The following is a 144,179-nucleotide window of genomic DNA, read 5'->3' as shown; positions in this document are numbered from 1 at the left end:
AGGGCTTGTTCTATGAACACAGTAATACCAAAGGCAAATGCAGGAACTGATAGAAGCCAGTGGGGAGTGCTTCTTAAATATGTGTGAACAAGTTATGCTATATTTGAATAACAGTTTTGTTCATCCTGGGTTAGATTACCTTATATTGCAACACCCATGGGTCTTTCCATTGGTTGCAACAAAGTTTAAAAAAGTCCTGAATTTCAAACTAAAAAGTAAGGGAGCTCCTGCACTCTGTTAATTAGGATTCAACTACAAGCATTTCAGCAGACTTGGGAATTCTGTCTGGGGTTATTTGTGCCCCACAATAAATGCTTCTTGGTCTCATCCAAGAGACATTGCTTAGACATAAATGCCATGGAAATATTAAGACCTATCAGAGGCTAGCACAAAGCAGCAGATAAATCTACTGGATGGTAGGTCAGCAAGTGCCAAATACGCCCCTTTTTACCCATTATAGAACCAGAGACTCACAGCTGGTAGCCGGCCACAGACCAGCTCTCTGGAGCGTGGTGACCTGCTCTCCCCTCAGCCTTCATTGGCCAGTTCAGCAGCCTGACACCTCCATGGGCCCATGGACATCCATCCTGACCTAGGGAGAGCCACAGGCAACACTGTGGTTTGCTCTCCTTATTGGTGCCAGCTTTAACCTTTGAGTTTCCTGAAGCCACAAGCCAAGCAAAGCACTGTGCCTGTGAGCCGGGGGTGGGAAAACACTTCTCCTGCAGCAGCCGGCACGAGAGGAAAAGCTACATGGAGCTTCCTCCAGCTACCTCCTCCTCCTCAGAGCCAGGCAGAAGCAAGCTGAGGGCAGAGATACACAGCTGGAAGTGCCTCTTTCCTGGAAAAAGTATAAATGAGGAAGGGAAAATAATAGGTAGGAAAGGGAGGACAGATGCATGGACGCAGAAGAAAGAGCTGGGCAGGAAAGAGAAGGAAAACAGTAATAGATTTTCAGAGCTATGTGATGAATATTAGGGGAATGACTAAAGAATAAAATATACAAAAATGCATGGAAAAATCAGCAAAGAGAAGGAAATACAGTCGGTGAAAAAGCAGACAGCATAGCGTTTTTCAAACTGGTATCTTTTTTCTGGAAACTGATTATCCCTCTTCTAATGGGTGCGTGATGGGAAATAAAGTAAGTTAACTTAAAGCAAGCTTTAAAGACAGAGAAAGAAAATAAATGAGGGCTTTACTGGAGCTACTGTGCATAGTTCATTCCATTTTAATTATATGGCTCTTGCTCTCTGTCTTAGTCTTGTACCACAGGGCTACACATGAATGCTTCCTACTTGACATTTGAAACTCTGACAAATGTCCTTTCTCTTTCAAAGGACCAGGACTTCATTATCCATATCAAATTGAAAAAGTTCATTAAAGAAAAAAAAAAAAAAAAAGGTGTTTTCTTTATGGATTTCCAACATTAGCCCTTTTTTTTTTTTTTTTTCTTTCTGGTTCACTGCCTTTAACATAACTATCAAAATGAGGTTTATTAGAAGGTTTTTTTTTAAAACAGGTTTTCCTAGCACAAGGATATATCACTTACAGATACAACACATCAAGGTTTAATCATGCTATATTCTCTAATGAGCATCAAAATAAAAAGTATTCTATTTGCAGACATTCAATTTCTCTTGAGATAAAGAGATGAAGTTGAGAAATGTCCCATTTTGATTCTGTAAAAGTTAACAAGAAGATATTCAATAATAATTTTATGCATGCCTTTTACTATACACTAGTGTTTTGGTTATAAAATATGTAAGATAGGTACACCTTTCACAAAGAAAGGTATGTCATTGATAGACGAGTGAAACAAATGGCTGTTTTGCACAGAATCATTAAACCCCGATTAGATTTGAAGAGCTAATTGAACATTTCCTTCTTGCAGTAAGTCTTAAAGATTCTTGAGCACCAGAAGGCTGCACTTGGAAGAGTGGTACAGAGACACACCCCTTATGTAAAAACTGTTCTTCTCTTACTGACCAGAACTCCATCCCTTTTCTGCATTAACTGACTAGCATACAAAACTAGAATATTGCCCGGAGGAAAAAAGTCTCCATGAAATCTGACATTGAAATCAATTCTTGTTGCAGCAGTAGTGATCGATGGATATTGCAGAAATGTATTCAAGACAGAACAAGGCAACCAAAACACATAAAAACTTCGAAATCTAAGTCTGTGTTAGCTAAGTACCAATTCAAGAAGACTGTGTATTACAGACCATCTGAGTTTACAAAGCACCAGCCATGAGCAAATGGTGATAGCATCAGATTCCAGTTTAAATTTATGCAACAATGCATCAACCTCAGATCAGCAAAAAAGCCAAATAGCCACATTCTAGATGGGGAGAAAAAAAAAAAAAAGGCACCAGGCCTTGTAGTTCATTTCAAAGAGATGTTAGAAGAGAGAGAAGGCTGGAGAGTAACTGCACTTCTAGCTCTCAAGATGCTCTCTAAGGACAAGCACACGGATACAGCACTACAGGAGGCATGTATTAGCATTGCCAGTGTTAAATACCTGCAACTGACAGAGCATGTTCTGTGTTGGTTACCATTTCTAAACACACATTACAACAGGAAATAAGGGCTCATCGTGCTTAGACAAATTTTGGTTTCTCATTGGTATGAGGTAAGAACCATTAGAGAATTAGATAAATTGATTTCAGTGATTTCAAGTCCAAAATTAAGTATACACTTAATTGTTTTGCTGGATCAGAACCAGGCAGCTCAGCAGCTTCTGGCCTTGATCCTATAATATAGTCAGAAGTTTCACAATGTTTATTTCCTTCCTTTTAAACGTGAGTTTTTTAGAATGATATGTGCATTTAATGTAAGCCAGAAATTTAGCCAGAGCCTTGAAATTGGTTAAGTATCTGTTTTCAGATCTCTGGAAGGACAGACTCAATGACACTTTCTGTCCCAAGAGTCAGCAAGGACACTAATGTTACTAAAATACTCAATATTCTTTTTAAGATCATAATTCATCATACTTATTGAATGCATTATGCTTTTTAGCCATTTCAGGTTTAGACTTAAACACATCTAGTCTCATTTAATTCAGGGGAAAAAATGCGTATGCTGCATTTCAGGAGCAAAAGATGACACAGCGCTGTACGAAAGACATTCCATAACAATTTGCACTCCCTCTAAATTTGATAAAAATAGTTAGCAATTATCATTCGTGACACTGAGAGAATCTGCTGGTGGCTGAGTGAAAGAACTTAGAGAGAGAAACCTCTCCTCTTCATGGCCACACTGATTAACGAACAGAGACACAATACCTGTGTTAGCAGACAGGACAGGAGCCAAGGCAGGCTCTGGGCACTCCGAGCACTGAGATGAACCCATGCAGTTGCCAACTGGGCTGCATAATTTCTTGGGTTCAGCTGACTTCAGAGGTCCCAAGTAACATTTCTGCAAATATTTTTACTCTCCATAAGCACCACTAGGAGCTCTCTATTAGACAATCTCTATTCCACTGGCTTTTAAGACACTGTACAGAGAATACCAAACAAACCTCCCCAAACGGTCTCTGCCTCAATGCAAACGTAGGAAGAAAACAGGCAGAGAAGCACAGGCAGTCAGTAACACTGCAGGTACAGCTGAGTTTGCCCTTGACAATTCAAGTGAGGATTCTAATCAGAGATAACACATGTATTTTCTTTTTACTTCCTAATTTTGTAATTTCATCAATCCCTTTGTAGCTGAAAGCCAAGTAAAATGAGGGTACAACCTCAGAAATAGCCATTGCCTTTCCAATTCCCTTCTTTCTGTCTTCACTTTCTCTCTAACACACACACTGTGGAGTAGAACTCAACAAAAATCAGTGCATAACTACAAACTGTAGAGCAAACCGAGCCACTGACTTTATTACTTGTTTACAGGTTAATACGCACTGAGCTCCGTGGAAATTTTGTCTGGTTGCACCCAGGGCACCGCATGTTGCCCTGCATCTTTGGCGCTTTCAACTGTGATAAGGAGTATCAGCACCACCTCGTGGCTTTAGTACACAGGCCCCAGGAGTTACGTAGTTTATGAGCCCTTCAAATTAAGATTTGCAGCTGGAATCCATTAACTCTCAGTGCTAACTTCAGTAGTTGTGTCTTCAGCGTTGCTTAGTGGTTTCTTCAGACTCTGAAGATTGCTGGCTAGGAATGGATCAGATGCCTGTTCTTCAGAACCAGCTATTTCCCAACATTTATAAACATTCAATTATTAAATAAACAGAAACTGAAATCTACTATCTTGGTTTTTCTTTGTTTTCAAATTGCTTTTGTTTTGCCAGTCTAAACACAGCAAACATTTTTTACTCTTCTCTTAGGAGCTCTGCTCTCCCACATTGTTCTGGTAGTTCTCTGCTTAGGCTCTGGTATGTCTCTATCCTTTTTGAAAATAAGTAGTCAATTCAGCTAAACAACTTTAATCTCTCCCTCTGTGGCCCATATTTCACCTGCGATATCCCAGGCTTCCATTTGCTTTTTCACAGCTGCAGCACAATTGTGATTAGTAGCTGGTTTTATCTTTTTCTACCATTTCTAGCTGAGGACTCACAGCTCACAAGAGAAAAAAAAAAAAATCCTGTTATACATAGCCTCAAAACCTTCACTATTAGATTTGATCACTTTTCCTTTATTCTGTCACTAAAAGCCATCCATTTCTTCCTACCTGACATTCAGATTCTCCTCTGTAGTGATGATGTCTCCCAGCTTCGACTCAGCAGCACATCTCACCAATGCAGAAGTAATTCATAACAATATTAACCTTGTTTCCCAACCAATACTGAGAAAACTCCACTATTAATCTTCCTCTGATTCAGTACTCTCCCTCCCAAGACTGTTGTCATGTCTCCCTCAATCATCTGCTTGTTCGTGTCTTCTTAGTCTCATGTTTCTCCAGGTGAACAAATAACTCCCTAGGCAGGCCAACACTATTCTTTTTACAAAATTCAGATAACATTAGATCTATTGCACTCAATTCCTTTTCATCTAGCTTATCAAATAAATTTAACTGGAGTCCTACACCATATTAAAAAGTAGTCAGTGTCACAAATTATTTCTTTATATAGCTTTTTAATGTTATTGTGTGATTTAAAACAAGCCTTAAAAGCTCTGTTGAAAAACATATGGAAGCTGCAGAATCAAAGAATTCATTTAAGTATGCATTTAGTTGTGCGGTTACATAAAAATCAAGAAACATATAATAAATTAATTTGACTTTTTCTACATTAAATATAGCATTCACAGCAGGTAGCAATATTTTGCAATGTAGAAACAAAGGGAAAAGGTTGGAAGCTGTGATCACACCAACAAAACAAAATGAAGAGGTCACAGGAATTTATGTAAACAAAACAGAGCACTCAAGCTGCAGACGGATTTCGAAGAGATTTGAGCAATCAAGCTGGAACACTCTTTCCAATTTTCGTATGTTTGCAAAAAGTTGTGCACCACAATTGTAAGAATACTATTATATTTTTTCCAGAAGTGTGTGGTTCTGACCCACCACAAGGCAGGCCCAGGTGCATCCCTGGATAGGGTCCAGCTGCCTTGAGTCCTCTGCGTTTTCCCTGTCTTCACTGGGAGTACAAGTTCTCCTGAAATAGCTCTATTCCATACATTCACACGTCAGGGATCAGGCACAGACACGTAGATGCCTACTTCACATTTTAGTTGTCTCCCTGGAATTTAGGAACCTAAATACATTTTAAGGAAGACTCCATCCACGTAAGGGTGGAGTAAGGTCCTGTAACAGTGGAAAAGGGCAAATAAAGTACTTCAGGTGATTACAGCCTGGTCAGCCTGGCATCAATATCTGAAAAGAGCTGGTGACAAGTTACTAAGCAAGCAATAAATCAAGTGGTCTTTAAGCACCCTGAAGAAAACAAGACGGTAACAAAGAACCATCAGCTTTGTCAGGAACAATTCATGGCAAGTCAATATAATTGCTTTCAAAACAGCTGATCTAGCATACAAGGGGAGAGGTCACTGTGATGAACAAACAACAGAAATATAGTCTAGATGAAAGTGCACTAATTTCAGGTCAGAACTGGTTGGAAGAAAATACTGTTTATTTTCAGTAAAAATGAGATTTCATTTCAAGAAGACACAGAGGTCTTGTTATACTTTCATGAATTATGATATTTTGAGCTTATTTAAAATTTGCAGATGACACAAACTTGACAGGTATTGTTCATCTTCTGATTCATTTCTATCTAGCACAAATCTATTCCTCTCAATCCAGCAAAGTATTATGGATATTCTGAGATATATTGTTCAGTGTAATTAAGCATTGGATAATGATCATGAGAAGAGACAAAGTTAATCAACAGGAACACTTCAGGACTCAGTTAAAAAACTGATATGTAGTTATGAAATAGTTATCAAAATCTTGCTTCTCTCTGGTACTCCCTCACAAGATGTCCAGGTTAGGAAATCAGTATGGAATAATGCCTCGTGTTTTGTGCAATCCTCTCTCTCTCAAAAAAAACATTATTTCAAATCACTGATATCGAAAGTTCAAGAATTCCCTTCCAGAGTACATGAAATTGATTGATTCTGATGTCAATCATACTCCTGTATCCAAGGATAAAATCTGACACTATTCTGTAAATGATCTAGCATTGCAGAATGCTGCAAAGAAACAAAAGTACTAAAGTGAGATTAATGTTTCAAGCAGGATGCAAACCACTCACTAAAACCTGCTCCCCAAATACTACTAGCTGCAGTTCTATCACTTTTATACTGTGTGTTCTAATACAGAGTCTTATTGTGGCGATACCTTATTTTCCACATCACTATCTTGTTGCTTTAAACATTGAAATTCAGCTCAGACATCCCCCAAGCACAGCTTATTACAAGGCCCTGAACGTGCCCTGCTCGTGAGAAAGCAGCCAGAATTTTCCCACCAAAAAGAGTTCTTTTGAAACTACAATGTATATATTGTAAGGTTTATATATTAGTGATTTAGCATAGTTTGGTTTTTTTAAGAACTTGTTATTAAAATGTTATAGAGAGCTTGATGTAAATTCACAAGAGAAGTAGCACAGCAAGCCTGTAGCATGGTATTCTTTTACACATCAAGTTCCCATAAATGAGCTGATCAGGTAGTCCCAAACATAAATGAGCCTGGATATAATTTTGAGATATACCCTACCTCATCAATCAATCTGTAAGTCACCCTCTGTCTTTTTGAAAATTCCCCCATTTCAGCTGATGCAGCATTCTTGCCTGGGCTCCCACAGACATGCTGTATGCTGTTGAGCAGCTGTTCCCTTTGCTGCAAACAAGCTTTCCAATCATGGCTAGATAGTCTCTGAAAACTGATAAAGTTTAAAGAAAACTTGAGAAATTTTTGCATTAGAAGCATTATAATAAGGCCCAGTGATATGGATCATCACTGCTGTTGCAGACATGACATCCCATCACTCAGAGAAGCTGCTGACAGAACACCCTTCTACCGCTACGCAATAGAGTAAAGCACGTCTGGTCAGTATAACATATATTAAATATTTCACCCTGCTTACATGCAGTACCCTCTCCTCTGCTGAAGGAGACACTTAAGTATGAAATAATTGCATGGATCATCAATTGTTTCATTGGATATAGAAATTAGGACGTTAACTCTTCAGGATGAACGTTGCATCTTCTTGTGTCATGAGTACCTCCCAGCCCTGTTGGAAATGGACACTACTGATATGCTGACCTGTCAACACACTGCTGTGCTGCTCTTCAGTGCCATACTTTCAAAAACATCTCACAGTGAACTCTACAGAAACCCTGTAGCTTCTTAAATGAAGATCAAAATTAGGGCACTTGTATTTGACTTGCTAATATATTCTCATACCGGCATCTTTGACTATATGCATACATACTTTAGGACTGAGAAGTTGTTGCTGCAGTTCTAGCAGTTCCTTATCAAGTTTTATTACAGTTTTGTTATACTACTACTGCTTTAACTGACATTTCTCACCTTCTCCACATCACCTCTAGGTGGCAGGTACCTGTGAACCTTGCAGTGAGGCTCACTTGCCACCTTACTGTCCCAAAACAGCTTCACAAATAAAACTGGAGTTGTCTCTCCTCATATGGCGAAAACATTAGGTATCTCTCAGGAGATACAGTATTTCTATCACTAAAATAGGTGATTAAATAAACTACGATACAAATTAAGCTTCCAGGGTATAGTCGCAGAGTTCATACAAATAACACTGGATTGTGAGCAGGAAGTGTAGATTTACACTGCTTTTAATTGGAAGCAGAAAAACAGATAAATGAAAGTCATAACATTTAACCTTGCCTGCATTGTTTAGCATTTGCCCTAACACTCCTACCATGCAAGTGTCCCTATCAGAGCAGGCATTAAGAATGGTACTTGAAGTGTTGGAGTGGGGATTTTCAGCTGCCATAAGCATCCAGCCAGCTCTAGAGGATAAGCCAATAGATCAGAAAGTTCTGGGAAGGAGAAATCGGGTTTTTTTGGATTTCAGAACTGCCACAGAGCTTCAGGCCCATTATTTTTTGGCAACATGCAGTAATGACTACAGTAGTCACACTGAATTACATTAATGTACTACCATACTTACAGTGAAAAAAGTAGTCATACAAACAACAGCAATATCCATATTTTATTATAATTTTTTCTACAGTTTACATTCAGCCACTGTTGTTAGCAATTATTACAGACATTTTAAGAACTAGGTCAGCACTAGGTATTTAGACCCGTCCTTTTCCAGCATTACCCCTTTCAATACTGGATCCACTAAGACTCCCCTCTGCATATATACCTTTCTGCTCCCTGGCACCTAGGCAGAACCTTGCTAACTCTTCCCACCTAACAACACAAAAAAAGCAGAATCAATTACAATCCTATTTATAAGAGTTCAATTAAGAAGCATGTAGATCAGGGACTCATTCACCAGCCAGAAAAATTCACTGAATTCATGACCCACTTCCTATCATCATTGTGATAAAAACCTCTTAGATACAAATGGGAGCAGACTATGGGTCAAGTGATTTGTCGTAATACCACAACCCCTTATCAGTCTTCTATCCTGCAGACCCTGAGAGACCTCCACACCCCAATCTGACCAGCATGTTGCTGTCTCTTATAGCTTCTGGTAGACATAAGCCTTTTAAGCAGGTGGGAGCACAAGTGCATTCCCATGGATGTAATCATATGCTCCTTGTACATCCTATTTTCTGATCAACCAGGTGCTCATAGCATTTTGGATACATGATGGACATTTCTTTATGCAAAGTTTCATGAAAGGCACAGAAGAAAGGATATTGTCCTCAAATGCCTCCATATGCTACCATGGATCCACCCTCAACAAAGAGTTGATCTACCAGTTTTAAAGCAAACATACTTTAATTGTATTATTGTGGCTGAGAACCTGATGCTCTTTGTTTCTAAAAGCAGTCTGGCAGCAGAAATAGCTAATTAACAGCTAATTAACTCGATCACTACAATTGCTGATTTCACTAAGCTCTGACATGTAAAAAAGAAATAACCACTTACCTGTAGAGTCTTGACTCAAAGTTTCTTGACTACTACTGGTGTAAGAAGGCACTGGAGTGACAGAAAGTGAAGCTGGGCAGGATAATGGATATGAGATGTCACTTTGTGTAGCAAAACAGGGAAATACAGGAACACAGGCATCTTCAGAGAAGGTGAGAGGGAGGTGAGGGTTCCCATACATGTATGGATTTTTCCATCGAAGCAGTCCTACCGCAAGAGGGCCAACAGCATCAGGACCTGACAACAAACATCAGGAGTTAAATGTGTGCCCCTGTATTGTAGCAGTTTATAAGTTTGGAGGAGGAAGATATAATCACAGAATCAAAGAATCATTTAGTTGGAAAAGACTCACAAGATCATCGAGTCGAACCATAACTCTAGCACTAAACTAAACCATATCCCTAAGAACCTCATCTCCACATCTGTTAAACTCCTCCAGGGATGGTGACTCCACCACTGCCCTTGGCAGCTTGTTCCAATGCCTGACAACCCTTTCTGGGACTAAATTGTTCCCAATATCCAACCTAACCTTTCCTGGTGCAACTTGAGGCCATAACAAGGTAATATCAATTCTTGTTTTGATCATCAAATCAGCCTGCCCCTTGGAAAAGAATACCATATTTCATTCTAGCCTACTATGCTGCAAAAAGGTGGCGTAACACTGAAAGTTACCACAAGACTCTGGAGGAGAGCTGGCCTGTAGAGATCATTCAGCTGCAAATTGTATCACTCCAAAGTGTCACCCCCCCAAAAAAAAACCCACAGAAAAAAAAGAAGGCAACATCTCAACACCTTTGGAGTGTTGCTGTGTAAATTAACTATAACTGCAAAATAAGGGAACATCTGTATGTCTCTCCTACAAGTATTATTTTATTTTTAATAGGTTCTTTGTAAGGAACACACATACAATCTTATTTTATTTTTAACTCCAAGGTTCATTATATTTTCAAGACTGGGAGCATCTGAATACAAAATGTCCCACCCACAAAACTGGGCTCTCAAATTCAGACAAATGCTTCAAACCTGTGATGGTGCTATAGGCACCCTCAGGTAATTGTGGCAACACTCACTTGAGACTGCAAGTGCTACTGCATCAAGCACCGAAATATGGTGCAACAACTCAGAATTCAGACATGATCATTTAATGAATTCTTCTACAGAAAACAAAGTATTTAACAGCAGAGCATGCCTGAATGGAACTGGTAAGCCATACTACTGGCTCATAACTTCTGCAAGAGCAACAAGGGAGTATCTAATGTAATATTGCATTTTAGTTGCTCCAAACACAATTCTGTCAGGTACTGTAACTAAGCATTAAACAAACGCATGAAATGTGGCAGTTGTCTAAATGTAAATCCCTTAAAAGGGAGGAACAGAAATTGTTCATCAGATCTTTCAGAAGAGGAGCCACTAGGAGTTAGAAAATAAACTTCTATAAATAAATGTGTGTGTACCAAGAGTCATTTGAGCTACCAAGTAGGCAGAGAGATACATACCTCATGGACTCTCAAGTGTGTCCACTCCAGAGAAAGAGCTGGGTGGCACTGCAGAAAGTTCAGTGAACTGTAGTAAAATGTTATTCAACACTAACCAATATTGAAGTAGCCATCATGTTTAACAACAAGCCCACATCCTCCCTGCTTTCATAATTTTATTTATAAATACTTCAGTTCATGCTTTTTTTGAAACATAAAATTGATGGGTTTTTTTATGGAGTTAGCTGACAATATATTATTATATTTCTGTTGCAAACATTCAACACATTTGAGCCTATTGATAATACTGACCAGGGAACTAGCAACACGTGGCTTTGTCTGACTGTATGTAAAAGGATGCAGCTTTTTCCTCAGCTTTACTAGTTGTAATTTGGTTTTCTTTCTATATAGATACCCACAAAGGAGAGACTACAGTTATCCCATACTGCCTGACCACTTTATCCTGAATGCTCAGGAGAATGAGAGCATTAATATATACCTATGTATATAGGATATGAAATTTATGTCTGTTTTTAACTGTTGATACAGTCATGAAAAATCCACAAGCACTTCTAGCATCCTACTTTGTGTTCAGATTTTTAAATATGCTTGCAGTCACTCTCTTCTCCATTATCATTTTGAGCAGACATTGATTTTAACTTTTATGAATAAAAAGCAATTCTATAAAGTCATCTGAAAGTATAAGGAACTCATAATTTCTGAATTAACAACAACAACAACAAAAAAACAAAAACAAACAACAAGAACAACAACAAAAAACCACAAAACAAAAACCCAAACAAAACAAAACACAAAACAAAAAAAAAACCACCACAGAGGCATCATATCAAAGAGACTATTAGTTGTCTTATTTATCGGTTCACCAGTGCAAGGTGATTTTGCCTGTACTAAAACCTCCAGCTTCACTTTCAGTTTTGTCTGCAAGGTACCATATGCTACAGCTGTAAGCATATAACGTACAGACTCTGAGACTGAAGAACTAAGCTAGACTATGAGAAGTTCATAAATAAAACTACTCAGAACTCTTGAGTGAAGGCAAGCTCTCCAAGTTTTTGACTGTGTTTAACCTCATTAGTCCCATCAGTTAATGGCAACTTTTACCATAACCACTTCTTGTAGCCATGTGAAAGTGTCTTATGAAATTAATAAATACAGAAATGCATATATATTGATTATACACATAAGGGTACCTAGATATGAAAAAATATCTATACATATGCACAAATACCCATGAAAGCACAAGAGTGTCTGTGTATGAGAAGCTGGGACACTCAAAGTGAATGTAATAGTTTTAAATTATTACATTGCAAAGTGATATCTAGTTTATATTGTGCTTGGTGAAGTTGCAGAAAGCTTTTTTTTAAAAGAAAAAAAATGGCCCTGAAGATGTTTCACCTAAAAAACCAAAAGCCACTTTAAAAAATGTCAGAGTTCAAAAACATGTATTTCAAGGTATGCACAACACCATGGGTCATTGCAAAAGGCAAGGAATGAGCTAAACCTGCACTAATACAGAAGTACAGACAGACGCGCTTGACTGCACGATACAAGCAGAGACTGTTTCTGCCTGCTTTGCTTCCCCAGCTGACAGCAAACTAACAGCTGAAACACAAGAAAGTATCCAAAGGAGGAACTTCTGCAGCAATAACATGTTTTTTAAGTTGTGCCAAGAGTTTCAGAATTATAACAGCAAAGGAAATCAATATCTAGCTCTCAACGCAGCTTCGGAAAAGCAAGGCAGGGAAAGCATTGCTAAGGCATGCTGAATAGAATTTGTGGTTGGAAATACAGGGACAGTTACGAATCTGCAGACAATGTTCCTGCTGCAAGCTTAATGCCATTATCAGGTGTTTAGATACAACCACACTTCACAAAAAAACAAGTACATGCACCCTTTATTAGCAATATAGAAATTAAATTGCATATCCTGGAATTGGTTTTCCCAGTGAAGAGGACTAAAAGGGGCTTAATAGTCCCTCAGAGCTCTGCAGATGCAATGCCCCTAGGAGTAAATCTTATAGCTCGAAAATGGATAAAAACCTGGCAACCCGAATACCTCTGGTTCTCCTATCAACCAACCACTTTTTATGCACCCCCTTGACTGTTAGAGATGGTTCCCTTTCTCTCTGCAGTTTTCTGTGAAGTGGTTGATTTACAACCCTGAGTTTTCGCTGCTGTGCCTGGAGTGCTCCCAGGTTTGTTCTCTCACAGATGCAACCATGTCCACAAATTGTCCTTGAAAACCTAAAATTTTGTATATCCTCCTGAAGCAGTAATCCTTATAAACAATCTCTGATATTCCTTCCCCCATGAATGCAGCAATGTCATTACAGCAACCACATAACCGAATACATTCCTGCCTCTGCCCCATAACATAATGAGACAAAACTATCTAAGAGAGACCCAAAATTATGCATACCCTGCATGGTCCATGCACCCACCCTACCTGGGCTCCAGGCTGAGTTTGCTGCAGAGTGACAGCGGATCATGAGTTGTGCCTTGTGCACCTGCAGACCCGTCCTGTTTGCTGATGCCCAAGAATCTCCCATCCTGAAATGTCTCTTCTCTCCTCTGCTGCTGCCCAGCCAGAGCCTCTTGCCTGTGCTCCTCCTGCCTCCTGAAGCCTGTATGGCACACGCTGGCCACATGCTACAAGCTCAGTCTTGATATTTAAAGCTTTTTCTTTTTTTCTCCTTCTTTTCTCTCCCCTCCCTCCTCTCACATCTCCAGCAAGTCCTGATCCGAGCAATCAGGCACACTGTTCTCCTACTGCAGCCGAGGTGGAGCGTGAGCTGCTGGCTCTTCACATGGTGCATGTGGCTGCTGCTCCAGCCAGGCTGCCCCACAGGGAACAAAACTCCCTCAGGAGTATGTGGTGGAGAAAAGCTTAGATGTGCTTATTAGGATTTGCAGATAAACACGTGTTTATTCAGCTAACACATTATTGGTGTAATACCCTCCCTGAGCAATGATGGTAAAAGATAACCAGACACAGCTGCTTTGCATGGAGGCATGGGGCTTCTGCAGAATGGGCCAAATACATCCACATGAACAACAGTACATTAAAAACAAGTTTCTATATGGAGAGCAAGGCCCCACAATGTACATACTGCAACAAAACAAACCTGAGCCCAAGAGACTTGGGTGACAAGTTTCAGGGCTGCATTACCAATTGAGATGCTCTCCCACCTCACCTCCTGCTCAGGGCAGGAGGCAGAAGGACCTGGGACGGATCATAAGTGCCCACCACGGTGGGCAGGGACAGGCTTAGGCCCCAGCCAGATTATCTCCTCTGCTGAGGCCACAGGAAGGAGACCATGGCCACCTGAGATGCATACCATGCTGCTTTTCTCCAAAGGCTTAGGCCCAGCTGTGGATGCCTGGCATGAGGCTTGCTGGAAACTCCTTAAACCCTTTACCAGACCATCCCACTGAAGCCCTCTAACGGAGTAGCCTTCTGAGACACCTCAACATACTGGGGGGGATCTGCCACTGCTGGTCACAAATGGACCAGGCAAGGCAGGACACCCCTTGTTTTCTGGGGCAAAACTCCTCCAGTTATAGTGACAGCTATGCGTCTGTCTCAGGAGGCTAATTAAAAGCTCTGCAATGCAGGGAGGAGGGCAGCACAGGAGCAGGACCATGCTTGGGATCAGAGCTTGCCTTGCTGCGTGCTCAGCTTGCTTACAAACCTGACCTGAAGTACTTCCTAGGGGTATCTACTCCAGAAAATTTTCTCTATATTCTCTGACACTTCTATGCAGTTAAAGGGGTTGAGACACCTCGTTTCCAAATTTACTTTCCTTCTTAGAAATAATTTGTTCTGAATAAACCTTTGCGTTTCTTTCCACTGGAGAGATACATTTTGGAAGCAGGTAACATATAGGTAATATGACAACAAAAATCATTATAACAGATCAACAGTACCAGCCTTTAAACAACAACAACGAAACCGTCATGAGGCTATATCAGCATTTTTAGTCTTTCTGGAATGTACATAGATATATTTAGCCAAATGGGATGACAATAGTTACTTTCAAGAAATTCTGTTCCAGCTAAGCATATTTGACATTCACACACAGCATAAAACTTAAAGCGCATACGTGGGATTTTTTCCGTTTGGGTTAAGCAGAAAAGCAGCTTTTAGCTTTATACTATCTATATATCTCCCAGTTCAAGCTTTTGAGCTTAACATCTCCTTGCCCAGCTTTTAAACGCTAGTGTTAGCTTGTAGACTGGCTAACACCTAAACAGATACAAAGAGCAACTTGACGTGACTGGTTCATTTTCCATCTTGACAATCACTCTATCCTTTCCTCTTTGTGGAAAGGGTTTTATCCTTTCGCTGCCTGTCATTAGGATAGATACTCTCAAGGGAGATTCAGATTTCCCATGGTCGTTATTAATTGCTTCACACCTAGACTAGACAAGAACTGAGATTCATGCAAACTTTTGGTAGAAAATAAACACAGCAATTCATATTTCCTCTACTAAATATCTAAGTGTCATTTATGCATATATTTAAGAAAAAAAAGTATAGTTGTATACCCTGGCCACATTTCACCTGTTGACGTAATTTCCTGTGGTTCATGTCAAGACAACCCATGCACATCAAAGAAGAGACTTTTGGATTCAACCACAGAAAAGACACACAACAGACCGTATGGCATATAGCAGAAGGGCATATGCTCACTGCCTACTTCAGTTTCCTGCATTAGATGGCTGGTCTCCATAACTTTCTCTAACAAATAGAAAGAGCGAGGATCAGCTCAAGGTTAATTTGCAGCAAGATCATGATTGTGGTCTGTGAATCATTCTCAGTAAGAGCTTTTCTCTGCCTCCATTAAGTACAGATACAGCACAAAGGAACTAACTACTTCACTCAGCTGGCTATGTTAGGTTCCTGAAGGTGGGCAGTGTAAACAGTCACCCCAAGTATCCATTTTGTGATTCAGTCTCCTTCCAATTTTTCCTAAATTTAATAAGCATTGAAGAGGTTATTGTGGAGAGGTGATTCCACAAGTGCATTTCCCAGTTCTGCTGGAGAGAGCAGCACCAGCCACCATCATCACAGACTGGTCTTCCTCTACACAGGGGATGCACTAAGATCAGACAGAGAGCAAATCATAAGCAGATGATGGAGACCATGCTGGCCATCTATACAGACCAAGGCAAAATATGAAATCAAGGGCAAGGTGTTGTTTCCCCAGGTCTCCTTGCAGAGCAGTTGGCAGAACACCTGGCAGAGTGAGAACAGCCAAAGGGTTCAAAAACTGGGGGGAGGGGGGAAAGTTCCTTGTCTTCTTACCTAAGGATTTTCAGACTGCTTCCCATGGAAGGAAAGAGTTAAAGTAGCAGTTTTGGAAACACCTAAAAGGAAATAACAAGAATTTTTTTTTTCTGCTTACACACAGAAGGATCTCTGTCAATAACAAAAGCCTTGGTCTTCACCTGATCAACTCAGGCTGTGTTTATATGTCAGATGACTTTAACTTGATTGAGAGCCCTTGGTGAGTCTTTTTATGTTAGTTCAATAGAGTAAACTGTTATGGATGTCCACTGTATCAGTGGTGGGGTTCACAGGATGGATTTTTTTTATAGTCCTTTTAACTACATAAGACGTAGGAGCGCTGCAAATCCCTGTTATAGACATACCATAGTCGAGTGCCTGGGGAGAGTTCGAGCATACAGCATGGGAAAAAGATTTAATTTACAACAATAATTTATATCTACATTAGGGACTTCATTAAAAATCCCAAATGCAGACAAAGTCCATGAGGACAACCATTACAAACATCCTCTCTGAAAATGTTTAATGCACAGCCTAATGGAGTTCTTCTTACTCATGTCCTTCACATCTCACTGAAATAGCTAAATCGTTGTCTAAGAGCCATTTACTCCTCTCCTGTGCTGGAACTAAACTCCACTTAAGTCTCCAGCACTGCAAGCAGTATAAAATAATCTCTGACTCCTGCTTCCTCCTAAGTACTTTTCCCTTGCTGACCTAGAGTCCCAAGTACAAACCCAGGTATTTTGCTAGAGCCCAGGCAGCAACAGAGCTTTTAATTCTTTGTCTGGTCATCACTCCACCTGTAGTTTAATGGCTTTTTCAAGCATTTAACAGTAAAAAGCATTCTGCTAATTTTATTATAATTTTCTCTTGCTCATGTTCTTACATGTGGCACATATTTGCCAGGTGCATTCAAGTAAGGCCAAGGCACTGAAGGACAAGCTCTAGCAGGAAGTATTCAGAGTCTGGAACTTTGATGACTCAAGAAGAAGAGTTATTAATCATCCTCTTTCCCAGTAGTGGCCTATAAATATTTAAGTAATTTGTATCAATTTAAAAAAATATTTTATTAGTAATACATATTAGCATTTTAATTAAAAGACTAGTAGTTCAAAAAGAGACCAGCTTGTTGCATTCTGTATCCAACAAAGGAAGAAATCGTTAAATGCTTTGACATCTAACAGTACCAAAATGCATAGGCTTTTCTTCCCATCAGTAACTCTGATATTCTAGCTGAATAAAAGTAAAATCCTAGAATATTTACTTTTTACTGTGGAAGTGGAGAATAAAAGACTAGACTTCACAGCAGCATGAAATTCACCCAGGTCCTCTCTTTAAGTAAGTTTTCATATCTAGAAAAAGAAGAACTGTGTTCAGAAAACAGCCTTGTTGCAAGTGCTGACAGATGGATAACATGGGGCTTGCTATAGACCTTGACAAAAAAGAAAGGAGGACATCAATCAAAATCTATTTGGGAAATCTCACTGTGGATTAGGTGCAAGTAATGAATACACCTCCCTAATTTATCTAAGCCTTCATTGCTGTTAGATGCAGAATGCCACCTGCCTGTAATATATGACCCAACATCATCACCTATTATATAAATATGAGTTTAAAGTTAACTTTTTACTTAAAAAACCTACCTTGGCATAAATTCTTGTGTACTTTGAGCAATTATCTTCAACTTTTTTCCCCTCTGGCCCCTTTTCATTGCAATCTGCTCTCCCTTCATATTTTTAGCCCACTACTGATATCCCCAAGTGTTTATAAATAATACATGTATAAAGAGGAAAAGTTTAGAAAGTAATCAGACCTGTTTAAGCAATGCTAGATTCAAATGTTAAATTTATCTGCCTTTACAAATGGCTGAGTGTCATCATATCCTGCTTGAAAGGAAGACTTCTCTTTTTCCTTCCTCAGCTCCTGAAATACAGTCAGCTGCTTGTGCATCATCCCCTTCCCTGTATCTTTGTCCCCTTTCACTTACTCCACACTTCAGACTCTTCCACATCTCTATGGTGTTTCAGAGTTTTTCCCACATGGGTCCTGGCCCCAGGAGCCTTGGCACCATAGATCTGACCTTTGCCTGGCAGTGAGCACATCCAGAGACACAGAGAGGCTTTGAATTGCACAGCAAGGTCTCCTTGTAGAAGATAGAAGACTGAAGGACAAGCCAACCCTTTAAAGAGACACCACTTTGGTCTGCCAGTGAGACAGACTAAAGTAAAGCCTTCCCATTACCTGGTGTAGAACAGGTCCTCTCTTCAGCTGAGCAACATTTACAAGTTTCCTGGATTGCAAGACTCTGCACAGCTCTCTACGAGCTCCTAAGAAAAGTCTCTGTTGCCTCCGAGGTTCGAGTAGGTCTGCTCCACACCACAGACCATGCCATTTGAACATAGATAGAGTCATCTTCCTTGCTCCTCTGCAAGAGGAGCATCATCTGCGTGCAGCAGGTTCCATAAGGTTTGTCAAGCTAAAATTAACAATATGATAGGTGGCAAATGGAGCAGCTTGTTTTTCTTTGTCATTGGGTAACATAGTCTTAGAGGAAATTTCATCCAAATTTGAATGACTATTCTGTTTTTCTGAATCTTCTTCTGATCTCAGCACACACACACACAGCCTCCTGACATTTTTACTTCTAGCCCAAAACACATACTTCCATCCTCTTATTCCATGTTTGTAGCCCTAAGTTACCCAGTCTTCATTGTTAAAGAAAAAAAAGAAAAGGGGGGGTGGGTGGGTGGGGATTGTTTTCTAGCTCTTGGTATATGATTATGAGCAAAAAACCAAGTATATATACTTATTTCAGCTTAAAACTCTCACCTGTTGAATTTAATGGCAAGCCTACATTTTTACTACATTTTATTGCACAGACATCTCTCTTAGGTAAAAGATAAAAGGAGGGCTGACTCACTTGGCAGATTGCTCACTAAGGTACATTCTTGCAACCTCTTGAGCATGATCTTAGCTTCATGCATGAAAGGATGCTGGCCCAAACACAGCTTGAGAATTCCTCCTGTGTGGGAATGAAGTATGTAGACAAAGAGCCTGAACCTTGTTGACAAATAGCCTATCGAACCACCACCACATATTGAGCTCCAGTTAAAAGAGTGGGTTTACCTAGCATCAAGAGACATCTTTACATCTCATGTTTATCTTATACTTTATGAATTGCAGAAATCTGCAAAAACTCAGGGAGTGTACCACCACATGCCCTTGAACTTTCATTAGTCTGTCTGTGCAGAATCTGATTTTAGAGAGGGCAGTACTTGTTCAGCTAAAACCAAATGCTTTATTGTCACAATACTGCTTCATTTGCTTTTACAGACACTGCAGTATTTTCCAAAACCCAGATTTCTAATGTATTTTTAAACTTCCTTTGTGTTTATCTGTGTGTCAAGTGAAAGGCAAGCTAAGCCAAATGCTACCCTAATTCATTACCTACTAGAACATTTGTTGATGAACATTTCCAAAGAAGAGTCTTCCCAGCTGAATGAATGCTCTGATATTGGTGACTTTCAGCCTTGGTTTTCTTTCTATTTAATGAGATAAGCTGTTTGACTTTACACCTCAAGGAACATTCAGGTGCTGGTGATGAGATCCTGGAAGGACTCATATGACAATGAATCAGTCTTCAGCACAGAAAATTAGGCAAGAGGACACATGCTGAAGTACAGGGAGAATCCCCAATACTGAACAACTGCCCACACAGTCAGAGCTGCCTCTTCTACATGCTGTGTGAAACAGCATCCTGATAAACTCATAATTTACAGCGAAAGTGTATGTCAAAATGCATGCTTGCATGCGAGTGAAATCATTGCACCAACTATCTGAATCATAACATTTTCTAAACTGTTAATGTTTGACTTCACAGTCCTAACACAGTTTTACATTCCAATGTAAATGTACTGCAACCTAAAGACCCAAGACTTGGGGGAAACTAGAGGGGTTTTAAGCAGGAAATTACCAAAAAATTGCCAATATTTTTCTTTATATACTAAAACCAGGCATAATCTAGAAAAAAGTTCCTACGATGATTTTCATATAGATCACTGGATGCCAAAAATGCTTCTTCATGTGTATGTTTGTAAGCAATTTGACATAGCTGAATATCCTGCTATAGCTGAGGATACAGACTATACAACTATGTATTTGTGAAACCCTCTCAAATCTAATGTAATGTACAGGAGCCTAATTCCAGGACTATAGACCCAAAGCATGTATATTTAGTTTGATTTTTAAATAAACTTATTCTGCTGTTCTTTTCCTTGAATGCAGCAATAAATAACGTCAAGGTGCTGCAAGGGTCAATGCTGCAGTGTGTATACAATAAAAGTAATTTATTATGGGCTTGCTTCACAGGTGTCTAAAGAATCGTATACTCAGCAAGAAAAAAAAAAGCTATGAAGAAGCATACCGTTCATCAGAATGACACACCATGGTAGTTATTTATGTTCTTTTGGGAATGTAGGTTCCAGTACAAGGAACTCTCTGTTACAGCAGTCTCGCTTCAGAAAAGTAAAAAATAATAATGCTTATATAAAAGATCAGCAGATTACAAGATTCTAAACCTAAATTTCAGCAATTACTTTAATTTTAAAATGCAAGAGAGGTAAAGCATATACTTTCACACTGTAAATATGCATGTAACTGATTTTAATACAGTTCTTATAAGATGACCTGTTTGAGTACTTTGACAAACAGTAACACTTGTTCATTTTCCTGTGTGAATATGTTAACATGGTCAGTTTTTTGAAGAAACATGCAAGCTTGGTTATGTTTTGTAGGACCTCAGCTTTGCAAAGTACTTTCTGACTCAGCATTAAAAGCCAATTTGATATCTAAACTGTATGCTGCAATCCTACCACTTAAAAGCTCTTAACACAACTAATTTGTCGATATTTTTTGCCTAGCTACATTCCTTAGAGAAATGTCCAGCTGCTCTCATCCTGTAAGGTTTTTCTTCCATCTGGAACGCAATACATTGCACCAAGTGCAGGAACAGCATTGCTTCAGACAGCATCAGCTCCCTTCTCCAACTAGAAAGCCATCTGCTGCTGGCATTCCCACCAGTAACACACCTGAAAGTTCTTTTCTGAGTTAATGGGGATTTCTGGCTGTCTAGATCTGTACTGTGAGCAGATTTCACCTCTCAAATATTTTAATGTTTTTCTTAAGATGTCTGAAATGTATAAAAGTGTCGAGCTTATTTACACTTCACACAATTTATTTTTCAAAACTTTTAGTAAGGAAGTGATCTTTAATCTTTGCTCTTCAAAAAAAGAAAATAATGTAAAGGAGGTTTTCAAAAAACGTATTTGCATGAAATGAAAGGGTCTTACAAAATTAAATGTCTTGTGCATTATTTATTGTATGCCATGTCTGGATTTTGCTAGCTAAAAGGTTTAATTTGAATGAAAGAGAAAGGCTTCGCCTGTGGATTTTAAGAGAAGTTAAAGGTCTTACACTGACAGAGAAGCCTCTGTTGAATTCAGAGACACCAGGTGGCCCCACAGCACTCAGCTAACAAACAGATTTCAGTTTCCCACTAGGGAAACAGAGAAAGAGCTTTATAGTTTGATGTCCTGGGTTACAGCTGCTTGAAGTTTTTAAAAGGAAAACTGCCTTGAATTTTATCAGATTTACATATGTGTTTATGTGTGCGTGTGTATATATGTATATATACATATATATATTTATATGAAATTATCAAACCATAAACAAAGTTCTTTGAAATGTGTATATATTTTACTGTGCATTCATACATGTGTATTTCACCAATCCAAACTCAGGAGTTTTCTAAATATTCATAGGTATATGGTGCTCATGTTTTCAGGTTTCTTCTATGTCAGATACTGGTATAGAAAGGAGAATGAGGTTCTGACGTGTTACAGAGAAGCTCAGTACTGCAAGGCCCTTGTATTAGCCACAACAAAATCTAAGGTGGCTACAGTTTTCAGTGACTTGCCTACTGTTTCTTGAGCTTTTTTGCTGTCAGTCCTAAGGTACATTTTAGCCATCTCAAGGCAGCTTCTCCTGGGGCCCAAGATCTGTTTGGGTAACCTTCACCTTTTGCTGATTTCATCCTGAACAGAAGTTGCCTACAGGATGGTCCAGTTGGCTTTGTCTAAGTGAAACACCCATTAGTAGCACAGTCAGATTTGACTATGTGAAATACGAAGGGCTTTGGGAAAAGAGACTAGAAAGATTGATGGGTATCTTCATGAGACCTTTTTTGCACACTTCAGTACGGCTCTGGAACATGGCCCCAGGGTACCCGATCCAGTTAATGCATTTGTAATGGGTGATAGACTGTTGGCTGCCAAAGGACTGTGATAGCAATGGCATCAAATGAAGCAATTCTACTGGTTCAAACAAGGGACCTACATAAGCAGAAAAAACTAGACTGAGGTAACTAGATGGGAACCTTCAGCATGAGTATGTGCAGACTCCCTCAAGTTTTAGTACAAAAAAAAAATCACGCTTTGATCAACATGAAAAACAGGATCTAATCCAGCTTGTCATTCCAGAAGCAAGTATTAACAGAGTATTGCAAGGATTTTTCCTTATACCAAAGAGAATTTGGTCTATCTAAAGCATATCATAACCTTTAATCACCTAACTCACACTTTATGAAGCAGTGACAAGCAGGATCACTCTACACAGCACTCCTCCAGCTCAAACACTAGCAAGTAAAGGGAGTGCAGATGCAACTTGAAGCATCCTCCTTTCTCTTCAGAACAGAAGATCCAAAAAGAGATTTAAGGGCTGCAGTTAGATATACAAAACCCATAAGGTATAGAGGATCCAGACTCCAAAAGGCCAGAGAGGGATCAGGAGAACAAGAGGGAGAAAAGGAATGCGTCCTGTTGACTGAAAAGCCGAACTTTTGTTGACTACATGCAGTGAATTGTCACAATACAAAAAATTGTGCTTTTCTGACAGCCAGATTTACAGTATCTTAATGAGGAATAGATCATTTTGGTGACTACTGTAGGAAACCAGTTAAGTACAAAACAATATAGCAAACATGCGATTGCTAGAAAAGTATGTATAACTTTGTGAAGAGCAGGACAGTTACACTGAACAATATACTTCGGGCAAATGAAATGGAGATGTGGTTTGCAGGACATTTTGTTGGGGAGTTGCACATTGTCAGAACAAGGTAAAGTGCAGAAAAAGCCTGGCTTCCCCAGGTTAGGAACTCCATGTGGGAGTAGTAGCCAAAGCCTTAAGTTAAGCACCTAGAATGCACCAGAGAGTCTGTTCTGATTTTGATACACATATAGTTTTAGCAGGGAATCGGCATTTCTCATTGACTAGTCGTGAGCAGGATGACAACCTGAAATTACTCCTCAAGGTACTTTGAGGAACAAGAGCTTAAGACTTCATGAATGCCTCTCCACTGAGTCAGAAGAATGGCTTCAGACTGTAAATACTAGAAGTAAGACCTTTTTTTTTTTTTCAAAAAAAGCAAATAGTAGTCCTATATACCTAGCTGTAAAAAGTGTGAGTGATCTCGTCTTTTCCATTAATGTCTAAAGGCTAGAAAGCTAATGTGCAAAAGAGGAGACATCACTTCATCCTCATTCAGAATAAAACATTCAGTTTCATCAGAATGTGTAATACCTACCTGCAGTGGAGGCTGCTTTGCCCTGGGAGGAAAAACTATCTTCTGTATCTCCTTTTAAAGGTTTACTAGTGGATGGTATGTGATTTAAGATTCACTGGGATAAGGAGGTATGATGTAGTCTGATGGTTAAGATACTTACCTTAGAGAGTCTTGGGCTGTCATCGTATATTATTGGCCAGCTGTAATGCCACTATCTCTTAAAGAAAGCTGTAACTAACATCTCTGCAGACCTTGGTCCTGTAGAAATGAGTATCGTAGATGTCACAAGAATGCATTTACTCTAGTAAGACAAAGCTGAAGTGGAAGGATAATTATATCTATATGATTAGGCAGCAGCAGCAAACTGGCAGGAACTGAAGCCACTTTGAAACAGACAGAAAACTGCAGGTATTGAAACAATTTTTTTTTTAAAAACCAAATATGGACCAAAAAAAAGTTAATTAGGTGGCTCCAGTGAGGAGACCTAATTGTTCTCTCAATAAAACCACTGAAGTTTCTGTTATTGATGGCAACAGAAGAGATGGGGCTAAAGTTTTTTGACAAGCTGTAAGCATGGAAAATATTGGCACACATGTTCTTTGTATTTCAAATAGAGCTGCAAAAATAAAACTCTCAGAGGTATATCTGTTCTGAAACTACCCAGGTACATTGTCAGCTAGGAAAGAATAGGAAGCCCCTTCTACTCAACTACTGGTACTGAAACCAGGATCACAGTACAGAGGTCTTGAACTCCAAATAAAACACTGGACTAGAAGATGAGGAACTAGCTCGATGCTCACACCCAGAGAGCGGTGGTCAATGACACAATGTCTGGATGGGCACCAAGTGACAAGTGGTGTCCCTCAGGGGTCCAGTATTGTTTAACATCTTCATCAATGAAGCAGTGGGATCAAGTGCATCCTCAGCAAGTTCATAGATGACATCAAGCTGAGTGGTGCAGTTGACACGCCTGAGGGATCGGATGCCCTCCAAAGGGACCTGGACAAACTCAAGAAGTGGGCCCATGCAAACTTCATGAGGTTCAACAAGGTCAAGTGCAAGGTCCCGTACCTGGGTTGGGGCAATCTTAGGATCAATACAGACTGAGGGATGAAGGGATTGAGAGCAGTCCTGCAGAGAAGGACTTGGGGATAGTGGTGGATGAAAGATTGTATATGACCCAGCAATGTGCACTTGCAGCCCAGAAGGCCAATCGTACCTTGGGCTGCATCAAAAGGAGCGTGGCCAGCAGGTCAAGGGAGGTGATTCTGCTCCTCTGCTCTGGTGAGACCCCACCTGGAGTCCTGTGTCCAGCTCTGGAGCCCTCAGTACAGGAAAGACATGGACTTGTTGAAGAGGGGCCAGAGGAGGCCACAGAAATGATCAGAGGGCTGGAACAGTTCTGCTGTGAGGACAGGCTGAGAGAGTTGGGGTTGTTCAGCCTGGAGAAAGCTCCAGGGAGACCTTATCGCACCTTTTCAGTACTTAAAAGGGTCCTGTAAGAAAGATGGGAACAGACTTTTTAGTAAGGCGTAATCACAACAGGACAAGGGCTAATGTTTTTAAATAAAAGAGGGGAGATTCAGACCAGACATGAGGAAGAAATTTTTACAATGAGGGTGGTAAACCACTGGCATAGGCTGCCCAGAGAGGTGGTAGATTCCTCATCCCTGGAAACATTCCAGGCCAGGCTGGATGGGGCTCTGAGCAACCTGATCTAGTTGAAGATGTCCTTGCTCATTGCAGGGAGCTTAGGCTAGATGACCATCGAAGGTCCCTTCCAACCCAAACTATTCTGTGATTCTATGATTAGAAGCAGCAATTTATGTCTTTATAATAGCCTAAGATGGAAGCTACTATTTATCTGGTGGCAGGGCAAAAACATAAGCATTCTGAAAAACATTCTCCTTCCTTCCCCACAAAAAGATGACAGTAGAAAAGAAAATATCTGTGCATGTAAAACAGGTGCAGTAATATTTATTTTAAATAAGTACTGATACAGAAGGACATTGATAACACAGGGAGAATTCAGTCAGATTCTTACTCCAAGTTATCTTTCCCTCACAAAAAGTAATGCAAGCTCAAGATTAGACTTGCTATTTGGCAATGTAAACATAGCAAAAAGAATATGCATTTCCATTAGGAGGTACTTTGTTACATTTTAATTCTTGGCTCACCTCATGTTACATGACATCCATAGTTAGAATATGACTATAAAGTTGGAGCAATATTCACAGAAGTTGGACCATGCTCAAATATACTATTTTTTGTAATAAAGCCAAACCAAGCCTACTCATGTGTGAGTGAACCATCTTTAGATTACCTGATTAAGGTTTCAACTGTAAAAGGAATTATTTTGCCTTTTCCAGTGCCAGTTCCCCAGCTTACGCTTTTTATTTCATTTTGAACCATAAAATTCAGTCTATTACATGAAATAATGGATCACAAAGATGGAGCCATCCACCTCATTTTCTCTGAACTTACAGTTCAAAAAGGTAGCTGCTGAGATACCATTGTACCAAGAGCCAAGAGTCTCAGTGTTTAAATTACTACTAAAAAACTTGTAAAAGGTTAAAAAAGTGTTGTGGGTTGGTCAGCAGCCAAACATGCACACAGCTGCTCACTCTCTCTCCCCTCCATCCCCAGCAGGACAAGTGAGAGAAGAAGGGCAAAAGCAGAAAAACTCACAGGTTGAGATAAAGGCAGTTTAATAAGTGAAAGGAAGAGGGGAAAATAAACAAACCACTGAGTGATACCAAGGCAATCACTCACTACCTCCCACAGGCAGACTGATGCCCAGACAGTCTGCAAACAACAGCCACCTTGGAAACCAAAGCCTCCCCACACCTTCCTCTTCTACCCCGTTTTTATTAAAGAGCACGATGTCATCTGATCTGAAATAGCCCTTTGGCCAGTTTGGATTGGCTGTCCCAGCTGTGTCCTTCCCAAACTCTTGCTCAGTCCCAGCCTACTTCCTGTGAGGGCAAAGCAGTAAAAAGATAAAAGCCTCGACTCTGTGCAAGCACTGCTCAGCCACAGCAGAAACACTGCTGTGCTATCATCACTGGCTTAGTCACAAATCTGAAACACAGCACCACACAGGATGCTGTGAAGAACGCTAACTCTGTTTCTCCAGACTCAATACAGCTAGAAACCCCCAGAATTCAGCTGTAATCTGCACGAGATATGTCACATCATAGCTCACTAAGTAAAAGCCCCAAATCAAAAGCAAGTAAACTACTGGTAAATGCGTTCAGCATATTGAACAGTTCTAAATTTATCAAACCTGAAAGCAGTCCACTACAATTAACCCTATTCTTAACACTTGCAGTTGTGGCTTTGACCAGTGTATTCATAAAACAAGTAAGCAGTAAGGCATTGCCCAAACATACAACTTCATACATAAGCTTGTGGAGCTAGTGTCCATGTTATAAAAAATGACCTGTTTTCTTCCTACAGTTTGGATATTGTTATTTACTGCTTACTCCCAGCAGGTTGTTAGCAGTATTATACAGTAGATATGCATAAATAGAATAATAAATTAAAAAGCTAACAAGGTGCTCAGAAAGGCAGCTCAATGACTTTGCCACTGCTCAAGAAAATTCGTTATTAGTTTATGATGGTTGCTTACTCTAGTTCCAGAGGAAAAAGAAATTAAATATACAACATCACAAGCTGCAGTTTCCATGCATCTCTTCTCCTGCCCGTAAGTAAATGTCTTGAAAGCAGAGAGCAGAAGTGATGGTCTGTGGAAGTCAGCTAAGTCTCTTCACAGAACCTGAGAGCTCCTCAGTGTTTGTAGAAATAACTGTTCATTATACTCAAAATATCTCAAATAAGGCCCAAAGATCCCCAGAGTAGTGTTTATTCTTCTACCATGAAACTCACTTCTGTTAAGGGTAAAGGTGTTGAGCACCACAGATTTTTAACCCACTGAAAGCCTTCAGGAGTAGAAAGCGTAGACAGTGCCTAGCTTTCTGGCACTTTCAGATGTTTAAAGGCAAATGTAGTCCTTCATTACCTCTTCAGGAAACTACTCCTTACCTCCAGAAAGTAACACAGGAGAGCCAGTAAGAATGTTTCCATAAATAAAAAAAGGCCACTGCAGATTAAGATTGCCCACAAAAATGAACTTGTAGCACTAAAAAGTATTTAGGAGTTCAGTTTTACATGTAAGGCCACTCCTGTAGAACAGTAAGGCTCTGGGGGCGCTTACAGTTCTGTACTGCTGGAGCAGGAGCTGCTTTGAGACTCCATCCAAGGGGAAAGTGTCCACCCACCAACTCAGGCGTTTGTCTTCATGTGGCAAGAGCTTTCTGAGGAAGATTGGGCTCGCTTATAATTAGATTTGAACATGAACTAAGCAAGGTTATCTGCCCAGGGTTTTAAAAGCAGCATTGCTCTCTGAAGAGATCTGTCATGAATTTGAGATGCTAAGGCACAACAAGAGTGAGCAATCAAGGCCATGATTTTCCATGTCCAACTTAACATGAACCAAGACAGCTCCACTTCCAAGTGAACTGACATCACTTTAAGGCATATGGGGGGCACAGTGAACACTGATAACATCAGCTATCAAATCTAAACATTACTAGAGATCTCATTTTCCTAACACATGCAAGAGACCCAAACTTGGGTTCTGGGACACTGGTGAACTTAAAGGTATAGTTTTGTTTGAGGTATTAGAAATTTTACAGCTTGTGCACAGCTCCACTGCTTGCCACAGGCCTCAATGTAGATCTTCCAGAACCATCAGAATCGCTCAGGCTCTGCCTGTGCAGGCTTCACTTCTTTGAAAACAAGCAGTAGCAAAAGCAGCAGCCCCAGCTCCCTTTTCCTCTCTCCCGCCATCCCCGCAGCAGGTCAGGTTAGCAGCACCCAGGGACATTCTCTGTTCCACGGTGACACACAGCATGCAAGCTCACTTCTAAATATATGCAAATAGAAGTTTCTAAACTGCAAAATAAATGCAGTTTTTACTCTAAGTTATGCAGAAAAATGTAGGTTATACCTAATATTTGTGGTAAATGTAGTGTTACTTAACTTCTTTTCCTTGTCTTCAGTGCAGCAGGCACGCGAGGCCCATTTGAACAAAATTTAGACTTCTACAGAAAATAACGAATTAGCTTACTTTCTGGGTTTTTTACTCCCTGTCATAACAAAATAGTTATCATCTTGCCTGCTCTTCGTAAGAGGACCTTTTGATACACCAGACGTTCCCTTGTTACCCACTGTTGCTGATTTTCCCTTAGGGAGAGGCTTCTTGGCTGCTGGGGCCAAGCTTTCCTTTGCTTGCAAGTGTTTGGTGGAAGGCTGAGCTTTTGTGGAAGGCTGCACTGGCTTTCTGGTCAATGCTGCTTTGGCTGAAGTTTGAGGAAGCCGTACAACAGATAAAGGAGTGCGTTCAGGAGGTTTGGATGAAGCGGGTCCAACCTGAGGGGGTTTACTGACATTTGGCTGCTTACTGACAGCTGACACATTTTTGCTTGTAGATACCAGTGTAGGTGATGACTTTGATGCTTTGCTGACTGCAAGGGAAGGTGCAGAGGCTGAGTGTTTTAGGACTGAAGCACCTTTCAGGTTCCTTGCCAGGTCAGAAGCTGTCTGTTGAGCTTTCTGAGGATGCTGAGACCCAGTTCCTGAGGTCTGAATAGCATTTTCAGAAGGAGGTTTTGCAAGGAGCTGCTGAGAACATGCAAACTTGGCAACAGCATGCAGATTTGTAACAGGCGACTGAGCAGCCTTCGGAGCAACTGAATTCGCTTTGGTTTTACTGACAGATACTGGTTTGCATTTAGCAGGGACACGCTTCTGTTTTGAAGCCACTGTTTTGGCTGTCCCAGGCAAGGGAGCTGGCTGGTTTTTTGGGGACAAAAGGGTAGGATGCAGTGCTGGTGCCGGGGAGCCCTCAGGCAGGGCAAACTTCACCTTGGGAGCATCGGGGGACCGAATACGTTTGTGCAATGTTTCAGAGTGAACAAGAGCGGTTCTCATTCCTGCAGATGAAGAACTTTTGCTTACAGGCTGCAAAGGAGCAGAAGCTGGTGAGTTGTGTGCAGGAGACTCCAGTTTCTTTGAGGTGCCAGCTAATGGTTTGAAACGAGACTGCACTCCTGTCGCTGAAGACCCATGTAACTTGGACCTAACTGTTAATGACTTGGCTGCAGAGGATGGGGGCACTCTTGGTGATGCCAGAGCAGGGGACTGAGGACGTTTAGGTAGAGCCTTCTTGGCACTAGCCCCAAGAGCTGAAACAGGAGTAGAGGGTTTTGATGGCTGCTTTTGAAACATATTGACAGCTGACATGGGATTCATAACAGGTGGCTCCTGGATTCTAGCTGACGAGCTGGGGACACTGTCACTGGTGACCCCTTTTTGAAATGCCAGGATTTTTTGTTCCAGAGTTGCAAACTGAAGCACTCGGCATGGATCATATTTAAGCAGAAAACCTTGAAGAGTGTCCCAGCCTCCACCAACACGTACCATCACATGCTTGCCATGTAGCATCTGAGAATGGAGGAAGAAGAGGGGTGGGAGCAGACGAACAAGATAAATTTCTATCTTGTTTTATGCCACATTATGTCCTCATGTTATACTAACATTTATTGAAACTGACTAAAAATAGGAGCTCCTTTCTTACACATTTTTTTGAAAAGGGAAATTATGTGATAAATAAAGTTTATGCTTCCCAATTCTTTATTAGATAGTTTCTCCTGCAGAGGCAGTCATTATATGTTGGGAAATCATGAAAGTATATATACAGAAGACATTTTAACCATTCTGTCATTATCTTTATTTTGTATACAGTTTTGGATACAGATTGAGTTTACATTATGGATGTCCTCATAACACAAACTCTTATGCCTGCTGAATAGAGTACTCAACTATCCTGCAAATTATAAACCCCAAGTGTCCAGATTTTGAACAAGCAACATTCTCAGGATGTTCCACAGCATTATTTTTATTTATATTGCAAGTTGTTACTGAAATTTTAGAAACGCCACAGGAAAGTATTAACTTACTTAGTTTAGTGTGGTTGTAAAATCAGTGGTTGTAAGACCTAAGTAGCTATATCTACTTTGAATAGGTGATTGGATGACCTAGTGTTCCAGACTAAATCATTCTGTAATTCTAAAACAATACCGTTAAAATGAGCTAGTCTGCTTAAAAGCATTTCTCTTCCCATTATGAATATAAATTGGAATTCTGAGAAACTACTTACTCGTATGAAGAGTATTTTATCTCCCAGTCTATAACGTCCCTCCGATAAGTATTCAATTGAAAATCGATGGGAACAACTGCAAGGAGGATCTTCTGCTATGTGTTTAACCTAGTTATTAACATTGAAAGTATTTGTTAGTATTTTGACAAAAGCATGTCTTTAGCAGTTTACTGAGATATTTAATACAATAAAATATACTGATATCTTTATCCCATAATATAAGAAAATACTAGAATTCTATTGCCTCACAAGAAAATCTCAGCTATGTAGAGCTTCAAAACCTAGAATAAAAGATTAAAAGAAAGAACAAACTGTATGTACAAATATTTCAAGTTGTTCCAATCCAGTTTTCATGATTCCTTCAATTTGAAGTTATTTCTACTTTTGGTTTTAAGATTTGCCCATAACACTATGCATAGTAGCATCAATTCTAACCATGACCTTGTGAAGCAGAAGTTTTACATTACAACACAGAGGACCTTTAAAATACATTAATTTTAAAGCCTCAACATGTGTTTTTCAACAAAATAGGAAAGTTGTTCATCATTCCTTTTGGATCAATTCACAAGATGTACAAACAATTTCCTTTTCTGCGTACATAATCATTTCCAATTGGTACAGCCACACAGGTTTTATTTCAAGTCTTTTTCAAAAGAGTTTCGTCAAAGTCTACCTTAACTTTTGATGAAGTTTTATGAAAACAGGAAATTGAAGAGAAGTGTATGTTACAGTCACAGAATATTGACACACCAGCTAAATTGAATGAGAAGATTTCTTTTACGCAAATGAAAGCAATGAACGGGGGGGAGAGGTGTGGAAATCAATGCAAATTATACGCACTGAGGCATTAACTCAAAACCACGTAGGACAGCATTTTGCTTACATTATTAAAAAAAAAAAAAAAAGTTGTTCAAAACAGGTGCATACCCTGTTTTCTATTTAAGGAGGCTCAAAAATAGAAGAATAAGAACAGACTATGCTTACTGAGCCAGATTATACAAGTACTAAACTTACAGTTTGATTTAAAGCCTATATCACAATAAATAAGTACTTACTGCCTCATGTAGCTCCCCATGTTGACAACATGACTTTGCTGTGCTAACAGGTGATGGTGGTCCAGAGGTCATCAGCAGTGTTTCTTCTAGCTCAATTTCTTCCTCTAGTTTTACCAGTACAGGAGGTTCAACTCCATACCTAAACACAAACGTAAAGAGTTTAATTGCTAAAGAAAACAAAAAGAAACTGATAACAAACATGCAAAATTCTGAGTAGCTTGACTGACAGGGAACAGCACTACATCAGTCAGAGGAATAACTGCCTTGATAATGCAAAGAGAAGGAACAATTTGAATTTCTAGTAGATGTTCTTCCAAATGTAGTCTTGGAGCTACCAGAGAAGGCAGTAAAAATACCGTCAAAGCTACATAATTTAGGTCACACCCAATTTAGATAAACTATCTTAAAGCTTCCAACTCTGCACCAGAAATAAATTAGAAATCTAAATTTAGAGAATGATAAAGAGATATCTTCCAAAAAGCTTAAAAATAAAGACCTTAAAACTGTATTTAACGTTCAGTGAGTTCTTCCAAGATACCTATATGCTGAATGAAGTATTTAAATACACAGCTATAAAAAACATATGGATTAGCACTTCTCCGTGAAAATAATTGGATAAATATTTGAAGAACAACTCATATTGTACGGTGGTCCTAGAAAAAGCTACTCATTACTTTCTGCACAGAATTAACATCTACAGCATTGCACATTATGATCACAGATTGTCTTAACTTTGTCTTAGCTTTTACTTAATACAATATGTTCTTCGCTTTCTTGCTAAGAGTGTGTATGGATCACATACCTGGATACGATGCGTCCAATTTCCAACAAACAAAGATACACTTGTCTTGGATCCTTGTGCAAAACTAAAAGGGAAGAGATTAAAAGGGACTTACAGTTCATTTTTACTGTGGGGAGGCCTTGCCATTAGGTACAGAGTAGGGAAGATAAGGAATAGATGACTATAACTTCATCATCACTCTACCCAGAGGCAAACTACATTATCATGGATAAAGCACTATATACTTTCCAACTCTAATTGTCTACTCCATAAAGTGTTTTAAGCCATCCTGGCATGTCTGAAATCGACCTCTTCTCCACTTCCTAAGAGAAATACACTTCATTAGATTTTATGCTGTTCTTTCATGATGTGAACTGGAAAGAAAGAGATCCGAGAGCTTTCCTTTCCCTATCCCCAAATATAGCAGTCTTAAAGACAAAAAGCATTCAACAACTGCAAATAGGAAAATATGCTCCATCTGTTCATGCTTGTGCATACAGACACAAATAGGCACACACACTCTATAGGTGAACAACCATAGGAGAAGACACTGCAAGGGATCCAGCTGATAAGCAGGTGGCTCTGCAGCCAGTCAGCCTAAGTGGTTTAAATCCTTGGCTGTGAAACAATAACCCACAGAATCACAGAATGGTTGGGGCTGGAAGGGACCTCTGGAGATCATCTAGTCCAACCCACCTGCTAAAGCAGGTTCACCTAGAGTAGATTGCACAGGAATGTGTCCAGGCAGGTTTTGAATGTCTCCAGAGGAGACTCCACAACCTCTCTGGGCAGCCTGTTCCAGTGCTCTGGAACCCTCAGAGTAAACAAGTTTCTCCTCATATTCAGATGGAACCTTCTATGCTTCAGCCTGTGCCCATTGCCCCCCATCCTATCATTGGGTGATTGTTACCATTTCAGTAAGCAACAAATCATTTTTCTTCCCACTTTAAAAGTTCTGGGTGCCAGGAGGGTCCAACCACCTGGCCTCTTCACCCAGTTGCACTAGCAGATGCCACTTTGCCAGCGGCAGCTCCCCTGCCTCACACTATAGCCTCATTTCACCCCTCCCCATCAGCCCCCACCTCCTGCCCCATCCACCCAAACGTTTTCTTCAGAATTTGGTATATTTGTGAGGCTCTATCTGATAAAGAGGGTCAAAACTCGACTGTAAAAAGGAAGCGAGAATGACATTGGTTTAAGAAGCAAACACTCAGATGCAAACACCAGACACTGGCTGTGATCACAGAAAAGATGCAACACTATTTTGGATATGTGAGAGGCACCAAGTTTTGCACTGCTCAGTTCAGAGTAGCCCTGACAGCTGCCTTCACTTGGCTACACAGACACTAAATCATAATCAGGAGAGCTGAAGAATGAGATGGAAGAGTGGAATGATAGCCAAATGGTGTGTAGGTGACCATGGCAGTTCTGGGTTTTCTTAACAACTTTGACATTAAAACATTCAATTACTTTTACTGCTGCACTGAAGAATAGAGGAGGCAAAAGAAAAGCAATGTCTGTTTTGGTTTCTTGCAACTTTCAACTCAGGTGTGCAAGAAAAAGGAAAAAGAAACCAGGGCCACAAACAGAGAAGGAAAATAGTTAAAAAACTTTACACACAAGTAACTACTTCCTCCCTTGCCCCCATTTAAGCCTCAAAATTGAGATGCTTTCAACACATTCTAAGAACATAGTTGTATGAATGATCTAGAAAACAAGCCATCTCTGTGCTTTCTTAGCCAGCTAGATATACTGCCTAATAACTCAGAAACCAAAGGCCAAGAGAAAGGTCACTCAGCTCTCCTCCACCCACACAGCACCATTCGTTTCCCCACCACCAACTGTAAGAAATGTGAAAAGTCGTAGATACAATTTTCATATGGTGTAACATTTATATGAACAACTCGGACTTTCTTCACACTGCGCAGTAAAAATATTCAGTGGAAACTGGAATTCACTCTGAAGAGAAGTCTAATGAGCCAGCTCTATATTCACAGATGAAATCTAACATCTTTCTGATGTTCAATTTGATATTTAAAATCACTTTGTTTTACATAAGATTGAAGTGTTTCCTAAAGTATGAACTGAGTATGAAGTCAGATGTCCTTGTTTACATCACCTACTCCAGTTTGTAAGACTACTTTTTAAAAGATCTGATTATGACAGGTAAATCTAGAAAAGAAAGTTGGCACAGCCATACTCTAGAAGGTACTAGAGGTTATTTAGGTTTTTTTGTTGTTGTTGTGGTTTTTTTGTTGTTGTTTTTTGTTTTGTTTTGTTTTTCCCCATAAGTGGTTTTGTCAGCCATAATAGGAGCGGCATAATTTGACTGAATCCAGAAGAGAAAAGTCCCTAGCAGAGATCAAGACATTTGGCTTGATGTCAGAGGGCATCCCATAATGGCTGCTCTCGCTTTCTGCTGTCTCAGGACCACTCAATTTATTTCCTTCACAGCCATCTACACTTTGCAGCAATCATCACTATACGTATCTGATGGGAAAAGGACAATTGCCGAATTGTCTTTCCCTGATTTCATCCATAAAGAATGGCTTGAAGGTTTGATGAAAAACATCAGTGGAAAGAATGTTCCATCGAGGAGGCTGCAACTCTCCTCATTTCAACTGCCAAAAAGGCTCATAGAAGATATTTATGCCGCAAAGCAGGCTCGTGTCAAGAGTTATAATCAGACTTCAAAACACTTTTTGGCTATGAGTGAAAGCCACAGCATTAGGAAATCCTGTCTGCTTATCTCAGGGAGGCGAAACAGGTTCTAGTTACCCATCCACTTACAGGTACTAAGATGTTTAAGCAATGCGATTCATACAAGTTGTACTGAAAAAAATATTAAAGCTGATTTTCTTACAGCTCATTTCTCCTACTCATCTGTATTTCATGGCACCGAAAAAGATGCACTCCTTAGTTAAATCAGAAAGAGACAGATGCAAATGAAGATATTCTCTCAGCTATTTAAAATGACTTATCCAGTAGAGAAGGCATGGGCAGCCCAGTTAGCATGGCGGAGAGCTTAAAAGAAAAGCAGTTAATGAAAACAGTGCCTTCCATTTAAATAGCATTAAATGGCACAAAGACTTCAAGAAAATGTAGTAAATATAGTAACAAATTCATTTGATTACTGGAAACAAAGCTACTTTGCAATTTTTTGCTATTCAGCTTGACAGGCAGATATTTTGCCTTTTTGGAAAACAAACCAACAAGTAAACAAACAGTATTTGACTTGCCACAGAAAGGTTTGTATTAATTAATTTTAACTGACATAATAGCTGGTAGAAGAGCATTGCATTATTTACCATGTGATGAAAGCACAGTTCCTCTTAATTAAGAGTCAAAAAAACTGTATTCCATCTGGAAGTATCAGACTAGAATCTGTTTGTCATAAGGGACAGGCTGTGTACTGGGGCAGGCATACACACAGTTGGCAATACTTATTTTCATAACTATCTTATTAAATAGGAAAATACAAATGGTTTAGAGACATGTCAAGCAGGTCCTGAAGTAAATGTTAATTACCAACAGACTGTTGTCACTTCAGGCACAACGCCCTGATGGAGTTACCAAATTAAGCAGTCAGGAATGTATTATTCTGAGGGCTTTCTGCAACAAGAATGAGCTTTAATACCAAATAAATGATCTTATTGTGAGTTGACTGCATGGCCCTGTCATCTTCCCACACAGGGAAAGTGAAATCAGACTTTTCTCCTCAGTTTCTCAGTGAGCATTTTTACTGAAGGAAAACATGCAAGCTTGCTGCACAGCTGTTAATGCCCCCTTCATCCCACACAGTAACTTTTAGTAGTTTGGAAAAGCATCGTGCAAGTTAGGGCAGTTACAGAACTGATTTTTTCAAGGCTTTTACTTGAACATTGCCTTAAAATAAATAAAAGCATTAATAGCTTGCACAAGACAGGCACAGTCATGACAAAGGCTTCAGAAGACTATACACAAGACATCTCTCTGACCAGGCAGTTATCCACATACAGATCAAAGCAAATCTTACAAAAAGGTAGATTTACCTAAACCTTCAGATTCAAAGAGATAAGTCTCATCAACTCCAATGGCCCTACACCAGTTAAGAAAGTTGGCTGTATTATCTCTGGCAAAAAAAGATCCTGATGGAGCATCCTTCTTACATGGAACTTTTCTCATAGGAAAATTCTGGCAAAGGAAGAAAACAGAAAGTACATTGTGCACATCAACATTGCCAACAGATTTCAAAGCATATTTGCAAAGTAAAATAAACCCTAAATTCAGAGTAACTATTTTGTGTTCAACCCACCACATATTCTATTAAAAAAGCTATGCTAATGTAGAAGGCATTCCTCTTTATCATTGTGAACCGTCACTGAATTAAAGATCCTTTGCTCTGCAGCCTCTCCCAAAGCTGCCCATGCAGTTGCTTTCCCATTTCCCCACATGTTGGGGTAGAATCATCCTGGTGGTTTCACAGGTGTGAATAATTATTCCCCTTCCCCAAGCTCTGTTCACAGCAGCAAAATGAGCACAGCTAGAGAACATACTTAGGTACCAGATCTCAACATTTTAGAGCCTGGTCTAGAAAGTGGAGGGAACCAGAGGGAAGCAAGGGGCTTTTTCCTTCAAGGTAATTCGGTGCTTGTTTTTAAATTGGTATCTTCAAAACTAAAAAAGCAGTTCAAAGATACACAAGTTGTGCATCTTGTCCTCCCTAAAAATACCCTCAGGATTTGCAGCATTCACATGGGTCTTGTATAATTACCGTTAGGCATCCTAAGACTGCTGTCTTGTACCCCTCAATTAATAGCAATTCTAATATTAGTAATTATATTACTTACTAGTAAATATCCATTATTTAAAACTATTGTTTTACTAGATAAAACAGTAAAAGTTGAACACACAAAAAATGGTCTGGATATGGTGAAAGAGTTCCTCTTGCCCCCACAGCAAACACTGCCCATCAGGGCACATTAGCTGGTGACCTACTGCGACAAATCCAAGCATTGCTGTAGCTATACGTGGTACCTGTACACTGAACATATGCTACCTGCACCAGTGTTACATGGTTTTATACTCCAAAGTGACAGATCAGTATTTTTCACTGTATGAACACAGACTGGAAGTTGCTTGAGATTCATCTTTCAACTCAGCTTTGGTTCCTAACAAAAACACTGAAGCCCATCTCCAGGTACATCTCAGTTTGGATATTTTTGTGGCTGACCAATATACTAGAGTTTGGCCACCAGTTTCTGGTATAAAACGTGCCACCAAGTGCCAACGAATATCTTGTTACCAACCCGCACTGATGTCAATGGAACAAACTCCAGACTTGGATCTTCCTCTGGCAAGACCTCTACTGAAATCAAACTACAAAACTAGTAAGAACCTTAGGATTTGATTAACAAAGCAAATAAGTAATTTGCTGCACAAGGCCAGTTTATTCATCTCTAAAACCACACTGTTGTTCATCAGTCTTTGGCTATGGAGCACCCAGAACACTACTTACAGAAGCCTCACTCACCTGCTTTCCTTTTACCACTACTTAGAATTAAAGAGTTTTTATATGTTTTAAGAATCATAATATGACTCACCCTTAAATTACTGGAGCTACAACATTTTTTAATTGTGTTTTGAAGAACACCAACCAATTGGCAGAGTAGTACCCCATTATCAAGTTCTTCTAGTAGTTGTTCTGCTTTGACTTCCATTCCTAAAAGAAAACAAGGTCAATATTAGAGTTACTCCACAGAAGGTAAAGAAGTTTCATATGAGCTTGGAGGCAATTCAAATAGCATTCCAGTGAAAAAGACTGAAAAGTAGTAGAAATATGTAAGTAAACTAAAATCAAATATCCACCTAATTAGATTTTAATTAGACTAACAAGATTCAGAAATATAAATTAGAACAATTAATCATCCTACCTCTAAAAGGTAGGATGATTTTAACATAATTCTTCTCACCATTCAGGCTCAAATACACTAGATCTCATTAGTACTATAGACATTGACTGGAATACTGGAAAGCGTTTTGAAATTTATTAGGCAGTAATTTATTTATAGCCTCACCCAGCAAGCCAGACAGCCAGATTGACAGGTCTTCTTGCATAGGCACCAAAGTTGCTTCATGCCGCACAGATATCCATTGGTCATACAGGCACACATCTGCCAAACCTGGCCCATGTCTGGGGGTCAGAGGACTTCGGGGACTCAAGGGAAGGTCATCTCCAAACCACACCTGCAGTAGATTGTAGTAAGCTGAAGAGGGTGGGATCTCATATTTGCAATCAGATGATGAAAAATTGCAGTTCTGAATTATGCTAAAGATCTATTATTGAAAGAATAATTGTTCATTCCCCTTCGGACAGATGCACCAAACCAACATGACAGTAATCACAAACGGTGCAGCTCTCATTAGTAACTCCTGTATCAAAAGTACTACTACATTCATTATCTTGAATTTAAAATTACATACTTTCTTGAATACTAAATAAAGAAAACATGCATTAAATTGGTGGCATTTTTTCCCTCAGCATATTTTAATTATTAAAATCTGCAGTTTATCGTGTAATTTACTACAGCTTTCCAATTTCTCCGATCAAACTTTTCAGAGGCATTGTGTGTTTAAATTATTAAAATGCTGATGTTAAAAGAGGAAACATATTCCCATGCAAGGACATAATACACTTATTGAACATGAATCCTTAGGATTTCTCTAAAGGATTGAATATTCTCAAGCTGAGAGGTACCTTTACATTTCAAGGAAAGGACCACACTGAAATTTCATGTACAGAATTCTCAAAGACAGAGTTCTTCTGGTATTCTTAACTTCAGTTCAGTGTGTGTATAAAATATATTTATTTATATTTAAGTGATTAACTAGAATATAGGGGTTTTAAAAACACTTATTAATCATTAAGCAAGTTTTTAAACAATCTCAGACTTTGGCTTCAAAACCTTCTTACATAACAGCACTTAGGAAGAGAAAGGATCACCCATCTGATAGAACACTGGGTTATCTATCTTGTCATATTGCTCCATTTGTAAAATGAGAAAATTACTACTTATTTTAAAGAAAACAGAGACAACTCTGGAGATTCTAGCATTTCATCTGCTTCAGGGTAGAACTTTGAATTAAAGAAGGTATTATACAGAATTCAAACATTACAAAAGGCATTTACCTGAACTGCATTCTGCATGGTCATCTGCATTTACGTTAGTTTCTCCCCCTGGGGAAAGAGAAGAGAATTGTTAATACATTCCCTCCTGGTTTCATGAAAATCCCAAGAAAAACCCACCAGTCAGTGCTGTTTTGGCAAAACACAAGCGAGTCTAATCAGGAATGGAGTCGGGGCGGGAGGAAGAGGGAAGTATCTCAGCAGCTAAAATTTTGATCCAGTATTCAGCTTCAGTTCTCTGCCTGTGAGTGAAGCACCAACTTCAAAATGTACCTGTTTGTGTCTTGGTACCAGTTAAGAGCAACTTTCTTGCCCTATTAATAGCTGCAATAAAACTTCATCTTACTGGTTAGGCTGGAAACCAGATTGCAGACACAGACAATATTAACTCATCTGTTTTCCTTTAAAAATGAGAAACTCCCCTCTCCTGTCGCAGATGTTTGAGCTTTATACATAGACAGTATTCTTCTCTCCTCCATCTGGCGCACAACCTCACCTTCCTGTGACAAAAGGCTGAATACCCCATCATAGAAGACACAATTCTCTTAAGAATTCTCCCCCTTCCTCTTACCCAGAAAGCAGAACAGTGCTGTTTCCTTCTCATTTTTCCCTCCCACTGCCTTGAACCTCACATGCTACATAGGACCACATGTCAGGCATTTCAAACAACTTACCTCTACAAGCAGCGAACAAGCAACCCGTTTGTTTTCAGACTGAAGCCACTTCCTTGCATCAGGACCGCCAGCACTTCTCAAGCTTTATCAGAGATACTTCAGCTGATATTTTTCCCCCTACTTTTATCTTTAGGGAAGAGATTAGAAAAAAAAAAAAAAAAGGAGAGACATCCTCTCCTTGATGTCATTTTTCCTTCTATGAATGAACAAGGGAAGGGCAGTGTATATACCAAGCATTACTAATGAGCATGTTATGCTTCCCACAGCTTTGTCCAGGGGAATACATTTTCCTTTAGCATAAGAAAGCTATTGTCCCAAGAGAGTTGCAGTGAGAGGCTTCATTGATTGAAAAAAATAAATAAAACAACAGCAGAACAGCCAGTAACGAGGTTGGTCTCATTAAAGTAAGGAGCTCCATATAGGCTAACAAGAGCTCCAGCATGCTAACTGCCAAGGGAAAACAAAAGGCAGCCTAATTCACAAGGAGCACTCAAAACATGAACAAAGCAAAATATTCACACAACAGCTATCACAAGAATGCTCAGCATCTGCACTTTTGTGGCATGCCTAACAAAAACTAGTCTAAAAAAAAACAACAAAAAAAAAGAGATTGAGGAAAACTGTTGCACTTGAACTTCGAGGGCCTGTTCTTCTAAAACAAGTTATTTTGTAAGCCCATATGGCAAAGGGTGCTCTAGAAAGTCAGAAGGCTTCACTTATTATCCAGGCATCTGAATAACACTTAAAAAAAATCCCTCTGATGATACAGGCAACCCTGCATGAATTTTGAGTTGAAAAATTAATATAGTAAAAATTACCCATTTTCAGATCCCAGTCAGCGTAGCTCTGAGATTGCAGAGAATACAGATTAACGTAGTCTTACCACTTACAGGGAGAGGCATGTGATGAGAAGACCCAGAAGTCTGCCACCTTCAAGTAGTCAGCCTGCAAAGGTGCAGAAGGTGCTGTGGTGAGGCAAATATTGCAGTACCAGGTAGAGTCATAACCAAATCTGGCTTCTAAAACCAGTTGGGTTCCCTGGATCAAAAAGCTGTACATAATGAATGAAGCAAGTATTTGATATTGAATGCAGGCAGCTCCAACTAGAACTGTATCAGTTTCTACGCATGCCAGTATTATCAACTTAACCTTCATTCAACAGGCATTTGGTGTTCAGGGATCACATTTGTGAAAGAAAAGACCCCAGAATGAAAATGCACTGTATCACGTCCCACACACAGATAGCTTCAGGACATGCCATTCCCATCTCCAGACCAGATGATACCCCCAAGGTCCCTGGAAGGACCCTCTACCTGCTTCACTCCTTAAAACAGTGGAAGTGCCAGAAACTTGAAAGAGCTTTCCAGCCAGCAGGGCAACCAGCCCACTTCCAAGCTCAGCAAATGCAGAAGTCCTTCACCGCCAGCACCAGTCTCAGAAAACACCTCATTCCTGATGGCACTTCTGCTGCCAACAGGCTCTGTGGGATGGGAGGAGAGGACAAACGCCGCCCAGTAGCATATTACAGCTGGATCAATACAGTGACACTGATTTATTGTGAGACGGGTGGTCAGCCCCAAATTATGTATTTGGGAAGGCAGAGCTGCCTTCTGATGGCTGACTGCCAAACCTCCAATAAAGGATCAACATTAGGAAAGAGAGATGAGAAAAATGTACCTGTCTACTGACATGTGGCATAGGGACAGGCATTTGTCAGGAAAGTGGTTGCAGACACACCCCAGACATGACCCGCACAGGACAGCCTTGCAAGACCATAGCCTACTTTTCAAGGAGATGCCTGCCACTTTGCCTCTAGGCAATCTGAGAAACAGCAAAGTCAGCAAATACTTTAGCACTTTACGCAAATACTTCAAGGTGCTAAATACATGCTCTTAGATGCTATACATGATAGCCTGCTTAGTATCAGTTGTATCAGGTTTTATAGATCATTCACTGGGGCCCAAATAGCAAGACATACTACACTAATTACAAGCCATTCTATAGCACAAGATGGATTGAGTCCAAGTCCCACTTTACTTGACTGCACAGTTTACAAAGAAACAACACGAAAAATAAATCTGCAACTCCACAGATACCTAAAACACAGATGAAGCAGCCACTGACCTAGCTTAAGTGGAACCTAAAGGGATTCACAGACTCATTAAAAAGTCTTATGTTCACAGACTCATTAAAAAACCTTTGGGTAAAAACACTTTTACATCCTCACCCTATATTTAAGATATATAACACGTCATCTTCCATTCCATCAACAGCCGAAGGCAGTCACAACAGCCTAACCCAGAGCAGCTGGAAACTGTAGATTAGTCTTGACAGTACCTACTGAAACCCACAGTTTAAAACACTCTGAAATGAAAGAAGCTGTCAAGTCGGTATCTGTTGAAACGTAACCAACATTTTTTTTGGTACACATATCCTAACATGCAAAAGAAAAGAGGTAGGTACAACAATAGACATCCATGGAGTGCTACTATTTCCATCACTACAGCAATTACAGTTCCCTTTTGTTGCGTTACTGAGTCAGCAGGAGCTCTGCTTCCCTGGGGAAGCCTCAAAGGCACCAAAGAGAAAGAACCAGACTAGTCAGTCTGAGGTGAAGGGCTTTAAGGTGACAAACAACTCCTTACATTAAGGCATGCTGACTGCCCTCCTCAGGGACCGCCTTTCCGCACCTTTTGGTGACAGCACACACAGCACATGGCAGCGAGGCTGCTCTCCCGTTCCAAAGGGCAGTGAAGCCCCTGGATTCACCTGTCAGGGCAGAGAAACCCACCTGAAATTAGGGAGGACCACTGCATCTCAACAGCTGGCATCTCCGCAGAAGACATGCAGACAGTTTCTTTGCCACAAGAGCATCCAGTCTGGGGAGAGGCTGGGTGCTCCTGTCAACTCGCTCAACTTCACAAGCTCTTCTCCCTCCCGTTTCCACCCCATGCTTCTTCCAGCAAACCGACACTGAGGGGAGCATCATTTGATGTCCACGCAGCAGGCTGCAGGGCTGGCCATAGTCAGGAGGCATTTATTATGACTTAAATATAAAATCCTGTCTCACTATGGAAGATTCACCCAGTACATTTAGAATTACAAACACATAGGCCAGCTGCGTCTTATAGGTCCTAAAGGTATACATGTACTTTTGCCCATGTCTTGATCTGATAACTATGCCAAAGGTGATACACAGCATCTCTGGAATACAGCCAGCTTTTGGGCAAAGAAAGGAGCCAGACATTCTTCAGCTTACTAAGCAATATGAATGAGTATTTCAGCCAAGAGCACCAGGGCAAATTTCCTACAAAAACAGCTCTGCATCCTCAAACGCTACGTGAGGCACGGGAGAGACTGGTTTGAAGGGTGTTACGCAAAACCCCTCCCCTCTCCCTTCCCCAGGGTAAGTTTCGCGGCACTTCAACTATGTCAGAGAAGCGAACTCGGCCGGACGGGAGCTGCTGCTCCTGGCAGGGTGACCGAGCCCATCCCGGTGACAGCCTTAGCCCAGTACTGGGGTCTGTCCCCGCCGCACTGGTCTCCTCGGGACCTGTGATGCTCAGCACGTTTTCAGCGCTGCCCCTACAGACAGGCGTAACCGACCGAGTGTTACCGCTTCGGAGCTGCGCGCCGCAAGCACCGCCGCAAGCGGGACCCCGCAGCAGCACGCCGGTACCCACGCGGCACTGAGACCGGACCTGCCACCGATAAGACCCTCCACACCTTATCTGCGGGCCGGGTCCGGAGTATCGCCACCCCCCGGCCACGCCCCGGTGCGGAGGGAGCTGCTGCTGCCTCCGCGCTGCTGCTGCTGCTGCCGCCGTCCTCCGCACCCGTCCCGTTGCCACCGCCCCGCAGCCCCCGCCGCGCCACTCACCGGCAGCTACGGTCGCCCCGCCGCGCCGCGCTCCCCCCGCCCCGAGCACCAGCGCGCCCCCGCCCGCCCCGCGCCGGCCGCTCCGTTCGAAAGGGCCAATCAGCGCCCGCGGGGCGGGGCCGTGTCCACAGCACCTGGCCCGAGCCCGCGGCACTGCCCAGCGCTGAGCCCCGGGGCGGCTCCAGGCACCCGCCGCGGCCCCGCCCGGCTCTCCGCTGTGCCCAGTTTACCAGGCGGCAGCCCGGAGGGTTCCGGCCGTCCCCGGGGACGTGGCCTTTGAGTCGGTGCAGGGCGCTGGGAGCAGGGACCCTGCCAGGCCTCCCCGCCGGCCGGGTCAGGGCTCAATGTGGGACCCGCTGCTCGCTCGGGCGCTGCGGCAGATAGTGCTCCCGCCCCCAGGTCGCTTGGGCTGTCATGAGAACGGCGGCCTCAGCGCCCCCACCTCCGCAGTTCTGCTTCTCGGGACAGCGGTGGCGGGTTTGGCCCTCGGCGGTGGGGGCCGGGTCCTGGCTGCACGGCAGGCGGGGAAGTGCCGGCCCGAGGAGGCGCTTACACACACAGGCGCCTTTTTCACAGCATCACAGAATTGTCTGGCGTTGGAAGGGACCTCTGGAGATCATCTAGTCCAGGGGTGTCAAACTCATTTTCACTGGGGACCAAGTCAGCCTCACGGTTCCCTCCAAAAGGCCGAATGTAATTTTAGGACGGTATAAATGTAACTACTCCTATATGCAGTCCTAAAATAGTCTTGATCTAGTCCAACCCACCTGCTAAAGCAGGTTCACCTAGACCAAATAGCACAGGAGTGTGTCCAGGTGGATTTTTAATGTCTCCAGAGGAAACTCCACAGCCTCTCTGGGCAGCCTGTTCCAGAGTTCTGTCACCCTCAAAGTGAAGAATTTTCTCCTCATATTCAAATGGAACCTCCTATGCTGCAGTCTGTGCCTGTTGCTCCTCATCCTGCTGTTGGGCACCACTGAAAAGAGTCTGGTCCCATCCTCTTGACATATGGGCAGCCAGGCAAAGAGCCCTTTCTACAATCCAGTATCCTCCTCGCTGCCAGCGGTGCTGGGCCACGGTTTGCAGGACAGCATGATCAGCACATCGGTGTCCCAGATGTCTGGCTTCACGTTTCTCAGAGCAGACCCAGGCACAAGGAAACCAGCCACCCTGCCTGCAGCCCCTGGTAGCATGAGGAGGCCTGCACCACCTCGCCACAGCGTTTGAGCACACCTGATGCAGAAATGTTGCTGATGGTATTTTTTCAGAGCTGCTAAGCCCCAGCAATCAAAAGTTTTAAAGTAAAACGACCTGTGATGCACTTCCACAAAGCATAGATACTGTATAATTTTTACTTTGAAATAATAATGCAAATGAAGTTACATGTTTACATCATGAGCAGTTGTGTGTGTGTGTGGCATCTCTCCATTACATAATTTTTCATCTTCTGAAGAGATAAGAGCTTGTACATCTTACATGAACACATTTCACAGCTGAACAGCAAATGACTATAGCACTGATCATTTCAGCTGCTTTATTACCATAAATATCTGGAATATATTCTTTAATGAAGGCCAAGCACAAAAACACTGCAATGAAAAAAATGTGAATGGAAACCTGCATTTCCCCATTTGTCAAGAGAAACTGTAACTGCCATCAGCTTAATTGCAGCAGGAATTAACAGGGTTCCTCTGAGGAGCTGGTGGACTCTTTCTGATCAGCAAATATAAATACAGAGACAATTATACTCACTTGTGAAAAATCTGCTAGCTATACAATATTGTGTGTATAGTGAATAAAATTACTTTTATGAACCCATGGCATGTTTCTATAAAAATGCAGTAAAGAACATTTAATATACTGTGGGGTATTTTTCTATGAAAATAAATGCTATGCGGTCCTTTAGAAGGATATTTTTCCTAAAATAAAGTAAAAAATATCCATCACTGCACATCCCAGATCTCACAGAGAAGAGGTGTGAATTTGTGGTCATTCACTCTCCATGACATCAGCATCTCTGCGTGATGATGGTTAAATGTCCGTAATTCTGTAAGACGGCCCAGAAGACACGCAAAGTGTTGAGGGTTATCTGGGTGGTGAAGTTTGCAGAATTTTTGTAGAATATCCAGCAGTGGTTCTTGAAGCCTCTCCACAGACTCTCTGTCCTTTATGTACTGTCGATCTGGTTATGGTTTTAAAAGAAAAGAAGTAATTAGCAAATATATGCTCTGATACAATGGAAATATTCACACTCACAAAGGAATGTAAAATATTCAAATATTTACACTGGGCACTGATGTTCACACACAGCAAGAATATTTCTTGTCAAATCGAGAGGGAATAAAAGTGCTCTAACATTGTATTTTTGATTTGGGGTTCTCATGCAAGCTTCCCGCTTCTAGCTAGGGAAAACTTTCAACTTTTTCAAAAATTGAAGAGTTTTAACTCAGAAATGTTTCTCTGGGGTTGAATCATTGTCTCCCAATGCAGTTCTGCTCCTGAGTACATCCCACGACACATTGTGCCAGCTGAGCAGCACAGTGTAAGGTCTTGCAGAGGTAGCACAACCAGGGAATTTGATCAGCAGAGAAGAGTGTGCATACAGGTCACCAGAGAGAAATTAAACATCTTCATCCTCAGATGAAATTTCTTTGTTAGAAAATACTTGTATTTTATTTTGGAGAAAGTATGTGTTTGGAGAAGGAGGAAAAATGGAGGATGAGGTTTTTTGTTACTGAAATTTTTGGTGTAAAAAAATTTCCTGAGCCACACTGACTCAAGGAGCTATGGAGCTGCTTCATCTTCCCATCTTCCATGGAACCTGATTTGGAAACCTCAGTGTCTGTCTTCTGTTCTGAAGCATCAGGCTTCTCTTCTCCCATTCCTGTGATGGCACTTTGCAATTTCTCTATATGTTGTAGGTAGAGCTGGTTAGTTTCGTGTTGTCAAAGAATTAGTTTTTACAGCAAAGCCTGTAATCAGGGCTGAGACACTATTATCCTGATACTTCTGAAATGTCAGTTTCCAACACTTGCCCTCATATTCCAGAGAGAAACTTGCTACTGTCCTTCTGCTCTTGTCAGCTGGTGTTTGTTCATAAAGGCTGAAGACCCTCATTGCCATTCTCTATTCTAAGTTATAGGGTTTCCCAATTTACCTCTAAAAATGTGACATTCCACAATGGTCTGTGGTGATATGCATGTAAGCACATCTGGGATTTTCTGAAAGGAAGAAGCCTGTTACGTTAAGCAGTTTAGAGATACCAGTAATTTTTTAAAAAACAGGGTATTTAAGCACTTTTATTTTTTGTATGCAAAACCAGATGGTGCAGCAGGACATTTGGAGTCTGGATTTGTGTGCTTGTTTTCTGGTTTAACAGCTGAATATCCTGAATAAGCATGTATACTCATTTACTCTATGTAAAATGTAAGTTTTTACAAGTCTCAGGTCACGCTCCTTGTGCTTTCTTTCCAATACCACTAATATTTAATTCTGGATTAGCAGTTACCTGGAGACATGATAACTATGGCTGTGAGCAGTGCGTATTCTTCCTGTGTCATCTTCAGCTCTCCAATGCTTTTATAAAAATTAAACATGGGAGTTATGAATTCATCTGAGATACCTGGGAGAGAAAAAAGTTATAATATTTTTTTAGTTATTGAAATAATATGGTTTATTGCCACACAGCAACCATTTAGTATTTGAAGCCTAAACTGTCTTGGTGGGAGAAATTTACTACACAGATCAGGCCTGTTGCAAGACAGTTACAAAAGTGTAAGCACATCCCCCTTTTGTTTTCCGGATGACAGTAGAAGCAAGCAAGTGCTGGTAATTTCTTTTCACATGGTTTCAGAGTTTTTCTTTCAAGTAACTCCTTTTCCCCTACAGGTTTGTCCAGCTAGCTCCTCAGGACAAGTTTCATACATGGTTTTCTCACTATCTGCTGGTATTCTAACTGTCTTCTGATTCCAGCATGCACAGTTTGCGTAACAGTCCCCATGTTCCCTATCTTTACATTAGTTATATGGAAACATCTGAGGATGTATGGTTTATTTCTAGCCCAACTCTACAGCTAACTGCCTTGGGCAGTTGCTTCAGTTGTCTCCATAAAGAGTCTTAATTGCCCCTTTTATGTAGCCTGAAACTTTAGCTAGATCTAGGACTACCTGTAGTCCAGGGTAAACTTGCTTGCGACTCCTACTACCTTAAAGCACAGACTAGTGTATTGTAAAGTACAGAGCCATAAATAATTAAAATCCAACTCAGTTTAAGGATGGAATCATGCAATTCTCTCGCCTTTGGGGTGACCAAACTGGGGCATGCTGACTGGGCTTCCTTTTACTGACTTTGTCATCAGGTCACAATGTTCTTAGTTAGCCTTAAATTACAGATGTACTTCATTCTGCTTTTTGGTGTAAAAGAGAAGTAGGTCCTGTGACATCAAATTCATTTTTTTTAAACTGGTGAGTCACTCAGAGTAGTCACTTGACTGTTCGCAATGGCTGCTTGCAACTCTGAAGCTGTGGCACCAATGAGGTACAAAGATCTAAGCCAGTGGTTTTGCAGCAAGAAGCCTTTTGGTCTTCCTTGGCTGAAAGGATGGGAACTTCCTCTGTTCCCACAGAGGAGGATCATAAGATTTTGTGTCATTTTATACATAATTTTGAGCTGTTCTGGGAGAATACTTAATAACTTGGTGTGGAAACCGCACGAAAGAAGTCTGAAGTCCAGGACTGTTAAGGTTTGGAGTGCCTCCAACAGGGGAAATTCAAAATGAAACTCAGCAGGTGGAACTCAAAGAAAGGTGACATGAAGTCACTTAATTATGAACAAGTCACATTTTGCTCTGACTGTGGGAACTTATTCATTGGGATAGTTATGTGTCCCAACAGAGCAAAAGTATGGTCTTGTAGGATGTGGTTTGTTTCGTGGCTGGATGGTGTGTTTAAACATGTGACATGTACAACCTGTTCACTTCAGATTACAAGCCACAAGTCTTGGTTTTGTAACAAGTTCAACACTGTTGAGAAGAGTCTAAGTCAGTTAAGCTGATACATGTGATGTGGGTCAGCTCATCCTGTGGAAGTTAGTAACACAGCTGGAGCTTTATAACGAGCAAAGAATTGTCATCACATCTAACGTTCTGTCAGGTTTATGTCATTAGTCATCAGTGTTACCTATTTAAAATTTGGAACACTTCTTATTGCTAGCTTTAGGGGAACTGCCTGGTTCTCTATTGGGTAATTTTAAATGCCAAAGTTCCTTGCAATATGGCGTATATGAGGAACACACACATGTGACACACCCAAGTCTTAGAGTTCATGTGAAGCCAGAAACAGGAAAAATAAGTCTAGCTGAGCCATAGAGCAAAGCAAATGAATTCCCTTCATGAAAGTGAATAGCTCAGCAATGACATGAAAAAAGTCCAAGACAAACTGGGTATTTTTAGGAATCTCTGTGCAAGGTATTGTGCCTCTGGGCACGATCATCTTGGCAGCAAACAGGAAATGGGAGGAAGTGGGCTGTGACTAAGTCTCCCATCATTTGTTTCTCATACTCACAATTCGATTTTTTTTCTCTTTTTTATGAGGCGGGGGGATCAGGTTAGTTTTCAGCTGGATGAATTCATTGGTTTTCTGACCACAAAGCTCCTCAAGTCCTGGTGTCAATATAGCAAAAGTGAGATGAAAATGATGCTGATGAACAGGGTGTGGAGTAACTAATTCAGGTTCTCACTGGTCGAGGTACTGACATTAAGAAACTAAAGCATGGGTGGGTGAATAGAAATAATAGTATAGATGTACTCCAAACAGAAAATAGAAGTGGTGACAGGGAGTAAAATGGGATGTTTCAGCAACACAACTGTTATCCTGCTTTTACTAAAGAGAATGGAACTTTTGAATCTTTAAACAGATATGTATCACAATACAGTTATGAATTAAACCATGCAAAACGAGCAATTTGGAGACTAGGATCATTTTTGCTTGGTTACTACTTTTGCCCTCATCCCACCTGTACTGGAGTTTCCCTGTTATTTCATCACCCTGTATACACTTTACAGAACCACTGTTCCGTCACAAGAGGGGGCTGTTTTCTAATGTGATCGAAAATGCTTCAGTTTGGATTTAATAAGCTCCACCGGCAAGCAGAAAACCAGGAAACAGATGTTTATAGTTCTTGCTTTTTTTTTTTTTTCCCCCCCCCTTCTTATCTACTGTACAAGAAGTTGTCACTTCAATTCAGGTTATCAGAAAAAGAATTAAATGTGATTTGGTGCTTGTAACTGGAAAGGCTAGGGGAGAAATGAATTATAAGACTTTTCAGATGTCATTTTTACAAATCACAATCCAGAAGTGAAAATAAATGAAATCAATAAAATTATATTTCTCTCTTCATTGAGAATAGAAAAGTTAGCTCCTCTTTATTTAGATCATACAAGAGCTCTGCCCACTATCGTGTCAGGTAGGAAGAGCTTCCTGGCCCATGTTAATGGTGCATACTTCTTAACATTTTTTTTTCCCAAAAGGTTTCCCAAACTTAGTTTCACAGCAATAAGAAGATGCTCCTCCTTCATGTTGCACTGTGCGTCATTCTGAATAACATGGATTTCTGCCTAACCGCCAGCCTAATTCTATCATCTGTGGGAGATACTGCAATTAATTTGATTGATTTTGCTGTGTTAATGGATGACTGGCTGTGAACCTCAGGGTAGGCAATGGGAAGTACTAGCTTTACTGAATACAGACTTGTAGCATTAGACTGGAGCAGATTTAAACCCATGAGCATTATTCATTCAGCACTCCTTACTTCTTGCACAACTTAATTTCTATCCATAGCTTGAGACAAAGCATGGTTTTAGACCTGGCCTTTTTTATAATTTTGATCCTATGATTTCTCTCTGAAAGTAAAATGACTGATACTTTCATAAGGTTTGCAGTGTCAGCCCATAAATAATTATCTAGTTAACATAATCCTGGAATATATGTTTCTACTGTGGTATCAAGTCAGTATTGCCAGGTTTTTGAGACCAGTATTCTCTCATCTATTTTAGCTGTTGATTAAAACTGCGTAGATTAGTCTATTGCAAGAACAAAGCTTGAGAATAAGTACTAATTAACAGTAAATAGCACTGTGTGATTAATACAGATAAAGAGATTTTTTTCTTGATAAACATGGAGGTGCCAGTGAATATTAAACCAAGGGTATATTAGTAGCTGTTTTATGAAAATTAAATATATCAATTACTTGCAAAATTACATATTCTCTTTCACTCTCTTTCATCTACCGGAACTGTTTTATATGCTGCATATGAGCTTTGCCTTCTAGCCTGTTCAAATGCATCAGCGACTTTTAAACATTGACCAAATTCACCGTGCTGATGCTGAGAGCTGAGGAGGGGAAAATCTAGCCAGTAGAGAAGATACACCAGAACATGTTCATGTGATCTCTGTTTTGTCATCACCTTGTAGAGGCTAAATGGCCAGCTTAAATGAGAGGGTAGTATGTGCCAAGGAGAACTCACAACCAGGATAGGAAAAAGAAAAACACAACATCTTCCCAAAAGTGATCATCATCACTTGTGAAGCCATCATTTTCAGCAAGGAAACCTTATTTAAAAACAAACTAACTAACAAACCAAACCTGCAAGGAGGATGCAAACGACATTGCCACATGCCATCCTTCGGCAGTGGCCTGAGTGCCAGCATTCAGGAGGGAACCGCGATCTGGCACACATCAGCAGCATCTGCGCTGCCTTGGGCTCGGCCGCATAGGGTGAGCCTATTTAAATAACTTTTTGGCCTGGGGAAGCACGCTTATGCAGAAGAAAAGAGACTGGGTCCTCTGGCATCTGGTCTTGTTTTCATGGGTATAAATTAACTCTGTAGATAAGTTTTAAACACTTCTATCAGTTTTATTTGTAATTCAGGAACACGGCACTGGCTAACTCAGTGTGGTAGATTGTGCAGTACCATGTATGAACAGAAAAGCACTTTCCTACACTGTAATTTAAAGTGGTCCTAATTTCCAAATATTTTGGGCAGTGTGCCAGTTTTGGGTCGAGTCACAGGATAGTAGATGACTCCTTCTGTATGGATGCATATGACCATTTGGAGCATTAGACCCCTGTGATTTGCAGGTACGTTCCGAAAGAAGGGGCTAGATACTGGCTAGGGTGCTTTCTCTTAGATTATTTGGACTCAGCAGTGAAGATGATTTCATTTTTTTTCTTTGCCCAAACCCCAGCACAATGAGGTTTTTAAGGAATACAGTTACTCAGTACTAATAATCAAACAATAGAAGCCAAAGGCAGCATGATTAAGTACCTGTTGTTCCAGTGCCAAATTTTGGCCTTGGTTGCAGAAGTCTCTTGTCCAAATCAATGGAGACTTTATATCCACATTCAAGGGCAAAAGGTGGCATCTTGCCAATACTTTGAAATTGTGGCTATTTCTTTTTTCCTTGTATCTTATTGTACTTCAGCACCTGTAACCCATCCAGGCAGACAGCAATATATTTCACAATGTCAGGTGTCCTGCTGCAAACTGAAAATTTGGGTCCAGATTCTTCCATTTCTGTCCATATCAGACAGCATCTTATGCCCTGATACTGAAATTAGTAGGACTGCTCTGTAGAATAAAATGATGGAATAAAAATCTGAGGCTTTTCATGACCACTGAAAGCCTTCCTTAGGAAAACAAGCTAAAAATGCTAATTGAAAAAACGTTCAGTATTTCAGCTCTGTTTTTTAAAATACTGTACTGCTACATAATGGGGAAAGCTTGCTTTCAAAAAAACAGAAAGAAAATAAACTTTAAATTACTAGGATGTCAGCCTTTCACAGAATAGATCAATCACTCACAACTGGTGCATGCATTGTGAAGCATCAAATAAGATTAGTAAGTTGCACGAACTCTTATTATCATTAAATAAAATGTCTACATTTCTCATTAAGTCTCAATATTAGACTGAGTGGGAGAGGATTTCAGTCTCAGGAGCAGTTAATGAAAGAATTTCCATAACACTTTATAGAGAACGACCATAAGGACACAAACAAAGGCAGTCACTGAGATGCACCAGGACTCGAGCAATATGTTCAAGCTAAGAAATAAAAATACACCTCATCAGCATGAGAATAAAAGCAAAGGCTGCTAATGCTCAAAGGTCATCATCACCAGATCTCTGGCTTTTTTATCAGGAAAAAAAAATTCATTCTGTACAATCAGACTAGGGAAGGCATAAATATTAATAGGTGACAGCAGCTTCCAAGCAGACATGGTGGCAGGTGACAGAAGTCTGGACAGCTTGTGACTTTTAGGCAGAATCCCCACCCCTGATTTTAGGAATACAGGCATTAAGGCTTCACAATAGGATTTATGTGACATTCAGACAATTGTCTGCACCTAAAAATATGTGGATAGAAGTTCTGACTAACAGCAATAATTTATGGCTGATGGCCTGACAGTGTTCAGGACCTTTCTGAGAGCCGTGAATAATCCTGATGCTTCTTCTCCATTTGTTACCCATAAATTTAATTTCTAAACTCTCAACTCAGCAGTGTTTTTTCTGTGTTTAGTCTTGTTTTTCAGTGAGGTGTATGCAAAAAACGAAAAAAACCAAAACCAAAACCAAACCAAACCAAAAAATCCGTATCTCCAAATTAATGTGTAATTCTCTTGGGTTTTCTCCTTTATTTGCCTTGGTTTTAATCTCTTCTATCCATTTTATCTCTTGGACTGGTCTATGATGTGATAATTGCCAGCTGCAGTTTCTAGTAGTATGTATCCTTACTGGTTAAGATTGGAAGAGGATGCTTAAGTTTCTGACTTAATATCACATTTAGTACAGGCTATTATTCAACCCAGATCCCTGGTACAGAGCCCTGTGACATGCAGGGGTGCAAACTGCATATTTAATATTTTTGAAACCTGTATATGTAAGCAATGATAACAGAAGAATTTGGATGCCTTTATTTCATTTTGTTTAAACTCGGGACACCTGAAAATTAAACCACCAAAATAAAGATGTTTCAGTAGCAGCTATTTTCCAACAATTATTCAATTTGCCTAAATGTGGAATTCTGGATTTTATCATAAACTAAAACAAAACATGCAGCCACATTTCACCAATGTGAGCTTTTAAAGTCAAACAAAAAAAACCAACCACCTCTGGTAACTTCCGTGATGACAAGCAAGGATTCCTATGAAAATTCAGTGAACACTGAGAAATACACTGGGCAAGCATGCGAGAGTCAATCCTACCTATTAAAAATCTTTCCTCTTATAAACCAATTTGCTCTCATTTTTGGTGCAAAGGCAGTGATACAACTGACCGAGAGGCAGTTACCAGGACTGAAAACATAGGCAGAGGAGGCATTTGAAAAACAAATTTAAGCCTTTTCATGGAGGAGACGTTGCCAGGTTGACAGATACACTCTAGAATGCAGCAATGTCAGTCCAAAATGAAAGACTCTGGACCTTCTGAGTGACTTCTAGGTCTGTACCGTAGCACTAACAGTTAAATAGCACCAGTAGCAGCGCTTAAGTTAACACTGCTACAAATGCAAAGATTTGCAAGCTGCTTTTGTTGCTTACTGTCACAGCCCCGTAAGTGGAGCCAAGGAAAATGTGTTTAAAAAGACTTGAATTTGCAGAGAGTGGAGAAATAAAAGCGATGGAAAAGGATATAAAGGATATTTTGTCCTGTATTCTGGCTGTTAATGGAAGGAAATAATGCAGCCAGCAGCAAGTAACCTGGATAATACATTATTCTCCTGTAATAAAGGAAGGGAGCAATTCTTCCAGCACTATTTCCTCTTACATTGCTGACTTGAGGATAAATCTTTTTGAGAGCCTTTTCCAAGCACAGTAAGGTATATATGTGTGTGTATATACACATACACACTTTAAAAGTTATCATGATTCATGTCTTGCAAACTATTTAGCCCAGGTTTTGTTCTGATCCAGAACTCCTTTTTCATTTACCTTGGTCTTCGCCCCCACCTTCCACCTCCCTCAGTAAAAAAACAATTGCAGGAAAACCTTATGTGGAATAAATAATACCACATTTTAAATCATTACTATCTTTAGGTCTAGTAATAGCTTGCAAAAAATGATGTTGCATCTCATCTGGACTCCACAGTTGCAGAGAATGAAAGTATTTTATAATTATGAGTAAGGAAAAAATAATTGGTATGACATAATAGCTTATGTAGTATTCTGGATCAAAGTATTTCCTGCTTCTGCTTTTTATTAACAGTTGACACTGCACAAATTAGAGGCGCAGAAGCTTCCAATAACCATGTATTCATGTGAAATCATTTCTCTAAGACCTATTTTAATTAAAAAATTAGGTTATATTCTAGTAGAAAAATCTCTTAATGAAGGTATTTGGATACATGGCAATTCATTACAGTTGCCAGGAAATATTTCTGGCGTTCTTGGCACACCTCTCTGCCCATAGAATCTGGACCAGAGGCCATCCATATCACTCTCAAAGTCGCCATTTCCACTCCATCAAATAGCAGCCTCTTGTAATAAATTAAAATGAAAAATAAACCAACAAACCCTATAAAAACTAAAACTAGAATTGAGTGTACCAGGCCAAACTAAATACACACCTTCAGAGAGTTATTCGCATGTTTCCTATCTTCTTTTCATGGTTTCAAATACGTAAGTATCTGTCTAATTATTCTTATGTCAATAGTACCTTCATATTACTGATTTAAAGAGTTTCAGAACTGAGTTCAAGCCAATTTCTACGGCTATTATTGAGGTTAAATATTATCATATCTCTTCTCCTTCTGACCATTAAAAAGGAAGGCCAGAACTCAGAGTCAAAGCATTCTCTCTGATTGTAGACAAGACACTTTGATTCAGAATTTTTGTTACATTTGAATTTTGAATGATAGGTAGCTGAGGGGTAGATAAAGCTTGCCAGTCAGTAGAGAAAAGGGTAAAACATTCAGTATTGCATCACTGGGGCACAAAGGATATGTAACAAGCAAAACACAACTTTTCATGCTTTAAGGAACAAACAACATGCAGCCCTTGATAACTTTCTTAATTATTAAGATTCATGTCTAGAGCCAGTAGAATTTGTCATAGCCACTGAGCCTTTGATGGACCTTAAGAAGCAGAAAACATACTGAGAACATGCCATGTTTATAATTCTATGCACCTTGTGCAGTGTGATTCAGTTTTACCAAACTGACCCTAACATTATGTGTTTCCCTACAGTCATCTCCAGCAACATCCTAAAATCTTTTATTGTTTGTTTCTTTCTCATAGTAATTGCATTTGAAAGTATAATTGTTGATCTTTTATATGTATAATTTGAAATGGTGGTACTTCATTGTTCTTGAATGCTTATAATTTGAGACTTGCACTGGGTTTATTTGATACTGCGTCATCAAAATACTCGCAATGTATTTATAAAGAAACCTTTACCTTATGACCTTTAGACTTAAAGCTGAGTTACATTTGTTCTAGTTAATATAAGAACATTCAGATAAACCTGTTTCAATGCTAATAAACAATTTTACTAGCTTTTCAAGGGCAAAATACTGACACAGAAGTGCAATTGTGTGGTTTGGTTTTTTCCTCTTTAAACAAGACACTTACCACTATTACGAATTCTTTCTTCTAAAAGAACAGTGTGTCCCGTAGGAAGTTTCCTACTGAAGATCTCAGCTGAACGGAGGAACATAGCTTCTACTGCTGAGCCCTTCAGCAAAGCAATCTGGTCTTCATGATCAAGGGTTTGGAAGCCTGGGGGAACATTTGAGATAAGTAAGGCAGCAACAGAAAAGTCCCCTCTACTTCCTCTCCTGAAGTTTTGACATGTGAGGTGCTACATATCTGATTAACCTTGGTGCTGGTGTTAGCAGGGGTGACAAGTGCCGTGGATTCCAGAAAATAACTGAAGTTTATGAGAATTAGACTTGTGTTTCAGCATTCATGGTACTTTAAGAGGAACATGATAAGCAAAATTCAGTGGTGTAGCACAACCAATAGTGGAGATTTTGTCTGCCTGATGGCATTGCCTAACACTTTCTGCTATGTTGCAACCAGGGCTCTCTATTTGACTCTCCCTCTGCCATGCTGCTTTCAGCCCTTTCTGTGTGATGGCAAAAATCAGGATTCGAAGCATCTAATTTAGGATATTTCATGTTGCCTTTGGACTAAGGTACTAGTTTACATGCAGGCTTCCTCCTGTGTTTTAAATATGTGTTTCTCTTTTTGAAGGGGAAGGACTCTAAAACTCACTGAAGAAATCAGAAGGAATTTAGTAACTTGTGTGAATACAGAGCTGCTCCTCTGAAGAAGGACAAGGAGCTGAAGATCATGGGAAACTTTTCTTGTACTTGCCAATACAGGTATCCACCTTATACCCACCCTCTGATTCTGTGAGGAAGCACAGAAAAAGATAAAGAATGAAACAAAACAGTGATAAATCCTGCCATATGTGCCCTAAGTCAACAATGAAGACAGGAGATTATTCAATTACAAAGCTCCTTCCTTCTTCATTCCCTGTGAGCCAGTATCCCAGTTAGCATAGAAAAATACATTTATGACTGCAGTGCTAGGCTTTGGAGCAAGCCTGTAACACACAGAGAAAGGGTCAATATGATGGGAATGTCAGGAAGATGGTGTTTTCATACAGCTAAACATTACAGTTCACCTTCCCTAATTACAAGGAACCTGTACCATGCCCAGTATTTGCTCTTGAAGTAACATCAACTAATGATAAACTCAGGTTTTCAGTGCTTGTCCATAACACACCCTGCAAGGACCAGAAATACTGGTGCCAGAAACTAGGGAAAATTCTTTGTTAGGACTCACAATTCAGTGGTGCCATGACCTAGAGGTTTTGCTAAGAAAGGCAGCAAAATCAGTGAAGCAGAGTCTGGCAAGAGTTAGTGGTAATTTAGAAGCAGACTATTTGGCCTTGCAACAATATATGAAAATAAAATCTCTCTAGAGACACAATCTTTTCTCTGACTGTTTTGTCTGTCAATAGGTAATGAGTGCCACATCTCAGAATGTCAGAGTTTGAATTATTGAATGTATTATTCCTCAGCACAAGCTCTTTTACTTTAGACATTGTCTGAAGAATGCATATATGTCTGAGGAGGCGGCATTTTTATATAGTCTTCAAAATACACACAACAATCTCCAAATGGGAACCGAAAGGCATGTAAGCTATGCAAAACAAAAATTTTCCCCAACACACTGGATATACCTGGTAGTTTTTTAGTGAATTCCACAAGAACCTGCACATGACTGGTGGCCATTTCTGTTAAAATCAGAAAATTTCCTTCAGCACTGAATTCCTCGTGTAACTGTTAAAAATCAAACAAAAAAAAAATCTGTTAATATTCGTTGTCATTTCACATTTAAGAGCACGAAATACAAGAATTATTAGACTGGATAAGGCGAGAAGTACATCTAATCCTGTAATTTGTCTCCAGTGGTTGTCAAAAACAGGTATTTGGGAAGGCAACGTAAGAAGTAAAAGAAGTAGACAGTGTCTTGTCTTCACTGACATGTCTTGCAAGTGATGATTTAGGCGTTTCCTGAACTAGCAGTTCGATGCATACAGTAGTATTTAAAAAAAACCCTCGCTATCCATGAATTTGTTAATTTCTTTTTTTTCTAATATATTTTGGGGTTTGACCTGCTCAACCTCCCATGGAAATACATTCCACAAGTTAGTTATGGATTATTCAGTGCTCCCTCTGCAAACTGTCTTCCTTTCAGTTTTCAAAGTTGCCAACTTAGGAAATAGTTTTCTACACAGTTTTGTTTCTTGTTTTTGTTTGTTTGTTTTTAAGATTGAACTTGACAGTTTTGTGAAAACAAAACAAAACTAAACTAAACTGTCTTTTAAACACTTTTTTCCTCTCCTCCCTGTTTCCCAACCTTTTCCCATCCTACCATGAAAACTTACAAGAGAAAACTTAGAGAGAAAAAGGAATTTCTAAAAGGTAGAGAAGGAAAGGGAAGAAGAGGGGATGAAACAAAAACCCAAACCTGGAAACTCTGGGGAATTTGGGTTCAAAAAATGAAATATTTTCAAGCTTCCAGGCTGGTATTTTTATAGAAACAAAGGCTGGCTGCAGGTCAAACTCAAATCACTGCCTATACTGACAATGCAAAAAACCGAGCTCCAATCATGGAAGTTAGATTTGAGCATGGAAGTACATTTCCGGAGTTGAAAGCTTTTTTTTAGCATTTAAGTTTGATAAATAAAGATGTGATCTAACTGCTGACTGAATGGGAGAGATTCTGCCCCCTTGCAGTTTTAGCTGTAATCTTTTACCCATATTTTTTCTATTTACTACACCTATTTTTGCTAAATGCAAACATTTTCTGCTGTGTAATCCCCAGCTTCATTATCAGCATCTCAAAAACAAATTCTTCAATGTACTTACTAGTTTTTTTGACACCTCCTGTGGTATTTGTTGTTTACTGTATGAATCCATGATGTAACCAAGAAGGTTCTGCTGTTCTGGGGTAAATTCTACTTTCTCCTATACTGGCAAAAAAAAAAGAGCCCATCATGAAATATAGTCATAGAACTGACCTAGCGTCCCTTGCTTTAGGCAAAAGCTACACATCTATTTCTCACACTCGGAGACCAAGCAGACAAGAGGTTTGCTTGTCACTGAGATTTCTATAAAAGGGTAGAGAAGAGACATGTATAATGCTTCTAAACTGCACGAGTTTGTGTGGTTTATTATTTGAAATAAGGAAATGTTTAGCAAATAACTGGGTGTGCTCAAACTTTAATAGCACACCTCACCATATGTGATATATACCTGACATACATGACAGAAAAAGCACTTTATGGATTTTATGGATGCTTCACTGAGATTTGACTAAAAGTATCAGATCTATACTCAAGGTATTTCCTTGACTTGGTGTGAGATGGAGCTTTATTTAATACAGGCAGCTCCAGGGAGTTCACAAGTGCTCTGTATTCACTGTACAAGCCACATTCAGTTCAAACATCACCACTACTCTACGAACTATTACAAGAATTTTCTTACCCTGTATATTTTAGTTGTAGATGTCACTTGTTTCATGTCATGGCCTTCATTATCTTCATTGACTGTCTGATCTGGGGGCTGTTTCACATTTTTCCGTAGCCTTTTTGACTTGCATTGTATTTCTGTTAACAGACCTAGAACACATAATACAACAGATAGCAATTGGATTTATATATGCCTCAGGCACTGAATGGGTACATAAACATGCCCATGAATGCCCTTTACACTAACGAACCTGCTTACCTGAGCAGATTATTTCCTGAACATATCATTATCTTTGGATGTGAATCTAATGAGACATACTAAGTGTACACTAATGAGTAGTCTAACCCAGCAGAAGCCCATCTGCAGAGCAAAATGGTTCTGGTGACCCAGCATCCATGTGTGTGCATGTCAGGGGTCATGCTTTGGACCAGCTCTAATCTGATCTTAAAGACAGAAAACCCATTAGGGATGGGAGTGCACTGGAGTGTGTCTTTAGTTCAGTTTCATCCAAAAGAAAATCGCTTCATGTGGTCCAACACCCAAACCCAAGCACAGTAAATGGGGTCAATTGGAAGACTGTCGTCAAAAGTGTGTTCCTCATCCGATCCGAAAGTACTAATCGAGCTGCAGCTGCACTTACGCGAAGGGCACTGGCTGTTTTCAGTAATCTTTAATCAATATTGTGGCTGTAGTGCAGAACCTTCCCGCTGAAAGCCCTCTCAGAAGAGAGGACTCCAGGGCTTTAACCATCACAGCATCACTGTACAGACAGACCAACAGCTGAAAATTTAGGCTCAAAAGTAACTCAGGCTGGCAAATGTACCTGTAAAATGTATTTATTTAAAATGTCACCCAGTTGGTCTTGCTATTTTGCATTTCATTGTATTAGAGGACTGAATAAAGCCCTGGTTTTAGTATAGAGTTTCACTTGCCTTAGTGAAAGGATTTTTGCATTTGTGGGTTTTTTTGGTTCTAGACTACATTTCAGCACCTTGAACCAGGGAGTGTCCTTGTGTGGCTGTTTTAAAAACTGCAATTTGCTTGTGCTAACAAAAGAAAGGGAAAATAGGTACCCTACACAAGCTGTGGAAGACAGCCAGAAAGCACAAATGAAAAAGTAAATAGCTAAGTATTAATCTAAAAATAAACCTATCAGCACAGGACTTTTTTTCCCTCCTTTCTTTCTTTTTTTGAGCTTCTTTCAAGTATCCTTCCCATTCTTCACTTTTGAAAATGCAGAGCAGGAAAGGAGGTTCATTCAGTCATTATGTGATGGTGGAGGAAGATACCATGAAAACAGTGAATTTCGTTGTGAATGTTTTTAATTTCCTGTTTGAGCACTATATAAAATAACCTACCTGAACCACTGAGAGAAGAGGAAATTTACATGATTAAAATAAGACCTGCAAATAATACCTTGAAAGGGGGGAATGGGAATGATGGAGATAATTGGTATCGAGACATGTAATTCTTGCTGCTGCACAACATCATAGGTTTCTTTTTCTAAACTATTCACTGCATTCTTTGGCAGTGTTAATGGCCTCGTACTGTTTTCTAGCAGCTTAGGATCTGGTCTACTACCTTTCTAGGGAAAATTTGGTTTACGTTTCCCTCAAACAGCAAGATAGATTTTTCTCATGCTTCCTGCTACTGAGTAGTACCTTGACATCTTATTCTGGCTACATCTAAGTTAGCTGGAAAACTCATGTGAGAGACAAGACTTGACTTTTTACCTCAAAGACAGATAGATTTCAATGGATATTAGATGGGTATTAAATAAGTATTAAATTGATATTATCTTCCAGGAAGAATGGCAGAACCTGGGTCCTTTCTAGGTAGACATTTCACCCAAGAAACTTGCAGTTTGTATCAAAATGGCAGCAAATGACTGAAACTGATGCTTAGTAATTTTGATCTGTCTGTGGTTTGTGTCTAAAGGGCAGGACTAGGATTGTCGAGTAGCTGTGCCATAAATGTTTATAAGACATTACCTCCTTGTTCAGAGGGAAAAAAGAATCCACAGATCTTGCAATTACAGTCCTACAAAATGAGTAAGTGAAACAAAGTTCAAGGCAACCTTTTATTTCTTAGCCATTTTTTTTCAAATAAATGCTCTATACTGCTAGAACCTTCATGTTTTACTGTCCTGGATTGCCTTGAACTAAAAGCAATTACACAGCACACTCCTCCTTAAAAGCCATTACATTGTACCTTGCCAAACATCCTCATTGCAGTGCATTAGAGTATGCTTATGGTTAAGTCATGAGCATCACGAGATATCCAGTGTTTCCATTGCAGGGAGTCAGATGGCAGTGGCACTTGCTGGCTTTTGTTTCCCGTGTGCCAGTTTGTGAAAATGATAGGCCAGTTTAAAACTTTCATGTGGGCCCCGTAAGTATTATTTACACTGACCTGTTTTTTGTCAGCAATGGGTTGCTTATTGTCATACTGAGCTACTCAGATTACTCTAAAGCCTCAAAATTTTGGAACAATGAATCTGGGGCCAGCACCACAGTCCCTTAACACGTAGGGACACGTTGAGTCCTGTTGTCACAATGGTTGTGTCTGCTCATGTATTTACATATTGCCTGAGAATACGTGATATCTTAGGATCATTGTAGCCTGTTAAATTTTCAGAATGAAAGATTAATTACATTATGCTAGCAATGTATTCCAAATGTTGATGGAGCTTATTGTTTCTCACAAAACCAACAGTTAATATAGCATCTTCTGATCAGATTGAGGGATAGAAGCATATTAAAAATTCCAAGTAGATTAATTTCCTGTATGAACCTAAATTGTTTTCACACATACGTGTATGCTAAAATGATTGGAGCTATCAAGGAAAATAAATTGCAGCCTTGTTCATGGAAGGCAGAAGAGCAGATGTTTATAGACTATTTTCAGTAGGAAGCTTGCAAAAATAATTGATTGGCCAACATTTTACTCAAAATGGAGTTTTAAACAATTTTAAAGGTGCACTCCAATATCCTTGTTGTGCTAAATTATTCAGAGTGGAGCTCAAGTTCATAAGATGCCAGTCTGAATAGAATATTGACTTTAATATGAAACATTATTAAAGTCTATCACCTTCATTTCTGGAGACGGTTCTACCTATGTGCCTATATGCAAGGCAGGAAAGTCTATAGTGCTACGAGAAAAGCTAATGAGACTATAAAAAAGGGCTAGCCCTTAGCAAGCTTTGCCTGATTGCCGGGTGAGGTCTGGGAACATACGCTTGGCAAGTCCACAGAAACTTCCTGCTAGTGGCAATCCTCCTCTTTTCTCCAGAACGGCATTGTTTGAATGCCAGAATCCGGACTTGGCTAGCAAGAACTTGACAGGGAGAGCCCCAGGTAGAGTAGCAAAGGGAAGCACCAGGACTTGTCTGCTCTGGCTTCCACAGCACCATGAACTCCTCACTCCTGGGGAGCCTCCTGTAAACTTGCTTCCCCTGGCTGCTTTCCCTTCCCATTCAATGGCTGTCATCTAGTGTAGGACAGCCTCTCCTTCACCATTTGCTCAGCTCTTATACCCTGTGTCCTGGACCACCAACTAAATGCTGTTGCATATACACACAATTGTTTCTTTCAACAGGATTTGATGAACAGGTGTGGCTTTTCACCTGCCAGACAGCATCTTTTATAGCTTAATTATTAAAATATTTATTTATAGCTTTATTATTAAAACAAGACCAATTAAACAAATACAGTATTTGATGTGTTCTCCACACACTCAGATTGTATGATGCAAATACCTGTATACATACATTCAGCCAACATGCCCATTTGCTTGCATTTCCTTAGACGGCACTCCTGGCATTTTCTCCTCATGTACATGTCCATCTCACAGTTGCCTCCATTTTTGCACTTGTATACTGCGTTTTTTGTGATGCTTCGTCTGAAGAACCCTGCACAACACAGCAGTGACACAGATGAAAGAAAACACTCAAAGAAGCAAAGTAGTCAAGCTGAAAAGCAACTCCAGCTCCAATAGGTTTCTGAATGACACCTGTTCTGCTGCACCACAAGTTTCTTTCAGTGCCTGGATAACTGTATTCTTGCTATTTGTATTGAGAATAGTATCAGAGTCTTATAATTTAATAACATGATAAATCACATGCCCAAATATTAGATATTAGTCCAAAGTAAGGCCCTGGAACTGTGAATGTTGGGAAAATTCAGACCCGAATCTGAAACCTACCAGGGGCAAGTCGAGCACCAGCACTGGAGCTGCAGGTTTTTACCATACAAATAGCCAGAGAAAAACAATATGCATCTGTTAAGTGTCTTGAGGTACAGGATGGGCACAAACAGAGCTGAGTAACTCATCCGCGCAGGAGGTTCCTGTACTGTTGTGCTTACACATCCCCAAGTTTAATGAGGAAGCTGCACTGTATCTGCCTTTTGGACACGTGTCCTCCTCCCCTGTTTACCAGATACTGCAGACTCATTCACTAAGTATTGTCCAGCTGATGAGTTAAGCAGCCACTTAATATCACCTGCGCAGGCAGTTCTACTGGTATCGTCACTGAATTTGCTTCAAAATCGCGCAGTGGTAACTGCAAACAGCAACTGACCCAAGAAATCAAGAGGACCTTTCCTCAGTCTGTACAAATCTCTGATTTGACCAGGGCCCAGCACATCTCTGAAGGTGGAAACATGGGAAAAATATGGAGTGCTCAAGATATGAAATGTAATTGACTAAAAGAGTCATCACAAAACGAGAGTTGTTGCTGCCAATCATGACTTGAACATTTCCTGAATTTATAGTTTGGCTCAATCTTTTTACATCATGCTTTGTATGGCAGAGATTATTGAGTATGAACTACAGAGCGAATTAACTCTCTCTGGTGTAGAACAGAAGCTTAGTTTTCCTCCCCATCTGAGGGCAGGTTTCTGAAATAGGGTCCTGGGAGCTTCACTGATTTACAGTGCACTTCAAACTAGAGCTCTGCGTAAATTTACACTACCCAGAGCTATTCACAAAGCTTTTGCTTTCTTGTTGCAACTGCTTGACACAATACAAACACTGTTATTTTCCAACCTGGTACTTCAATGCACTAAGAGAGGCAGCAGATCAGACCCAGGCTCCCATATTCAAATTACAGTGAAAATTCACACGTGAATCTGAATTATTTTCCATTGCAGATTTTGTCTGTGCTTTTCAGAATGCATTGAGCTAAGATACTGTCCTGCTAAATCTAGGGAAGATAACAGATGATGCAATGATTTTGCCATTGTCAGATGACAATTTCCCAAATTTTGCACATGTTTTTATAATTGCATAATCTCTTCCAAGCACCACTGTGTAGCTACCAGTAAAACAATTTCACTATCTGGTCACAAAAAAAACAGATATTTCTCTGAATCTGCTGTATTGCCTATTTGAAATCTCTTCCATGCACTCTGTTTTATTGGCTTCTTTTCAGATAAATACACTTGACTGGCATCAGTCTCTTTTGAAATGCAGATTACTTAGAACCTCCAGCAGCCCCAGGTATTATTTTTAGTCATCAATCAAGTGGTGGTTAATACCTTACCATTTACCAGCCAGGAAAGAGAGAGAAAGCCCTGGGTTTAAGCTGTAGGTCCTCAGTGCCACTTAAAGGCAACTGGATCTGCTTTACATAATTTATGAGTTTTATTTGTTAAATTTAAATCCTGTAATTCATGACACATTAATTAGTAGTAACTGTGGAAAAGCTCTGCACAAGTATTTATGACATTCTAAGTCCGACTGATGACTTTATCACTCACCCTGTCCACAAGGTGTTGCTCACTTTTCCATGGAGGAGCAAAGAAAAAGCTTCAGTAATTTTTTTTTTTTTAAAGTATGTAAGAATGTGAAAGAAGAATGTGAAACTACAGGTTCAAAAAGCTAAGAATCAATATGATTCAAGCAGTCAAATTTTTTCTCTTGAAAACAAAGTTTTTCAAAAAATGAAATGAAAAGTGAAAAAAATTTTTGGCAGAAAGTATTCTAACCATACTCTTGCTTTAGTTTTATCATGAAGTGACTCTGGAATTATATCCTTGAACAGAAACCATAATTAATTTTGAAATTAGCTTTTTTGTACAAGTCAAATTTCTAGATATGCTCTTTACTAATAATTCAAAATTAACTTAAACTGCCTGCAATATTTAATGTGTAACTTTCTATATTAGGAGGGCTTTTACAAAAATGCAGATACAATCAGAAATGGCATCTGTTAGAATAATGAAGGGGCAGCCGCAGAAGCTGAAGGTTTTTCTGGCACAGTCTAAATTTTATCTGATCTTACCAAATGACAAAAAGCTCATGTTGGCTGGAAATGTTGAATTTGCTTTGTTCTCTTAGCTAGTCATGAATATGATTAATTATGACTAGAGCTGCTCCAATGTTATTGATGCTAATTTTTCTTATGGAAATTATGAAAGTTGAAGGAGGACAGCTGTTAAAAATGTACATGAAAATTTTGTATGTATCTCAGTTTACCATCCTGATGGCCAACTGCTTTGGGTTTTTGCAGTTCACAACTGCTAACAAAGCACCTGCTCCGCTCTGTCAGGATGTGCCACAGCTTTCCTTCTACCCATGCCCACGTGGTGGGTGGTAGCGTGAGGAGATTAAAGCGAGACCCTTCACTGCAGGAGGTATTCCCAGTCTGGTGCGAGACACACCAAGCATTATGAGGGGCAGTTTGAAGATTACAAAAGCTCTTACCAACAGCCTGTGCAGAGGGAATTCATGACTGGCTTTTCTCATAGCAGAACTTACTCAGTGGCTTTACTGAACAAGCACAATTCTATGTTGCACTTGTTCTGCAACATCTGAAAATGGTCCATAAAACCCAGTATCACTATGAAGACTAAAGCTATACCAAAAAGTCTCTGACTTTATGCAAATTTGTCTCAGAAATTATGTTGACAGCAGCAGTCTTTAAAGCACTGTATATTCATCACTATGTTGTAGCAATGCCTGTGAACTACCTCATCCTTTACGGACCACAACTGTGATGCTATTGTTGTTAACCAAGGCAGCATTTCCTGAAGTGATATATTTGAAATGGGAGAAACCTCAAGGAGGCCTTTTTTTTTTTTTGGTAAACCACAGGCAGATCTTGTATGAGAGCAAATGTTCTGTTTAATCTGCCTTTACATAATATGTAAAATGTTAATTAAATAGTTCATACTTATTTGTTAATGGATGGTAAAGTATTAAAAAATATATATATATATATGTGTGTGTGTGTGTATACTCCTGCCCATATCTTTAGATAAATGTTCACATGCAGGATGATAAATAAGATCTTAATATTGTTCCTTCTGCCCAAGAACAAAAAACCAAAAAGAACGGAGGGTGTTGCCGAATGCATTACCCAAGAAAGAAATGAAAAAACAGTAAAAATAACATATTCATCACAGAGGACTGAATCCTATAAAAATATGCACAATGCCTCCCACTTTGAATAAGAATGTCTGCGGCATCAATGGAGCAGGGCTGCTTCAAGGTGAGCACCAGTCCTGCAGAAAGTGATCTGTATATTATACTGAACACACATTGAGCATGAATTAACAGACTCGTTTCCAAAAAGAAGGGCTAATTGCATACTTGGATGCAAGATGTGAGATAGTTCTTCTACTGCACTGATAAGAGCACAACTGAAGTACTGACCCCAGTTTTGGTCACCATGCTCTGAGGGTAATGTATAGCCATATGAAAAATTCCACAGATACACAAGAATGATCAGAGATCTAGAAAACATAGTAACCTCTTCTACCTTGTCGAACAGAATTACTATCCTCAGCACATCTTTCTACTGAATCAGCTGGTACTTGAGTCACCTCAAAAGTTTATTGCAGAAAAAGAACACTTTATCTTTAAATAATTCAACTTTTACTATGTTTGAACAAGGGTACTATTCTTTGTAAATGATGTTGCAGTCATGAAACGGTGAAAACATAAAATAAATTATCCCAATAAAGCAGTAAAATTATGGTTACATAGAGTGATTCAAACTGAAACAGTAGGGAGATGAAAGCCTATTTCCTCTCACAATGGATTCTAGTCTGAATATGTACCTGGTGGATTTAACATTTATCCTAGAAGCATTCTTTACAAATTCCATAGTTTGTAATTGTGAGTTGTTGAAAAATGACTAAGCTATTTAATAATGAAATTAATAAACAGTAGGAATAGCTAACTAACAAAGTAAATGTATCAATACTTGGAATCCTCACATTAAAATTAAGGTTAATCTGACTTATAATGACGGCATTCATATAAGTCAATTAATATTTTTTGACTTTGACATTATTCACGTGGACAGCATAAAGAAACTAATTTCTTGTTTATTGGAATTATTGAGATTAACTGTATGACCCTTGACTGTATTCATTTTTAGAGTGGTTGACCAGTGTGGTATGTTGTACCCTCAGAAATTAATTGGTAGTAGATAAAGCAAAACCACCAAATCAGTTCAAAGTTCACTCTCAGTGACAGTGAGCTCCACATTAAGATATTTTAGTGCTTCAGTAATGTCCATGCTTTAGCCTTTATCTGTAGAACAGAAATAGTAATGAGATATTTGTTCACAGAACAGAATGAAAAACTGGGACATTATTTTTCTTTCTATAACGTACCTCAGCCCTGTCACAGAGTAACTGTCTTTAGGTGTAATAGTTATTCCATTAGCATAACCTTTTTGTCCCTCTCTGCTCAAATACCTGGCAATCATGTTTCTAATAATCCTAATGATTTTCTATGTGCCATTTATCCTGACACCGACTTGTGAATATTGTGAATATTCTAAGAAGCAAGATATTTATCAGATGCCACCTCTTTCCTGAAGAAGCTCTCTCCCTAGGAATAGGCGCTATCCCTTCAAGCAAGCCTAGAATTAGAAATCCTTTTGTTTCACAAATCTGACGACACTAGCTGTATCCTTTGGGAGCTGAGGGAAAGAAATTCTCTGGGAACAGTCTATAGGTGGGAGATGACAGCTTTCATTTCTTTTCAATACACACCACAGGAGGCATTTGGGCTGGGTTCGCAGCTGATTTCTAAGGTAACCTCGCACTGAACTCCCAGGAACCTCCATGGGTTTGGTTCCTTCCACAGGTAGAGACCATAGAATAGTTTGGGTTGGAAGGGCCCTTCAAAGGTCATCTAGTCCAACCCCCTGCAATGAGCAGGGACATCTTCTCAGTCAGATTGCTCAGAGCCCCATCCAGCCTGGCCTTGAACGTCTCCAGGGATGGGGCATTTACCACCTCTCTGGGCAACCTGTGCCAGTGTTTTACTACCTTCACTGTAAAAAATTTCTTCCTGATGTCTAGCCTGAATCTCCCCTCCTTTAGTTTAAAACCATGACCCCTTGTCCTACCACAACAGGCCCTGCTAAAACGTCTGTCCCCATCTTTCTTATAGGCCCCTTTTAAGGACTGAAAGATCAGCATCAATAGCTGACAAGACAGCAGAGCCAGCCTGCCAGGCCCCTACATGGAAGCTGTTCCTCAGTTTACCAGGATGTCTTAAGAGCAGTAGGTTGGCCAACTGTGCTCTATATTCATCAGACAATGGTGGAAGACACTGCTAATCTGTCTTGGAGAAAATACAGAATAGTATCCACCAGATCCAAATGTAAATCTCAAAAAGGATGGATCGCTCAGATACAATTAACAAGAAAAACAACACAAGAAAAACAAAACAAAACAAAAATCAGAAAATTCTGTGCTTATTAGCTGAATTGTATTCTGTAATTGATTTCATCTTACCTTTGCATCCTTCACAAGTAAGAGCATTGTAGTGGTACCCAGAGGCTTTGTCACCACAGACCACACAGAGCTCTTCTCCTTTCACTCTTCCTGTGGAGTGACCCAGTCTAGGCTTTTTGGCTGCAGGGATATCCATTATTTCTGTCTCCCTTGTGAAAAAGGTCTCTGAGGGTATTCTCCTGAGCTCATACATCCCAGGGGTATACCATTCCTCATGCTGTGGAGGATAGAAGCCTAGGTTGGAGTAATAAGGTGGTGATGAAATCTGAGGCTGAACTTGGGGAAACGGCACACTGCTGTACTGTGTGTAAGGTGACACATCTGCCTCTTGCACTGGAGAACTCATTGGCTCTGAAAGGACACCTGGAAAATAATAGTGCAAAAATGATTTCTGTTATTACTCTGAAACTGCAATTGTTGGAGAAGTTTCTGCTTCCAGACATCCAATTCAAAGACAAGGCATCATCATGAAGATTGCATTATCTGAGCTCAGATTTGCTGTGCATCTTGCAAATATGTTGCAAGATATTTTAAAAGTAACTTAGCTATTCTTAGCCACTCCTTTATTATTGGTGGAAATGTCCAGCACTGGTCCTTACATAAAGTAATCTTTAAAAATACCATGCAGCTAACTGTGTAAATGTTCAGTTTACAAGAAAGGACAATCCAAACCAAAAAGAAGCTAGCAACCTACATTAGGTCTCACAGCAGAAGTCAAGAAATCCAAACAAAAGCCAAAAATCCTATGGCATTGGTGAAACTTAGGTCAAGACTCAAACTTCATGTTAATTTCTGTTTAATGCTGAACGAATACATCATGATAGAGAAAAACTGCACCGGGGAAAGACAACAAGAGTGAGGCTTAATTAGGAGACTAAGAACTTGAAAGAAACCTTTTGAGGTTTCCATGAAGGAGCAGGGAAGATATTCTGAATATAAGTGGTGAAATCCAACCTTCTCACCATCCACCCTCCAGTGATCACCAAGGCAGCCTCTGTAGCCTGGTCCACAGCCCCTACAAGCCAGTACCAGTCAGTGCAGTTGTGCAGTTCTCAGATGAAGCACCTCTGAGCCAGCAACAAACTTGGCAGTTGCAAGCTTTCCTGTCAGGACCCACACAGTGTCTGGGGGCTACCTTAACTTTGCACGTTAAATAGCAGGTTTAAAAATGAAAACAACATCTAGCAGTCCTTAGTGTAATTAAAATCAAGCTCATGCCAAGCAGCTGAAAAAAGTGGTTTAAAAGTTGGTTGCAAACTATTTCATATTTTCTGTTGGAGAAGCCCACGTCTTGCTGTTTCATGAAAACACTGACACAATTCCTTCATTAGTTCCAATGGGAGAATCTGAGAAAAATAGTACGTATTTCCAGGAAGATGTATGTGCCAGGTTAGCTGAAATAGAGGTAGATTTCCATGCAGTTAGAATGTTTTCTTCGTAGTAGCTAGCACAGTATTTTGTTTTGGATTTAGTTTGAGAATAACGAGATAGCATCCTGGGATAAAGTTAATATTTTCTTCCAGTAGCTTTCCAGTGTTTGCGATTTGTAACAAAAAGAATGTAAGAACTCACTGATACCTTGGCTGTTGCCAAACGGATGAAGGACTTTTCAACTACCCAGCTGCAGATGCAGGATAGCAGCTGGGAGGGAGCATAATGGGACAGCAGTGTCTTCTAGGTGGATCAGTGAAATATTGCATACCATGAATGTCATGCTGCGTGTATAAGTGGGAAGTTGCTGGCCTTGTTATTTGATTGGAATCATCTGTGACTTTCCTACACCTGCCGTGATCTCTGCATTGTACTGGGCTCTCTGTGCTCACAGTGTCCGCCCTCTGGCATTCATTGCTGGGAGCGCATGTCCCAGCAGCGAGTATTGCTCTGTATATTTGCATAGCTTTATATATCCTACAATATTGACATTATTATTCACTCTTATTTTATTATTATTCTAGCAAATTTGTTTCCATTTCAACCCATGAGTCTTTCCTCCTTTTCTTTTCCTACCCCTGGGGAAGGAAAGGCAAGAGCGGCTGTCTGCCATTTAGCTGCTGCCCAGGGTTAAACAGTAACAATGCCGAGTCCCACTTTTATTGGAGTCAACAGCAGTATTTACAAGGAAATCATAGATTAATGTTCATTAGTGACCATTATTAAACAGTGCTTCAGAAGCACTCCAAAAATGTTATTTGCTGACATAAAGTCAATTCCCTGGCAAGCCTCCTTCACTTCTGAGGAATCAGAAGCAATGAAAAAAATGCCAACAGTTGAGGGAGCATCTGTAATGATAACAAAGAATAAAAATCTGTAGTAGGGGATTCTTTCCTCTCCTTTGTCTCACTTCAGTTAGTAACAGAAACTAAACTTTTCATTTCAACTACTTTTTCACTTTCAAGGTCTCAGGCTCTTGCTCTGCAGCCTTCTGCCCTTCCCACTTTACCGTTCTGCAGAAGCCATACAAGTGATTTGGATTTATGTGATTTCTGTACTGTCCACAGCACATCTTTGCCAATAGCAAGTGCTGAGGTCCCAGTTCAAAAATAAGCAGCAAGATGTATGTCAGGAAAAACGTGACACACAACCAGATGAGAACAATGGTGACATTTATTATTAGCAATTAGTTTAATTATGGTTGCATTTAGTTACTCCATAAGAGGCCAGGGCCCCCAGTACTGCAGTAGTAGAAGCAGAATAGCAGGAGGCACTCCCCAAACCCAAATTTATGCCCTTTATAATAAATAAAAAGCACAGACCTATGGAGACCTGAGACAAAAGACAGCGGGGGGCTCTACGGAAGAGCCTGATGGTGAAGTTACAGCTTCATGCATCAAATGTAAACTGGCACTGATAACTACCAGCTGCAGTGGTGACAAAACAAGTACAGGGTGATTACAGCAATGGGTTTAATGATTGAAGGTCTTTCCTTAATTATATTGACCATTTGTTGAGGCTTCTGCTCATTAAGACCAGTCAAGGTACCTCAGGTACAAAAACTGGTGCTGTGAGATACACAATCGTTATACAAATCATTCAGTTTCTCTTTGGAAAGGAATCTGTTCACCATGGAAACCTAAGTTGTCCCTTGATGGTAGTCACTTAGTTGATTGAGTTTGCTAAAGGAAAGTGGGAGATCCCGTAATAAAAAGAAACTGTTGATTTTTAACTTTATGCCATCCACAGGACATTCCACAAAAGCTCTGTGGCAGCCTCCTGAACTGCTTAGGCCTCTGAAAGAGCAAGAAAAGAAGGCTACACAATTTCCACTGGGAAAAAAAAAAAAAAAATATATATATATATATATATATCAGGACTTGTTAAAAAAATAAAATCAAGACTGCTAAAGAACTGCAGTACGTGCTGAAACAATATTGGATGTTTATTTAGAGAACTATAGATCCATTTGGGTTACAAATACATTTAGAATAATCTTCACAATCATTAATTCTACTCTGTTTCTGTAGGAAACAAAAAATCTGAGTCTTAATGCATGGAGTTAAAAACAGGAGAGGAAAAAAGAAAACAAAACACTACAAAACACAGTCATCCTGTATCTCCTTTTTTTCCTTATGTGTCAAGTACAGGGTTAAACAATTCATCTGAATTGAGTCCATGCTCGGTGCATTAGAAGGGGAAGGGAGGATAGGAAGGGTCCAGAGAGGCTGAGAGATCATGGTCTTGTTTTATATAAAGCAGGTTTATAGCTAAAATTCTGGGAAGTACTCGGATACGACAGTTACGGAGACCAGACTGATTTTTAAAGGTAATTAGCTTAGTGGGATTTTGGGGAGGTTTTGGTGTGGTGGTTTTTTGTTGTTGTTTGATTGTTTTTTTCAAGTAGACCTGTTTGAAGGGCTTGGTGAGTATCTGTATTTCATCCTTAGAAATCAGATGACTTGGGCTGACTCAATGAGACACTGTTCTCCACCCAAAACAGATCAAAAACAGTTGTGAATTTATTTTTTTTCCCCACAAAATTGTCAGTGAGTCTAGAATTAAACATTGAAAGAAATTATGTGCTCCAAAACATTAGTGATCTAAAATAATTCATAAAAATAATTGTTTAAAACTGCGGAGGTGTTCCATACAGATGATTTCAAAATGAAATGGTTTCATTTTTTTAGTTTAAGATGAGGCTGAAATAGAAACTAGGAGTCTTGAAGTTATTGGAACGAACTATTTCTATGACCTGATCCAAAAAGCGTGGTCTGGGCTCTGTTCCCCAGCCCTCTGTGTGCACGAGGCTTCCAACAAAAGCTCGAGGGGTTCTGCTTGCAGAGCCACACGCTGCACTGCTCTGTCCTGCGTGACATTTGAAAACCACACTGGTTTTCGGAACTATGCTTTGCGAAGTACATGTGAGTCTAGAACAAGTAGCTTCTTATCGCAAGAGAAAACTAATCTTATCTTGCCAGACGGAATGTACATATGCTTTTATCCAAATACATATTAGTACAAGTCTGAGATGGGCTGGTCTCCTGCCACTGTAAAGCATGAGCCAGCCCACTGAAATGGCCGGAGTTGCAGTAGCATGAGCAGTGAAAGTGAAATCAGAAACTAACTCACTGGAATACAGCAATATTTTACATTTGTGTGGTCTTCACTATTTTGAAACGTTTATCTGTTTTTCCTTTTGGAAGCAAACCTTATACAAACCTTAAAGAAAGACTACTTAAGCACACACAAACCTCATGTTAGTTATAACTACACATCTTTTAGGTTATGTTTAGCAAATAAAAAAACATTTCACAGAAATCTGGAAAACCTACTAATATCAAAGTGAAAGCTTCACATGGATGTGGTCCTCATTTTACAAACGTTTTTCCACATTACTCTGCTTAAGGTACCCAGTCCTCCTTGTCCCTCTTTTGCTTTTCTTTTTTTTCTTTTTCCCCCTAAAGACTGCATATAAATAAAACTTTATTAACTGAAACTCATCACAGATTTTTGCTTTTGTTCCTTTAAATTTTAAATATTTTACGGAAGACTTGAAGAAATATTTGACATAGGCTTAACCACTTGTAGAAATGAAAGGGAATTTTCCTTGTGGGAACTAAATAAAGTGTTTTCAGTTGCAGAATTACACTGAAATTACATGAGGATTGAAGGTGTTTTTATCTAGCATATTACAGAAATTACGAGAGCACATTTTAATGTAAAAATTATTCTTCCACTAATATAAAGCTAACTGAAGAGAATAAAAAAAATCTAAGCAGGTTTGAAATACAAACTTCTGGCTCTCAGATTATTCATGAAGGAACGTAAATAAGAACAAGATTCAGGATTAAGTAATTTGGAAACCATAGCATAACCATTAATGAAATCCTGATTTAATCCCAAACAACTTATTTCCAGATCTTTAGAGATCACTCGGTTTAAACAACCTCTCAGCATCCTATAGTTTCAAGAAAATAAAGCAATATCGGATGGCAAATATGTCCAAGCAAGAACACCACAATGTCCTACCTTAGGCTGTCTTCAGTCTGACCATTTCTTGAAGAAAAAGACTCTCCTTAAATTACCCAGTCCTCTCTTTTTCTTTTTTTCCCCCGCTAAAGACTATATATAAATAAAACTTCTTAACTATGCTTTGTCTGTATCCTGTTGACTTCTTTACTGTGAGAATTTTTTAAGAGTAGCAAAGGAGTGACACAGGCCAGAGGTTATGTAGTTTACTGATTAACTTCATTACAGAGGAACTTGATTGTAAATGTCTGAAACAATAGCAATGCCCATTTCCAGGGTGGATTTACCTGCATAAAATTTGGTTACCATTTAAGGGGATGCCTCCAAGTAGCCTAGCCATTGTAATTTTGTACCTATTGTGGTTTATTTACAACAAATTTTTTATCAATTAATATTTAGTAATGTCAGGTGGTTCTGTGCAATAGATTAACCACTTCAATATCACAAGAAGCATGTTTTGGCTGACTGGATTAGCAAATGTTTTTTTAAACACAGAAATGTTGTATTTTCAAATAGAGGCCGAAGTGCTCAGGCCATGCTGGACACATTTGTGTGATAAGATAGAAGAGGGTCAGAGAGATGTTCTCACTGCAAGACCAAAAGTCAAGAATCTATTCTCATCTGTGCAGCTTAAATTAATTCTCACTCTGTCCAGAGTGGGCAGGATGCATCTTCACTACATAAACTTCGTCGCTGACCTTACTCTTCTGGGCTCATGTAGCCTCCCTGTGGCTCTCAAATATTATTGTTCAATATCACAGAATCACAGAATGATTGGTGTTGGAAGAGACCTCTGGAGATTATCTAGTCTGAGCCACTTGCTAAAGCAGGTTCATTTAGAGCAGATTGCACAGGAATGTGTCCAGGCGGGCCATTTTGGTTGAGAGCACCTGTGACATTGTGAGGGCTGTGTTGAGTGCCACCACAGCACTACTGGGACAATATAAAGCCAGAAGATGGAGTTACTTGTCTCAGTTTTATGACAGCTAAGGTATGAAGGCACAAACTCCACTGAGACAGTGTTAGAGGGCAGTGTAGGGCACAAGGAGACAAACCTACCGAAATCTTGTCCATGCTGCCTTTTTGGAAACGGTACCTGGAGAAAGCCCATGTCTTAAAGGCACCTACTAAAGCAATTTAGAGCCACAGAGCAAGTTAAAAGTTGAGTGGGGTCAAGATGGACAGTCAAGGGTACTGAGCCTCTTTCATTCTTCAGCCTTTTTCATTCAGCACTGTGGATGAGCCCACTAAACTCCAACATCAGGTTTGTGATGAGAAGTATATCTGAGAACCATATGGAAGTAAATAAGCAGAGAATCAAGTCCCAGACTGCAAGATTCCTCTTATTTCACAAAATAATCTCTTTTCCAGGCTAAGATTCACAAATGACTCACACATGCACAAAAGGAAGTATCAAACAAATGCATTTTAGTTTTGCTTTGCTCTATGGTGCAACTCTCAGAGCCCCATTCATCTGCATTCCTTTTTTTTTTTTTTATCCCTCAGATTGCCATTCTGTTTAGTTTGTCTCTCTTCGTAATTATGATATATATACATGATTTTCTGTTTTAATTTGTGTTGGTTTGTTTCCTTTTGATTTGGGGGTCTGTTATGTGCCTAATTATCTTCTTTGCAGGGATGAAGCCAGATGTTGCATCATCTGCCAGGTGGTGCTAAAAACAAGTAGTTATTTAACATATCTGACGATTTTGAAGCTGTTTAATCAGTTTGGACACTTGATCTACTATTTTTTTTTTAAAGCATAACCAGAACAAGTACATATTATTTTAAAGGGAATCAGACTTTTAACCTCATCTTAGGGTACTGTTCTATGCCTACAACAATTTTCAATGTCACCTCATTGTTCTTACATTGTCAAATACCTAAGACAAGTTTAGATGTATTGCTTTCTTTTCTCCTTTGCTAGGTTTCATTTTTTGTTAATTCTTCCTTGTCCATTTCAATTCAGCTTTTTAGATTGCTCGTTCACCACAAAAAACTTCTTTCTCAGATAGGGACATGCACAATGAGGGTAGCATTTCATGTCTTCTTGTATTTTTCTGTTACATTACAAGAAAACATTTTGAGGCCATCAAAAATACTTAAAAGAGGTCTTTAGTCAAATTAAACATATAATAGTACTGATTTATCTTTCCAGGTTCTCAGGAAAAAAAAAAATCTCAGCTAAAATTTCACTTCATGTCATGAATATTAATAACTCCTATATAAGGTGCTTTCACAGAAAATTGAACAGGGATGTTATTTTAAAGGCCTGCTACTTACTTACCACATAAATGACAGTTTCAGTGAAATGTTTTATGTATTTCAGATGCCATACAAATGCAGGAGATTACACTCCACGTTTAAAATATGGAGGCATTTTTGGTGTCTGAAAATTAGTTCAGTCCCTTGTAAAAAAGGGCAAGTGATAACCATTGGAAGAAATTTGAACAAGGGAGATATGGGTATTTAACAGATGTATTGTCCCTAATATGAAAAGCTTTCAAAGGCAATTGGAAGATCTTATCAAATATCTTTTTCCAACAGTCTTGCTGTCCCAGCTGAATTGCCCTATTGCCTTAGAGCAGGGTTTGTCAGCTTCAGCACAGGGCTTTGCTAATGCACCTCAGCATCTTCTAGGTCACATCTTGTGTCCGGCCAATTTGGCACAAAGTGGAGGAGCTCAGATCAGTCTATGTCTATCATGATGGAAGTTTCCACAGGACAAATTCATGGCTCTAAAGTGAGCTGCAGAGCTCCCAGAAGTTTTAAAGTAGATCAGGATTTCAGTCCTAGATTACAGGGGTCAAAAATGCAGATTGGTAGGTGTGACACTTTATTTTTGCTCAGGATATAAAATCAGACCAGTCTTCAGCTAGATGGCCCTGTTCAGTTCAATGGGTCTTGTGAAATAAAAATGGGCTCTGACTGAGGAAGGGAAATAACAAAACAGAACAGGTCCCATGGAGACCCCTTAAGCCTCTGGGATTTCTTGTCATCATGAGTCCCTTTCCCTCACTGGGAAAACCAGAGCTGCAAGAAAGAAAAACTTGATCTTGCAGACAGATGCTATAGAGGATGCATTTTTACTTATCTGGTTTTGACCACTTCTTCAAAAACATGTTTTCTGTGAGAAGATCTAGGATGTTTCTAAATCAACTGAGTATTAAGTGGAAAAATAAAAGCAGTTTTCCAGTGAGATAGGGCGAAAGGGGAGGACCCTGACTTCTGCTCCGTTAAAGATCCTTCCTCATTTGCATTTTGAGGCTCTTCTTCTAGGGACTATAACTACGGAAGTGAAAAACTACAGTTAAAACACATTAAGACAAAAAGAGATACTTTACCTTAGACAAATACTGTTAAAATAGCAACATACATTTCCAAATACTGAAAGGTAGAAAACCTCTATTTTCTTTAAGCTCCTCTGAAACCTGCTGCAACTAGAAATCCTGAGGGTGAGTACTTAAAGTACCCTGGAATCACCATGGTGATGAGGCTCGCAGCACAATCAACTCATGATTGACGTTTCTTTTGAGAGACCTGAACCTGGTGCTAATGTTTGGAGATGCACTTAGATTTGGTTTTGAAGGTCTAAGAACACTCTCCTCATAGACTGAAGCATAATGAAAGGATAATATATTTCCAAGGTTTTTACAGAGTTTTAGTTTGCATCTTTGTAAAAGGAGACTGTTTTTTATAAAGGCTGATGTTTGTAAGCCAGTGATTTCTTTCTTACATTATATTAGAGCTGCAGTGTGTGATAAACCCTGGGACAAATGTATATTCTAAGGGACACGTAAAGAAAAGCTTTCACCCTGCTTCCTTGGGCTCACAAGCCTCTACCTGCCAAAAATGAACGTCAAAAAATGCAAGTAGTTTAAAAATATAAAATTGAGAGGCAAAATCATTTCCTAAGAGCATCTTGAAAATATGGAGTAATATTTTCAAAATGAGTAAGTCTTTCTGTTGACTCAGTTGCATACTATTTCTGATTTTTTTTCTTCAGATATGAAAGCAGAAGACACCAAATTTTTAAAGAATTTACTTTTGAGACTTGAGTGACATCCCGCAAAACAGGACCAAGTGGCCATAAAAAGCAGAAGTCAACTTAAATGAAACACAGCACGAGTGCTAAGACTCCTTCCCAATGGGACCCCTGTTACAGAAATGTCAGTTTGAATTAAATCTCCATTATGCTAGGCTCTGAATACCTATAATGGGAGACAAAATCCCTCTTCTGAAGACCTCACAGTTTCTGAGTAGCATTTCAGTGTGGATTCAAGAAGGTAGGCACATTTATACTACACATCCTTGACTTGAGATTTCAGTGAATTTTCTTCTAGGTTTCTGAGTAAAGGATAGTTTGCTATTTTAAGCTAATTTGGTGACTTACCAAACAAATGAGGACCTTCAGCAAGAGAAAATCCATCAGTAGTGGCTAGCTGATGATGTCCTATTAAATTCATTTCAGATCCCATTTATTCTTCAGTTCAGGATTAATATGCCAATTAAGAGACAGGTTGAAAGGAGATCCTGTAAGATATATTAATTAAAAAAAAAGTATATTTAAAATAAGATAATTCATTTCTGTGTTCCTAGTGCAAGGCAGGATTCAGGAGGTTGTTTCAATATTTACTGTAACAAACATTGGCTTGAAGCTACAATACCTAATTCAGCCTTTACATACGATTCTGCATCTAGTTTGTTTGTTTTTTCCTTGCTGTGGTATATTTTATTTGCCAACCTTCTGCTGTTCATTTAAAACTAAAGGCCATTTATGCTCAAACATATTAAAATATTAACAGAGTGAAGCACTGACCTGACCTGCTGAGGGTACACTTCCAGGGACTACCAGGTATTTACATTATTTTTTCCATCACCCTTTCAATTTTTAATTTTTTTTTTTCTTACTGAAAAAGTGCAATTTATAGTTAGGTCAGAAGAACCAAGCCAGGAAACTTGAGTTTAATTTCCAGTGACTGCCCTTTGTCTTGCCTTCAGTAATTACTGTCTAAAGAAGATAAATGGTGGCAAAATCAGAAAGCAAAGCCTTGGTCTAATAACCAAGCTAGCCCACCCGTTCCCTTTGGCATCTGAAGCAGCTGTACAAGTCTCTTGCTTGGGGAGGTTGGGAGATGCTTGTTGCTGCTCACCAGCATATTTCCCAGACAGTCTGATGGAACAGCTTTCATCGCCTGAGCCTGATGGCAGCACTGTACCCAGGTCTTCTCCTCCTTGCTCCAACTGCTAGGCTATTAAATAAGAGGCAAGAGACTGGCCATTGCCTCCTACTTGAGCAGAGGCTACAGCTAGAGCAGCACTGCATCCAGAAGAAAGGCCAGCAAAATCTCCTTTGCCCAGATCTGACACATGTGGGTGGGATGGGGCAACTCAAGACTGCATTTAGGTTAGGACCATCAGCTACAGGAGAACATACAGTTCCGACAAGAAGATGTCTCAGGGCTTTATGCAGACACCAGGATTCTGCAACAAGTTGACAGAAATCTGTTTTGCTTAGATTTATATTCTTAATTCTTTATTGGGTTTTATTCCCATGGGACTGTCCCTGGGACTGTGTTTCCACTCACTGAAGGCGTTTCACAGTTATAGTCCAGTCTGCTTCCCAGTGAGGGCTCAGCATGTTTCTCAAGCAGAAGTGAAGTCATCTGACAAAAACGTGAAGGCAGCAGGAGGCCCCAGTGCTGAGCAGACTGAGAAGTAGCTTGTGAGAGCAGCAAGCACGCTGTGTAATTATATTCAGATTTATCCATAAGGATTCATTAAGTTCTTTCTTAACATAAACAAAGGCCTTCTAATTAGACAGTTGCATTTTAAATGTCTGCCGACAGATAATTTAAACAGTTTACTCAGAAATGTCAAAAGCTACTTGTATCACAGACCAGATAGGGTTCTTGTGGAAAATAACATGTAAACACACAGTCTCAAATCTAGCACAGAAACGCAGTTTTGCAACTGCAAAAAAATCCACATATCTTGGGATGGGCTTTGGGGAGCAGCCCAGCCACCCCCATAGGCCCAAGTTTACTCCCAAACATTTTACTGCCTCGCCACCACATTTTCTGGGGAAGGTATCTGCTGTGCTCAAGAGGTTGATATGCCCATATGGCTTCAAAGGTCTTACAATTCCTGACAGCCAGTTTTCTCATGAACTGCCCATGACAGACCCTTGGAAATGGATTCATCCTACAGCCCATGGATTCTGCCATGAGAGAAAACAGTAGCACAGTCTGGACACTTATAATGGTCATTAAGAGAAATGTCAAAGTGATGCACCTTCAGAGGGCTTCTGAATGTTTATCTGGATTTTCTCAATGAATATCAGAGAAAAGAGGCCATCTCCACCCTCTCCTCAAGTGCAAGCTCTTCGATAGCTTTCTTACACCTCATGGGCGTGCAACCCTCGTAGTTCCTTGCAGGATTAGCTCTCCCTGCAGCCAGACTTGAAGACTACATTTCATCACTACTAATACTTCTCCTGTCTCCTCCACAGACTCTATATGAGGAGCGAACACTGCAACAGCTAAAATGTTGGCATTAGAATTGTGGATTCCATATGTTCATACAGAGCCTTGAGTTTATCTTCTTAGGGAATTCTGGATGTCATATCAGAATATTTTAAAGACCATCCCGAGAAGACATCCATTCCTAAGTATTTTGATATACAGTCAGACTTTTTATACATAGCTTCTTAGCTCGTAAGGTATACATCATACACCTGTGTAGGCTGTACTTCAAATAGGGAGAAAGAAAGCAACCTGCATTTTTAAACACCAAGATAGTGTTTGTGGTTTTACACTCTCTTTGAATAGTATATAAATTTGTTTCTTGTTCCTTTGAGGCTATTCCATTTAATGTGTCATTAGATAATGTCACTCTTTAACCTCAAGATAGATTTCTTAGAATCTATTATACTTTACATACACACAAAACCCCCATGGTGTTATAAAAACTGCCTTGCTTATATCAAGAAACTTGAGAATATATTTGTCACAACCTGTGAGTACACTAGGACATTACAAGTTTTGTAACTTTATCTCTCCTGTCACATTAATTTTGATCTGCATAGATTCAGTTTGAGTCAAAGGTTCATTATGATTTTACAGTTCCCACCTTTTTTTAATACTTCATTTTCTTTAATGTATTCAGCTGATGTAGACCATTTACTGGATTTCATGGAAGGAATTAATTCTATCTTCTGGGGATATCTGCAAGGCACAAGACATGGTCACCATTAAAAAGGAAGGAAATATATATTCCATTACATGTAGCTTTTCTGCTGTAAATTTTCCTGAACACTAAACTCTTCATTAAATACTCATTGACATTTTGTGTTGATTCTTCCTCTTTCCAGCCTACTGTGAACTGTCTATCATATATCACATTTATCCAATTAATTTTACCAGTATTTAAGAGCAGCAGCTACTGATTTCCAGATTTCAGAGGCACAGCAGATACACAATATAGAGCATTTAAGCACCACTTATTTGACACTGTGTTCAAGTCTGGGAAATAGTATAGACCACCATAAGACAGTGTCACAAGGCATCACAGACCCAGAGGCAGACTCCACTTTCAGAGACCTGGTTCCACAATGCACACCCCATCATTAGCCTCTTCTCAGCCTAATCCTCCTAGGCTGTTGCTGTGGTTAAACAACTGTGGTCGCAGCTGCCTGCAGCTCCCATGGAGCAACTCCAGAAGTGTTGCTCTGACCAGTGGGATAGCCACAATAGACATACAGAGGCACCCAACTTGCCAGCAACACAGCCAGGTGACAAAGGGGACCATTTGCACCACCTGCCCACTGGACCTCTCAGCAGAGGTTTCTTTCCAAAGACAGAGAGTTCAGATTTGGGTTTTTTTCGCTGGTGACATAAAGCTAAGTCATCTCAGCTTCCAGTGTAAGTTAATCTATGAGAACTGAGATCAGTACTCACTCTCTTAATTCTGATTTAATTATTCACCAAAATCACATAATAGTGGAGTGCTTCTTGATATTCACAGGCATCTTTGGTATGACTAAACATTCATAGTTATTTCTACGTCATGCTTGCTTCCTCACATGAAGTTCATCTTTTAACTACTTCTATCAAGACAAATCTAGACTTTCTTAGCCAACTTGACTGATACTCAATCCTGAGGTGTAATGAAGAAACGCATCACATAGGTAAAAGCTGAAATAAAGGCAGTAAGTGCACAGGAGATCATTATTGCCCTCCAAAATAACACCAAAGAAAAAGATCGGTATGTATGGAGTAAAGCATATGCCAAATTGCTTGAGATTATTTTCATAAATTGCATTTTAGGAGCTCTGAATTCCATAAAATTTTATTACATGCATCTTTTAGCATACCTCAGAAGTCAATAAATGCATGTTTATGTATTCTATGTTTAAATGAGAAAAATGAAATTTATATTATTATATATGTGACCTGTTCTTTCACTGTATGTATATGTATGCATGTTTATTCAGCTTTCTTATGGATATTTGTTCATAGGTGTATACAAATCTATATGTATACAAATATGCATGTCTGTGTGAGTTTCAGATTTATCATGGATTCTTATCAGTGGACTACCTCTGACCCTTCTATGACCAATAGTAAAGCTTCCCCTAACTTCTGTGTAAGCAAAGCCAAGCCTCTTACTAAAATCATTATAGTTAAAGTGAACTGGATTCAGTGAAAGACAAAAGCATTTTAGCCCCATACTTTCAGTTAATGTAAAAATAGGTTTGATCATCAGGAAAGCTCCATGGTAGTCTAATTGTGTTTTACCTTCAGAAGAAGAATGACCAAATCTCTTTCAATTACTCAGTAAAGGAAAATATGTTGAAACACTGGCAAAATTGTTCACAAATATTAGTAAGATACATTTCTCTCCTCTGTCCTGTAATATCATGCTATTCTTTACATATCTGTCTGCCAATTGCTCAAAGAGAAATTTCAGTAACATCATTAATCTATGATTCGATCCAAACACTGTTAACATCAGTGGGAAGATTCCCATCTAGTTTGCAGGCTTTTGATCTGGCCTCATAGCCTTTTTTTGTAAAATATTTAATGTAGTGCCTCACTTATTTGAGCGGTGCTTCTTTTTATTTGCTTGCTTGTTTGTTTTAAACTGTATCAAAGAGACATGAAAGCATTAAGAATGTTTGTGCTCCTTGTTTCTAGCCTTTTGCTGCCAGATCGTTCTGACATGGATGGCACCACAGGCAGCTACACAGCAACTGATGCAAAAATACAAGCAACTATATGAGCAAGTTTGAGAATCAGAGGCAGCACCAGTGTTACTGTGTTTGTTTGAAATTTACTGGTTAGATTTTTTAAATGTGATATTAAAAATCAGAGGAGCAAAGAGACAGAGGAGACAAAAAATATAGGATATTCTTACAGCTTATTCTGAAAGGAAAACTTGTATCTTTAAGTCAGTCACAGGTAGAACTGAAAACTCAACCAAAAGTCTCAGTGACATTTCTGTAGGTAGGCAAGTAAATGCAAAGAGTGAGACCAGCTTCTGGCAGTGTCTGGGATGACCTGCGGAACACCATTTCTGTTTTCCTTTCTCCAGCATCTTTTTCCTGTCTCACCTGATAAAACTGCAAACCCTCCTTTTTTTTAAACCTGGTTTTGGACTCCCATTTAGCCTAGTGGGATCTCAATCTAGTTTGGGATCTCTAAGTTGTCTCTAACACAAGCCATAAAGTTAACAAATAATAAACATAAATGAACAAAGCAATAAAAATATCAAAACCAAATGTGTCCCACTGTGATTATAGGTCTCTGAAGATAAATGGCCAGCACAAACACTCAGAATAAATGGAAATTTTCTTGAAAACTGTCAATGGATTCTAATAGTAATCGCTTGAAATATTAAAACCTTTTTTGCTTGTTCTAGTTACATGAAATCAGTGAAGTTCTGGACTTCAAAAAATGCACCTGGAATCTGTACACAAAACTGTCAGACAAAGAAATTACATCAAACAAATATAACTGTTCTATTCTAGATTGTCCTCTGTTCTCCCAATAATCACATTTAAAACATTTTCTGTTCCTAAAAGGATAAAAAAATTAACAAGCTGATGCACAAAATTAACTAGATAGTCTTATTACAGGAAAGACTCGGTATCAAAATTACGCTTTCTTTTCCAGAGACACAGAGACACAGAAGTCAGCTTTCTAAAGACAAATTCCAACACTGTCATTATTTTTTATGACCTTAACATTTTTCCCAAGTGGAATTCCTGCTGTTGTGCCAGTTTTATAGAGGAAATCACTACTTCTTATATTATTCTTCAATAAAATACTAGCTTAATAAAAAAACTCTTTTTTCCTTTTTATGGTCAAAAATCCATTAACATCCACTAAATAACTTCGGTGAAAAAATTGCTTTTATACTATACAACAGCAAGACCTATCAATTTAAAGAATCTTTACTTACTGTCCTTTTCTGGAAGACTGCGGATGGCAGGATGTAAGACAGTTCTGCGTTCAGTTCAGTATCCTAACGATTCTCACACAGGAACATTTTTGTTTTGTTATTTTTTTTTTTTAGGTTTAGCAGAAGCCTGTAGTGATAACACAATGAATCAAAGCTTGGGCTCGTTGGCTCTGTGCCCTAGTGGACAAGGATTACTCATTAACAATTCCTTCTTTGCGAAACTCTCCAAACACAGGCTGCATTAAAATCTTGCAAATCCCAGCTTGTCCCTCAGCACTGAGATTTGAGGTGCTCATTAATACTCTCTCTGGGTACAAGGCGGAAGTTGGCTAAAAAGTGCGTTGAGAGCACCTTGTTGCTGATTATAACACTTTTGGTATACATTTTTATGACAATGTCTGTCCCACCCAAGGAGCCCAGATATTATTCCAAGACATATAGTTGACTTCTAAGTATTTCTGTCATTTTTTAGAATTTTGAGGGGAACTGAGCATCACAATGAGTACTGAAGAAGCAGAAAGGGCTATAAATTATTATACAGTATCATAGGGATTTGGGGACATTGAAGTTCGGTTCCTGGATCTGCCACACATTCTAACGAACTGCATCATTTTGACTTGGGCTCATTCCATAAAGATTTAGGCACGAAACTGTGAGGTCCTTAACTTTAAACCTAGTGTACTCATGCACTTTTTGTGCACAAGGGAAATAAATTGGTACCTGTAGATGGTGAATTACACCTTTGGTGGGCTGCACGGCATCTGAAAATGCTCCTCTCTTGCCACTGACAGAAAGGGAGGCTTGAAACACTACATTCCTTCTTACCCAGTACAGGAATTTGAAGTAAAGCAAAATGAATCCGGGGTGTTCTGTTTCAACATCCCACCTACACAGCAAAGGTAATCATTTCTCGTTTGCATTGCTAAACATATCCAGTGGGGATGAGGTGATCTAGCAGTGGTATTGAGGCAAATTCCAGCCACAGGGGACAGCTGGCAGCATCACTCATGGTAAATGAGTTCACATCTCCCACATAGTATATGCTCTCCGTCCTTCTGTATTTACACTGTCTGATTAAGAATGAATACACAGAGGCACGAGCTGTACCTCCTACTCCAGAAAAGAGAGCATTGGACAGCAAATACAGTCCTCTCTAGGAGAAAGGTGACAGCTTCTGGCCTTGAAGTTATCGAGAGTAAAATTCCCTCTTTCCACGAGTTTAAGAGAAAAAAAAAAAAAATTAAAGGCTGTATTCATCCTCAAGCTTATATGAAGGAAACTGAAACTGTCTTTCTCTTTAAAATGTAATTAATAAAGGGTCTTCCTCAAGTGTTCTTTCCCTTGCAAATTCACCTGGTAGCCAGCCAAACACACCTGGTATTACAGGTTTCTGAAGAGATCAATGATGCCATAAGGCTGACACTGGACATTAGTGCTCCCTCAAGGGGGTACTGTTTTCAGAGATTTTTGCCTACAGTTCATTCCAACAGGCACTGGCCATACAATAAGTACATTTAGATCCAAGGTCCTCATTTCTGACTATCTGAAAGCCATCACTTCTGTAAATGATGAGATTTCTGTTTTACAAATTCATATTTAGCAAAACCGTCAAAGTGCCTTCAAGAAAGAGCATTCTTTCAAAACAAGCCTACCCAGAAGAGACACGTGATTTCCACAACTGAAAACATGCTAGCATCCCATCTGACACCTTCCAATAAACATTCACTCCAGTGGTACCTTGGAAACCCATGCTAAAAAAAGTCCTCTCTCTTCGCAGAATGTTTGGGATTGGAAGGGACCTCAAACATCTAGGAACAACCAGATGAGGTTACACAGGAAGGCATCCAGGCAGGTTTTGAATGTCTCCAGAGTAGGAGACTCCACAAGTCCCCTGGGCAGCCTGTTCCCATGTTCTGTCACCCTCACTGAGAAGAAGTTTCTTCTCAAATTTAAGTGGAACCTCTTGTGTTCCAGTTTGAACCCATTACCCCTTGTCTTACCATTGGTTGTTACCAAGAAGAGCCTGGCTCCATCCTCATGACACTCACCCTTTATATATTTGTAGACATTAATAAGGTCACCCCTCAGTCTTCTCTTCTCCAAATCAAAGAGACCCAGCTCCTTCAGCCTTTCCTCATAAGGCAGACGCTCCACTCCCTTAATCATCTTTGTTGCCCTGCTCCAGACTCTCTCCAGCAGTTCCCTGTCCTTCTTGAACTGAGGGGCCCAGAACCGGACACAATATTCCAGGTGTGGTCTCACCAGGGCAGAGGGGAAGGAGAACCTCTCTTGACCTACTAACCACCCCCTTCTAATACACCCCAGGATGCCATTGGCCTTCCTGGCCACACAGGCACAGTGCTGGCTCATGGTCATCCTGCTGTCCACCAGGACCCCCAGGTCTCTTTCCCCTACACTGTTCTCTAGCAGGCCATTCCCCACTTAAGCTGGAACCTGGGGCTGTTTTCGCTCAGATACAAGACTCTACACTTGCCCTTGTTATATTTCATTAAATTTTTCCCTGCCCAACTCTCAGCCTGTCCAGGTCTCGCTGGATGGCAGCACAGCCTTCTGGCGTGTCAGCCACTCCTCCCAGCTTGGTGTCATCAGCAAACTTGCTGACAGTGCACTCTATTCCCTCATCCAAGTCACTGGTGAATATATTGAATAATACTGGCCCCAGTACTGACCCTTGAGACACTCCACTAGATACAGGCCAGTCATCCTGAAGCCAGTGATGGGATTTGTCTCTTACCAGCTGAAGAAGTAGAGGCCGAATAGAGCCAATAGTCCAACAAATGTCATATTATGTCTCATGGGGTTTTCTATCTCTTGATTGCTTCTGCTTCTGAAGATCTTAAATCCCTTTTTCAGCATTCAGCCTCCTGCAACATTGGTCCTAGGCAGTTGGTGGCACAGAGCAGTTGTGTTTTAGAATTGTCGAGAGACCAGCCTGCAATAAATGTTCTTCCTTCCTCCAAAAGTATTTTCCTTTGTGTGGATGCTGTGTGTCAGACAGTGAAGAGCTCATTACAAAAAAAGCAGAATTTAATACCCTTATTCACTAACAATAAAATACTTTTCCTTTTTCTACAATATTAAAGAGGCAAGTGGCAAAGTTGTGCTTTGTCTTCTAATCAATACTTTCAAGACATTGGCAAAAGCAAAAAAAGAATCCACATGATCAAAAGAGGGGATGTTGCCTGTAGCAACGACATGTGGCATTATGAGTTCAAACCAGGTGTCTGATGTGCAAATGAAAATTGAACAGAAAGGAATTAGAGCAAATCAAATCTATCTTCTGTAGTATTACAAGAGACTACCTACACAGCATCAAGGGAGAGAAGAGGAAGATAAAAGATGCAAATACAGTTACTTACAAATAGAATGTCTTTTGTAAAATAGCATTACAAGCTGTAATTTTTAAGATTTCTGAAACTTAATTAACATCCTAAAACTTCTCAGGACAATACTAATTTTACTTCTGTAACTGACAAATAGCATGTTCTAAAATGCATCCATGCCATTATCAGTGCAAATACATGTTCAGTTACAAAAATAGGGACATAGACAACATTCAGGGCTAGAAATCTGTCTGCCTAGAAAATACTGCTTCATACAGTCCATGAAAGAATCGTAAGTTTTGTCATAGCTCCCATTAGCTCTTTCTCCTGCTCCTCTGCCTTTTTTCCACACTTGCACTGACAAGTTAGCTCCTTGGCCTCAGCCATGGAAAGGCAAGACAAATCCTGGCAACAGAGAAGTTTGTCATCAAAAGTGTGGATGGAAAAAATCTAGCACAAAGGGAGACAGGAGGAAAGGAAGAAAAGGTAGGTTGGTCATTTGTCTTCAACATTTCCTTCTCTTCACACTTCCATGAACCCACCACTACACATTAAAAAAAAATGAAAGAGATACACCCACAAGTGAACAGTACCTTCTTTTCGCATAGAAAATCTTGTCAACATCTGTGCAACTTTCACCTGCAGCTTTTCTTTCATCCCTGCATGACCCCTTATTCATCATTGCTACTCAGAGGACATCCATCATCTACACCACGTTGAGTGATGGTCTGTCTCCACAGACCAACCATTTCTTACTCTTAGTCATTCTCAGAAAAATCACTATTTACCTCTAATGAGTAAAGGAAGCTTTTCATTTCTTGAAAGATGACCAAAATTATCACCAGCTTACAATAAATTTTATCATATGAAGATAATTAAGTAATCTTAATAGATAAGGTTGCTTCTGTATCAGCTAAAAAAATAAGAAAGGAATATACTGCAAAGTTTCAGTGAGTGAGCTCCAGTAGCTGTTCATATTTTTTTTCTTCTACGTTTCAAAAGCAGAGGAATAGCTCCACTTTTAAGATTATTTTATCTAATTCAATAAGTCTTTCATTAATCAGAGCCGCTTTTCTATAAGTTGCTCTCAGATCATTCAGTTTCCTAATAGCGTAAAATTTGTTCAACAATCTTATGCTGTGCTCTGATGAAATCCAACGGTCTGTCTTTATCACTTGCATATATAAAATGGAGTGTCATTAAGTGTAAAATCACCATGGAACAATCTGTCCTAAGAGGGGTAATTCCCCCCTGATGTCAGGCAGTTAATAGTTAGCCAACATGCTCTAGCAAGAGCACATGTGTTATTAACAAGATACCATCTTACAGCTGCCTGGGTGCGAGAGCTGAGCATATGTGGAATCAATCATAGTATCAGATACTAAACTTCACTATGGGGAACTTGGTCTACCTCCCTCTAGCTGACTTCAACTGAAATTTAGAATGTGTTTTTCTATAAATAAATTCTGCTTAGTCCACATTAGAATTCTCTCATTATTTTACATTTTAATTAAGGCACTGATATTACATGCTCTCTTTTTTTCTTCCTGCTAGGGGTTAAAAGTTCAAAAGTTCCTAGAGGAATCACAGGTTTAAGTTAAAATACGTTAGTACTGTATCAGCTGATAAGAAGTTATCCTAGAGGCCTCAGAGTAAACATATACTTTATTCTTCCCATTTTTTTTTCCTCTTGACATTTTGATGTTATACAGTATAATAGTGATTGGGTTCAATAAGGGTTCGGCTTCATTTGTATAAATATTTGGAGAGATAAAAATATCATGAAATGTTGATCTATTCCAGTAAATGGATGCACTGTCCTTTCATTAATAAGTAGTTCTTTTAAACTAAATGTCAAAGGTGACAAGGGAAACATTATTAAAAAATAAATATTGGGATAATGTTAGTTGGGCTTTTGAATTGCTAAAATATTCACACTAAGTAAACTCATTCTGCAAACTTTTAAGCCTCTGCTTGATTCTCATACTGCATCTAGTGCCAAGAAAAAAAAGTACATTTAAAGGACCAGTTCAGTGGCTAGCAAAACCATTTAATTCAGTAGGGGAGAGGAAAAGTAGTCTAGGCATCATAAGAACAGACAGCATAAGCCATTGGAGGTGCAGGAGGAGCCTCTGTAATGCCATTTGGCAAGCCAGAGTCACTGTTAGCCTTTTAAATCCTCCGGTTTTGACTTTATTGTTCTAGAGGAGACTCTACCATGCTCTGAAGCACTGCAGGCAGATGACTGCTCTCATTCCTTATCAAGTGGGAGGGCTGCAAATCAGGCATCAAACCCCAGACAAGTACTCAGAGGAAAGTCCAGGGGAACTGCTCCATCCTGCCCCAAGAGGTCCATGACCACCCAGGGAACTGGGGGACATTACACACTCAGCAGCTGATGGAAAGCTCATTGCACCTACCCATCCATCCAGGAGGAGGGAGAACATCAGATTCAGCCACAAGGAATCATGCAGGACTCAGTGTAGAAGAACCTGCCTTCTTTCTTCTACAAGGAAGACAGTTGTGCATCAGGAAGGAGCTGGAGCAGGGTTGCTCCATGAGGAAGCTAAGCCAGGAGCTAAGGACAGCCCCACTATCATGGCATAGCCCCACAGTGTCTAAGTGGGGCCAGAGTGCTGATAGCAACATGCCCAGAGGAGGCAAGGAGGCCACCCAGGGTTCAGCCGAGAGCAGCAGGAAGAGGTAGGGCCAGATGCAGGACTGGAGACAGACTACCTGCAGAACCAGCCTGAGGTCCACCCAAGAGGCAGAGCAGAGATGGGACTGGAGATAACACAGGCTATAACTTATACCTGCAGTCCACCTGTGAGAAATCTACCAGTAAGCCAGGACATAAGGAGGCAGCACAAAACATCTCTCTCTTTTTGATGCTAAGAACTAAAGGTCCAGGCTTGAGCTTAAATAGTATCCTGAATCCATGGGCAGTGTGTGTGGGTGGTCCCAGGTGAGGCTGATCAGGACTGTTAAAGCTTATTAGTGTCCTCAGGACCTAATGTATAGCTGCTCTCAAGGATTTTGTTGACTCTTTCTTCTTCTCTATCCAGAATTTGGACAAATGGTGAACACACTTATGGTTGCTTGTGGTGGTCAAGTGGAGCAGCAGCAGGACTAGAACCTTAATGTCCAGCTTACCCTGGAAAGGCTGAGATATCAAAAAGTCAATGTCACAAGCTCAGCTGAAGAGTACTCATGACTCCACACAGCCAAGGAAAACTGAAAGGGGCTGGAAATAAGATAACATTGGGTCCTGGACATAGATATGTCCATAAATATGACTGTGTTGGTGGAGCCCTTCCCACCTCATTGTGGAAGATATCAGTAGGATAACTGGTGCACAGCTCCTAGGCATATTACATCAAAGAGCTCTGAAATGACCCCGGTTCTCCTAGGACAATTGTCTCCTTAGCTATAAAGGTGCAAAAAAAGCACGAGGTACTTACTGCCATAATTAACAGTAACAAGTGAGCAGGCAGTGCCCCTGTAGTAGGGGCTAAGAAACACAGGGGTGAAATGGAAGAGAGTGGGGAAGACCACAGACAACTGAGCAGAGGATCCTTATTTCAGGTACTAAGGCCCAGGTCAGTCAGATCATCATCTTGGTTTCCACCTAGGAAACAGCTGGTGCTGAGGATAGAAAGAGATCTGAAGACCAAAGAGAAGTGGGGTGGTTGAAGGAGAAGCTAAGGGGATGTTGTACAATGGCTCTCGAGAGAATGAAAGGATTTTGCTTCTTTTCCTTTCTTTCCTGATCTCCAGGTTACATCATTGCATTCTGAAAACAAATTCCTCCCCTTTTTGGAGGAAATAATTAAATGCAATATAAAGTTCATGAAATTCAAATAATACAAATCAAGAAACGCAGAGGTTACTCATCTCATTGAATTATTAACTTGGGCTCACTCTTAAGAAGAGCTTCATTTATCAAAACCTAATCTGATTACCCTCTTTGTCCAAAATTGGGTCATATTCCAAAATATGAATCATTTGCATTGGCAGATCCCTCATTCATTTCAAATCTCACTTGGCAGATACATTCGTGTTCCCATCTCATCCCACAACAGAAAAGGTATAAGAAAAACAGGTTATCTAGAGAATAGTGATAAAGTAGATTACATGCATGGGAAATTTGTCTAGTTCTGCTTCTTGTCTTTAGTGATACCTTCTACTAAACCTTCACAAGGTAAGGGGTCTTAACATTTATGGATTTTATGCTTTAACTGCTTCTTTAAATAGGTGTGTAGGATGAAACAATTTATGTGAAAAGGAACAAATATCAATTCAACGCATGACAGTTCACCTACTCGGCAGTGTAAGCTGTTGTTCCTCTCTCTGCACTGGCTCCTCACAAGCATGGAGCCAAATTAGAGGCTTCTGTTCTTTCCTTCAAGCTTTCCTCAAAATTGCATCAAACTAGTGGGAGACTCTGGCTATAACTCTCTGCATTTACAAAGCTTCCCCCAAAACTGGTATTTCCCCTGAGCAATGGAGTTTCCCACCCAGAGGTAGAGCCATGTTCATACAGGAGACAGCCCTTTCTCAGCTGCTAACCAGCGGTGAAATGAGTTCTCAAGAGCCTGTGGGACTGTTCCCTGTGTTTCACCAGCCCATTTTAGTCATATTTGCATTTTGTAGACATAGAAGCTGATTACCAGCATAGCAAATGGGGAAAGGAAGATGTTACTGTTGCAGAAGCACCATTTAGGAAGTTCTTCAGAGCAAGGGCTGGACGGAGCAGCCAGTCCTGGCATTAGCTCTTCTGTCTGGTAGGGACTACGAGAGAAATGTGCTCCAGCAGGAATCAGGAGCTCTCAAAACAAGCACTTTGATGTACAGCAAAAATATTTCCAGCCCACACCAAGCAGCCCCTGTGTAGTATGGAGAATGAAGCTCCAGTTTCTGATGTCTTAAATTTGAGTGAAAAATTAAAACAAAGCAGCAACAGTGATTGGTAACTAAGGAGCTGCTGTTCCAGTTATTGTGTGGACAACAGCTGAGTCTTAGCTGCAGCAAACTTATACATGACTTTTTTTTTTTTGGCTGAAATATGTGTGTGTTTCTGTGCATAGATGTTGCTATTTGTACTCGAAGGAAGCAGAATCTGTGCATATGGTTAACGAAGAAATCAATGTCACTGACAACTGAGGGGCAAAAATCATGCCCTATTCTTTTTACTGTAGTCTTTCCCATGTAAGGTCTGATGATGATAAACACAGCAGTAGAAGCTGATGGGAGTATCAAAGGTACCAAATACAGGAGTAGTAGCATGATTATTAGATGTAAGTGATGCTGTTCTAACATTATTAAACTGATGACTTCCCACATGTAATCCATGCTGCCAGAAAATTGTCTTCATGGAAACACAAGGAGATTCCTTCCAGTATGCATGGAAATTACTCAGATACTAACAAATAATTCTGTATTTCAGATCATGTCTCATTAATGTTCAGCCAGTAAACACACATCCTGCCAAATAAAAGATTGATAGAGGAAAAAAAAATGCATGTAGCAACATCAGTGATGTCAACCTGGAAATGTACATAAACCTTGGAACCACATTATTTTTTTCTGCACATCCAATGCATTCCAGAGAGGGTCAAGGAAGAGTATATCTAGCTCTTACCACTTTCGATTTAGTCCAAGAAAGATAAGTCAAAATTAGAAAATGTGAGGGAACCGCTGTTTAAGTAGGTGATCAACTGTAACCTTGAACTATATAATAGCTCAATGTCACTGCTATAGCATGATAACCTCTATATTTAAAAATGTGTGCTTGAAGAAATATCAGTTCTTAAATCTTTTAGGAAAATTTGACAAAGCATAACCTAGTCATGTTCTGAAGTTTATCTAAAAAATAGGTTTACCAAACATATACCTCTCCTGTGATATTAAAATTTATTTTAAAAATGCCTGAGAAAGATGATAATCAATAACTATCAGACTGCAAATAAGCAGTAGAACAAACAAATACAACCAAAACTGAAAATCTTAGTACTTCAAATTACATACAAATCAGAGAACTAGATTTTATACTTCATACTTTCTAAATCTCTTTTAAAACTAGCATAACTGTTACTCATTTTATCAGTTTAATCATTGACTTGTTGCTTAACCTGTCTTGTTACTTAGGTCTTTCAAAGTCAACAGATAATAATATGAAATAAATAAAACCTTTGTCACTCATTCCTACAGCAAGTTTTACGTAACTCTCCTAAATATGAGTTGCAACAGAAACCTTTGAACAGCATTCCAGTAAAATTGACTGTATTGCAAAGAAGCTGATAAAGTCTTCTTTGGAATATTGTCAATTTATTCCAAGAATTTAACTGTAAATAACCAGATAGTTTATGTTTCTTGAATGTAATAAATCTCTTTTCTGTAAATATACTGCTCCTCATTTTTTCAAGTGGAAAAGCTTGATCTATAATGGCCCGGATACAGTTCTTCTCTTTTTTGAGATTGCCAATAAATATGGGCAGAGACATGATGTTTTCTGTAATAGGAGTGTCAGCCAACAGGTGCTAAAATGAAATGAGACCTTGACTGCCTTTACACCTGACCTTGGATTTTTTTCAAGGCAATAACTGAGGTGTGAAAAAAGTACTGTTTCTCTATACCCACCCTTGGTCTCTCCACTTAATATCACAATTTAACAGTGTTTTATCACTATCTACTTACTAGTGCAGAGTTTTAGAAATTAATTAAAAATTTAGGGTGCCTCCATTTTTTGCCTTTAGATGGCGGATGCTGACTCACTTCCTGCTGAAAAATTACCTGCTCCCTGATGCAGCATAGGACAGAAAATAAAAGAAATTAGACGTCTGTTTGCAACTGCAGGACTCTAATCTCATTGGGATCATGGAGTCACAATGGGATAGCTCATACTACTGGAGTGCTGCCTTGGGTGGATATAGGCTCTTCAAGAAGGACAGACCAGGTCAGAAAGGAGGTGGAATTGCCCTGTACACAGGAGCAGCAGGAATGCATGGAGCTCTGCCTTGGGATGGAGTTTGAGCCAGCTGAGAGTTTACAGGTCAGGATTAGAGGCAGACCAACGAGGGCAATGTTGTGGTGGTTGTCTCCTACAAAGTGTCTGAATAGAAAGAAGTAGATGAGACCTTTTTCAGACAACTGGACAAAGTCTCTTGTGTGCAGCCTGTGGTCCTCATGAGCAGCTTGAACCACTCCAATATCCACTGGAGGGACAGCACAACAGGGACAAGCAATCTCGGTAGTTTCTGGAGTGCATTGTTGATAACTGGCAACTAACTATGGCTGATATCAAGTGACAAACGAGCTGAAAAGAAGACATGCTCTGCTGGGTCTGAGTCTTTAAAACAAGGAAGAACTGCTTGGGAGTGTGAAGATCATGGGCAGCTTTGGTTGCAGTGACAATGGGATAGTGAAGTGTAAGATCTGAAGCAGCAGAAACAAGGCAAAAAGCAGGATAATAACCTTACATCAGGAGGGCATACTTTGATATGTTGAGGACTTGCTTGGGAGAATCTCATAGAATATGTAGAGAAGAGAGAAGAACTGGGTTGCATTCAAAAATCACCTCCTTCAAGCTACAGAACAGTCCATTCAGAGAAGCAGGAAATTAAACAAAGGTGTCAGGAGGCACACATGGGTGATCAAGGAGTTTCCAACTAAAATCAAACAGAAAATAAGCATACAGGTGGTAGAAGCAGTGTCAGATGACCCAGGAGGAATACAGAGCATGCAAAACATGCCAAAAACCAAAGCTTACCTGACATTGCATTTGGTGGGAGATGTGAAAGGCAAAAAGAAAGGCTTCTTCAGGTGTATCAGCAGCAAAAACAAAACTAGGGAAAATCTGGGCTTGCTGCTGAATGGGGCAGGGGACTGGCTGATTAAGGATATTAAGAAAGCCAAGGTGTTTGATGCCTCCTTTCCTCAGTCTTCTACCAGTGAGACCAGCCTCCAGGAAACCCACGTCTCTGAGACCAGTATGAAAGTCCAAAGCAAGAAAGATTTACTGACCATGGAAGAGACTCAACATAGGGAACATCTAAACAGATTGGACATGCACAAGTCCATGAGTCCTGATGGGATGTACCAAGAGTGCTGAGGGAGCTGCTGATATCACTGTGAAGCCACTTTCAATGATCTTTAAAGGGTCATAGCAACTGGGAGAGGTTTCTCATGATGGGGAAAAATGCGAACATCACTTCTATATTTAAGAAGAAAGCAATGAACTTGATAGACAAGAAGACCAGATCAGTGAACAAGGGGGGAGCTTTAGCAAGGCTTTCAGCTTTGTCTCCCATAACAACTTAATTGACAAAATGATGAAGTACATACTAGATAAGGACACAGTCAACTGGATTTAAAACTGGCTAAACTGCTGGTCTCAAAGTTTTGGGATTAGCAGCATGAAGCCCAGCTAGAGGCAATAACCTGTGGTATATCCCAGGGGTTAATAATGCGACCAGTATACATTCCTTTAATAACCTGCATGATGAGAGGGAGCACATCCTCAACAGCTTTGCAGATGGTACAAAACTGGGAGGAGTGGTTGATACACCAGCTAATTGTGCTGCCATTCAGAGGAGCCCTAACAGGTTGGAGAAACAGCCTGACAGGAATCTCATGAACTTCTTCTAAGGGAAATTCAAGTCTTGCACCTGGGGAGGAATAATGCTTTGCATCGGTAGACACTGGTGGGCTGGAAAACAGCTTAGCAGAGAAGGCCCTGGGCATCCTGGTGGGCAACAAGTTGAATATGAGCCAGAAATCTGCCTTCAAGGCAGCTCCTTGGGCTGTATTAGGAAGAGCATTGCCAACATGTCAAGGGGGGTGATCCCTCCCCATTGCTCGGCCCTGGTGAGATCCCTCTGGATTTCTGGGTCCAGTTCTGGGCTCCCCAGTGCAAGTAGGACATGGACTTACTGGAAAGAGCCATGAAAATGTTTAAGGAGTTGAAGCACCTGGCATCTGAGGAAAGGTTAGGAGAGCTGAGACTGTTCAGCCTGGAGAAGGCTCGAGGGGAATCTTATTGATGTGTATGAATACCTGATGGGGGGAAAAAAATGAAGCCAGACTCTTCTCAATTGCAGTACAAGAGGCAGCATGCATTAACTGAAATACAGGAAACAACATCTAAACGTAAGAAAGAACTTTTTCCACTGTGAGAGTGGCCAAACACTGGACCAAGTTGGCCAGAGTAATTGTGTAGTCTCCACATTTGGCAATATTCAAAACGTGGCTGGACACAGTTCTGGGCAAATGGCTATAGCTGACCTTGCAGGGGGTTGGACTAGATGATCTCCAGAAGTCCCTTTCTACCTCAACTATTCTGTGATGCTGTAAGAAGTGATGTGTTGTGGAGTAACCAAATTAATCTGGGCACCTTTCACTAAGACACTACGTACAGAAATCCAGCTCCCTGAAGGAAATGTAGCATCAGAAAATAATTTAAAATGTTAAGCCTACTCACGCTATGGGAAGCAAACCAGGTACAGAAACTCAAACTATCCACAAGTTTGACAGATTTTAGTTGCTTATCTTTAGCTTTTCATACTTTCTTGTGGGAAGCACTAATGAAAGTATTAATGAAGGAAATGCTATGCTTCCTAGAAGGATTCATACCAAGCATTCCTGATGACAAAATCTGCATGTGTAGTGCATTGGGTTGGAGGGTTTGCTGAGCTTCAGCTGCTGCAGTAATTTGAAACATCCTGTGATTTTTTCAAGCTAACACGTGTCTGTATCCTCTAAAACCAATCGTAGCCATTGACACAAACCAGAGAACAGCCTGTTAAAAAACTTATCCTACATGTTTTTTTGAAGAGGCAGATTGATTCTTTTGTTAAACTTTGAGGAAGTCTTTCCCAATACTTGGCACAAGTCATCATCATCTCTTCTCTGAAAGACATAAAATTGCCCAAGAATAACTTCTAGATAATCCTCCTGCCTGAACCATGGCACGAGAGAGCCAGCAGGTCAGTGGGCTTTGGGCCTGCCCTCACCCCTGCACTATGCATGCTGCAATTTCTGGAGACCCTGCAGTGTAAAGGAGAAGAAGATCCACCAGAGCTGGCTCAAGTCATTCAACCTCCTGCATAGCAGGGGTTAAAAATATGTCCTTCCCTTCCACACATGGAGGGGGCTAGGTGCAGAGCAGTGCATGGGCCAAAGGTACAGCTCAAGAGTGGCGACACAGGGATGGACTGGGAGCAGTGGGGTGAATGAGTGCTCAGCTTGGGACACAGTTTAGAAGACAGGAGGAATTGTGAGCTGTCCTTTGTCATAAGCAAATACAGCAGCAGAGGGTGCCAGTCAGCAAGGGGCATTTTCAGCTGCTCACCGCTTTTAAAGGAATTGAGATAGAAGTGACTGCTTGGAAATACTAAAACTGTGGATAAGGAATGCAGAAAACAACTTAGAAACACCGGCTGCTTCTCATGTTCTGGCAGTTCCTGTAACTGATGCAGTCAACAAGGATAAAGGACAGGGATCCTGACTGCAGTTTCCCTCCCAGTTTTGCCAGTGACTTTGCCCTCCAGCTCTGTCCAAGTGTGACGTTTCCCCTTGTGCTCTGGTAGAACAAAGGGTGCAGAGCAGCCCAGTGTGGCCTTGACCTCTGGCCAAGCAGGGGAACACCTCAGATACCTGCCACAGCCCGGCTGCTGCAGCTGCTGTTGTGACCAGGAACCTCAGCCCAAAATGTCCCTCTTTCTGGCGTGAATAAAAAAATAGGACGTTTGCTGAAAAAACAAACCCTTGCTATTATTGACTCTGTGTTGCCTCAGGGTCTCTTGAACCATTCCGTGAGTTAGCAAGGGTCAGAAGCCACATGTGAAAACAAGAAAATACAGATTAAAGATAAGAGTTCAGTGCAACTGCAGCTCTTTTCTGTACCATGCCCAAAGCGCTGTAACAGGTAAAGCTGCAGCCAGTGCAAAGCAATGGGAAACAGGAAGTGAAAAGTGCAGGACAGAAGATATCGCATTCCCGTGCTGAGGGAAAACTTACCTGCTGGGCTTGCTCCAATCTGGCCCTGCCTGCCCCATGTTACTCCACAGGAGTAACATTGCACCCATTCAAATTAATTGTCATTCACTTGTTTTGTCCTTGATGTTAATGTCTTTCACTTCTAAATTCAGGTTACATGTTAGTATTATGATTTGCCTTTTCCCACCATGTATCAGCAGGGACACATAAGCTGCTACCAACTTCCCTGCAGACTTCTACCAGCACGAGCTACAGAAATGAACACTGTCAGGGCGTACACTGGGACTCTCCAGACATACAGAAATCTTTCTTCTGAATCCATGCATTGGGAGGTGGCAGGGAGCAAGTGGATGGGATCAAAGTCCCCTCCCTAAAACAAGAGGAAGTCCCATTTCCCTTATCTTAATCAGCAAGTTTCTTTGACTAATTCCCTTGCTGTTCATTACAGCTATGTCCAGCAGATAGCAAGTACCTGGCATGGTGCTTCTGGTGGTGACTGCCAGCTCCTGAGAACAGAGCTTTAATTATTTGGTATCTTAAATATTTCCTTGTTTACAGAAGTTTTTGTTTTCCTGATGCCGGTGCTCGAAAGATTCATGAGACACCTCTGGGCAACCACAGCTACGATCTAACAGAGGTTTATTTTTAATTAGTTCCAGTGTTTTCCTAACACATATTTAATAAAACAGCCGTGGCCTGCTCAAAGGAGCTCTGAATTTATTGTGCAGGTAGAACTAAGCCTAAAACAAGGAGTAAAGTAGATGCCAAAAGTTTGTACAGCAAGAGTCTGGGCACTGACTTTATTGAGCAGAAAAATGCGGTTATATATAAACAAATGTAGTCTGTTGGCTGCTGCAGATATGCGATACACTAATTAAACGAGGGGAAGAAAAAAGTTAAGTAAGTCAAGCTTTTGTTTTGATGGAGACTTAAAATATCCAAATGGTATGCTCTTGGGGATATATGGGCTGGGTTTTATTATGCTATTTTTAATAAGTCAGCACAAAGAAGCAGAATCTTACTACATTTCTTACATTTTTTTTTTCTTTACTTATGGAATTTTGCGTATAGAAGAGCTGTAAAAATGATAAGCAGCATAAACACTAAAACCAAAAAATGCTGAGATAAAAAAGGGACAATATTTCCTGTCACAGCTAAACACTGTTATCAAATGGAAGTTAAGAAATAACTGATATCAGTATGTGAGTAATTAAAAGCATTTTTACTAAGACGCTTACCAGACTGTCTTCTTCATGTACACATAGAGCTGTAGCAGTGTTAGTGGTGTTTTCTAACTAGTGTTATTTAATCCAACATACGAATTCGGGTGACATAAGAAAGTGGAGGTTTTCATCTCTGCATTTATTTCTGATTTCATGAGAGTTAAGCTTTAAAATGGGACCTGAGTGAACTCCCTGAACCTTGGGATGATGCAGAATAACAGGTCTTGACCCATCTTGTAGGTTTTTAGCTCAAAAACCTAGAGAACTCCAAGTTCTTTTTCCAGGATTGGGAAGCTGATTTCTTGTCCATTCTCAGCCCTCTATCTGTATTGACTCTTGTCTTCAACTTGCCTTTTTTTTTTTCTCTTTTCCACTTTCTGTTCTTTTAACCACAAGAAGTACTCACTCCTCTCTCTAAAAAATATGAATAACTAAAAAGCAGCCTCACATTAAGGTATTTAATGTAAAATAGGTTTTTACAAAGTTTTCCTTTAAAAATCCTGAAAATAATGACCAAACTTAAAGATCTCTGTAACTATCTGAGAACAGGAGTCAATTAGAAACATTAATGTGAAACCATGACACGTTTTGCTTGACTTTGAATTAATTTTTGCCTTGCTACTTTCAAAATAATTATGTTACACACATGAGACTCCTTCTGGCACTTTGTTAACATCTGGATGCCCTTTTTTACCCAGAAGTCTGTATATTCTTTTGGATCAAGTGATTATTTCCTTGGATAAGTTTCTACTCAGGTGAATTCTCATTGTTTCTGTCATTAATTTTTCCTTTCTCACTACAAGGAAAATTTTGTTTAACTCTTACATAAATAAAAGAGGAGTATCAATTATGATTAAACTTCTGCTAGTAGTGCCTGGAAAACATCAGATGCCAAGGAAATAAGAGCTTCAGCTTTCTTTGTTAAGAAAGATCAATGAATAACAACACTGAACAACATACATCCAGGACTTATTGTCCTGGTTTTTCCCTTCTCAGACTTGACTTAATATTCTGTGGTCTGTCCTACCATTTCACATTATGGAGAGCTGACTCTTCATCTAGCTTGCTTAAGATCTCTTTTCCAATATAAAACAAATGAGAAATAGCAGCTACATTAACCACAGAGGCAACCAAGCTCTTACATGCCGGCTGGCGATTTCCCAGACTTCCAGGATGTTTGTAGTTCTTTGTCATAACAACGACATCCACTCCCTTTGTCTTCCTCTTAGTGGGACAGGAAGGTTATCCTTTATCATTACTGGAAAGGCGATGATTCTTCTCAGAAAACATTGCTGTTTCTGGAACAATCCATTGTCTGGTCCTCTCTTTAGTAAGGCCAGCTGATTCTCTTACTCTTTTCTCTTTACCAGATTATATATACAGGAATTCTTAAATTAAGTCCGTTCATAATACAATTTTCCCTATTTTCTATAGTAACTACATGTGATTGGAGAGGGAGGAAGAAGCTGATTGATTTTTCCATATGCAAAGAAGTGGCCGTCTCTCTTTCAGAAATGGTGAACATTGCAAAATAATTTCACAGCAGCTGGTCCAGCTATTTTGATAAACTGGTGAGAACATTTGACTCAGGCTCCTGCCACTTAAATCCCCAAATGTTGACTATAACCTGCAAGAAATAAGACTTTTTCTTATACCCGTTCTAAATGCCAGTAGTGAAATAAGCAAATCTAATCTAAACTGAAGTTTACATTAAAAAAAAAAAATAATCTGTCCTAACATAGTAAAGTGATGATTTTTTTGTGAGTGGCTTATCAATAAACTGTATTGGATCAAGTTAGGATTAAGCTGTACCATAACAATACCCATATAATGAGATTATCTGCTGATTGATAGCAATTAAAAATCCTCATTGGAGTCAAACTACGCATGCATCCATTCACCGTACTTCTCATCCATATATAGTTGTAGGTTGGATTTTGCGAGGTAGAAAAGGAACCAGAGACGTGAAAAGAGAGTGAGCTAACTTCCTGGTCTCCCTGTTTAATTACATTTGTAGGGAAGGTAAGTCATCCATGGATTCAAATGAATGTACAAGTGTAATGTCACTCATGGTATTCAATTGCATTTCAACAAAATAGCAAAACGTATTATAAATGTTCAAATCTCCTGTGCATCACAGTGGCTACGTATGGTACATGAGAACAATAATACTGAAACATCACAAAGCACAGCGTAGGCTAGGCTAGGTTTAAAATCACTTGAATTTAATGAGGCAGTGAACATAATGAAAGACAAATTAAATCACAGCCTACTGAAATTCTGTATTCTGAAGAGAGTGTTAATACCACAACAAGTCTCTGAGTTGCAGCTAACTGCTTGAGATGATACAACATGCTCCACTGTTTGATTCTAAAAATGGTAGAAAAAGGCTGAATCTACTTTATACTGTCAAACATTTAACAATGGCAAAAGAAAATTACTTTCAGACACAGGTAGTCTGTTAACTCTCAAATAGTACAGTACTTCATTTGTAGCAACAGCAAGACTTCAAGCATCGAAAAGTTACAGATCCAGAACTAAAGACTTTACTCCTGTAAGTAAGCTCATTTACCTAGATGAGGGCTGTTGGTGTTGAGGCCAGTAACTCTATCTGTGTAATACTAGAAAAATATATTCAAGTTACTTCACAATAATGAATTGAATGAGAAACTTAATCCCAACAGGACTGATTTCCTTTCATAAGGATTAATAATATTGCATCACTAACGATGATTTTGTATTCAAAATTATTTCATGCCAGCACAAAATCTTTGTAGGGGATGAAATCTCACAAGTATCCATTTTATTGCCTTATCCAGACTCTGTGGGCTACACATATAAAGCAGATTGTCAATCAGTCTGAAGGAACTGTTGGAGCAATACTGTGCCATCTCTGCTACCTGTTCCTCTTCCTGTTGTTGACTGACCACTAGTGATTAATTACAGTCTACTGCCATAAAACTACTTTTCTTTCAGCATGAGCTTGCAATTTCACATCGGTTAAGCGGCTCAAAAGCCTAAAAAGGCAAAGCAAGGCCACTCAGGGCAGAATTTTCATGCCACTGGAGCCACCATAATAGCACATATCACTGTGGAACCACCACCTGCTACAATCTTGTCCTTTCTCTCTTCAGGCAAGAAGATGAGGGCACTCATTGCTCCTACAACCATAGGCTTGCACCAAGCAGGATCCCTGCCAGGGCTGATTGTCTCCTAATGAGTCCTCCCAAGGTGATACAATGGCTGAGTAAGGATTCAGTATCACTTCTCCCAGTCCCTTCGTTGTTAACCCTCTGCCGTACTATTAGAAGAGAACTACCACCCCTTGCATCTAGCCACATGGCCAGGTGTTACACAATTGAATAAGAAAATAAATATGGATACCAGATGATCTGGGGCAGCTAGGCAGAATGGGGGGATGGGAGTAGCTGCTATACAAACCTTACAATTTCAAGTATTATGACAAATCTTGAAAATTTCCATTTTCATAATGATAAGAAGTCTGTTCTTCCATGTCTTGAGTTACTTGCTTTTGCTTTCTCCATTCCCTTCTCTGTACTCCACTGTTTTGACTGGTAGCACCGTACGTTTTCTTTGGACTTACAAAATTTTCATTGTTCATCTCTGTTTCTTCAGCTAGTTCATCCTGATCAATTATGCCACATTTCTCTTCATTGAGGTTTTCAGGGTCAGCCCATTCCTGTTTCTCCCCAGAAGCAAAGATAGCGTAGAATATCACTCCACTGTAATGCACCAGCGCTGCGATTAGAAAGACGTTTTGCCATTCTTCCCGGGTCTGAAAGAATCATGTATGTCTCATTAAGTTTGCAATAAAAAGAAATATTATCTCTGAAATAGACCATGAATTAGCACATATTGAACAATGACTGTCATCAGTGTTTTATTCCTGATGTTACAGATAGAACAATTTATGAGTCATTGTGAAGATTTTTTTTCCTAACAACAACTAATAAAATAAAACACGGGATTTTTATTTTTTTTTCTCACATTGAAGTTTCTCTCTTGCATGTGAAATATTCATGAGCTGGAAATGCAGGAATTCCTTTAACAACTAAGTTAATCTTGTTGTAAACAAGTGATTGCTTAGGAACCTTACCAAAGATGCATTGTAGACGGTTTCCTAAGTCCTATTAGCATTACCCAGGAGTACAGAGATACTGCAGAGACCCAGCCTCTGGTGGTATAAAATAATATCTCCCTACACAGATAATTAGTTTATAATAGCTAAGAATCTGACCCCATGATATTGTAAAACTGAATGTTCAAAAGGAACAAGACCTGAAAACAGCTGCAGAGATCAATGATGAGATGGAGTTCCAAGAAAGCTTTGAAATGTCTTAACTTTCGTTGCATTACCTAATCCTTCTCCTAGAAAACATGAAGAAAGCTTGCCTTATGTTTTGTCATAGCACCAACGATGAGTGGGCACACCATGCCGGACAGCGTCCCCACGCCATTGGAGATCCCCATCAGAATGCTGGCGTAACGTGGGGCTATGTCCAAGTGATTCACATTGAATCCTACAGCAAATGACAGACAATGGTCAGCTCTACAGATTTGCGCTACCAGGCAACTGCGCTTTCAACATCTGTTCTGGCCAAAGAAGCTTCAAGAAGCCATTACCATCTATATGAGAAAGAAGGGTAGTATGTTTTTTGTGATAAAGACGGAAGATATGTTGCAACTCTCTATTCCTTTTTAAAACCTCCTTTTTCCCCACCTGTGGGGATGATGTTTCATAGAACATACAGTTTGCTTAGGGCTCGTTTAAAGTATCTGTTCAGCAAACATTTGCAATTATTGAATGAATGCCTCCTGTTTGTCAGATATCTGATATATTTTTATTTAGGTAGTAGTGTTTTTTAATGCATGTTTTCCAGTACGTTAAGTAGCAGTTTAACGACATTATGTGTGTATCTATCTATCTATAGATATATATAAAGCAGTAGAAAAAATAATTACCCTTACAGTAGCATGTCATCTGGGCACATATTTCATTAAGAAATGAAAACAAATAGTGAAAATCAGATCTTGCCTTAGGTAATGAAAATTAGTCATGTGAGCTAAGGGTGATCACAAGAAAGGATGATGAATTCCAAGTCCATGGGATTTAATACAGTAAAAAGCTGAGTACTGGGAAAATACTGCAATAAAAATTGATTGATAGGAATGGCCTGCTATGCAAGCACCTCATAAGTGAGTAGCAAAACTATTTCCCATCTGCATAATCCTGAAACAACTGAAGACTACCAGTTATTTCGCTGGTCAATTTTGCTCAATAAATCCATCTTCTTGGCAGTCTGCTAGCTGATAGCCTTCCATCTTCATTTAAAAAAAAAAAGGGGGGGGGAGTTTTAATAACAATGGCGCTCTTGGAGCTACAAAAGTCAGTCTGAAACTGGTGAGACCCATGAAAGTGTTAGAAATGGCAGTTCTGGAGAAGGGCTGGTTACAGGACAGGACAGAGACAACTGACCTAGAAAGCAGAAACTGGCAACTAGTGCTGGGAGCAGGGTTGCAACTGATAGCCTTTTAGCAACTAATCATCCCAGAGTAATTCTCTCTCCTTTTAGGGATACTGTTTATGCAAGAAGAAAAAGTGGCTGGCACTGTAAAATATATTAGAAAATAACAGCACAAAACTGATGTAAACCAGAATCAATAAAGAACAGGTTCTTCAAAAGCTCCGTGTCCTGTGTGCAACACGTTTCATAGACACTGAAGTAAATTATTTCTGATTGGGGAAGAAATAGGGAATACCTCATAAACAGCCACATTAAGAGCAAACAGAATAGTTGAAATGATGAGTAACAACAGTGAGGATAATAACATCACTTTTATTACTAATAGTAAAACCAATAATAAGAGTAACTCTTACCTGAAATTGCAAAGCCACTGAAGCCTACTGCTAACACCAGAAAAGAAATAGCCACACCTTTTGTATGAGAATAACCAACCACCAAAAGCAAAGTTGCTTCCATCCCAAAGCCTTCAAATGAAACACATGGAAATAAATTACATTTGAATTACTGTTGGTCACAGAGATACCAATAAGGTCCAGCCAGAGTAGCAACTTAAAATGAGACAAAATCCTTTCATATCTTACAGTTATTCTTGAACATATTGGGCAGCTTTGTGGATTCACATGTTTGAGAATATACTTTTTTTCTCCTTATTGCTGTGTAAGTGACCCAAGAAACTGGTGGCATTAACTCACTGAGCAACACAGAGAAACTATGAGAAAGTGACTCTGTGCAAAGTACTGAAAAATTCAGAAATGTGGTAGAGAAAGGAGAAAAATACTTTTTGCCTCCAATTTCTTGTGGTTGCAGAGATTTGAGATGTCCTTGACAAATGGAGCAAAAGAATCATTTTTCAGACAAGGGTGCCACCAACAAAATAGGACAGCCCTGGGTATCACAGGGAAGTTCCAATCTCTGCCATTACTGCAAGACAGTATTTTCTAGTATGTAACCTTACAATCCTTTTGTTTTGTTTTGTTCTGTTTTGTTTTTAATGGCACTGTAAATGCACCCTGAAAGCACAATTACCCTGAGTATCTGTTGTATCTGCGTAGCCAAGTTGATGGCATCTCTGACTGCAGGCATCTCTGTTCCAGGCAGCCTATGCCATCCATTAATAACGTAAACCAGGAACTGGCAGATGACTCCATAGGCTATCTGCCTTGAAATTTTTGCTCTAATTTAGTATCTTCCTTACATGTAGATGTTATTGATTTTTGAGTTTAGTGACTGAACTGGAAACTAATTATTTTGTGCTAAGTAAAAATGAGTGTCTGTCCCATGTGTGTTTTTTTTTTTTTTTACCCAACCCTTCCAGCCTAAACTTGTCAGTGGGTTTTTCTGGAAGTAACACCTTCCCATGTGCCAGCTACTGCAACCTGTATCCACTGGGAAAGAGTCTCTCCAGCACCACAGTACATGGTTAACTTTTTCTGTACAAGTTCACAGGACGAGGCCCATTTGATCACACTAGTCTTCTGTGCCTCTTTAACCAGGCTTCTTGCCTTCTCGCTTTTTAAAACATGCTTATATGAGCAAGGATTTATACCGTGAGAACATTTACCATCAGCTCTCTGCTAAATGCTTCAGATTAACCAGCTGCAGATGCAATCTAGAGTAATTTGCCTCTTGTTACAATTAAACATGGACCAAACTATGATATTTGCATCAACTCCAATGCACAATTGAAAAATCAAATTTTCAGAAACCAATAGTACCTCCACAGTTCATGACCTTCCTTACAGTGGTAGTGGTTAAAATCTTCCTGCTACGTAAGAAGTCAGCTAGTTGCCCTCCAATAGGTACGATGATTGTCATGACCATGTGGGGAACTGCTGACAAAAGGCCAACCTGCAATTAGACAAATGAGTGCTTAGGGCTTGCGTCCTCCCTCAAGGGCTAGGGGGAGGAGAACAGGAACCATACTTCTTCACCTCTTTTTCCTCCACCCCTCCCACTGGACACATTTTTATTCTGGATCCTTGTGTGGGAGGATTGTCAACTTTTCCTCCAACAGAACCTGCAACCAAGACCTGGGTGACCTTAGGACGGGATGTCTTTAGGCGCAACCTCTCTTGGCAACCTCTGCGAGTGCTTGGTCACCCTCAGAGTAAAAAAGTGTTTCCTAATGTTCAGATGGGACCTCCTGTGTTTTAGAAAGTTCCTGTTGCCTCTGGTCCTGTCACTGAGCACTACTGAGAAGAGGCTGGCTCTGACTTCTTTGCACCCTTCCATGAGGTATTTGTAAATACCAGTGAGATCCCCCTGAGCCTTCTCCAGGCTAAGTAGTCCCAGTTCTCTCAGCCTTTCCTCATAGGAACCAGAGAGGCTCCAGTTCCTTAATCATCTTTGAGGACCTTCATTAGACTCTCTCCAGTATATCCATGTCTCTCTTGTACCAGAGAGCCTGGAACTGAACACGATACTCCAGGTATGGCCTTATCAGTGCTCTGTAGAGGGGAAAGATCATCTTCCTCCACCTGCTGGCAATACTTTGCCTAATGAAACACAGGATACCATTCACTGTCTTTACTGCAGAGGCACATGGATGGCTCATGTTCAACCTGGTGTCCACCAGGAGCCCCAGGTCCTCTTCTACAAAGCTGCTTTCCAGCTGGGTGGCCCTCCTGCATGTACTGGTGCATGGGTTTGTTTCTCCCCTGGTGGAGGACTTTGCACTTCCCTTTGTTGAATTCCATGAGGTTCCTCCAGCCTGTCAAGATCTGTCAGGATGGCAAAACAACCCTCTGGCATATCAGCCTCTCCTTCCAGTTTTGTGTCATCTGCAACCTTGCTGAGGGTGCACTCTGCTCCATCATCCACATAATTAATGAAAATATCAAACAGGATCAGATGCAGTATTGACCCCTGGGGCACACTGCTAGCTACTGGCCTCCAGCTAGACTTTGTGCTAGTGATCACTACCCTCTAGACCCAGCAATTCAGTCAGTTTTCAATCCACCTCACTATCTGCTCAACCAGCCCATACATCAACATGAGGATCTATGAGGATCTTACGGGAGATCACAGAATCACAGAAGGGACCTCAAAAGATCATCTAGTCCAATCCCCCTGGAGAGCAGGAACACCTAGATGAGGTTACACAGGAAGGTGTCCAGGCAGGTTTTGAATGTCTCCAGAGAAGGAGACTCCACACCCCACCTGGGCAGACTGTTCCAGTGTTCTGTTACCTTCACTGAGAAGAAGTTTCTTCTCAAATTTAAGTGAAACCTCCTGTGTTCCAGTTTGAACCCATTACCCCTTGTCTTACCATTGGTTGTCACCAAGAAGAGCCTGGCTCCATCCTCCTGACACTCACCCTTTATATATTTGTAAACATTAATAGGGTCACCCCTCAGACTCCTCTTCTCCATACTGAAGAGACCCAGTTCCCTCAGCCTTTCCTCATAAGGGAGATGTTCCACTCCCTTAATCATCTTTCTTCCCCTAATGGTGCTAAAGACCTTATCAAAGACTAGATAGACAATATCCTCTGTTCTCTCCTTGTCTACCAGGACAGTCATTGCATTGTAGAAGTTTATCTAGTTGGTCAAGTGTGACTTCCCCTTGACAGATTTTCCTCCAAAGGGTTATTACTGTTTCTGTTAGCTCTGGTACTTATCCCAGATATGCAAAAAGACTATTTGGTGGAGTTCCAGTGACCAGGACGTCATTTTCCAGAAGCTTTTCTTTGAAGAAGTAATTTAGTGAGAAGTTTGAGTTTATTTTTTAGGACATGCTACCTCCTTACATTGACGCTGAGTCAGTTTTACATTAATTTTTAACTAGTGAGGCACACAGAGGTGCAACTCTCAGATTTATGAAAGCCGATTCAGAATAAACAAACCTGTTTTGTCTTACTAGCCATGTTCTTCACCTCCATGCTGCTCTTGGCCATTCAGAGTATCATTGCTATCATGACAGCTTTACAGAACTTGGACACACTAGTGCTCCCAGACCATGATGTTGTTTGTTATCAGTTTGCAGGATTACACTTACTTGAAAATAATTCACAGTACAGCAAGAAGGTTTCTTTAAAGTGATTTTGAGAAAACTTTTCTGGAACAAATATTCTGAAGTCCTTGTTCATGCTCTGAAGAGGGAGTGCAATAATATTGGCTTTAATGAAGTGGCAGTGGAAGGGAATATAAGTTCATACAGAATTTGACCTCTCATTGTCAATGGAAAGTAATGAAATTTAAAAAAAAAAAAAGGATAAAAATTACCTGGAAAGTAATGCTAATCTGCTGGCACTAAACAAAACATGCATTTCTATTTAACTACATTGTGCTTTTCATTATATGTGGGTTTTTTTAATCAACTTTCCCAAAACAACTTTTCAGTTCTTTCGTTTTGCTAAATAATTTGATGCTAACAAACTTTTCCTTCTATCAGATCACCAGAAGCATGTCATCCCAGCTACTGTGAATAATCTACTGTAATTACTCCACAGAGACCTGGAAATCTTTAAGCATTCTGCACTTCCTAGGGTGAGGTCTGGACGTTGCTGCTTCATCTCAGACATTTACCTTACTTATCGCAAACCCAAAGACTTCTTCAAAGTAAGCAGGTTGACTTATAAGGAGCAAGTAGAAGGTCCAACTTCTGCAAAAGTTTGCCACAATGATTGCATAAACTGGCATTGAAGTGAAAAATCTCTTCCAGGGTGTACTAAATTTCTGGGGGGGGAAAAAAAAGAAAAAAAATGAGTAGGCAGAAAGCAGAATAAAGACCCCAGTACCTTTTAGTATCAGACTATCCAGTACATTGCATCTGGTTTGCACTGAAAACACTTACAATGCAAGTGAAAGATATCTCCTGGATTAGTGGCAAAAGACAAGTAAAGAAACTTTCTTAAGATATTCAGGATTCTTAAGATGCCTACTCTACTATTATTACTCTACTTACTGAAATTACACAAGGTCTTCTGGAATCTTGCCATTGGGATAACAGAATCAGTAACAGAAGCAAAGAAAACTAGAGAATAGTTTGTGCTATTCCCCACTTTTTGACATGATGCAGTTTGAGATATTCTGCTGAAAGGATTGTGAGAAAAGGATTATCTAAGTTAAGAAATATGTGGTAGCGCAGCAACAGGCAGCTACCCACTTCAACCCAATTCATTTCAGTCAGCCAAAATAAAATCCTTATAGTAGAAGATTTAATTTCTACAGCTCGCTATTGGCATTTCCAGTTTTTATTTATGCCTCAATACTCCATACAGCAAGAAAAAAAAAATTAAAAAAGTTTCAGTGGCCTTTTCACTTATAATAGACTTCAGATCAGAAGCCAAAATATGTCACTGTGGCAATATACATTGACATTCTACTTTTTTTTAAAAAACTGTAGTTGTGTTCTACAGGCAAGTGTATGCCTGTGGTTGTGCATGAACACAGTGGTGGTACTCGTGTCCTACGCAGTAAAACCACTGTACAGCAAGGGGAAAACCATGGCTTGGAACAACTGTGTGTGTCTCCAGCCAAGATCTGAGTGTCTCCAGCCAAACTTCAGGAGCATGCCCAGAAGGAGAGACTGGTACTTAATACTCTCAGCAAGTCTATTACACAAAACATGTAGAGAAAAGTGTCTGGAGTTATGCTGCTCCAGAATGTTCTAGAGTAAAAGCCAAGAGGAAATAGTTTAACAAGAAACAGATTTGGTTCTCACCACTAGTGAAAATGAGTTATCTAAGGAAAGGAGGAGAAGTTTGATGGGAAAATAGGTTTTAGTTTTAAGTTTCCAGGATCTTCCAGGATCATCTCAGAGAGAGAAATCCTAAAACAATGAGCTGAGCTGCTGTGAGAGTGAGCAGGGCAGAAGCCCTGTCCTTAAGCTTTCAGAATATCAATCATCCTTAATAAGATTTCAAAATACAGCTGGATAATTTAACATCTGCAGGCAGATTCTTCTTTAGCTATTGCCATTAATATTTTTAAAAACAAACATGATAGTTACTCAAGAGAAAGATATCAGTGTGTGGTTCTCTCTCTCCTCAATTCCTTCCCCTCCCTAGATTAGAGACACCCTATGAACTGAGAGCTGACACAGCACAATGTGTTTTGCCTGTTGTTGATCTTGTCCTGCCCAGATTCATGAGCCTGATCCTGTAATTTTCATGAAAGGAAAAGCCCCTGAACATCAACAACAAATAGTTCTGCTGCTCTTCTGCAGCTGATAGTATACATTCAGTCACATGCTGATCTTGTGTAAAAAGCTCACAAATCATAACCAGAAAAGCCTTTTTTACTTACACTTGCACTAGCGCTGGCTCCTTCTCCAATACTTGTTTCTATATATATCCTTTCTTCATTAGTTATTGTTGGATGTGCAGCAGGGCTCTCATAGGCATGAAGCAGCCAGAACATGTACCAAACAATCCCAAACATTCCTGGAGAGGCAGGAAAAGCAAAGCTCAGTTTTTAAAAACCAACACAGCATCATTTCAGTATCTACCGGCCTTGAAGTTTGTTTCAAGAGTCAGTTAAACCAAATCTGTGCAGAAAATATGCTCAGGGAAGTAAGAAAATATGATTAAGTAACTCTGTGTATATTGTATGCCTGCTTGCAAATCATTGGAACATTTTTCACCTGTATTACGTGACATGCATGGGGCAGAGATAAGGCAGAAACAAAGTTTAATGTGGGACCTGGAGAAGGAAAACACCATATTTGTCATAACATGGTCACAATCTGCATAGAAGAACTTCAAAATCAGCTTGCAATGGCAAATGGTGCGTTCTGCATCTCCAGAGAAATCCCATCTTAACTGGGTTGCTGCTGTGCAAGGCCGGGTTTGAGCCAGCTCTGCCATGTACGGCGAGGGAAAGCACGAGGCACCACAGATCAGGCATGAGGTTGTACCCATGTGATGGGAGCAGTTGTAAAGGTGGCACTGCTCTTACCGAGGGTGGGCAGGATGGGGCAGATGTCTCAGGGCAGAAGGTTTTAGAGGCATTCGGCACCCCATCAGCAGCATATGCTGTAGCATTTGCTGTCAGTGTGCACTCCAAGACACTTACATGTGAGTATTAGTGCTACAGAGCAACCTTTGCAACTGCATCTGACCCTGTCGCTGGGTGACCATGGGCTGTAGCCTGGTCATTACAATTTTAAAACATTTTACAACAGATGATTACAAAATAACAGCTTTCAGAAGCTGAAATAAGTAGGGAATAAATTTTAATATTAATTTGCAACATCTTCATTACCCAAAACAACTTTGGTCCATACTCATTGTACAGGTTTAACAAAACTGCTGGCAGGTTAAGCAACTCACCATAAATATAGAAGACTGATGACCAACCTATATACTGTACTAGCACACCTGCCAGTGGCATGGCGACCACTGCACCAGCATAAGACCCTGAGGAGAAAAAAGGATTAAGAAAACATGTCAGCTATGACAGGAAAACCCAGCCTCCAGTGCAGATGATCCAGTCAGGTGCTCATGGGGGAAGAACTGGAGGGACGCCTCTGGCTGATTGGCACCACGCTTTCTTGTGAACATGGGCAATGGGATGGCAACTGCCAAATTTATCTTGGGGTGGTGGGAAGCACTGGCCCTCACTGGTGTGGGATTACCAGTTTCATTTTGCAGCCTGAAGGGCTGTGCTCCGTAGGTAAATGGGATCTGCAAAGCTGAAACTGATGGTAAACCACCACGGAAACATAAGTTGTATGCACTGAAGTGGAGAATCCCTCCTAACCCTGTGCCTCTGAGGTGATCTCCAGAGAAGCTAATGTCCCAAATTTCAGAATCTTTCCTGGTGTTCAGAGATCCTGATGGTTGTAGATATTCTGGGAGGCTTTTGTCATGGCTCTAGCCCCATGATCCCACAAGTGCTGCTAGTGGAGGGGTTGTTCACACCCTGAGTCTGTTTAACCGTGTTTAATTCCTATCAATGGGATGAACAACAGCTGGAATAAACAGCCAAAAGTTGACTGCGGAAAAAAGCATTATAAAGTGATCTATGCCAAGGTTTCTGACTGGGAAATATACAATGCTGAAGAAAGATGTTTCCAAGTGACTTGTACAAAGAGATGAGCATCTAAATGCTTGGAAAGGAATTTTCATTAGGAGCTTAGGGAGAATTCCTGCAATAGGGAGATTTGGTTTCAGTGCAGGAAGCTGCCAGTGGCTTCAAATGCGAGAAGTATTGCTTTGAATTATTCTAGGAAATGAGGTACTTGTAGTTTTGAGAGTATAACATACGTTGTTAACGAACATTTGGTAATGCTTTACTCATCAGCAAATACTGCTCTGCAGTGGTTCACAGTGATCCTTCTCCCTCCTCTCTGCGTAATTCATTTTTCCTACAGCAATAGCAAAGCCCCGGGCAAGAATACAGGCAGAGAAATCAGGAACCTGGTTAACATGGGATTTCCTATTTTTTCCACTGTTCCTGTGCACCTTTCGAGTGCAAGTATTGGCGATCTGTAGCCACTAAGAAAGGTGCTTCACTGCAGGATGGATATTTGTCTACCCAGTGCTAGGATTTTGAGGACAGAGCATTGAGGGTGGAGGGGCTTCTCTTTTGATCTGTTCTTCTACGGAAAATGGAAATACCTAAGTAAGCACTAAATCCTGGAGTAATCTATAGTGAAAATCAAATTCTCATAATATGAAAAGTTGATTTTCTTTCTCCTGTTTCACTCCTTTTACCCCTTCTCCTGTATTTTAGTGCTATGTTTTCCCTAGACTTTCAGTTCCACTGCCAATGGACAGACTCATTTTTCCTCTGACTTTTACAATTTCTATTAAATATTCTCTCTCACAGACATTCAGTGTCAGCTGCCTTTACCCCACCACCTGCCTTTATTTTCATTATTTTCTCTTCCACCTTCCTGAATTGCTTAGTCTTCAAAGTCCTACTGTTTCTGATTTTTCTCCAGTGTTATTAGACATCCACTCACTGTTCCAATTCCCCTGTTAGAAAAGGAAAAGGATACACCAAATACAGATTATGAAAGTGTCTTAGAGGGAAATGAGAGAGTGAAGTAGTGAGCAGTGCTTTTTCCTTCACTGCCAACACAGTGCATCTGAAATTACAGCAGAATCATTCCTACACTGTACTCTGCATATCTGGACTTTTTAGGGTAATAATGCAGAGGGAGTATACTTGGATTATGCCTTACCTTCATTATGTTTAGCCATATACCTAAACCAAGCCTGGAGCTGGTAAAGAGATATGAACATTTATTATTTTCCCTGGAATTAGCAGCTAATCAAAGATTGCAGGGTTACAGAAAGAAGATGGAGACATTAGGTAGGCGAGTGTATGAGGTAGAGATAGCTCAAGCTAGACCTGGGAAAGGGCCAGACAGGTGTGACACTCACAACAATCTTTTCTGGAAAGAAACTGTGGTAACGCAGAGTGACCTGTGGCAAAAGCTGCAACCTGGAGAATTAAATTGAAATTAGAAAATCCGGTTTTTTTTCCTCCTTCTCATTAGTGATGCAAGAGGTTTTCTTCCTTGAAGAACAAGGTGTAAAACCTCAGTATTTTTCCCACTCCCTGCTTCACAACGAGGTTTAAAGCTCTTGCCAGAGGCTAGAAACACTCCAAACAGAATGAGAGAGTTTGATTTCTCCCATCTTTCCACTTGGTTCCTCTCACCAAAGTCATCTGAAATTTCCCGCAAGCCATCTACCAGAAAACCAGCTGTCGGCATTGGAAAGGGAACCAGAGAAGACAGCAAAGCACGAGGCTGATCATAATTTGAAGCGGAATGAAGCAGAACAACCAGTGGCAATAAGTTACTCAACTCCACTGCAATATATAGAGCAGCCAGCCTAAAGTACTCCAGTACTTTTAAGATAGTTTTAAAGTGCATGCTTGTTTAGGATGGTCAATTCAATATGTATAATACATGGAATCTCTAAGGATGGAGCAAATGGAAAAAAAAAAAAGTGTTATTTCCCTTATGACACTTCTAGACCCATTTTATTTCTTATGGGAGCCATTCTGAGGGTTGACTTTAAATGATAAAATGATGACATATTAAACAAAAAGATTCTCAGGCTCCTGAGCTCAGAGTACAAGCCCAATGAGTATGTGAGCAGGTGCAGTAAAGGGCAGAGGGTTTGCATTTCTCTTTTAAATCATGTCTAATCACATCTAGTAGGAATATGTACTTACATAAACCATATAAGTGTGTCAACTTACCACAGAATGATGTGGTGGCCAACCTACTTCTCTCCAGCGGAGGAGCCCACTTACTCCACATCCCGTGGCAGGCTGGGTAGGTGACACCCTGGGAGACATTTCACACATCATATGAGTTGCTTTCACTGCATTCCTACTTCAGTCAGTTGCTGATACTGTCCAACCTGTCTATTTGTTTGTCTCAGTGGAATGAGGTAGGAAGGGTTTGGTAAGCCTGGAAGAGCTCTGTTTGGGTATGAAGTTATCACTAATTTGCATAATCACTAATACTTGGTAATATGTTCTGGGGTAAAAATGCTAGTTTGTACATGCAGTGGATAGCAAAAGTAAGCTAAAATAGATTGAACTGCAACATCAGAAACCTAAACTTTTTATTTCTTTTTAAGCAAACTTTAAAATATATATCCATATGGTGAAAAAATTATTATCCTAAATATGAATAACAAGTAAAAATATAGATCGATTGGAAAAATTGACCAAAAGATCTTATGATTTTTTAGAGCCAAATCTCCAAAAACAAATGATGTATGGAAGGACTAAGATGGTGAGTGCTCCTACCTCCACCAGACCTTGCAGAATCCTTACAAACATCACACAGCCATAATGCACTCTTGCTGCAGAGGGGATGAACATGTTCAGTGTAGATGTTAGAAAGATAGCGGCTCCAAATACCCTATGGAAAAAAGTAGCATGGAAAGGGATATAGGTTTTTTTTACTTTTCAGAAGCAATGCTGTTCTTGGGTACAGTCACAGAGACAATCACACATACCACAGTCTAACCAACCCACATATTTGTAAAGTCCCTTAATTGGCAAAAGGCGATAAATCTCCGTATGATCAATACATTTATTTCTCAGAATAGAAGTTTTATATGTACTTAAACAAAGTTGCTGGATTTTTATTTGTATCAGAGGAATAGATACGGATATTGGTAGTGGAGGCTAAGCTGTTATATAAGTCCTGACCTGAGAAAAGCCTTGCTAGACTGGGAAGTACTTAAACTCTGTTTTATCAATAGGGTTTGACTTAAATTAGGTAAAAATTGGTTTAAGTGTCTCTCTAACATGGGTTCCTGCCGATTAGTTCCACTTGCTGCTGCTATTATGCCTAACATGCTGCTTAAGATCAACACCTTTCCAATGTCACCTCTCAGCTGCATCTTTTGTTACTATGACATAGAAGAGGCATTTCTGGAAGACAACTTCCGTGAAAAACATGATATAAATGTTTGGCTACCCTGCTGGGAAAGAGCCCTTGGTAATAGCTTGGCACAAGCCAGCTGAGGTTCTAAATGCATCTGAGGCCCAGTGCCTTCGGGAAATCATTTGCAACCTCCTAAACGTTAGAACCCATTAAAGAAACAGGCAGCAGAAACCTCTCTGTAGTGGTAATGGATCCAAGTAGTATCCCAGTAAGTCCAGGCCACTCAGAGACCCTGAAGTAGCACTCAAAGCCGTGTCTGCGTCACTCAACGCAGCCTGTGAGAGCTTTTCCCAGCACGGGCACAGGCTTTCCTATGTTTATCTGAAGAATGGTGCACAATTACCTTCCTCTATCAATAATAAACAACAGAGACACTAGACTTGAAAGACAGCTGGGCTACAGGACAGTCACTTCAGTATGGCATGGGCTGCAGGTTTGCCAGGCACTGATGCTGTAGTGCAAGGAAAAAGCATCCCTGTGCGCCCAGCTCTTGAAAGGACATCTGGGGAGCTCATTTGAAAACCGAGGCTGCTGCATCAAGAAAAACACAACTGGAAATCAAGAAAGAAATCAGGAATAACCAGCTGAAACTATCATTGAAATTAATATCATTAGAAGGAATGAGCTGTGCTTGATTTATTAGATTTCATGTATCTTCACATCAGGCTGACTGAAGTCTCAGGTTTCCTTTCTATGCAATGAAAGGGGTTCAATAGCTGCGTCATGCAGTCTCCAAATATCAAGAGTTCATTACTCCAGCATCTGTGGAAACTGATATGCATGAGGATCCCCTCTAAGATCCTATAACAGTACTTAAAAATATCAGAACCGGCAGTAGTTCTCCGCAACTGTCAAGCACCACTTAAACTGAATGGATAACTGCTAATCCTCAATAGTTTACTGTTTCTTTGTGTTGTCTACAATTCAAAGCAGCCATATCTGGCTCCTTGCAGACTGCCTTTGTGTGGGAGATCTTTCTTCCTGCAGATAGAAAGTTGCAGTGGTCGGTGGCCCTGCTGACCACAGCACGTAGGAGCCCAAGGCTGCCCTTTCTTCCTCTGAGACACAAGGTGACACCCTCAAAATAAAGCAGCCCCTTTTGTTCCAGACTCTCAGCTCATGGCTACACTGATGTTAGCCAGCAGCATGATGCTCTTTGTGGACCACCATTCATGTTCATTTAACAAAATTTTGAATTGTCTTGTTATGCATGTGGTATTTCAGAAATACACATTAAGCTTCATTCTGATTTATGAATGGCATTGGATAGATATTTTATTTGAAATCGTATGATTTGGACAACAGCAGTATTCCTCTCCCTTTTGATTTTTCTGCCAAAGACATGCACACATCTTATTATACATAGCTATTTATCATGCTCCACTTGAAAATATTTATAAAGTTTTAAAAACTTTTGTTGCCATTTTTTTTTAATAATGGTTTCAACTGTTTAAGTTCCGATCTCTTTTTGAAAATTATTCACAGGAAATATATGTCATCTCATTTTTTGGATCTAATTATCCACAGTAGTATTAGTGGCAGTAGTATAGTGCAAAGAATCTAATGTCGGAGATTGACACTCTTTTATCTAAAGTCTATACACCTACTGATGAAACCAACCATCCATGCCCTGACAGCTCATAATCTGAATGACAAGAAAGCACTGAACAGATGAACACAAAAGCAAAGAGGCTGGGTGTGCTGGTGCAGGAAGTGACAAAGGAACGAATTTATATAGAAATCAGTCCAAAAATCTGAACTGGAATACAAAGCCTGTTATCATATTGTTACATTTAGGAGACTGCTTTCAAAGTCAAGTAAACATTTAGCTGAAAAATAACTATTATTTAGCGCACTCTTATGATCAGTGAGGGAAAGTTTTGCACCTTGTTTCCTTGCCACTGATAGAAATATCAGATCATAATGCTCTTGACAGTCTCAGGGAACTACAGCAAGTTATGTAAATTAATAAGCACATGAAAGAATAATGTGTAAGAAAGATAACATGTTTAGTTATCCAAACAGCTATCTCTGAAGACTGAGTTTCCAATCTCTGTTACTCCATTTAGCATCCACTCTTAATATGCATGGGTTGTAAATGCATCATTTATACTGAGTTAGAACCAGTGACTCTACTGCTAATATTTAAGAGGGTGAGTAACGTTTCCACAAAGAGCCAGCATCTTTCCAGCGGTTCACTGCCATTTGTCCCAAACATGTTGATCCCCACCAAGACTAAAAATGTCCCAGTTCTGCTCAATTCATTCATGCATTCTTCTCTCCTCTCTGCTGTCATCCCAGGCCAGCTGTCATTTTGGGATCAAAACAGACTTCTTCAGTGACGGACTCTCCTGCCCAGCAGGGTGCTGTTACTGAAAACCGATATCAGGAGATGCCTCATGTTTCACGTATCCTTGTCACCACCAAACAATGATGAAATTATGTTTGAGGATAAACAACAAGTTAAAGGGACATTATCACTAAATGGTTCATGAACTTTTTAGTGGAATGCAGACCTACACAAATTTAGACAAATGTATAAAGAAAATTACACGGTGTTAGGTGGTTTTGATGCAAAGCTGTAAAGCCCTCATCATTTTCAGCTGTTCTGAGATCCGTTTGAATCCCTCATCATTACAGATAACTATTTGCATTAGATAAGTGCCTGAGGTGGAGGCATCCACGTATGCTCAAGGTTGCACAGCGCTGAGCAAGATTTAAACAGGTCACAAAAGAGTCTGTACCTAACTCTGGAATGACAATAATAAGATAGAATAATACATCTCATTGCCAGAGTGCTGTTGGGACAAAAGAAAACATTTGTCTTTCTAGGGGTGGTGGGTTCACAGACTGATCCCACATCTCCTGCTCTGTGTCTTAGCAAGCAAGTAACCCCTTTGAAACAGCAGTGCTGTTGAACCTACCCAAGCTGAAGTTGGTTGGGTGAACAACAAACAAAGGAAAAACATCATGTTAGCCAGATTACTACAAAGAGAAATTCTTTTCAAGCCCAGCCTTTGGGATGTTGTCACTCCTCAACAAATTCTACTCCTAAACCCAGTTATGATAGTCAAATACATAATTTTATGTTGCATTATAGTATTAGATTGAGTCTGAAAGTCCCATGGGAACAGAAATACAGCTTTCTGCCCATATGCACAATGCATACCTAAGGAAATAGTCAGCTGACAGAATGCATTGAGTTACAGTGTCAACATGGTTGATTTTCCTGTTTGCAAGAAAATTAAGGAAACAAAAGCCAAACTAATAATATGCTGAATTATTCAGCCAACAGTGTGCACATCTGTGTTTTGAGGCCCTTCTGCTGCAAAAGCTGGTGGCAAGACCAGAAAGGCTGTAGAAATGATTAAGCTTAGCTAATTTGTTTGGTTTATTCCGCAGATGGCAAAATACTCTGCTTACGCACTTTTGTGTGGTAGAGAAATGAATAATTGGGGATGCAAGCAGTGTTGAAGAAGCAGTGCAAACCGAATTCTGAGTAACTTCTGGTTACGGGCAGAGGGGACTTGGGACTGAACTTCTAGGCAATTCTATGGGATGACTCTGTCCTGGAGCGATTTCTATAAGGGCATATAGGTGGGAAGAAATCCCAGGCAGTCTGTAACCCCTACAAGCTCTTTGCAGAATGCAGAGAAGCAAAGTGCTTTGATTTGGGACAAAACAATATCTAACTAGTCTTCAAGACCTTTTCCAATTCTGGAAATGTTTCTAGGTAAGTCACATGTCATTTTCAGAAAATGAAATTAATACCAGCCATCATTTTTGTCTATATATCTCAAATGCCCTTAAGATGCACATCTCATGAGTTCATTTACAAAGAGCTGTTTTCAGACAATCTCCCTCTCTCTGTTGTGACCATACTCCAAGTTCTGAAGACTTTTTGAAGTAAAGCCCAAAATCAAAGTTAACTTCGGCAATACTATCTACTTTTCTTACTTTCATTTTCAAAAGCTGCTGAATTAGAAAAAAAAAAAAATCAGCCCACAAACACAATGAGCATGTAAGAAATCTGTATAGATGCTCAGAGTTTGCCAAAAAGAAATCATGAAGCTCTATTAGAAGTTCTAGGCAATTCTAATTGCAAATGTCAATACTGTATCCAGTCACGGTGAGGCTATCCATGTGCAGGAGGATGGATTGGTGTCTTCTGAATATAAATGGTGCTATAATGCCTATATGCCCAGCTTCAGTCAACAGGAAATTTTTAAAGGAGAAAAGACAAATTTTTTTTGGAAAATTTTATTTTGGTGTTAGGTTGAGCTAAAAAGCACTAAGGCAACTTCTGGAAGACAAATGCTACAATCATTGTCTGAAGCATTAAGTGTGATTTTCCTAACAGTGTCCAGAAAGCATTATTGTTTAAAGAATAAGAAATGTGTAAGTATTTGAGATGAGAAAGCCAAATTGGGAGAATCAGCAATAGACCTGTAATGGAAATCTAGTCCCATTTTTGGTTATGGACAAAAGTACTACAAGTTTTGGTTTAGATGTGCATTCCTGAAACACATTAATTCACTATGTTGGTAGTCATAATCATCAGGCTGTAAAACTTAATTCTTTTGCTTATTGTTTTCTTACCTGTTAGCAGCCAATTTGTTTGAGATGAACCCTCCTGGAATTTGTGTCACAATGTAACCCCAGAAAAAAGAGCCATGAATGAGTCCCACTGTCTCTGGATCCCAGTTGAACTGGGCTTTCTGTAAAGGAATCAGAAAAAAATGCTGTAAGATGAAACATGTTCATTGTAAGATAGCCACTATTTGGAAGTCACACAGAAGTCACTCATCCTCCAAATCAAGGCAGTCTTTATGCTGGTGTTGATGAGCTTGAATCTCCTGCAGTAAAGGTAAAAGGGTGTCAAATTCTCAGGTGAGATTGCTGCATTGGCTCTTAGCTTTCAGATGGGTGGATAGGAGTGGGGAAAGGTTTCAGCCAGAAGGCAACTAATGCTAGACCTCCATCTTTGTCACTTGTCACTGCTTCCCCTTGAGCTGCTCAGCCCTGAAATGTGCTTCCCGGGGCCTGATGCCTTTCATTGACCATATATATTTTCCCACAATTACCAAGGTTGCTCAGGTCCTTTGGGTTGATCAGATGACTGGTCTTGTATTAACCACAGTTCTCCTTGTCAGGGCCAAACTCTGACCATTCACCATCTGAATGAAGTAATATGGGAGCAGAAAACGGGGAGTGGGGTGATGGGGGGTAATACCTGAAGATAAGGCAATCTGGAAGTAAGGCTTGGTAACACTAGCTAGCTGACGGGTTTATCTTTTATTAAAAGTGATGCCAGTTGTAGGGTTGGATTTGGATACAGAAGGCCACCTGCAGGCTGGTCATAGGTGGTTCCTAACCACAAATGGCTGCAGCCAAGAGAAATACTTTCACCATACACCTCATCCTTGGATACCAATCAGTTTCAGTCTTCTCAAGGCTCTTCCTGAACAAGGTCATTCCTGTTCTCTGATGAGCCTGTTCAACATATCTTGTTAAGAGGAGGGACAGCAAAAGCTCATGGCAAAACATAGAGGGAGCAAAGAAAAGACAGGTGATCCAAGGTGCCCCTCTTGCCCTCCCTTCCGGGAGGCCAGAGAGGGCCTGGCTCCATTTAATCACACTGACGTAAGGTCAGTGTCAACTTTTCCTCTTGAACCCTCAGTTCAGAAGAGCTGCTTTGAAGCCCAGAGAAACTGTGACACTGTGCTTCATGACCATTGTTATGCTAATCACACAGTAAGGAAAGGTGGCTAAGCATCATATAAGCAAGTAGCACAGCTATCTTTTAGATTCTGAATTAAAACAGTCACTAAAACACCACAGAAAAATGAACACTAGAATGGTAAACCTTCACATTTTTTTTTTCTGTATTACTTTCTGTGTGTATACAGAAGAACCCATTTTCCTCAGTAGATTGATTTTTTTTTCCCAAACAAGTAAATTAAGAAATAGATCATCATTTGATGTGCAGAGAAAGAGGTTACATTAATTACCAGGCATGTTTACAGAGGGCTAAACAGTATTCCTCCCCATCCATATACCTTCTGACAAGACACCCAATTTCCTGTGCTGAGTTACATTTCTGTTTTAAATACATGATTTTCTACTAGTGATTTCCAGCTTAGTTTCTAAGTAGTGTTAATTTCTGAAGGCAGAAATACCATAAAACGTGGAAAAACTTCCTGTATCAAGTGGTGCTTATGCCCAAAGAGAAGAATTTCAGATTCACGAGATGAGTTTGTCCTAATTTCCTCAAACTACCTCTTCTGCACTTCACAACCCGTGCAGGCACATCCTTTCTCTTGCTCCAGGGTGAAGCACAGGACCAGGAAGTCACAGCAGGACCCTAGGGAGCAGGAATTAGGCTGAATAAATACAAACTCAGGAAGTCTAAGCAGCAGGAGTTGGTCAGAGCAGATTGCAGATGAGGAAAAACCAGGAAGCTCTTCATTTGCTTTGGTAAATCTTTCTGTGGTTTATTGAGTCTGATTAGAAACACTCTGCTTGATAAGTAGGAAGGTGAGAGTAAAACAGTGAAGGACTGGCCATGGCATAATGTGGGAAGGGAAGGAAGGTTTATTTAACCCGCAGACCTAGAATCATAAACATCACCTCTGGGTCTTTGCAGATCAATAGCACCTGTGACCATGAGGCATGCAGACAGGCATAATTTTAACTTTGGAAATTTGCTATAGACACTTTCTGCAATTTTTGTTAACAAGTTAAAATATCTGAAAGAAAAGCTGATGAATAATTGCACAGCTTTTCATTCATATCTAGAAACATGACAGAAGGTATCTGCCTCTCTGGTGTTTTGTTTTACGGAATGTGCTGACAAAGGATATTCATGAGCTGGGGGAAGCCTCTGTTCCCTGGGAGGGTCTGATGATAACTTTGTCCTTCTGCAGTGTCTTTCCTCCTGGATCTCAGCACATGAGGAACCATCAGGTAAGACTCAATATTCCTGTGACTAATTTGTTAGGACAAAAATAACCAAAAAATATGTCAGCAAGTAGAGCAAATGTAAATGAGGTTCAAGCTCATAAAGTCCCTAAGGGACTCATGATATCACAGCTATTACCAAGGCAGGACTGAGGAAACTAAGGTATGCATTGGACCTGCAGTTCCTTGGGTGCATTGTTAAAGGTTTGTAGGTATCTACTGTGTACCACATGCCATCTACCACAAATTTGAAAATGGCTTGGCACATAGCTCCCAATACCTCTAGACAGCAATCCACATTGTTAATAATCTGTAAAAACCTGTTGCCTTATTGCCAGTGACTACGGTAAGGTCTTGGAAGTCATCCACTGCTCTGAAGAGTGAAGAACTACATACAGCAATTAATCATTCCTTCTGCAGCAGCATCGGACCGTGCTTCCCTGAGAGACAATAAATAGTAAAAGCTTCTGCTCCTGCAACAAAATCTGTCTACTACTGAAAGATCAGGAACCTGACAGACATGCAAGCCAGTTCAGTTCTCATTTCTGCCATTTACATCCTGTATGACATTGCAAATCCTCAGATTTTACAGATTTTTAATGTGACATAGAAACCTAAATAGCAATTAAGCACCTGCATGACTATATGAATCCAGACTCACATATCTCCCTACCTCCACTTTTGATCTATGTATATACAGTACTTCGATATGTATCACTTTGATGATTTTGCAATGGGATCTGTTCAGAATAGTGCAAGGAAGGCGATTTCTCACCCGCAGCTCTGGTTTTCCATTGACATAAACGGTGTTATTGTTCACCATTTCCACAATGGCCACACCCAGGTTGCACCTAATCCCGAAGGAGATGCAGAATCCCAGGCCGCTCATGATGGCGATGATGTAGCGCTTGGGCAGGCCGCAGCAGTGGCAGTCACACGGTGCCGGCTTGCGGGTGCTCGCCTGCACTGGCTGACCCTCTTCTGTCAGCTCAATGTGATCTTCCTCTGCATTGGTGCCATCGATTTTCCTGAATGGGTGAAGAAAGAGAAAATGATGGTGTGATGGGTTAATCCTGAGCAGGCTGTGAAAGGTTAGCGTAGCCCGTGCTTTTTCATCAACAACCTCTGAAATTTGTAAATCCAAGCCACCCAACCGGACAGCTAACTGGAAAAAGGTTCACAGGCTATTCATGAGCATAATTATAAGAGCTCTATTGAGCTCTGTTGTGATTAATTCTAGTGATTGTTAGGAAAATGTACATATGAAGAAATTAATCACCATTTCTAATTAGATCCACTAAGCAGAGCTGGCAGTAGGTTTCAAGAAATGGGCAAATACAGCACAAAGCATGGTTTTGCTTAGCCCAGTACTCCCTGTGTATTTATTTTCACCTGTGAGACAAAAATCAGGGCTATACCGAAGAGGAGAAGAGGGTCTGGTGCCAAAAGTACCTATTTAAGGTGTAAAAGAGCCAGGCCCAGACTTTCTTTGCCTCAAGGGATTTGAAACCTGGTGTCCACTCCTCTCAGAAACATCTTCTTGCCGCAAGGACTTAGGTCATTGCAAAGTGAACCTCCACAAATCCTATTGTTGAATGTGTTGCCCTTTGTGTAAAATACTTCATATTAAATGAGATCTGAAGGAGAACACTGACATTCTGGGCTGTCAGTTCACCGCTCCTCAGCAGCAGAGACTGAAAGGGCTTGGCCTGGGATCAAATTTGGTGTGGCAACTGCAGTGGTCTTGGGAAGAACTGGGAGTGAATTGGCCCAGGATGCTGACTCTCCCATTTATTTGGGATAGGAGCAAATGGTACCCAGCCACTTCAGTCTGTGAGAGGCTGCTCACCAACTCTAGTTAACGCAGGAGCGCAGCTCCTTTGGCTTTGTGTATTCTGCATTTTTCCTTTTCCTACAAGCACTCCAGTTGACAGATTCATATTAATCAAAATGGCACTTCCATGTAATCTGGAATTGCACAATAGTGCAATTAAAAATTAATTTGGTCTCCTGTTCCGATTGGAGGTATTAACATCCTGTTCTGTAGGGCCATGGAATATCTCTGAGAGAAAAGGTGAGATCAGAAAGAACTGCACACGCACCCCTGGACCAGAGGTAAATAGTTCCTTTCCTAACATTAACTTCCCATGCCTTTGTTGTAAATGCAGAATATGGGTTTGCTGACATCTTAAAACACTTAAGCAGATGGTTAGCTGTGAATACATGACTAGCCCACTGAACACTATTTGCAAGGTTAAGTGTTCACTAAAGGGAGACCTCAATCAGCAGCTTTTTAAGAAGCCTTTCAGTTTTGGCATTGCTCTGAAGCAGTGAGCTCAGGATCCAGCTCCTCTTGTGTCTGCCATGGAGTTACTCTCAGTACTGTGAAAATATGAACAGTTGCTTAATCTAAAAGAAGCCAGCTTGCCATATAAGATGATGAAATGATTTCATTCACTCATTTCTGATAAGGAGTAACCTATTTCCCTCTTTCACACATCTGACTGAATGTATCTGAAATCTAATGCCCTTTGGTTTTCTGTATAAAAATTGGCTATAAAGAAATGTTGCCAGAGCTTATAGGGATGAACTACACATGGGTGATCTACACAGTAGCTGGTTGGGTTTTCTAGGGAGAAAGGTGTTGGTTTAATCACAGTTTTCTCCAGTTGCTTTTAATTTAATGTACTACCCATAATCTAATAGATAGTACTCTATACTAAAGGTGATATGTATGGCTTTCTGGTGTGTTTCCTGGGGACTTAAAGATATCTTTCCAATATGAAATTTCAATTAAAAATCTCAGTATTTCTAGTCTTTAGAGCTGCAGCCCGATGAGTACATTTTTAACTATATTACTCCTCTTCACATTGTATAACCAAAACATTACTCCAGCCTTATCTAAATAATAAGAAAAAAAGTACGTTACAGTCCATCAGCTCATATTTCCAAGAAATTCTAGAACTGGAGTGTTTGGGGCCAGAAGAGAACACCAGGGGTTATTTGATTTAACCCCTTGTTCAAAGCAGTGCCAACTGCAAAGTTAGATCATTAGCTCATTGTCAGGCTGGAGGGAAGACTTTGCATTACAGCAAGGTAACACTGGAAATGTGATATTACTGTGGTGTTATTGAAGGTGGTTGAGATCTTATGATTCACTGGCAGGGAAACAGCATTTTTTAGTGAAATGAGAATACAGAGAGTAATGCAGTCAGCCACTTTAAAAAGAAGATACCATATATTCCATGCTCTGTGTGCTAATATAGGTAGGTTTAAACTGAATAAAATATCAAAAATAAAGATCTCAGGAAGTAAAAAGACAATTGAAAAATTGTTTTTTAGAACCGCTGTGATCTTAAAAGAGTCATTAACAAACCAAAAGAAGTAATTTAATTGTCTTCCTCCAACTTAATCTAAGGTACTGATTGAATTAACTCAAAGTACGATTCCTCAAATTTTTATACCTTTACCACACTCTCTATTTATAAGAGAGACATTAGATTTTAACTGATGCATGATTTTGGGCAGCTGGTAAAGATTAAACACATCGTGCAAAGCCAAAACATCTGTTCTGGTCTGGACATTTTCAGCTGCCTGTCAATTCACATAGGCATGAAAATATCATCCTGCTCCAAATTCACTTTTAAAAGCGGGGAGCCAGGATGAGCACAATTAGCCAACATTGCCTCTGCAGTGCAATTAATTGTTTTGCTATTGTATTCAACTACTCACTAATAAAAGCAAGTTCAGGACTGATTGACAACCCCAAATCCACACACTTTGTTTCATATCCCCAAAACTTGCTTGAACCCGTCCATAACAGATTTGTTTTAGAGAAAATTATTTTGCAACAGCATTCCAAAAATGGAGCTGGTGTGAAACATTAGCAGTGCAGACATTCACAGAGCCAGTGTTTAACCTAGCTTTTTGGCTTTATTTTATTGAAAAGGTATATAACAAATGTATGGCAACCCCATTAAAAGATAAGAAATAGGTCTTCCAAATGATCTGTATAGTTGCAGCACCACTGAAAATTTTCACTTGTTATACACCAACGAGTTAGAAGGAAACTGCTTCAGAGCCAGGACTCTCCTCTAATTAACTGACTAACACAGGAGAGCATTTTGCTGCATGGGGAATGCTCAGTCCTTACAACAGTCTTGTTTTTTCAGCAAACATACAACACATGGTGAGTAAGAAGAGCGAAGCTGTTTGAAGATATCTGTGTCCATGTTCTGTGCCTAAATGTTGTAATAACTCTATGCAAAATTTCTCTTCTTTATTGAATTACTTTATGTTGGCATATACAGAATTTTGGAAGAATTAAAGAAACTTCAAAAATTCACATCAGTAATAAATAAAAACACTAGAATAGATATATATTCATCAATCTGTACATATGGGACTTTAGCATAGAAATTAGTTATTTCTTCAAATGATTTAGTGGGTGAACAGGAATCATATCATTCTTTTCATTTGATTACAAACACATAGATTCTACAATAAGGAGCAAATGTTAATAGTTGCCACATGTTAGAACACACTCTAGAATGGCTTTTAACAGATATTACAGTCTTTCACAGACAGCTGCAGCACAATCATGCACGATGTTCAAGCCTCACACCTATAAATGCAGCATCAGTCACCCCACGCAACAACTTTTGATGATCCTGCCATAACTTTAGAAACATACACATTGACTATGGAAAAATTTCATTTATCCAAAAGCAGATACAATTTTCTGAGATCTCATTTACTCCCTGGGGATTTGCCCAGGTGACAATTATCCACAACAAATCATGCAATAGATGCATTGGCACAAAATCTCAGTACAGACAGGCAAACCCTCTTAAATTGCTCAGCGCATGAGACTTCTCCAGCTGGTTCCTGCATGGTATTTGCATTAAACTCATGGCATGTCTCAATGTACACACCACGGGGCTGCATCTCACAGGTGCTACACTCCCAGGCTGCAGGGCAGGCTCACAGTTTCTCCTCAGCACAGCCCCAATGCTCTGGAGGGATGATGCCCCATGGGTGCTGCAGCACTGCACATGTCTACTGTGCTCTTTCACTGATGCTGTTGTGCAAGGGAACCTTGCACAACTCAAAGACCCGCTGAGTCCTGACACCCCCACTGTGTTCACAGGTCTGCATGGGCTGCACTGCACTGAACTCTCTGTACTTGTATGCAAAGGAAAAATTTGAGAAGACTTGGCCTATGACCCAATGCAGGTGGACAAGCCTTGTCCAGTGCAAGGGCATATCACTCAGATTCAAGGTGCGGGTTTTAGCAGTTTAGGCTATCTAATTCATCAAGGGACACCTGCAGTAGGCAGAGATACACCTGTCAGTGCCCAGACTACACACAGCAGCTGTGTGACATGGCCCGTACAGCTTTTTGCAGGAACAGTTGCAAACTCACTTAGTCACTTCCCACTTCATCAGTAAGCCCACAGTTGCTGTTAGCTGATTCAAGACTCCTATGAATAAAATCCTCAGAGAGGCAGAATCTGAGATTTTACTTTAGTTCATTAATTTTTATTTGACTACACTAAGTTCACAGAATGCCCAAAGTGTTTGTGCCTGCCAAGAAGCTCTGCCGGAAAAGCTTTGTTTTCTGAAAAACTTACGAGAGTTGCAGAGCCTCAGTTCTGATATCCATTGACTCAAGCCTTGAATCCTCTAAATTGCTTTTTGCTGCCTCCCTCTATTTTCCTAGTCAAGAACAAACCCAATTTTGCATTAAAAATTATTCAGTACATGGTTGTTTTCTAAAATATTTAACGAATTTATTTCATCTGATGATAAGCTAAAAACAAAGGCCTCTTTTCCTAAGGTGTCACAAATGAAACCATTGGCAACAGCCTAGTGAGAGGATACCTCTTGGATCAGACCTGCTTGCCTCACCTCCAGCATCCAGCTACCTTAAGTAACCTCCTGTGGGCAGACCCACAAAATAATTTGAGGTTGCTACCCACCTGTGAGGAGGCCATAGGTCACTTCATGCTGTTTTTGCTTTGGCACTAGAACTTATCTATGGGTAAATGCTATGGAGCAGCCAGTATCTGACAGCTGATCTTCTGGATCTGCGCTGTTGTTTGTAAGACAGAAATGTGGTAGGAAGGCATAGACTCCTCATATTTATCAAAGCCATAAAGTATTTTTCTGCCCACTTTGCTAGTTTATATCCCATATCAACACATGGCAGTCACTAGCATCATACCTAGAGATCTAGTGAAGCATGTGCATTAATATAAGGCAAGACTGTGCATTAATATAATTACTCACCTATCAAATGCTAGAAGAGAAACCAAATTCTTTGCTGATTTGCAATATATTAAAGCCAATTGGATTGAGTGAAGTGCAAAGTCAAGGTTGCAGCTGATACATACACATATGTACATTATGTAAAAAAAAAATAAATTCTACACTCTCGTTTGTAGGCTAAGCTGTAGAGAATGAAGTTCAAAACATGCGTGTTTCATTCCTTACAGAAACCTTCATATACGACTATACATTTCTCAGGAAACTGCTAAACTTGCAGGAATTCTTACTTAGATCTGATTGCAGATATAGCAAAAAATACTTTCGTTGTTTGGATTGTTTCTTCCACTGGCTAGTACATCCAAGAAAGGCACCAGTACACATGTGTTTAAAACAGAAAATAATTAAACCCAGCAAATTTTCTTGTATCTCAAGTCAGAGTTGGTTTGGTTTGATTCAGTAGTAATGTAACTGAGGTTGGGTGCCTGTACTATCATCTGCATAGCAGCCAGCATGCCTTCCTTGATACGTGGCTACAAGGGGAGAGTAATTCAGGTAATCTAAAGCTCGCATTGCATTTCCACATAGCAAACCCAGTGTAATGCCACATTACATACTGACTGTGTACAAACCCTACATGTATTGAGGCTAATTCACCAGAAGAGCCCACAGCAAAGAGAATTTCTCATTGAATAAATGATTTACCGTGATGTTTTGAAAGAAAAATTCAATACCTGGAATCACTGTAGAATGTCTTAAAAGTAAAAACAAAACAAAACAAAACAAAACAAGTTAGACTCCATTGATGGCACTGTAAATAAAGTTAAGTTGAAACTGTGTGGAACACTGACACTGTTCACATGGTATAGAAATAGTGTAACTGGCAATGTATCAGTGCATCTCAGTAACTTCTTTAAAAGTATTCATGCTCATTTTCTCACATATATGTGCTGTAGTATAACACATGTAAAATATTATACATTTTCTTGAGATGAAAGGCTTTTTCAGATATGCCAAGAACTGTATCTTGACTCAAAATAGAATTCCCAAAAGAAGATAAAGGCACATATATGAAAGCAAATACAATTCAGTCACTAAAAACACATTTTGTTAAAATGTTGCAAGAAACATCACTGAACCCTCTGTCTCTCATCTATTGATTACACGAGTTAATGTTGTCAGTGGCCATTACTAATAGAAATAATCTTCCATTTAAATGAGAAATCTCTTCCCCTGTATGAAACTGGCCATTTGTTATACCGTATTTTCATTTAATAAAAAATAAAAATATTTCCATTTGCTACTTCATAAACTCTCAGGTTAAGATAAAAATCTTTAATCTTTTCTTCTCTGTTTGCTAGCAAACAGCTGCTTCTCCTTTCTGTCTTTCTAATTTGTTAGTCTCAGTAAACACACATATACACATCTCTACTTAATACATTTTCTTTTACTGATTCAGAACAAGATTTTCAAAAAAGCCCCTGTGATTTAGGAACATTAAGTCTAATTTCAAGAGTGACACCAATTGGGAGTGTTAATTCCCGTGAAATCATCAATTTTTCTTATGCAAGCTAAACCACAGAATTATTCACATTCAATTATTGAAAAGTTTTTAAATTAAGACACTTTTCCATCCTCTTTGTAGAATTAGAACACTATTTCAAAACTTAGTTTCACATTTTTTTGTTCAATATAGATATTCTATCATTTAAAGTCATATGTTGTTGTAACAGTGCTCCTTATACATCTTCTGTCATGCAGCAAGGTGTCTCTCACTGTCTAAACTCAGATATTAATTTTACAAGTCTAAATTCTGGTTTAAGTCTATGCATTTTTCTACACTTCATTTCTCTTTAATAAATTCAACCAATGGACCTGTCTGGGAATTTTCTGTTGGATTTTACCTTCTCAGATTCCCCAGCGAGTCACTAATGGTGTTCTTCACCTCTTCCTTTCCCGGGTTAAAAAATCTTTCCTTCAGTGAACCGAATCCCTTGAAAGGCATTTTCTCTTTCTTCTTCAGTAAATCCCTTATGTTAACAAGCATTCACTTCTGCTGTCATATTTCCTGATGCCAAATTCAGGAGCCACTGCCAGTCCCCTCAGTGACCTCTGCAATAACAACCAGTTGCTCAAAAAACGACCGTGGAAGAAAAATAAAAAGAAAAAAAAAAAAAAAAGAAAAGAAAAAAATCTTCCGAAGCCAGTAAGTCAGTCAGGGTGAGCTCTGGAAGTGCTCAGGGATTCAGGGATGCGCTTGCAGCAGCTCTGCCTTGCATCTGTGGAGGGTCGGGAACCTGTGCCGGGGCGGCTGGTCCCGCGGCTGCAGTGGGCGAGCTGGGGGTGCTGCTGGGGCTGTTGTCCCCAGGCAGGACACAGCTGCCAGTGCCAGCTCCACGGGCAAACCTCAGGCTGGCTGGCTGGGGCTCATCCTCCTCCTTCCCTCCCTCCTCTGCCTCTCCAGATCCCGTGCAAGGTGGTGCTATAGTAACGGACACAATACCTGTCCTCCAGCCACTCCAGTTCGCTAAGAAGACCTCGTCTGTGGCAAGGGCAAGAAGTTTATTAAACATTTATGAGTCTTTTCTGTAGGGAGGGAATTGCAAGCTACAGTTCCCATTCACTATGTAGTCCTTGCCCAAATGAGCCCCCCTACCCCAACGCACCTGCTGGTTTGAACCCAGAGCCACCTTCCCCAGCCTGGTCATTTATTATTGATGCTCCTGGGCCCTTGGGCAGACATACACAGAGGTGCATTGATGTGATGCTGCTTGAATAACTGATGAAAGACTGGCTACAAATTAAATGCATTGCATTTTTGAAACACAAAGCGGCTGAAAGAGGTGAACTGGTCCAAATCAATGTGACTTCATGAAAACAACACACTTTTCCTAGCATGGTGGGAAGTATTCAACAGAAACACTTGTGGAAATGCAGCCTGCCAGGACATTTGTCAAGCCTGTGTGTTGGTTGGAATCAAATGAAGACATTTTACTTTTAGCAAGGCCTCAGTTATTGGGTTTGGGCTGTGGATGACAAGAAAATAAAGAAAGAATCCACATTTCATATCGGCTTTGGGCTCCTGTCAGCCCTTCCCTGTTCCCTGGGTGGAAGGGAAGGCAGAAACCTTCCAGGTTGTCAGAAAACCTGAGAGCTTTCGGTTTGCCACCTTCCCCTTGCTCTCCCAATGTAAGCTAAATGGAGAGCCTGTTAGTGCCTTCTCAGGCCACCAGTAGAAGAACCGGTTTCTCCTGGAAGTCCACGGCTTCGAGGAGCCAGGTGGAGGGCAGGAGTGGCAAGTGGGCAGCTGCCACCCACAAACCCTGGCTCCTGCTTTGCCACCAGCCACCTGGTGCCCCTGAACAAGCTGCTGGGGCTCCGGTCCCTCCTGCCCTATACTTATCATTACGCTTCCAGGCACAGGGATAATGCTTTTCCCTCTAACTTCTGTTCAGAGCTTGGTCTACTCAAACTCTACAGAGGGAGAGAGAGGGAAAAAGAGACAGTGATTCCTCTAGAGAAACAAACTGAATCTGATTTGTTTTCAGCTTCCTTAGGGCACTTACAGGCTCCTCATTTGGGTGTTTCAATCAAGGGAGTAGGATTGAGTGTGAAGTTAGTCTGGACCAAAGCAGGGACTATCTGCCCCTCCATCCCTCCTCCGGCTTCCTGCATGGGCCACCAGCCTCTAGGTTTTAGATGTCTCCATAATATGCATATCAAATGTCTGAATTGTCTCAGCTCCACTATGAGGAAGGGAACATCGGAAAAAGCGCTTCCTCATGGTGAGGCAGGCTGCAGTGAAATCCTTTTATTTCTAGTATAAATGAGAAAAGAAAGAAGATAGGAGAGGGAGAGAGAGAGGGAGAAACGGAAAAGGAGAAGGAGGAGAAAGCAAGAATTGGAAGTTTTGCTTGGCTGGAGTCTCTGTTGTTGCAGAACTGGTTACAGTTTCTTTCTCCTCTTTGAATAATTCATGTGCTGTAGAGCAGTGTTGGAATACTCCAGGCTCAGCACAGCTGACTCACACATTTGCCCTAGCATAGAGTCCTCCCACAGCACAGCCAGGGTCACAGGGCCAGCCAGCTCTCAGCACTATCACCCCTGTACCTGTGGCAGGGCTTCTCAGGGTGTACGTCTGTCTTGCCGGGTTGAACAGCAAATGCTCTCACTGTCAATTCAAGGACTCCCTGGTAAACCCTCCCTGCAGCATGTCTTGCTGCCCTGGCAGCAGCTGCACCTCCTCTTCCTCACACTGCTCAGGTTTGAATCTGGCCATCTCCACAGCCTGAGCAAGAGGAGTCAATTCCTCCTGGTTTCTCATTCCAGAGCCCTGGCCCACCAGGGCATGCTGACAGCAAGGTCACCACTGTGGAAAGGAGCACAGGCCTGACAAAATCACATGTATGCATTAAAATTGGGTCTCCAGTTTTCAGAGGGCACACAGAAAATGAAGCCTAGCAGGCCAGATGCCAAACATCAGAGGTGTATATGTTTTTCGGGATATATACCTGTAAAAGCACACAGTGAAATTGTCTTCCATTTAAGTAAAAATGTATTTGCTAGCATTTGAGAGTTTCCTGAATACTCTTAAGGCAGCTGAACACCTGAAACCATGTAAGAGCCCAGCTCCAAAGTGGAAATGGTATAAATTCCAGTGAAAGGAATTCACCCTGGAAGACTGGAGCTCAGGTCAGAAAGTGATGTTCCAAACCTGTATCTCCCAGCAGCTGTGGAACAGAGGTTTTACTTTGCCCTTCTTTCTGAACTTCTGGTCCTGCTTCAGTTATAGAGAGCACAGAGCAGACACAAGAAAGGAGCTATGCTCAAAATTTAGTGCTTTGTTCGCTTACCCACACATTCTATAATTGTATTCAGTATGAAAGTCCTAATTCCAACTTTGTGCAGCTGGGAACCCTTCATGCAGCTCCCTCAGAGAAATGTCCTGGGTGGCACCGGGCAGGGTACGTTCACCTCACAGATGGAAGGGCTCTCATTAGCAATATTGCCCGCCTCACCATTAGCAGAACTGTCCGTTTCTCACAGCAGGTTTCACCTCTCCCTCCTCTTTAGGCTTTGCAATCCTGCTGTGGTTCTCCTGTGTTGCAGCAGTGACCTCTTTTGAAACTCACAGAGACTTTCGCCGAGGTTTAAAGGATGTTTCTCACTCTGGCTTTTCTACAGAGGGGCTGCTAGGCAGGATCAGTGCTGCTCCCCTATTTCCTCCTCCCCAAGTTCACGGGGTAGGAAAATACATGGACTCCAAAGCACTGCTGCAGAGAACGTCACAGCAGCTTTGCAGAGCATGTCACAGCAGCTTTGCAGAGCCCTGCTCTTGCTGGGGCGCTGCCTGCAGGGGCAGCATGCAATTCCCAGCAAGGATGCGCTGAGGAAGCCATGGCAATCCTGATGTGACTAATCCCAGTACACATTTTGGAGCATCAACTGAGGAGATCTTTCGTCTTCCTTATCAAGACCTAATGTGATAGCCATGGTGGACCCAGCTGTCATCGTTTCTACTTTGTTCTTTCCTCTTTTAACCCTATGCCTTGATTTTATTTTGCAGAAATTAAATTACCCCATTGTGATTCTCTTCTGATGTCTCAGACCTTAAAACACATTTTATTATACCACATCACTGTAAGTCTGCTGCTTACAAGTTGGAATCTAAGTCCAAGACACAGCATGATTCAGGGCTGCACTTCAAAAGAAATATTTTGCAAAATTAAAACTGCTCCTGGCTCATATAACTCATAGCTACCACTGAAACTACAGACTGAAGCCCAAAGACCTTTCGTAAGCCTGTATTAAAAGCATATTTTAGAGCCGATGTGGACACAAAACAAGGCTGCAGATGGCCACTGCTGTGGGCTCATATACTATTATTACCTCAGGTGCTCAAGAATAAAATTATTTGTAAGAAAACTTGGAAACTGGTCAAGTGCAGCTATAGGAGATTTGCTGTTCTAAAATAGCTGTATCTTGCAGACACAGGGCGAGATGTGGGGCTGCAGCATCCCCTTAAGAAAACTAAGCATCGAAATGTCAGAGCTAGCAATAAACATAACTCTCACCTGGAAGAATAGTTTCTACAAGTGCAAGTAAATGTATACCTAGAGGCTATCTAATTTGTAACAGTTATTTTTGTTGTTGCTGTTGATTCCTCAAAATAATGGTTGGGATAATGTCTTTGTCACATTTAAAGGAGAATTTTGCTACTGGAGAGGAGAATTTGTAGGCTGGATGGCATACACATTTCATGTCCAGGTGTCATTCAGTGTGCTTCTGTTAACTACAATTCCTGAAAGAGCCTTGCAAGCCACCATTTCTCCCAATGTTTGTAAAATTTATAATTTTGAACTCTTTATGTAATTTAATCATCATAGTCACAGAATCACAGAATGTCAGGGATTGGAAGGGACCTCAAAAGATCATCTAGTCCAATTCCCCTGCCAGAGCAGGAACACCTAGGTGAGGTTGCACAGGAAGGTGTCCAGGCGGGTTTTGAATGTCTCCAGAGAAGAAGACTCCACAACCTCCCTGGGCAGCCTCTTCCAGTGTTCTGTCACCCTCAATGAGAAGTTTCTTCTCAAATTTAAGTGGAACCTCCTGTGTTCCAGTTTGAACCCATTACCCCTTGTCCTATCATTGGCTGTCACCGAGAAGAGCCTGGCTCCATCCTCCTGACACTCACCCTTTATATATCTGTAAACATTAATGAGGTCACCCCTCAGCCTCCTCATTGATAGTAACATCCTGGGAAAGTCAATTTAACCTTTTTGGTGTCTCTGCTGAACTAACATAAAGCTGCTTCATTTCACGCTGTGTAGTCAGTCTCAAGATCAACCAGAGCCTGCTGGGTCCTCCAGTGGAAACATGCACAATCGAAAAGCCTTGTCACAGCCTGGGCAGTGACAGACTGGCTAGAACAATCTTGTTAATTTTTCATTGGTTTATTTTCAGTTGGAGGCCATGTGATCACATCCCTGGCCCTTGTGAGCTGCCTGTTGGATGTCTCTTGTTATTCTGTATTTTTGTTAAAACAAATTACTTATCCATGGCTCTGGGCTTTCCAGGTGACTTTGTCTTTCAGCTCTTACCAAGAGCTCAAAGGCTAGAAAATCCTGGGTGTCCTGTCTCCCTAATTTAAGATTTTTTAAAATGAAATTGAATTAAAGCATTTTGATATTTCAAAATGTAATCTCTCTGAAAGTTTTTTAAATACCTACTTTCTCTTCCAAATGGAGCAAAGCAATAAAGCAGAAGTGGTTTCAACTGCACATAGGCCATACGATTGACAGACTTCGATATCTACAGCAGAGTGAGTTTGACAATGCTTTTCCCTTGAACAAGACCTTTGTGAAAGTTTTCTGGTAGATTTGTTGGCGTCTTGTCAAGTGCGTGCTACCTTGCTGCTTCTCTTTTATAAAAGGTAGCAAATTAGGATCCTAGAAATTTTTACTCCTGTAAAAAGGATTTAAATTGGCCCAAAAGTTAAGAGAGGGCACAAAGGAAGAGACAGGATTAATACGTTTGTTTTGTATCAATAGGACACAAAGCTAAAATCACATTTGGGACCCTAAGAAATCACAAGATTACAGCTTAGAAAGCATGAGAGTTCTTTTCTAAATGGGTTTATTTACCTTCTTCCTTTCTGAAGTTTCAGGGAGCATTCAAGTCACTCAAAGCTGAAATTGTCCCTTCACCTCAGGAGACAGAGCATTAAATATGGCAAATAAAAATCCTGCATTAGGGGAAAAGATTTAGAATAACTGCACTTCTCCTAAGACTCTATGTGATTTAAAAATAGTTGGTTTTTTGGGTTTTTTTTGTTTTTTTTTGTTTTGTTTTTTTTTTTTACTTTCAGAAAGCAATATAAATAATGTGCTTTAGCTGGATAAGAACATTTCTATAATGTTTGAAATTTATTTTGAAGTTGCTTGGGTTATAGTGACACCTAATGGTAGTTTTATTACATTTTACAGATCATTGTGAATGTTAAGATCTCTTAGAGCCTTTTACAGCCTGTCACTATCACCAAGGAACTGCTTTGATGTTTTCAGAAATATTTTTGTTAGAAGTCAGTCAAAAGATCATTCCATCTTTTCAGTTATTTCTGGTTTCCCTTCTGGTCTTACTAGGAAAATAGATTTTAAAAGGGAATAGTCTTTGCTACTTACTTCTCTCCATGTTTAACAGGTAATCTATGCCAGGGAGTACATGCATAACATGCTATTCAAAACTATATGTGGTGATACCTGACTTGTGAGTACAGTCTCTTACGGGATTGATTCACGAAATTACATCACGTGGTTCATCGTGTTGCTCTAATCCCAGGTCTGAACTCTTTAAAAGAAAATATCATGATAGAAGTTAACAAAAAAAATATTCCCATTTAAATACTGTTGAAATTCAAACCTGTAGAATATGTAAGTAAACATCCAAACCAGCTCCTACATGAAGATCAGAATTTATAAAGCCTGCCTTCCTGGGGCTTTCTCTTACATGAATTTTCTAGTGTCTAATAGGAGCTACCTCACTCTACAGCCCTTACTGGAAGTGCGAAGTTGGTCCTGCTAATGAGCCAATGGTTTCTGTAAAACTTAAATGAATTCCTTACCTTTAGTATCTTAATCACACTCATCAAACAAGAGCTGAAAGTGGGCAATAGGTTCAAGGTTGCACAGAGCTGAGAGGGAATGAAGGGGCAAGATGATGGAGCAGTCACATTCATCTTAAAAACAGAGCTGAAAATCCACATATGCTACTGTTGCCTTGCAAGCGGGGGTTGTGTTTATGCTGAACTGCAGGTAAAGCTTCTTTATATCAATATCAGAATAAAATAAGCTCCAGAATACTTTTTAGGTAGCCCCTACTCATTAAATAAATTATTATGGCATGGAGACAGCTTAGAACGGTAAGTCAACTTTTTGTTTCATTGAACAAAATAAGTCTGTTTAAAACTAATATTTATGTCCAGACAACCTAAGTCAGTGACTAAAAATAGTCATCTCTTGCAATCTATAAACTAAAAAATTCAAAAAGCACATATTTTTGCCAGACTTTTAAAGATACTTGTATTGCTAGGCTAGCCGAAATCACTGGCTAACCACCTAGCACCAGCTTCTGGTTTCTTGAAAGAGTGGAAAGGGTATGAGCTCTATTTCCATTTTAAAACACTAGGGTTTTTTTAAGTTAAGAAACTGAGCGACACTGAAGAAGCAAAACCCCCTCTTCCCTTACAATGCATGCATAAAAAAGAACTGAATAATGCAATTAATCAACTGTGGCATCTTGAAGGACATGGTGACTGATAATGCACAGGTAAGATAGTCCTTGTAATTGCTAATACTAATACTTTTGTTCAAATAAATTTGTGTTAAAATACACAGGTTTAATAAAGTTATTTTTTAATGAAAATAAACTTGACGTAGTTTTAGATACCGAATATTATACCTACCTTTCACCTGAAAATGTGCTACAGCAAAACAGGGAATACAAAGAGTAATTTATTCAACTTTCTAATCACAGTCATTCAACCTAAAAAAAAATAGTAATTTCCCATAAAAATAAACATACAGAAATGAAACATTCCAATAAGTGTGTTATGGCTAAATTAAATCTGGGCTCAAGCAGCTGCTCATCAGCAGCAGTAGCTGTCAGAAGAACTTAAAACTCCTTCATGAGGCAGCAGCAGTCAACACCCTCTGCACAGGCAAATTAGGAATTGGAACAGAGCAGGTGGGTAGGGGGCACTGTCTCAAAGAGAACAGGTCCATGTCTATGGGGCTGGCACTGGATATTCTGTCATTTGTTAGGCGACAGTTTTCACTATTTTTTTTTTTCATTCATTCCCAGAAATCTGCCTCTCTGCTCTGAGCAGCTGCTGTATCACTCTAGGATCTGGATTCAGAATTCCTCTAGATCACTTACCTGCAGCTGCTTTTAACATTTTTCCTTTGGTCTCACACTGCAACACAACCCCACTCATCACCCATGGCCACTGGCCAGCCTGGCAGCTCACCAGAGCTGGACCATCGCACAGAGATGCGGAGCCTCAGGTCAGGTTCCCTTCTGTAGCTCCTGATGGCGAAGTGACCATCTCCACCTGAAGGGCACCAGGCACAAAGTTCAGACTGCTACTGTCTGAAATTCAGTATTCTCTCACTGAGAGAATAAATGATCGGAGCTCTGTGATTTTTTGTTGCACGTCTACCAGTCTACGCAGCCGTGTGCTGCCTGTGGGCACTGATGTAGGAGAGAAAATCAGAGAGGAGCTGCAAGAGATGGCTGCACCAGGAAGGGCCTGGAAAAGTAGCAGGCACAGAGTCCTAAGAAAAATTCTCAATAAAGTAGTGCTATACGTGGGATTGAGCTCAGTTAAGCTGCCAATTATGTATGAAGAGACTTCCACTTTTTCATTTAATTTTACATTAATTTCTCCAATGTGCAGAAAAACAAGGCTTTGTACTATCTATGTCATGAAAAGAATAAGGAAACACATTCTACCCAGCAGACAGTCAATGAGCTGATTAGCTTGAGTAATATTTATAGTGCTTGTTTAATCAAAGATCTTCAACTATATGGGTCTGGTTTGCAAAATGTAGAAGTGAGAATAATGCAGAGATGATATTTCACTGCAAATCCTTTTTTTCTTCTTTTTTTATAATGGTTGTGAATCAGCAAAAATCAAGCAATGAATTCTTTAAGAAGTTTAAAATGTGCATGCACAATCAAACTACAAAAAACTCAACTAGTTTTAATTTAAAGAGTTTCCAGCTTGCCAAATAATAGAAAATAACAGATTAATCAATAACTTCATCCTGCACAGCATAACAATGAAAACACATTAGTACTTTATATAGAAATCTCTCAGATTCAGAAATTGTATTTAGTATCTAACAGGTCAGAAATCCACAGCAAAACGTATTTCCCTTACTAGTTTTATACAACAGATCAAGGCTTTGAACACAGTTGGTATCAAAATTGTATGTAGTGCCTTCCAAATACTTAAAATTATATTTTAAAATTTTTAGAGATTTTTTTTTGTTTGTTTCATAACCAAGTAAAGTCAAGGTTTGTAGCAAAAAGGTTTTTATGGAAAGGCTGCATTTAAAGTTCCTGTATGAAAATTACATTTTAGCGTAATTTTATTATTTCTCATTCTCTTGCTCTGAGTTTGTAAGACAAAATCACTGCAAGATACAATTGTTGTAAGATAAAATCATTTTTAGAAATTCTTTTCAGAAAAATATCTGTCTGGTGTCATGTTAGTATAGATTCTTTAGATTAATGTACTGCTCTAGTTACAGATGTATTTGATTGTCTTGTTAGCATTTTTGCTTATTTGCACTTACTTGAAGTCACATCTGTGACAGCAGTTAAGCACTTACAGCTTTGGTGCCATAGGTCACCATTTATTTTATCAGCATGGCAGGGGCAGAAATCTCTTTTATACTTACTTTTTGGTGTATCTCTTCTTTAGTATTGGATTTTTTCCATTCAGAAGGTAAGCCAGTTATTCCTCCTTGTGGTGTCTGGTTCTTAAGTCAGCTGCTGGAAAAGAACCTCTTCAAAGCTTTGATTTTGTTCACTCTTACAAACCATAGCCTGAAGTGAGCATTGAGGAGACATGGACACAGACATGAACAAATGTTGCCTGTTTAGTAACTTCAGCTACAAACAACAAAACACTCAGTTTTCAGGTCAAAGGTAATAAAGTTTTCATTATGCAGTTTCAAACAGAGGTTCTGCTTTGATTATCCTTGATTTGCATGGCTAGTTATTGCACAATAGTGTAAAACCTAGTCTTCTGAATATCCTGCAAAAGGTGATGCTTTTTAAGAAATTTCATTCAAAAAGGCCAAATAATGATTAAGGCAAAAGCAAAATGCCTGATCCCCCCCAAAAAAAAACCTTCAAAAATTGGTAAGCAGGCCATTAAATCTCTATCATTTCTGAGTTCCAAGTTGTTCCACATCTACGACTGCCTTAATTTGCAGTAAGAAACTGCACTAGAGCCATAATAATATAGTTCATAGGCAAATATCCTGAAGAGTA

The 144,179-nt window shown here is 40.1% G+C and overlaps 3 protein-coding genes across 14 annotated transcripts; all 3 read right to left on the bottom strand.

Moving 5' to 3' along the window:
• Nucleotides 1-25,866: 25,866 nt before the first annotated feature.
• On the bottom strand, nt 25,867-44,734 carry GAS2L3 (growth arrest specific 2 like 3). 9 transcript variants are annotated; one of them, XM_071800476.1, is made up of 11 exons: nt 44,697-44,734; nt 41,635-41,761; nt 40,817-40,943; nt 40,146-40,193; nt 39,034-39,202; nt 38,560-38,678; nt 37,009-37,150; nt 32,999-33,062; nt 32,197-32,335; nt 31,142-31,249; nt 25,867-30,426 (listed from the first exon to the last, which is right to left on the bottom strand). In XM_071800476.1, the coding sequence occupies exons 4-11, from the start codon at nt 40,173-40,175 to the stop codon at nt 29,047-29,049; spliced, it is 2,151 nt and encodes a 716-aa protein (XP_071656577.1). In that variant the 5' UTR covers nt 40,176-40,193; nt 40,817-40,943; nt 41,635-41,761; nt 44,697-44,734; the 3' UTR covers nt 25,867-29,046. The 9 variants fall into 9 exon arrangements, with proteins under 9 accessions (XP_071656577.1, XP_065696339.1, XP_071656598.1 ...); XM_065840267.2 differs by having other exon boundaries at nt 41,707-41,761; nt 44,697-44,732; XM_071800497.1 differs by having other exon boundaries at nt 41,700-41,761; nt 44,697-44,715.
• Nucleotides 44,735-46,032: 1,298 nt separating this feature from the next.
• On the bottom strand, nt 46,033-86,659 carry NR1H4 (nuclear receptor subfamily 1 group H member 4). Of its 4 annotated transcripts, none has more exons than XM_071800468.1 (11): nt 86,418-86,658; nt 83,085-83,179; nt 80,347-80,486; nt 70,491-70,853; nt 64,490-64,642; nt 60,748-60,881; nt 60,130-60,228; nt 58,938-59,037; nt 57,317-57,463; nt 48,205-48,318; nt 46,033-46,878 (listed from the first exon to the last, which is right to left on the bottom strand). In XM_071800468.1, exons 3-11 carry the CDS (start codon nt 80,429-80,431, stop codon nt 46,640-46,642), a joined length of 1,434 nt encoding a protein of 477 aa, XP_071656569.1. In that variant the 5' UTR covers nt 80,432-80,486; nt 83,085-83,179; nt 86,418-86,658; the 3' UTR covers nt 46,033-46,639. The 4 variants fall into 4 exon arrangements, with proteins under 4 accessions (XP_071656569.1, XP_065700176.1, XP_071656573.1 ...); XM_065844104.2 differs by having other exon boundaries at nt 64,502-64,642; nt 86,418-86,655; XM_071800472.1 differs by lacking the exon at nt 83,085-83,179 and having other exon boundaries at nt 86,418-86,659.
• Nucleotides 86,660-104,299: 17,640 nt separating this feature from the next.
• Nucleotides 104,300-134,540, bottom strand: SLC17A8 (solute carrier family 17 member 8). The gene is made up of 12 exons (XM_065850161.2): nt 134,024-134,540; nt 126,628-126,880; nt 123,492-123,610; nt 118,247-118,361; nt 117,689-117,776; nt 114,799-114,885; nt 113,774-113,910; nt 112,052-112,201; nt 109,241-109,373; nt 107,879-107,989; nt 106,393-106,520; nt 104,300-105,775 (listed from the first exon to the last, which is right to left on the bottom strand). Exons 1-12 carry the CDS (start codon nt 134,164-134,166, stop codon nt 105,437-105,439), a joined length of 1,803 nt encoding a protein of 600 aa, XP_065706233.2. The 5' UTR covers nt 134,167-134,540; the 3' UTR covers nt 104,300-105,436.
• Between the last annotated feature and the right edge of the window lie 9,639 nt (nt 134,541-144,179).

The sequence above is a fragment of the Patagioenas fasciata genome, chromosome 1, assembly GCF_037038585.1.
Source record: "Patagioenas fasciata isolate bPatFas1 chromosome 1, bPatFas1.hap1, whole genome shotgun sequence".
Classification (NCBI taxonomy): Eukaryota; Metazoa; Chordata; class Aves; order Columbiformes; family Columbidae; genus Patagioenas; species Patagioenas fasciata.
The sequence above is the reverse complement of the archived record's forward strand: the minus strand, read 5'-3'. Positions and strand labels throughout refer to the sequence as shown.

Coding starts and splice junctions, on each gene's coding strand:
- SLC17A8 (XM_065850161.2), bottom strand. CDS start 134,166: ATGCTTGTTAACATAAGGGATTTACTGAAGAAGAAAGAGAAAATGCCT. Junction 123,611..126,627: donor ATGGAAAACCAGAGCTGCGG/GTGAGAAATCGC, acceptor ATTCCTTTACAG/AAAGCCCAGTTCAACTGGGA. Junction 114,886..117,688: donor GGCCACCACATCATTCTGTG/GTAAGTTGACAC, acceptor TTTTCTCCTCAG/GGTCTTATGCTGGTGCAGTG.
- GAS2L3 (XM_071800476.1), bottom strand. CDS start 40,175: ATGCAGATGACCATGCAGAATGCAGTTCAG. Junction 39,203..40,145: donor CCATGCAGAATGCAGTTCAG/GTAAATGCCTTT, acceptor AATCTACTGCAG/GTGTGGTTTGGAGATGACCT. Junction 33,063..37,008: donor CTTTGAATCTGAAGGTTTAG/GTAAATCTACCT, acceptor CTTCCCTTTTAG/TTTTGCACAAGGATCCAAGA.
- NR1H4 (XM_071800472.1), bottom strand. CDS start 80,431: ATGGGATCTGAAATGAATTTAATAGGACATCATCAGCTAGCCACTACT. Junction 60,882..64,489: donor GGCTGAATGTATGTATACAG/GTATTTGCATCA, acceptor TATGTGTTCTAG/GTCTGTTAACAGAAATACAA. Junction 48,319..57,316: donor AGAAAGAATTCGTAATAGTG/GTAAGTGTCTTG, acceptor TTTCTCTCCCAG/GTATCTCAGATGAATTCATA.